This window comes from Pleurodeles waltl, chromosome 7 (assembly GCF_031143425.1).
Source record: "Pleurodeles waltl isolate 20211129_DDA chromosome 7, aPleWal1.hap1.20221129, whole genome shotgun sequence".
Taxonomy (NCBI): Eukaryota; Metazoa; Chordata; class Amphibia; order Caudata; family Salamandridae; genus Pleurodeles; species Pleurodeles waltl.
The window spans coordinates 1457753124-1457897302 of record NC_090446.1 but is presented as its reverse complement, the minus strand read 5'-3'; the positions used below and the strand labels follow the sequence as shown (position 1 = coordinate 1457897302).

Sequence of the window (144179 nt, the reverse complement as noted above, 5' to 3'; positions counted from 1 at the left end):
TGCCGAAGAAGGCTTGTGGTTTTTTCCCTGAAAATGCCATCAACAAAGGGTTTCTGGTGCTAAAATCACCATCTTCCCACCTTTCAGGAATGGGCAGACCTGAATCAGAAAACTACATTTTTCAACAAAAATTTGGCATTTTACTGGGCCATACCCCATTTTTACTATTTTTGGTGCTTTCAGCCTCCTTCCAGTTAGTGACAGGAATGGGTGTGAAACCAATGCTGGATCCCGGAAAGCTAAACATTTCTGAAAACTAGACAAAAGTCTAAATTCAGCAAGGGGTCATTTGTGTAGATCCTACAAGGTTTTCCTACAGAAAATAACAGCTGAACTAAAAAAAAATTGAAATTAAGCTGAAAACAACAGCCTTATTTCTTTATGTTTTACTCTGTAACTTTTTCCTGCAATGTCAGATTTCTGAAAACAATATACTGTTTTGTCTGCTGGACTCTTCTGGTTGCGGGGATATAAAGGGCTTGTAGGTTCATCAAGAACCCTAGGTACCCAAAGCCAATAAATGAGCTGCACCCTGAAGTTGGTTTTCATTCTATAATGGGTATACAGCAATTCATTTGCTGAAATATGAAGAGTGAAAAATATGTATCAAGAAAACCTGTGCATTTCCAAAATGGGCTCAAGATAAGGTTTTGAGGAGCAGTGGTTATTTGCACATCTCTGAATTCCGGGGTGCCCATACTAGCATGTGAATTGCAGGGCATTTCTCAAATAGACGTATTTTTTACACACTCTCTTATATTTGGAAGGAAAAAATGTAGAGAAGGATAGGGAGCAATAACACTTGTTTTGCTATTCTATGTTCCCCCAAGTCTCCCGATAACAATCGCCCCCAGGGAAACCCTACAACATCTAAAAAAAATATTGCCCCCACAGGGGGTCGCCCTGCCCACGGGCGACCCTCTGTCTATTTATTTTGTTTAAATTTTTTTTTTTTTTATTCCCCAGGGGGCACCTATCTTTTTAAAAAAAAGAAATATGCCCCCGGGGAGGGGGGGGCGGCCCGTTTTCCGAGGGGGCCGACCCCCCCCAAGTGAAATCCCTGGTGTCTAGTGGTGTTTCCTGACCCCCCGAGACTCTCCCCTTTCTTACGAGGCCTTCCTGAAAGTGTTTCCTGGCCCCCCGATCGCAGCTATGCTGCGATCGGGGGGCCAGGAAACCTGAAAGTGCTCTAAATAAAGCTTCCCTACCCTGTATTTGCCAATCTTGTGTTCCCCATACACTCTTTAAATCAATAGTGTTCTTCCAGTGATTGAAACCTTCAACAGCAAGACGGGACACAAAGGAATCTGAATAAATCAGTTTTGTGTCTGTTAGAAAAATGTTCCTAATTCTTGAAGGAGGTAATTTGAAAAAATATGACCCAGAATTTTTTTGTGTCATGCCCAGAACAATGAGATAATTTCTCTAAATAACGTTTTGGACTTCCCACCGTGGTGACGAACAATGTTCCCACTGTGTGTAGTTAAGTACAGGTCTATGGGGGTCATTCCAACTTTGACGGGCGGCGGAGGCCGCCCGCCAAAGTTCCCCCAACAGAATACCGCTACGCGGTCAGAAGACCGCCGCGGTTATTCTGTGTTTCCCGCTGGGCTGGTGGGCGACCGCCAGAAGGCCGCCCGCCAGCCCAGCGGGAAACCCCTTCCCACGAGGAAGCCGGCTCCGAATGGAGCCGGCGGAGTGGGAAGGGTGCGACGGGTGCAGTAGCACCCGTCGCGAATTTCAGTGTCTGCTAAGCAGACACTGAAATTCAAAGTGGGGCCCTCTTACGGGGGCCCCTGCAGTGCCCATGCCATTGGCATGGCCACTGCAGGGGCCCCCAGGGGCCCCACGACACTCCTCACCGCCATCCTGTTCCTGGCGGTCGAAACCGCCAGGAACAGGATGGCGGTGAGGGGGTCGGAATCCCCATGGCCATGGAGGATTCAGCAGGGCAGCGGAAAACTGGCGGTGCTCCCGCCGACCCCGAATCACCCCCTATGTCTGTCCCCAATTATTATAGCAGAACATTTCCCTGTAATTCATTGTATTTACATATACATCATCACTTTCAAATACTGAATAGTCCTTCATTTCAGTTAACATGGAATCCACTGTCTGGACATCTCAATCATCAGATACAACACTTGGGGGGTGATTCTGACGGCCGGGGTCGGCGGGAGCACCGCCAACAGGCTGGCGGTGCTCCGCAGGGCATTCTGACCGCGGCGGCATGGCCGCAGTCAGAACAGGAAAACCGGCGGTGTCCCGTCGGTTTTCCGCTGCCCTGCTGAATCCTCCATGGCGGCGCAGCTTGCTGCGCCGCCATGGGGATTCCGACCCCCTCACCGCCATCCTGTTCCTGGCGGTTTCGACCGCCAGGAACAGGATGGCGGTGAGGGGTGTCGTGGGGCCCCTGGGGGCCCCTGCAGTGCCCATGCCAATGGCATGGGTACTGCAGGGGCCCCCGTAAGAGGGCCCCACTTTGAATTTCAGTGTCTGCTTAGCAGACACTGAAATTCGCGACGGGTGCTACTGCACCCGTCGCACCCTTCCCACTCCGCCGGCTCCATTCGGAGCCGGCTTCCTCGTGGGAAGGGGTTTCCCGCTGGGCTGGCGGGCGGCCTTCTGGCGGTCGCCCGCCAGCCCAGCGGGAAACACAGAATAACCGCGGCGGTCTTCTGACCGAGTAGCGGTATTCTGTTGGGGGAACTTTGGCGGGCGGCCTCCGCCGCCCGTCAAAGTTGGAATGACCCCCTTGGTGTGATGACATCTGTCATAGATATTTTAAATACATATAGAATTTGGATAACCTCAGTAGGCCCGTATATTTCAAATGGAACTTTGTCCCACACAATCCCATCAGAAATGGATGCCGCTGAAATGTTCACTGGGGACAAGCCTCTGCAGACCTTGTGTGAGGAGTGATATGGAGTTAAGACTTTATCCACAGGCTCTACAGAGGAGCGTTCAGAAATGTAATGACCATTTATGAGCAAGAAGAAAACAGTAATGAAACCAATCCATAAAATAAGGTAGAAAGTGTCAAGCTGAACCATAGATAGTACCAGGGGTATATTAAGTAATTAGTTTTAAGCCATAGATATAGCTTACGTGTCTTTGAAACATTTTCGGTCATTTGAGTGGATGAGTCTGAAGAATGATGAAGTAACCAGAGGCAGTCTCTGCAAACACAGGAGCAAGTGCAGTACATGTAGATGGGTCCAACTCACGTGGAGGCTCATAGTAGATGGTGCCATCAGTCTGTGTTGTATTGTGTATAAAATGGCCAAATCTTGGACAGGAGTTGTCGTTGAAGTGGTAACAGGAACCAGCAAAAGCTTGTTTTCCACCCTCCCCATGATCAAGGAGGAATTTGTAGCATTGTTGGACATTGTTGCATAGTCCAAAGTAGTGTTGTTCATTCTACTCTGAAGAGGTATGTCCTGTTGGGTAGTGAGAGGGGATCGGGAACTACCTAAGGGACCTCGGGGTCTACTGTGCAGGATCGGCCACATGGTGAAGTTTGACGTTGTGAATAGAACTAAATCTGTTTCCTCGTGCGCCAGGCAGCGGTGGCAAGATAACAGTTATGGTACCTTGTACTCCCACGACTGAGACCAGTGCTCTGTGAGATGGACAAAATTCCTTCTTCACAGCGATCTTTTCACAAACCAGATCCCCAACTTTAGGAATCCAGCCAGTGGAAGTTGTTGGTATATCCCTTATTCCTAAGGTGGCAGCACTGGTGGATGATTTATCATCACAATATTGCTGAAGGTCCTGTCAGACAGTGAGATGTTCATTTATGTCAAAAGGTGTTTCTGCTGCCACCATACCAGCGCCATCAAGATCTGGCACATACATAGGTATCCCAAAGAAAACCTCATAGGGAGTGTGTCCCCCCAAGGACCGTCTTGGCAGATTATTCAGTGCTCTCTGGATCCCATTTAAGTGATAAAGCCAGCTGCGACCAGTACCTAATACTCTAGCTGTTAAGGACTGCTTTAGATCACGGTTCTGCCTCTCCACGATCTAATTTCCCTTGGGATGGTATGGTGAGGAGTAATGGAGTTCAACACCCATCGTCCCCATGGTGTCCCTGAATGCCTTAGAGGCAAATGCAGGGCCCTGGTCCGAATGGAATGCTGCAACCGCATATGTACTGATAAAGATCAGCAAGTCTTTTATAACAGGTCGAGCGCCAGCCAACCGTTGCGGCCATACCCAGAGGAATCTAGAACAAGAATCTACAGCTACTAGGATGCATCTATATGCACCATCAGGCTGGAGTGGACCACAATGGTCCAGGTACACACATTGTAATGGCCTGATGGACACTACAATGGATGTCTGTGGTGGGCGTTTGACATTGGAGCCCTTTATTTGCTGGCAAATGTCACAACAAAGGACATATTGCTTTGCCTGTTTGTATAGACCTGGTCACCAGAATCTTTCCTGCAAAAGTGTTACTGTGGCCGAAATACCAGCATGAGCAGAAGCGACACCCTCATACGCGGCTTTCACTAGATCTAATCTCTGGTCTTGGTTAGGGATTGCTCGGTCTCCAACCCCAGGTAGTATTGCATAGGCAACATTCTGCGCACTAATATAGTAAGAATACTTTGTAGGGTACTCTTTCGGGAGAGGCTTGCCATCAGCCGAAGCTTTCACGGCAGTCAGAATTTCATTATCCGATCTCGTATGGGAACAAGTCACGGCAGCCACAGAAGCCATAGCTACTGCAGATTTGGCTGCTTCGTCAGCCAAAGTGTTGCCGATAACGTGCATTCCTACACGTTGGTGGCCTAATGTATGTACTACATGGACACACGGTAGCTTATCCTTAAGATCAGCCACCCTCCCCTACAATGTCTTGTGTTTTATGGTCTTCCCTTTAGAATCTCTAAACCTGTTCAGGTACCAATGATTAAGATAATCATTGTAAGACTGAACACAGTAATATGAGTCGCAGACTATTAAAGTCAGTCTTCCTGTCTCTGTGTGTTCTAGCGCTAAAATAAGGGCTCTGAGTTCAGCCAACTGAGCTGTGCAGTCCACTAGGGTCTGCGTGTAGATTTTATGGGGTTGGAAGACTCCATCTCTTATTGCTCCACTCACGGCTGCGCAAGCGGCTGATTATTGATGTTTGGTACCTACAGCTGGTTGATCTGAACCATCAGTATAAATGACAGTATGGTAGTTGTCTAATGGCAAAAGATGTAGCGGAGCAGGGCACTCCTGTTCGTACTGGAGAAATTCTTGTGTCTGGAGTTTCGGATCAAAGATGTAATCAACATCAGTAGCGGTCAGAGAGGTTACCCACTGAATCCAACGTGGATGTAGTGCTTTAGGTGTGACCCCCTGACCTGTTTCTGGCCAGGAATCCACTTGGCTCCACCAGCCACCTCTGTGCCCCTGATCCCCGTTTTGTTTACTGTCCCTGTTTTTCAAAGCCCGCCCGGCCCAGCCGGCTCTCGCCGGTCTCCCAGCCCCTGCCGCTGCGTCCCCTGCGGCCCTGCCCCCCTCGCGCACCCATTGGTCCCTTGCCTCCCGCCTCCCACCTGCCCCTCCCTCCCACCTCCCCCTCTTAATGGCGTCCGCTACGCGGAGCTCCGTGTTACCCCCTGACCTGTTTCTGGCCAGGAATCCACTTGGCTCCACCAGCCACCTCCGTGCCCCTGATCCCCGTCTGCCGCCAGGATTCGAGATCAAGGCCCTACACCATCCCTGGTGCCTAGCGGTAGGCTTGCTGTGTCATTGCATTTAGCTTTTTTCATTGTTTAGAACTGTTATTTTGTTTACTGTACTGTTTTGAATTGCCCTGGTGCCTTTGTTTTTGCCCGTTTCGTTTACTGTGCCTGTTTTTCAGAGCCCGTCTGGCTCAGCCGGCTCTCGCCGGTCTCCCAACCCCTGCCGCTGCGTCCCCTGCGGCCCCGCCCCTCTCGTGCACCAGCTGCTCCTCCCTCCCACCTCCCCCTCTTAATGGCGGCACCCGTTTGTGCCCGTCAGCGCCTGGACCGCGCTCAGCGCTGGTCCCCCTGGTCCTCACAATCCCGACCCCCCTAGACAACAGTACTCCGCCACCACGCTCCACACCCTCAACCCAGGTCTGCACCCCGCCTGCGCCCAAGCCAACCCCAAGCACACACATGGACCCTTTACATGCTATGCATGCCGGTTCTCCAGCACCACCACAAACACCAAAAACACCCACACGCTCCACGTCAACCCCAGCACGCCCTACTCCAACACCAGCACGCCCCACAACAAAGCGAGCACATTTTACAACAACACTAACACAACCCACAACAACACTAACACGCCCCACAACAACACTCACATGTCCCACAACAACACTAACGCCCCACAACAACACCATCACGCACCACAACAACAGCCCCCGCAACCACCTTAACTACATACTCCTAAACACCCGCTCCATACACAAGCATGCCATCGAACTCTGGGACCTGATCACACTCCCCGGACATTGCCTTCCTCATGGAAACTTGGATAAATCCCTCATATGAGCCCGACATAGCCATAGCCATCCCAGAAGGCTACAAAATCTATCGTAGAGATCGTCTAAACAAACGGGGAGGTGGCATCGCCATTGTACATAAAAACACCATAAAGATCACCACCGACACACACAACACCCTAGACACTGCAGAACACCTACACTTCTTAATTCACATAAACGCCAACACCACCCTCAGGGGAACCCTCATTTACAGACCACCAGGACCTCGCCCCCCATTCTGTGATGCTATCACTGACACCATCAGCCCCCACGCCTTCACCTCCACAGACTACATCCTCCTTGGTGACATTAACTTTCACCTGGATAACCCCCACAACCACAACTCCACATCCCTACTAGACAACCTCACGAACCTAGGACTCAAACAACTAGTCACCTTACCCACCCACTCAGCAGGACACACACTAGATGTGATTTTTACCTCCTTCAACCACATAACCTTCACACACACCACCGAATTCCACTGGACTGACCACCCCTGCGTTCACTTCTCCTACTCGAAACCCCCACACACCACCATCAACACACCACATCCTACTGTATGTGGGACAAGATCTCCACAGAACACCTGAAGGCCCAGCTCGCACATAACCCCACCACCAACGACCCCAACATTGCTGCCCATAACCTCACACAATGGATTACAACTTGTGCTGACTCACTTGCCCCTCTGAGAAGAAACATCACCACCCGCAACATCAAGAATGCCCCCTGGTTCACCACTGAACTCCAAGCCTCCAAGCGTGAATGCTGCAAAACCGAGAAAGCTTGGCGCTAGGAACCCTCAATTACCAACTTCTCCACCCTCAAAACCACCATACGCAAACATCACCAACTCATACGGACCACCAAAAGGGCTTACTACAAGGAACGCATAGACAGTAACTCACATAACAGCAAGGAACTCTTTACCATCATCAAAGAGCTCACCAAACCCAAATCCTGCAACATCGACCCCACTCACACACAAAACCTCTGCAACTCCCTCTCCAACCACTTCCACCTCAAAATTTTAGACCTACACAACAGCTTCACACCACCAGCACCCGCCATCTTCACCACCGACACGACCAACAAGAACACACACACCCTCCCCAACCAACTACACACCTGGGCCCCTACCAACGACGAAGAAACCGAAAAAAACATGAATTCCATCCACTCAGGCTCACCCTCGGACCCCTGCCCCCACCACATCTTCAACAAAGCCAGCCCAACCATCGCTCCCAAGCTTCGCGCCGTAATCAACAGCTCCTTCGACGCTGCCACCTTCCCAGACTCCTGGAAGCACGCAGAAGTAACCGCACTCCTAAAAAACCCAAAGCAGACCCTGATGACCTCACGAACTACCGCCCCATTTCTCTTCTCCCCTTCCCCGCCAAGGTCGCTGAGAAGTTAGTGAACGACCGCCTGTCTCACTTCCTAGAGGAAAACAACGCACTCAATGCCTCCCAGTCTGGATTCCACAAGAACCACAGTACTGAGTCCGCCCTCTTAGCCTATACTGATGACATCAGAACCAGAGTCGACAAGGGCGAGACCGTCGCAATCATCCTCCTGGACCTCTCCACAGCCTTCAACACTGTCTGCCACCAAATACTCCGTACACGCCTCTACGACGCAGGAATCCGACACAAGGCACTGGACTGGCTCGCCTCCTTCCTCGCCGAAAGGACCCAGAAAGTTCGCCTCCCTCCTTTCCAGTACCCAGCAACCAAGATCATCGGAGGAGTTCCCCAAGGGTCCTCCCTCAGCCCCCACCCTTTTCAACATTTACATGGCCCCGCTCACCAACATCCTCCGCCCACACAGAATCACCATCATATCCTACGCAGACGACACCCAGCTCATCATCTCCCTCACCAGGAACCCCACTATCGCCAAGACCAAGCTCCATGCTGGACTCTTAGACACCGCCAAATGGATGACAGCGAGCCACCTCAAACAAAACTCCAGCAAAACCAAAATCATCATCTTCAACCCCAACAAAACAATATGGGACGACTCCTCGTGGCCTACCGCCTTAGGATCACCCCAACACCCGCCACCCATGCACGCAACCTCAGCGTCATCTTAGATTCCTCTTTCTCCTTGACTCAGCAAATCAACTCTATCACCTCCTCCTGTTTTGACACCCTCCGCATGCTGCGAAAAACCTTCAACTGGATACCCATAGAAACCAGAAAGACTGTCACCCATGCACTCACCAGTAGCAGACTAGACTACGGAAACGCCCTCTACGCTGGCACCACAGTCAAGCTTCAGCAGAAACTCCAGAAGATCCAGAACGCAGCCGCACGCCTCATCCTGAACCTCCCACGCCATGTACACATCTCCGCCCACCTCAGATCACTTCACTGGCTTCCTATCAACAAAAGGATCATCTTCAAAGTCCTCATCCATGCACACAAATCCCTCCACAACACTGGACCAGCCTACCTGAACGAAAGAGTGAACTTCCACATTCCCACTTGCCACCTCCGCTCCGCCGACCTCGCCCTCGCCACAGTCCCCTGCATCCAAAGCACCACCTCCGGAGGCAGATCCTTCTCCTACCTTGCCCCCAAATCCTGGAACTCCCTCCCCACCAACCTTCGCAAGACGCAGGACCTCCTGTCCTTCAGAGAGCACCTCAAAACATGGCTTTTTGAACAGTAAAACGGCATCCCCCCTATTTTCTTTTCCCACGCAGCCACCCCCCCCCCGTCCAGGGCCTTGAGACCCTTGCGGGTGAGTAGCACGCTCGATACATTTTTTGATTGATTGATTGATTGATTAGCATTAGGAACGCTCGCTTTGGTGACGGCCTCTAATACGGGCACCGGGGTAACGACAATGATGCGTTTCCCTTGGGCAAGTGGCCTCTCCTTTATGACAGCCATCTGAACTGCAGTTAGAATTTTTTCTGTTGGTGCAAAACGTTGTTCTGCATTGGAGTATGTGTGTGATTTATGTGCTATGGGCACTGTGTCATCTTCATTGAAGGTGACGTAAGTAAGCCCAATGGCACCAGCAATTATTCTGATGACCAAATTTGTTTTATTGTCACGGATGTGCAAGTGTTTAGCTTCCAGCATGTCCTGTTGCAATTCCCTAAGGATGTGTGTGTGTTCAATTATCCAGTATCTGCTAGAAAAATCTGGATGTATTAAGTCATAAAGTGGGTTGATACTTTGTGCATAGTCAGGAATGTATGTTCTGCCAAAATTGAAGAAACCAAGTAAAGACAGTAGTTTCTTTAGAATGTTTGGTGGGTGCAGTTGTGCACACTTCTCTAGAAAGTGCGGGCCAGGATCTTCCCCTCATTTAATAGCTCATACCCCAGGAACAATACACTGAGAAAGGCAATCCTGCTTTTCTTAAAGTAGAATTTATAACTGACCTCTGCAAATCCCAATATTATTTGATCGACCCTAACAAGATGAATGTTGAGGTCGTCGTCTGTGAGATAAATGTCATACACATAGGATAACGCCTTGGGATCAATATCATGTAATATTGATGTTACTCCGGCTGAGAACAGCCCTGGGGTAAACGGCAAAAGCGTTTTTGTGAGCCAAATGAGAATGCACTTAGGTCCCGACTTTCTTCCGCTAAATTCTGGCAGAAAAACCCATTAGATATATCCAACGTTATTTATTTTTTTAGGCACTATATTGTTTATTAGTGCAGTGTTATGTGAATTTTGTATAGCATATGTACATGTATGGCTATTTAAATGTCTGTAATCTAAGCCTATTTTATAGGAATGGTCTGGCTTCACAACCAGAAATAACGGGTTATTAATTGCAGAGGCACAGAGCTCAATTACTCCCTGATACTCTAGCTGAGTGAGGATCTCCCTCACTGGAGATTTTGCTTCATGTTTAACAGGATATTGTGTCTGAGGAAGGGGGGGGGAACCTGAGGGGTATTACATGATGTGGAGAGTCCTTGTCCCAACCTACATGATTGTGGTGTAACGCAGGTACCTGCATTAAAGCCCATTTGACAGCATAAGCTTCTTTTTCCGCTCCTGGAACAAGATTAGAGAAAGAAGGCAAAATGACATCTTCCCCATGTGGGAGCTTGGGGACGTGTTCGAGTGGCCAATCTCTTTCGGCCAATAGGATATCACAATTAAATTCATCCCAAAATATCACACCAATGGTGCGCTCTACGTCTCCCTCAATTTGAATCTTCAAATCATAAACTCTATCAGGTGGGAGCACGAGCCGGTCCGCCATTTCAACTGCAATATAATCGCTAGTTCCTGTTGCATTCAGATGATCTTTCAGACTCTGGTGACATAGCATGACCTCTGCTGCGCTGTCTAACAGTGTCACTGCCCACGTAATGTTCTTCAGCAATGTTCTCATGTGTACTGGCATTTTTAACTGACAGTGGGGCCACCTTTTTCTTTTTAAACTGTGGTTTTTGTAGTGAAGTCTTTACTTCTTTTCTGACTGTAGACTGTATTGAGTCTTTCTTTTGTTTCACGTATTCAGGACGTCGGTCAGAACGGCCCCCTCTATCGCTACTTCTATCCAGTGCATCCTGAAAGGAACGAGAGAGATGTGAATCAGTATATCTGTCTGGTGTTTTTATATTCTCACTATTTCTGAGAGTGTACCTCTTTTCAGAGTTCTCTGGATGTGGAGAGTCTGCTCTTTGCTTCTGTCTATCTTTAAATTGTCTTGGCTTATCCCAGCGCTTTTTGGAACCCTCCTGTGCCTGTTTTGTACCTTCCTTAGGGGCGGTACTCTGTAATTCTAGCTTCTTTGGCTTGGCTCCCAGACCATCCCATCCTATACTATTATAGGTATCGGAAATAATTTTCGGTAGCTGTCTTTCCTGTTCCAAATGTGGAGTTTCTCCGAGACGCTGGCATATAGCCAGTGCTACCACTTCCTCTTCAATGTTACTGAGTATTATTGAGGAAACTGCGTCGAAGTTCTGCTTTAATTTCATCCCCAAATCTAGGGCAGGTGCTGCCCCATGCTCATTTTGTATTTGTTTGAACACTTCCGGTAAATTGGCAAGTGTCGGGGTACCATGTGTGGTGGTATTTAATTGCAGCGAAGACTGTACCCCATGTGGTGCAGTCATCTACCGAGGGAACCATCCCGAAGGTTAAGCACATTGTGAGAATTTTATGTTTCTCCTGTGGTCCCGTATGGAGAAACACAGCTTCCAGCTGATTTGTTTTCTGGGCTATCCAGTATGGTATTTTCTCCCGTTCTGTGGGTACTTTGCCCATAATAGTATGCACTGTTTGTGGATTAATCCCAGTAGCCAATTGGTATCCAGCAGGTGCTGGTGGTGCTGGACGCGCTGGTGTTGGGTTCAAAGTCCTAATTACGAACTGAACAAGCCGTTTCTAGAGTGTTACCATCTCATCATATAAATTTCGCAGATCTGCTGCTTGCATATTTTGTATACCTGGGTGAGGTGTGTTTGTGGCAAACATGGGCCACGTTGGTCCATCATTACCTAAAGGACCTAATCTCATGCATTGTATTACATGTGGTAGGGCGCCTTCAAACCAGTTCTGATGCTCTTGATAAGTGAGTGGTCTTTCATGATACTGCTATGCTTGGTACTGTTGAGGTAAAGTAGCAATTTTATATGTGTGAAATGGGACTGTTCTGCGGTCTTCGTCCAGAAAGGTGACCCAAGAGTAAAATGTTTCTGTTTGGTAAGCTTGATACGCTTCTACTATGAAAGTGACATCCCCGCCCTCTTCTGTAACCCCATGCTCTACTAAATGTAATGTTAATGCTTGTCTAGCATTTTCACGAATTTCTATGGGGTTTGCCATATTTAAAATGATGGGTAAAAGAGATGGAACACCAAGTAAGGAGTATAGTCCTTTTGATGAGTTTGAGCTCGAATAACCTACAGCCCAATTAGATGTTCCCTGTTCAGCTGAGGAGGATCTTCCCGAAGACCACAGATGTCACCATATAATGATACTTAGGGTACCTGTTGTCTGTGAGACAGTGATAGCCGGGGTGCCCGTGAATTAGTGCCTAAACACCATCGTTGGTAGCACCATGTCATAGTTGGACTCTTGCTCTAGGCAAGACTGCAGGTTTCAGGATGACAGTACCTATGTTTGTAGGTGACTATGCCTATCCTACAACAAGTCCCAACTGTGGTCCCAACCCTTCCGGCTCACTAGCAGTACCTCCCCAAAAACCCAAACAGTTAAAGGTGACTTGTGGCAGCCTTTACGCATGGACTCAAGAGTATGACATCTCAGGAAGTGTCATGGTTAAACGGAGATTACCTCTTTCTCACAGATACATCATGTTTCAACCAAAAACAGTGTTGGAAAGTGGGTTACTGGCAGTGGTAACTATGAACCTACCACTGGCACTAAGGCCACTAACCAAATATATGTTCATTACAGGTCCCAGTAAATTTGCCTCCTGCTCAACCCTTGGTAGCTATAACCGAGCAGGCCGGCCTGACTTAGGAGACAAGAGTGTAAAGCATTCAAAAACACCAATACAGTAAATAAGTGAGACACAACACACAATAAAAATCCCACACCAATTTATAAAAATGGGTTATACTTTTATGAGTAAATAGACACCAAAACGACAAAAATCCAATTTAGGGAACCAGATATATGAATTTTAAAAGAATAAACACTTTCTAGCGCTTAGAAACACAAAGGGCCTGATTACAACTTTGGAGGACGGTGTTAATCCGTCCCAAATGTGACGGATATACCACCTACCGTATTACGAGTTCCATAGGATATAATGGACTCGTAATGCGGTAGGTGGTATATCCGTCACATTTGGGACGGATTAACACCGTCCTCCAAAGTTGTAATCAGGCCCAAAGTGCCAACTTTACCAAAATTCTCCAAACTTCAGGAGGTGTTTCCTGAAGTCCCCCTTGTAGGTACAAAAGGTTCAAAACACAAATCCAAGAGTCTGGAATCTCCGGGTGGGTCCTTGGAATCAGAGATATGAATTTTTTAAAGAATGAACACTTCCTAGTGCTTAGAAAAACAAAGCATCAATTTTACTAAAATTCTCCAAACTTCTCCAATCTTCAGGAGGCATTTCCTGAAGTCCTCCTTGCAAGGACAGAGGGTCAAAAACACAAATAAAAGGTTCCGGAATCTCCTAGATGGTCCTTGGAAAGGTGGACCACAAATCCCGCAATGCACCGGGCCAAATCCTTAAAAGTCCACTGGATGCACTCCAGGCTGGGGACTTTTGCTGGGGATGATGCAGGTGAAGCTCTGTTAACCTGTAGCTGCAGGGAGTCCACTCCTGAGTCCTTCTTGAAGCAAGGCACTGACCTCAGGGCTGTAGTACCAGATTGTGCAGCAGGCACAGTTCACTTAGAGGTGCAGGCCAAGGGTGCAGATCTAGATTCCAGCAGGGCAGTTCTTCTTTCTATTGTAGTTTCAGGCAGCAGATCTGAGAGGATATGCACCTCTCACATATTTATTCCCAGCTCCTGGGCATTAGGAAGGGGGGCGCCCAACCAATAGAATGCAGAGTGACACCCAGATGCATGACCACTTCCTGCAAAGTGTGGCATATTCCTGCCCCAGAAAGCACCATTTTTCCAAAATCCATGATGTCTGAAACTAAGAGCTGACTAAACCATCCTCCAGTGTGGCTCATTTTCATAGCTCTCCTCCTTCAAACATCTGCAAATTCTTTCCTTAAGCCTAGTATCTGACTGAGGGGTCCAGAAGGTGGGGGTTAGGTGATCTGGCATTCTCTCCTGTCTTGCTCTCCTTTAAGGCTGTATGTTTTATTACCCCCACCCCCGCTCATGCATTCCTGTGTAGCCTCTGAGCTGCACTTCACCAGATATGCTCTCCCCTGGACAGCCACTTATCACTTAATCAAGCAGCTCTGCTTATCCTGTTAGCACTGACCATTCAGAGGGGACAGTCAAAAGGCTGGATTTTGGCTTACAGAAAGAAAAGCCTTATAACTTATTTTCTGTACAAGTTGTGATAAATTCACCAATGTCAAATTGCTGGATTTATCAAAACAAATCTTTTAAGTCCTCAAATTACTTTTCTGGGCTTTTCCTTACTAATATTACCATGAAAATACCATATAGCAATGATAGCTTATGAAGGCAAGTATCTATAGTGGGGGGAAATGAAATGATCAGTTTTTCCCTTACCTGGGTTTATAAAACATATTTTATAAGATCCCTGCTTATGGTTACATGGCCCCCCGCCCCTGGGATACCTAGGGGAGATCCTGGGGTTACCTAATATATGAAAATAAGGTAGATCATCACATTTACAGTAAAGTGCCCACAGCACCAAAGTCGAATTGGGACACCATTTCCATGTAAATGAAGTCTGCAGAGTCAGGCTGCATTTTAAAATGACAGTAAACCTTCAGCAGTGCCCACCTGCAAAGGGCAGCAATGCTGCTGGGTCTCTACTTCCATGCCCTATTATGAGGGTCTTATAGGTAGTTGGCACCCCCCTTGCCACATTGTTTACTAGGGACCTGCAGGGGCTGCCATGCAAATGGTAGGAATGTAACTTTTAAAGGCAGGTCTGCATTTAAAAGGACAGGAAGCACACAGCAGTGCACACATGCAAGTGCAGAAATTCTGCTGGGCCTCTAATCTCCATGCCCTATTATATAGGGGCTTACAGGCAGATTGTACACCCTTGCCCCATTATCTACTAGGGACTCTCAGGGTCTGTTAGGACAATCGAAAGGGTACCCTAATAGCTAGTGTACTCTACTACAAGTGTGTGTTTTAACATAGCACTGGCCTGGCTCTGGCTAACAGAGTCCAGAGCACAGTCAGAGTCAGTTATCATCAGCATCAGTCAGCAACAAAAAAATGGGGATGACCAGGGCAAAAAGATGGCTTGGCAACATGGCCCCCTCCCAAACAAAAGGTGATGGGTCACTAACCTGCACCAGGTAGTCCTCAATCAGCTAAGTGGAAAAATATGGAAAGTCCATCTGCATTGGCATGTGCAACACCAGGTCTGTGTTCCACTGTGAAGTCCATCCCCTGTAGGGAAATGGACCATCTCGAAAGCTTGGGATTCTCCCCTCTCATATGCATGAGCCACCTGAGAGGTCTGTGGTCAGTCTGAACACGAAAGTGAGTACCAAACAGATATGGTCTCAGCTTTTTCAGGGACCAGACCACAGCAAATGCCTCCCTCTCAATGGCACTCCATTTTTGTTCTCTGGGGAGAAGTCGCCTGATAATGAACGAAACTGGCTGATCATCATTTACCTGTGCCAACACTGCCCCAATTCCAGGCTCTGAAGCATCAGTCTGCACTACAAACTCCTTTGTGTAGTCAGGGGCCAGCAACACTGGTGCTGAACACATGGCAGCCTTCAGAGTGTCAAAAGTCTTCTGACACTCTAGAGTCCAAATCACTTTCTTTGGCCTCTTCTTAGAGGTAAGTTCAGCCAGAAGAGCCAAATGGTCCCATAGTTCTGAACAAATCTTCTATAGTACCCAGTCAGACCAAGGAAGGTCCTTACCTGTGTCTGGGTTGTAGGAGCTGTCCAATCCAAAATGGTTTGGACCTTGGCCTGGAGAGGTTGTACATGGCCTCCACCTACAAGGTGACCCAGGTACACCACAGAACTCTGCCCTATCTGGCACTTGCTGGCCTTAATAGTCAGACCCGCTTTCTGCATGGCCTGAAGCACTTCCCTCAAGTGGTTTAAGTGATCCTCCTAAGTGGAACTATACACAGCTATATCATCCAGATATGCTGCACTGAACTGCTCCAACCCAGACAGGACCCTGTTCACCAATCTTTGGAAGGTGGCAGGGGCATTCTTTAAGCCAAAAGGCATTACTTTGAACTGGTAATGGCCCTCGGGTGTGGAGAATGCTGACCTCTCCTTTGCTCCTTCAGTGAGGGCAATCTGCCAGTATCCTGAGGTCAAATCAAATGTACTCAGATACCTAGCAGCCCCTAACCTATCAATGAGCTCATCAGCTCTAGGTATAGGGTGAGCATCAGTCTTTGTGACTGCATTCAGTCCTCTGTAGTCCAAGCAGAACCTTAAATCCTTCTTTCCCCCCTGGGGATTAGGTGCCCCACAACAACACTAACGCCCCACAACAACACCATCATGCACCACAACAACAGCCCCCGCAACCACCTTAACTACATACTCCTAAACACCCGCTCCATACACAAGCATGCCATCGAACTCTGGGACCTGATCACACTCCCCGGACATTGCCTTCCTCATGGAAACTTGGATAAATCCCTCGTATGAGCCCGACATAGCCATAGCCATCCCAGAAGGCTACAAAATCTATTGTAGAGATCGTCTAAACAAACGGGGAGGTGGCATCGCCATTGTACATAAAAACACCATAAAGATCACCACCGACACACACAACACTCTAGACACCGCAGAACACCTACACTTCTTAATTCACATAAACGCCAACACCACCCTCAGGGGAACCCTCATTTACAGACCACCAGGACCTCGCCCCCCCATTCTGTGACGCTATCACTGACACCATCAGCCCCCACGCCTTCACCTCCACAGACTACATCCTCCTTGGTGACATTAACTTTCACCTGGATAACCCCCACAACCACAACTCCACATCCCTACTAGACAACCTCACGAACCTAGGACTCAAACAACTAGTCACCTTACCCACCCACTCAGCAGGACACACACTAGATGTGATTTTTACCTCCTTCAACCACATAACCTTCACACACACCACCGAACTCCACTGGACTGACCACCCCTGCGTTCACTTCTCCTACTCGAAACCCCCACACACCACCATCAACACACCACACCCTACCGTATGTGGGACAAGATCCCCACAGAACACCTGAACGCCCAGCTCGCACATAACCCCACCACCAACGACCCCAACATTGCTGCCCATAACCTCACACAATGGATTACAACTTGTGCTGACTCACTTGCCCCTCTGAGAAGAAACATCACCACCCGCAACATCAAGAACGCCCCCTGGTTCACCACTGAACTCCAAGCCTCCAAGCGTGAATGCTGCAAAACCGAGAAAGCTTGGCACTAGGAACCCTCAATTACCAACTTCTCCACCCTCAAAACCACCATACGCAAACATCACCAACTCATACGGACCACCAAAAGGGCTTACTACAAGGAACGCATAGACAGTAACTCACATAACAGCAAGGAACTCTTTACCATCATCAAAGAGCTCACCAAACCCAAATCCTGCAACATCGACCCCACTCACACACAAAACCTCTGCAACTCCCTCTCCAACCACTTCCACCTCAAAATTTTAGACCTACACAACAGCTTCACACCACCAGCACCCGCCATCTTCACCACCGACACGACCAACAAGAACACACACCCCCTCCCCAACCAACTACACACCTGGGCCCCTACCAACGACGAAGAAACCGAAAAAAACATGAATTCCATCCACTCAGGCTCACCCTCGGACCCCTGCCCCCACCACATCTTCAACAAGGCCAGCCCAACCATCGCTCCCAAGCTTCACGCCGTAATCAACAGCTCCTTCGATGCTGCCACCTTCCCAGACTCCTGGAAGCACGCAGAAGTAACCGCACTCCTAAAAAACCCAAAGCAGACCCTGATGACCTCACGAACTACCGCCCCATTTCTCTTCTCCCCTTCCCCGCCAAGGTCGCTGAGAAGTTAGTGAACGACCGCCTGTCTCACTTCCTAGAGGAAGACAACGCACTCAATGCCTCCCAGTCTGGATTCCACAAGAACCACAGTACTGAGACCGCCCTCTTAGCCTGTACTGACGACATCAGAACCAGAGTCGACAAGGGCGAGACCGTCGCAATCATCCTCCTGGACCTCTCCGCAGCCTTCAACACTGTCTGCCACCAAATACTCCGTACACGCCTCTACGACGCAGGAATCCGACACAAGGCACTGGACTGGCTCGCCTCCTTCCTCGCCGAAAGGACCCAGAAAGTTCGCCTCCCTCCTTTCCAGTACCCAGCAACCAAGATCATCGGAGGAGTTCCCCAAGGGTCCTCCCTCAGCCCCCACCCTTTTCAACATTTACATGGCCCCGCTCACCAACATCCTCCGCCCACACAGAATCACCATCATATCCTACGCAGACGACACCCAGCTCATCATCTCCCTCACCAGGAACCCCACTATCGCCAAGACCAAGCTCCATGCTGGACTCTTAGACACCGCCAAATGGATGACAGCGAGCCACCTCAAACTAAACTCCAGCAAAACCAAAATCATCATCTTCAACCCCAACAAAACAATATGGGACGACTCCTCGTGGCCTACCGCCTTAGGATCACCCCAACACCCGCCACCCACGCACGCAACCTCAGCGTCATCTTAGATTCCTCTCTCTCCTTGACCCAGCAAATCAACTCTATCACCTCCTCCTGTTTTGACACCCTCTGCATGCTGCGAAAAACCTTCAACTGGATACCCATAGAAACCAGAAAGACTGTGACCCATGCACTCACCAGTAGCAGACTAGACTACGGAAACGCCCTCTACGCTGGCACCACAGTCAAGCTTCAGCAGAAACTCCAGAAGATCCAGAACGCAGCCGCACGCCTCATCCTGAACCTCCCACGCCATGTACACATCTCCGCCCACCTCAGATCACTTCACTGGCTTCCTATCAACAAAAGGATCATCTTCAAAGTCCTCATCCATGCACACATATCCCTCCACAACACTGGACCAGCCTACCTGAACGAAAGAGTGAACTTCCACATTCCCACTTGCCACCTCCGCTCCGCCGACCTCGCCCTCGCCACAGTCCCCTGCATCCAAAGCACCACCTCCGGAGGCAGATCCTTCTCCTACCTTGCCCCCAAATCCTGGAACTCCCTCCCCACCAACCTTCGCAAGACGCAGGACCTCCTGTCCTTCAGAGAGCACCTCAAAACATGGCTTTTTGAACAGTAAAACGGCATCCCCCTATTTTCTTTTCCCACGCAGCCACCCCCCCCCGCCCAGGGCCTTGAGACCCTTACGGGTGAGTAGCACGCTCGATACATTTTTTGATTGATTGATTAGCATTAGGAACGCTCGCTTTGGTGACGGCCTCTAATACGGGCACCGGGGTAACGACAATGATGCGTTTCCCTTGGGCAAGTGGCCTCTCCTTTATGACAGCCATCTGAACTGCAGTTAGAATTTTTTCTGTTGGTGCAAAACGTTGTTCTGCATTGGAGTATGTGTGTGTTTTATGTGCTATGGGCACTGTGTCATCTTCATTGAAGGTGACGTAAGTAAGCCCAATGGCACCAGCAATTATTCTGATGACCAAATTTGTTTTATTGTCACGGATGTGTTTAGCTTCCAGCATGTCCTGTTGCAATTCCCTAAGGATGTGTGTGTGTTCAATTATCCAGTGTCTGCTAGAAAAATCTGGATGTATTAAGTCATAAAGTGGCTTGATACGTTGTGCATAGTCAGGAATGTATGTTCTGCCAAAATTGAAGAAACCAAGTAAAGACTGTAGTTTCTTTAGAATGTTTGGTGGGTGCAGTTGTGCACACTTCTCCAGAAAGTGCGGGCCAGGCTCTTCCCCTCATTTAATAGCTCATACCCCAGGAACAATACACTGAGAAAGGCAATCCTGCTTTTCTTAAAGTTGAATTTATAACTGACCTCTGCAAATCCCAATATTATTCGATCGACCCTAACAAGATGAATGTTGAGGTCGTCGTCTGTGAGATAAATGTCATACACATAGGATAACGCCTTGGGATCAATATCATGTAATATTGATGTTACTCCGGCTGAGAGCAGCCCTGGGGTAAATGGCAAAAGCGTTTTTGTGAGCCAAATGAGAATGCACTTAGGTCCCGACTTTCTTCCGCTAAATTCTGGCAGAAAAACCCATTAGACATATCCAACGTTATTTTATTTTTTGGGCACTATCTTGTTTATTAGTGCTGTGTTATGTGAATTTTGTATAGCATATGTACGTGTATGGCTATTTAAATGTCTGTAATCTAAGCCTATTTTATAGGAATGGTCTGGCTTCACAACCAGAAATAACGGGTTATTCATTGCAGAGGCACAGAGCTCAATTACTCCCTGATACTCTAGCTGAGTGAGGATCTCTCTCACCGGAGATTTTGCTTCATGTTTAACAGGATATTGTGTCTGAGGTTGGGGTGTTAACCTGAGGGGTATTACATGATGTGGAGAGTCCTTGTCCCAACCTACATGATTGTGGTATAACACAGGTACCTGCATTAAAGCCCATTTGACAGCATAAGCTTCTTTTTCCGCTCCTGGAACAAGATTAGAGAAAGAAGGCAAAATGACATCTTCCCCATGTGGGAGCTTGCGGACGTGTTCGAGTGGCCAGTCTCTTTCGGCCAATAGGATATCACAATTAAATTAATCCCAAAATATCACACCAATGGTGCGCTCTACGTCTCCCTCAATTTGAATCTTCAAATCATAAACTATCAGGTGGGAGCACGAGCCTGTCCGCCATTTCAACTGCAATATAATCGCTAGTTCCTGTTGCATTCAGATGATCTTTCAGACTCTGGTGACATAGCATGACCTCTGCTGCGCTGTCTAACAGTGTCACTGCCCACGTAATGTTCTTCAGCAATGTTCTCATGTGTACTGGCATTTTTAACTGACAGTGAGGCCACCTTTTTCTTTTTAAACTGTGGTTTTTGTAGTGAAGTCTTTACTTCTTTTCTGACTGTAGACTGTATTGAGTCTTTCTTTTGTTTCACGTATTCAGGACGTCGGTCAGAACGGCCCCCTCTATCGCTACTTCTATCCAGTGCGTCCTGAAAGGAACGAGAGAGATGTGAATCAGTATATCTGTCTGGTGTTTTTATATTCTCACTATTTCTGAGAGTGTACCTCTTTTCAGAGTTCTCTGGATGTGGAGAGTCTGCTCTCTGCTCCTGTCTATCTTTAAATTGTCTTGGCTTATCCCAGCGCTTTTTGGAACCCTCCTGTGCCTGTTTTGTACCTTCCTTAGGGGCGGTACTCTGTAATTCTAGCTTCTTTGGCTTGGCTCCCAGACCATCCCGTCCTATACTAGTATAGGTATCGGAAATAATTTTCGGTAGATGTCTTTCCTGTTCCAAATGTGGATTTTCTCCGAGACGCTGGCATAAAGCCAGTGCTACCGCTTCCTCTTCAATGTTACTGAGTATTATTGAGGAAACTGCGTCGAAGTTCTGCATTAATTTAATCCCCAAATCTAGGGCAGATGCTGCCCCATGCTCATTTTGTATTTGTTTTAACACTTCCGGTAAATTGGCAAGTGTCGGGGTACCATGTGTGGTGGTATAAATTGCAGCGAAGACTGTACCCCATGTGGCACAGTCATCTACCGAGGGAACCATCCCGAAGGTTAAGCACATTGTGAGAATTTTATGTTTCTCCTGTGGTCCCGTATGGAGAAACACAGCTTCCAGCTGATTTGTTTTCTGGGCTATCCAGTATGGTATTTTCTCCCGTTCTGTGGGTACTTTGCCCATAATAGTATGCACTGTTTGTGGATTAATCCCAGTAGCCAATTGGTATCCAGCAGGTGCTGGTGGTGCTGGACGCGCTGGTGTTGGGTTCAAATTCCTAATTACGAACTGAACAAGCCGTCTCTAGTGTGTTACCATCTCATCATATAAATTTCGCAGATCTGCTGCTTGCATATTTTGTATACCTGGGTGAGGTGTGTTTGTGGCAAACATGGGCCACGTTGGTCCATCATTACCTAAAGGACCTAATCTCATGCATTGTATTACATGTGGTAGGGCGCCTTCAAACCAGTTCTGATGCTCTTGATAAGTGAGTGGTCTTTCATGATACTGCTATGCTTGGTACCGTTGAGGTACAGTAGCAATTTTATATGTGTGAAATGTGACTGTTCTGCGGTCTTCGTCCAGAAAGGTGACCAAAGAGTAAAATGTTTCTGTTTGGTAAGCTTCATACGCTTCTACTATGAAAGTGACATCCCCGCCCTCTTCTGTAACCCCATGCGCTACTAAATGTAATGCTAATGCTTGTCTAGCATTTTCATGAATTTCTGTGGGGTTTGCCATATTTAAAATGATGGGTAAAAGAGATGGAACACCAAGTAAGGAGTATAGTCCTTTTGATGAGTTCGAGCTCGAATAACCTACAGCCCAATTAGGTGTTCCCTGTTCAGCTGAGGAGGATCTTCCCGAAGACCACAGATGTCACCATATAATGATACTTAGGGTACCTGTTGTCTGTGAGACAGTGATAGTCGGGGTGCCCGTGAATTAGTGCCTAAACACCATCGTTGGTAGCACCATGTCATAGTTGGACTCTTGCTCTAGGCAAGACTGCAGGTTTCAGGATGACAGTACCTATGTTTGTAGGTGACTATGCCTATCCTACAACAAGTCCCAACTGTAGTCCCAACCCTTCCGGCTCACTAGCAGTACCTCACCAAAAACCCAAACAGTTAAAGGTGACTTGTGGCAGCCTTTACGCATGGACTCAAGTGTATGACATCTCAGGGAGTGTCATGGTTAAACGGAGATTACCTCTTTCTCACAGATACATCATGTTTCAACCAAAAACAGTGTTGGAAAGTGGGTTACTGGCAGTGGTAACTATGAACCTACCACTGGCACTAAGGCGACTAACCAAATATAGGTTCATTACAGGTCCCAGTACATTTGCCCCCTGCTCAACCCTTGGTAGCTATAACTGAGCAGGCCGGCCTAACTTAGGAGACAAGAGTGTAAAGCATTCAAAAACACCAATACAGTAAATAAGTGAGACACAACACACAATAAAAATCCCACACCAATTTATAAAAATGGGTTATATTTTTATGAGTAAATAGACACCAAAACGACAAAAATCCAATTTAGGGAACCAGAGATATGAATTTTAAAAGAATAAACACTTTCTAGCGCTTAGAAACACAAAGGGCCTGATTACAACTTTGGAGGACGGTGTTAATCCGTCCCAAATGTGACGGATATACCACCTACCGTATTACGAGTTCCATAGGATATAATGGACTCGTAATGCGGTAGGTGGTATATCCGTCACATTTGGGACGGATTAACACGGTCCTCCAAAGTTGTAATCAGGCCCAAAGTGCCAACTTTACCAAAATTTTCCAAACTTCAGGAGGTGTTTCCTGAAGTCCTCCTTGTAGGTACAAAAGGTTCAAAACACAAATCCAAGAGTCTGGAATCTCCGGGTGGGTCCTTGGAACCAGAGATATGAATTTTTTAAATAATGAACACTTCCTAGTGCTTAGAAAAACAAAGCACCAATTTTACTAAAATTCTCCAAACTTCTTCAATCTTCAGGAGGCATTTCCTGAAGTCCTCCTTGCAAGGACAGAGGGTCAAAAACACAAATAAAAGGGTCCGGAATCTCCTAGATGGTCCTTGGAAAGGTGGACCACAAATCCCGCAATGCACCGGGCCAAATCCTTAAAAGTCCACTGGATGCACTCCAGGCTGGGGACTTTTGCTGGGGATGATGCAGGTGAAGCTCTGTTAACCTGTAGCTGCAGGGAGTCCACTCCTGAGTCCTTCTTGAAGCAAGGCACTGACCTCAGGGCTGTAGTTCCAGATTGTGCAGCAGGCACAGTTCACTTAGAGGTGCAGGCCAAGGGTGCAGATCTAGATTCCAGCAGGGCGGTCCTTCTTTCTCTTGTAGTTTCAGGCAGCAGATCTGAGAGGTTATGCACCTCTCACATATTTATTCCCAGCTCCTGGGCATTAGGAAGGGGGGCGCCCAACCAATAGAATGCAGAGTGACACCCAGATGCATGACCACTTCCTGCAAAGTGTGGCATATTCCTGCCCCAGAAAGCACAATTTTTCCAAAATCCATGATGTCTGAAATTAAGAGCTGACTAAACCATCCTCCAGTGTGCCTCATTTTCATAGCTCTCCTCCTTCAAACATCTGCAAAATCTTTCCTTAAGCCTAGTATCTGACTGAGGGGTCCAGAAGGTGAGGGTTAGGTGATCTGGCATTCTCTCCTGTCTTGCTCTCCTTTAAGGCTGTATGTTTTATTACCCCCACCCCCGCTCATGCATTCCTGTGTAGCCTCTGAGCTGCACTTCACCAGATATGCTCTCCCCTGGACAGCCACTTATCACTTAATCAAGCAGCTCTGCTTATCCTGTTAGCACTGACCATACAGAGGGGACAGTCAAAAGGCTGGATTTTGGCTTACAGAAAGAAAAGCCTTATAACTTATTTTCTGTACAAGTTGTGATAAATTCACCAATGTCAAATTGCTGGATTTATCAAAACAAATCTTTTAAGTCCTCAAATTACTTTTCTGGGCTTTTCCTTACTAATATTACCATGAAAATACCATATAGCAATGATAGCCTATGAAGGCAAGTATCTATAGTGGGGGGAAATGAAATGATCAGTTTTTCCCTTACCTGGGTTTATAAAACATATTTTATAAGATCCCTGCTTATGGTTACATGGCCCCCCGCCCCTGGGATACCTAGGGGAGATCCTGGGGTTATCTAATATATGAAAATAAGGTAGATCATCACATTTACAGTAAAGTGCCCACAGCACCAAAGTCGAATTGGGACACCATTTCCATGTAAATGAAGTCTGCAGAGTCAGGCTGCATTTTAAAATGACAGAAAACCTTCAGCAGTGCCCACCTGCAAAGGGCAGCAATGCTGCTGGGTCTCTACTTCCATGCCCTATTATGAGGGTCTTATAGGTAGTTGGCACCCCCCTTGCCACATTGTTTACTAGGGACCTGCAGGGGCTGCCATGCAAATGGTAGGAATGTAACTTTTAAAGGCAGGTCTGCATTTAAAAGGACAGGAAGCACACAGCAGTGCACACATGCAAGTGCAGAAATTCTGCTGGGCCTCTAATCTCCATGCCCTATTATATAGGGGCTTACAGGCAGATTGTACACCCTTGCCCCATTATCTACTAGGGACTCTCAGGGTCTGTTAGGACAATCGAAAGGGTACCCTAATAGCTAGTGTACTCTACTACAAGTGTGTGTTTTAACATAGCACTGGCCTGGCTCTGGCTAACAGAGTCCAGGGCACAGTCAGAGTCAGTTATCAACAGCATCAGTCAGCAACAAAAAAATGGGGATGACCAGGGCAAAAAGATGGCTTGGCAACATGGCCCCCTCCCAAACAAAAGGTGATGGGTCACTAACCTGCACCAGGTAGTCCTCAATCAGCTAAGTGGAAAAATATGGAAAGTCCATCTGCATTGGCATGTGCAACACCAGGTCTGTGTTCCACTGTGAAGTCCATCCCCTGTAGGGAAATGGACCATCTCGAAAGCTTGGGATTCTCCCCTCTCATATGCATGAGCCACCTGAGAGGTCTGTGGTCAGTCTGAACACGAAAGTGAGTACCAAACAGATATGGTCTCAGCTTTTTCAGGGACCAGACCACAGCAAATGCCTCCCTCTCAATGGCACTCCATTTTTGTTCTCTGGGGAGAAGTCGCCTGATAATGAACGAAACTGGCTGATCATCATTTACCTGTGCCAACACTGCCCCAATTCCAGGCTCTGAAGCATCAGTCTGCACTACAAACTCCTTTGTGTAGTCAGGGGCCAGCAACACTGGTGCTGAACACATGGCAGCCTTCAGAGTGTCAAAAGTCTTCTGACACTCTAGAGTCCAAATCACTTTCTTTGGCCTCTTCTTAGAGGTAAGTTCAGCCAGAAGAGCCAAATGGTCCCATAGTTCTGAACAAATCTTCTATAGTACCCAGTCAGACCAAGGAAGGTCCTTACCTGTGTCTGGGTTGTAGGAGCTGTCCAATCCAAAATGGTTTGGACCTTGGCCTGGAGAGGTTGTACATGGCCTCCACCTACAAGGTGACCCAGGTACACCACAGAACTCTGCCCTATCTGGCACTTGCTGGCCTTAATAGTCAGACCCGCTTTCTGCATGGCCTGAAGCACTTCCCTCAAGTGGTTTAAGTGATCCTCCTAAGTGGAACTATACACAGCTATATCATCCAGATATGCTGCACTGAACTGCTCCAACCCAGATAGGACCCTGTTCACCAATCTTTGGAAGGTGGCAGGGGCATTCTTTAAACCAAAAGGCATTACTTTGAACTGGTAATGGCCCTCGGGTGTGGAGAATGCTGACCTCTCCTTTGCTCCTTCAGTGAGGGCAATCTGCCAGTATCCTGAGGTCAAATCAAATGTACTCAGATACCTAGCAGCCCCTAACCTATCAATGAGCTCATCAGCTCTAGGTATAGGGTGAGCATCAGTCTTTGTGACTGCATTCAGTCCTCTGTAGTCCAAGCACAACCTTAAATCCTTCTTTCCCCCCTGGGGATTAGGTGCCCCACAACAACACTAACGCCCCACAACAACACCATCATGCACCACAACAACAGCCCCCGCAACCACCTTAACTACATACTCCTAAACACCCGCTCCATACACAAGCATGCCATCGAACTCTGGGACCTGATCACACTCCCCGGACATTGCCTTCCTCATGGAAACTTGGATAAATCCCTCGTATGAGCCCGACATAGCCATAGCCATCCCAGAAGGCTACAAAATCTATTGTAGAGATCGTCTAAACAAACGGGGAGGTGGCATCGCCATTGTACATAAAAACACCATAAAGATCACCACCGACACACACAACACTCTAGACACCGCAGAACACCTACACTTCTTAATTCACATAAACGCCAACACCACCCTCAGGGGAACCCTCATTTACAGACCACCAGGACCTCGCCCCCCCATTCTGTGACGCTATCACTGACACCATCAGCCCCCACGCCTTCACCTCCACAGACTACATCCTCCTTGGTGACATTAACTTTCACCTGGATAACCCCCACAACCACAACTCCACATCCCTACTAGACAACCTCACGAACCTAGGACTCAAACAACTAGTCACCTTACCCACCCACTCAGCAGGACACACACTAGATGTGATTTTTACCTCCTTCAACCACATAACCTTCACACACACCACCGAACTCCACTGGACTGACCACCCCTGCGTTCACTTCTCCTACTCGAAACCCCCACACACCACCATCAACACACCACACCCTACCGTATGTGGGACAAGATCCCCACAGAACACCTGAACGCCCAGCTCGCACATAACCCCACCACCAACGACCCCAACATTGCTGCCCATAACCTCACACAATGGATTACAACTTGTGCTGACTCACTTGCCCCTCTGAGAAGAAACATCACCACCCGCAACATCAAGAACGCCCCCTGGTTCACCACTGAACTCCAAGCCTCCAAGCGTGAATGCTGCAAAACCGAGAAAGCTTGGCACTAGGAACCCTCAATTACCAACTTCTCCACCCTCAAAACCACCATACGCAAACATCACCAACTCATACGGACCACCAAAAGGGCTTACTACAAGGAACGCATAGACAGTAACTCACATAACAGCAAGGAACTCTTTACCATCATCAAAGAGCTCACCAAACCCAAATCCTGCAACATCGACCCCACTCACACACAAAACCTCTGCAACTCCCTCTCCAACCACTTCCACCTCAAAATTTTAGACCTACACAACAGCTTCACACCACCAGCACCCGCCATCTTCACCACCGACACGACCAACAAGAACACACACCCCCTCCCCAACCAACTACACACCTGGGCCCCTACCAACGATGAAGAAACCGAAAAAAACATGAATTCCATCCACTCAGGCTCACCCTCGGACCCCTGCCCCCACCACATCTTCAACAAGGCCAGCCCAACCATCGCTCCCAAGCTTCACGCCGTAATCAACAGCTCCTTCGACGCTGCCACCTTCCCAGACTCCTGGAAGCACGCAGAAGTAACCGCACTCCTAAAAAACCCAAAGCAGACCCTGATGACCTCACGAACTACCGCCCCATTTCTCTTCTCCCCTTCCCCGCCAAGGTCGCTGAGAAGTTAGTGAACGACCGCCTGTCTCACTTCCTAGAGGAAAACAACGCACTCAATGCCTCCCAGTCTGGATTCCACAAGAACCACAGTACTGAGACCGCCCTCTTAGCCTGTACTGACGACATCAGAACCAGAGTCGACAAGGGCGAGACCGTCGCAATCATCCTCCTGGACCTCTCCGCAGCCTTCAACACTGTCTGCCACCAAATACTCCGTACACGCCTCTACGACGCAGGAATCCGACACAAGGCACTGGACTGGCTCGCCTCCTTCCTCGCCGAAAGGACCCAGAAAGTTCGCCTCCCTCCTTTCCAGTACCCAGCAACCAAGATCATCGGAGGAGTTCCCCAAGGGTCCTCCCTCAGCCCCCACCCTTTTCCACATTTACATGGCCCCGCTCACCAACATCCTCCGCCCACACAGAATCACCATCATATCCTACGCAGACGACACCCAGCTCATCATCTCCCTCACCAGGAACCCCACTATCGCCAAGACCAAGCTCCATGCTGGACTCTTAGACACCGCCAAATGGATGACAGCGAGCCACCACAAACTAAACTCCAGCAAAACCAAAATCATCATCTTCAACCCCAACAAAACAATATGGGACGACTCCTCGTGGCCTACCGCCTTAGGATCACCCCAACACCCGCCACCCACGCACGCAACCTCAGCGTCATCTTAGATTCCTCTCTCTCCTTGACCCAGCAAATCAACTCTATCACCTCCTCCTGTTTTGACACCCTCTGCATGCTGCGAAAAACCTTCAACTGGATACCCATAGAAACCAGAAAGACTGTGACCCATGCACTCACCAGTAGCAGACTAGACTACGGAAACGCCCTCTACGCTGGCACCACAGTCAAGCTTCAGCAGAAACTCCAGAAGATCCAGAACGCAGCCGCACGCCTCATCCTAAACCTCCCACGCCATGTACATATCTCCGCCCACCTCAGATCACTTCACTGGCTTCCTATCAACAAAAGGATCATCTTCAAAGTCCTCATCCATGCACACAAATCCCTCCACAACACTGGACCAGCCTACCTGAACGAAAGAGTGAACTTCCACATTCCCACTTGCCACCTCCGCTCCGCCGACCTCGCCCTCGCCACAGTCCCCTGCATCCAAAGCACCACCTCCGGAGGCAGATCCTTCTCCTACCTTGCCCCCAAATCCTGGAACTCCCTCCCCACCAACCTTCGCAAGACGCAGGACCTCCTGTCCTTCAGAGAGCACCTCAAAACATGGCTTTTTGAACAGTAAAACGGCATCCCCCTATTTTCTTTTCCCACGCAGCCACCCCCCCCCGCCCAGGGCCTTGAGACCCTTACGGGTGAGTAGCACGCTCGATACATTTTTTGATTGATTGATTAGCATTAGGAACGCTCGCTTTGGTGACGGCCTCTAATACGGGCACCGGGGTAACGACAATGATGCGTTTCCCTTGGGCAAGTGGCCTCTCCTTTATGACAGCCATCTGAACTGCAGTTAGAATTTTTTCTGTTGGTGCAAAACGTTGTTCTGCATTGGAGTATGTGTGTGATTTATGTGCTATGGGCACTGTGTCATCTTCATTGAAGGTGACGTAAGTAAGCCCAATGGCACCAGCAATTATTCTGATGACCAAATTTGTTTTATTGTCACGGATGTGTTTAGCTTCCAGCATGTCCTGTTGCAATTCCCTAAGGATGTGTGTGTGTTCAATTATCCAGTGTCTGCTAGAAAAATCTGGATGTATTAAGTCATAAAGTGGCTTGATACGTTGTGCATAGTCAGGAATGTATGTTCTGCCAAAATTGAAGAAACCAAGTAAAGACTGTAGTTTCTTTAGAATGTTTGGTGGGTGCAGTTGTGCACACTTCTCCAGAAAGTGCGGGCCAGGCTCTTCCCCTCATTTAGTAGCTCATACCCCAGGAACAATACACTGAGAAAGGCAATCCTGCTTTTCTTAAAGTTGAATTTATAACTGACCTCTGCAAATCCCAATATTATTCGATCGACCCTAACAAGATGAATGTTGAGGTCGTCGTCTGTGAGATAAATGTCATACACATAGGATAACGCCTTGGGATCAATATCATGTAATATTGATGTTACTCCGGCTGAGAGCAGCCCTGGGGTAAACGGCAAAAGCGTTTTTGTGAGCCAAATGAGAATGCACTTAGGTCCCGACTTTCTTCCGCTAAATTCTGGCAGAAAAACCCATTAGATATATCCAACGTTATTTTATTTTTTGGGCACTATCTTGTTTATTAGTGCCGTGTTATGTGAATTTTGTATAGCATATGTACGTGTATGGCTATTTAAATGTCTGTAATCTAAGCCTATTTTATAGGAATGGTCTGGCTTCACAACCAGAAATAACGGGTTATGCATTGCAGAGGCACAGAGCTCAATTACTCCCTGATACTCTAGCTGAGTGAGGATCTCTCTCACCGGAGATTTTGCTTCATGTTTAACAGGATATTGTGTCTGAGGTTGGGGTGTTAACCTGAGGGGTATTACATGATGTGGAGAGTCCTTGTCCCAACCTACATGATTGTGGTATAACACAGGTACCTGCATTAAAGCCCATTTGACAGCATAAGCTTCTTTTTCCGCTCCTGGAACAAGATTAGAGAAAGAAGGCAAAATGACATCTTCCCCATGTGGGAGCTTGCGGACGTGTTCGAGTGGCCAATCTCTTTCGGCCAATAGGATATCACAATTAAATTAATCCCAAAATATCACACCAATGGTGCGCTCTACGTCTCCCTCAATTTGAATCTTCAAATCATAAACTATCAGGTGGGAGCACGAGCCTGTCCGCCATTTCAACTGCAATATAATCGCTAGTTCCTGTTGCATTCAGATGATCTTTCAGACTCTGGTGACATAGCATGACCTCTGCTGCGCTGTCTAACAGTGTCACTGCCCACGTAATGTTCTTCAGCAATGTTCTCATGTGTACTGGCATTTTTAACTGACAGTGAGGCCACCTTTTTCTTTTTAAACTGTGGTTTTTGTAGTGAAGTCTTTACTTCTTTTCTGACTGTAGACTGTATTGAGTCTTTCTTTTGTTTCACGTATTCAGGACGTCGGTCAGAACGGCCCCCTCTATCGCTACTTCTATCCAGTGCGTCCTGAAAGGAACGAGAGAGATGTGAATCAGTATATCTGTCTGGTGTTTTTATATTCTCACTATTTCTGAGAGTGTACCTCTTTTCAGAGTTCTCTGGATGTGGAGAGTCTGCTCTCTGCTCCTGTCTATCTTTAAATTGTCTTGGCTTATCCCAGCGCTTTTTGGAACCCTCCTGTGCCTGTTTTGTACCTTCCTTAGGGGCGGTACTCTGTAATTCTAGCTTCTTTGGCTTGGCTCCCAGACCATCCCGTCCTATACTAGTATAGGTATCGGAAATAATTTTCGGTAGCTGTCTTTCCTGTTCCAAATGTGGAGTTTCTCCGAGACGCTGGCATAAAGCCAGTGCTACTGCTTCCTCTTCAATGTTACTGAGTATTATTGAGGAAACTGCGTCGAAGTTCTGCATTAATTTAATCCCCAAATCTAGGGCAGATGCTGCCCCATGCTCATTTTGTATTTGTTTTAACATTTCCGGTAAATTGGCAAGTGTCGGGGTACCATGTGTGGTGGTATAAATTGCAGCGAAGACTGTACCCCATGTGGCGCAGTCATCTACCGAGGGAACCATCCTGAAGGTTAAGCACATTGTGAGAATTTTATGTTTCTCCTGTGGTCCCGTATGGAGAAACACAGCTTCCAGCTGATTTGTTTTCTGGGCTATCCAGTATGGTATTTTCTCCCGTTCTGTGGGTACTTTGCCCATAATAGTATGCACTGTTTGTGGATTAATCCCAGTAGCCAATTGGTATCCAGCAGGTGCTGGTGGTGCTGGACGCGCTGGTGTTGGGTTCAAATTCCTAATTACGAACTGAACAAGCCGTCTCTAGAGTGTTACCATCTCATCATATAAATTTTGCAGATCTGCTGCTTGCATATTTTGTATACCTGGGTGAGGTGTGTTTGTGGCAAACATGGGCCACGTTGGTCCATCATTACCTAAAGGACCTAATCTCATGCATTGTATTACATGTGGTAGGGCGCCTTCAAACCAGTTCTGATGCTCTTGATAAGTAAGTGGTCTTTCATGATACTGCTATGCTTGGTACCGTTGAGGTACAGTAGCAATTTTATATGTGTGAAATGTGACTGTTCTGCGGTCTTCGTCCAGAAAGGTGACCAAAGAGTAAAATGTTTCTGTTTGGTAAGCTTCATACGCTTCTACTATGAAAGTGACATCCCCGCCCTCTTCTGTAACCCCATGCGCTACTAAATGTAATGCTAATGCTTGTCTAGCATTTTCATGAATTTCTGTGGGGTTTGCCATATTTAAAATGATGGGTAAAAGAGATGGAACACCAAGTAAGGAGTATAGTCCTTTTGATGAGTTCGAGCTCGAATAACCTACAGCCCAATTAGGTGTTCCCTGTTCAGCTGAGGAGGATCTTCCCGAAGACCACAGATGTCACCATATAATGATACTTAGGGTACCTGTTGTCTGTGAGACAGTGATAGTCGGGGTGCCCGTGAATTAGTGCCTAAACACCATCGTTGGTAGCACCATGTCATAGTTGGACTCTTGCTCTAGGCAAGACTGCAGGTTTCAGGATGACAGTACCTATGTTTGTAGGAGACTATGCCTATCCTACAACAAGTCCCAACTGTAGTCCCAACCCTTCCGGCTCACTAGCAGTACCTCACCAAAAACCCAAACAGTTAAAGGTGACTTGTGGCAGCCTTTACGCATGGACTCAAGTGTATGACATCTCAGGGAGTGTCATGGTTAAACGGAGATTACCTCTTTCTACCAGATACATCATGTTTCAACCAAAAACAGTGTTGGAAAGTGGGTTACTGGCAGTGGTAACTATGAACCTACCACTGGCACTAAGGCGACTAACCAAATATAGGTTCATTACAGGTCCCAGTACATTTGCCCCCTGCTCAACCCTTGGTAGCTATAACTGAGCAGGCCGGCCTAACTTAGGAGACAAGAGTGTAAAGCATTCAAAAACACCAATACAGTAAATAAGTGAGACACAACACACAATAAAAATCCCACACCAATTTATAAAAATGTGTTATATTTTTATGAGTAAATAGACACCAAAACGACAAAAATCCAATTTAGGGAACCAGAGATATGAATTTTAAAAGAATAAACACTTTCTAGCGCTTAGAAACACAAAGGGCCTGATTACAACTTTGGAGGACGGTGTTAATCCGTCCCAAATGTGACGGATATACCACCTACCGTATTACGAGTTCCATAGGATATAATGGACTCGTAATGCGGTAGGTGGTATATCCGTCACATTTGGGACGGATTAACACGGTCCTCCAAAGTTGTAATCAGGCCCAAAGTGCCAACTTTACCAAAATTCTCCAAACTTCAGGAGGTGTTTCCTGAAGTCCTCCTTGTAGGTACAAAAGGATCAAAACACAAATCCAAGAGTCTGGAATCTCCGGGTGGGTCCTTGGAACCAGAGATATGAATTTTTTAAATAATGAACACTTCCTAGTGCTTAGAAAAACAAAGCACCAATTTTACTAAAATTCTCCAAACTTCTTCAATCTTCAGGAGGCATTTCCTGAAGTCCTCCTTGCAAGGACAGAGGGTCAAAAACACAAATAAAAGGGTCCGGAATCTCCTAGATGGTCCTTGGAAAGGTGGACCACAAATACCGCAATGCACCGGGCCAAATCCTTAAAAGTCCACTGGATGCACTCCAGGCTGGGGACTTTTGCTGGGGATGATGCAGGTGAAGCTCTGTTAACCTGTAGCTGCAGGGAGTCCACTCCTGAGTCCTTCTTGAAGCAAGGCACTGACCTCAGGGCTGTAGTTCCAGATTGTGCAGCAGGCACAGTTCACTTAGAGGTGCAGGCCAAGGGTGCAGATCTAGATTCCAGCAGGGCGGTCCTTCTTTCTCTTGTAGTTTCAGGCAGCAGATCTGAGAGGCTATGCACCTCTCACATATTTATTCCCAGCTCCTGGGCATTAGGAAGGGGGGCGCCCAACCAATAGAATGCAGAGTGACACCCAGATGCATGACCACTTCCTGCAAAGTGTGGCATATTCCTGCCCCAGAAAGCACAATTTTTCCAAAATCCATGATGTCTGAAACTAAGAGCTGACTAAACCATCCTCCAGTGTGGCTCATTTTCATAGCTCTCCTCCTTCAAACATCTGCAAATTCTTTCCTTAAGCCTAGTATCTGACTGAGGGGTCCAGAAGGTGAGGGTTAGGTGATCTGGCATTCTCTCCTGTCTTGCTCACCTTTAAGGCTGTATGTTTTATTACCCCCACCCCCGCTCATGCATTCCTGTGTAGCCTCTGAGCTGCACTTCACCAGATATGCTCTCCCCTGGACAGCCACTTATCACTTAATCAAGCAGCTCTGCTTATCCTGTTAGCACTGACCATTCAGAGGGGACAGTCAAAAGGCTGGATTTTGGCTTACAGAAAGAAAAGCCTTATAACTTATTTTCTGTACAAGTTGTGATAAATTCACCAATGTCAAATTGCTGGATTTATCAAAACAAATCTTTTAAGTCCTCAAATTACTTTTCTGGGCTTTTCCTTACTAATATTACCATGAAAATACCATATAGCAATGATAGCCTATGAAGGCAAGTATCTATAGTGGGGGGAAATGAAATGATCAGTTTTTCCCTTACCTGGGTTTATAAAACATATTTTATAAGATCCCTGCTTATGGTTACATGGCCCCCCGCCCCTGGGATACCTAGGGGAGATCCTGGGGTTACCTAATATATGAAAATAAGGTAGATCATCACATTTACAGTAAAGTGCCCACAGCACCAAAGTCGAATTGGGACACCATTTCCATGTAAATGAAATCTGCAGAGTCAGGCTGCATTTTAAAATGACAGAAAACCTTCAGCAGTGCCCACCTGCAAAGGGCAGCAATGCTGCTGGGTCTCTACTTCCATGCCCTATTATGAGGGTCTTATAGGTAGTTGGCACCCCCCTTGCCACATTGTTTACTAGGGACCTGCAGGGGCTGCCATGCAAATGGTAGGAATGTAACTTTTAAAGGCAGGTCTGCATTTAAAAGGACAGGAAGCACACAGCAGTGCACACATGCAAGTGCAGAAATTCTGCTGGGCCTCTAATCTCCATGCCCTATTATATAGGGGCTTACAGGCAGATTGTACACCCTTGCCCCATTATCTACTAGGGACTCTCAGGGTCTGTTAGGACAATCGAAAGGGTACCCTAATAGCTAGTGTACTCTACTACAAGTGTGTGTTTTAACATAGCACTGGCCTGGCTCTGGCTAACAGAGTCCAGGGCACAGTCAGAGTCAGTTATCATCAGCATCAGTCAGCAACAAAAAAATGGGGATGACCAGGGCAAAAAGATGGCTTGGCAACATGGCCCCCTCCCAAACAAAAGGTGATGGGTCACTAACCTGCACCAGGTAGTCCTCAATCAGCTAAGAGGAAAAATATGGAAAGTCCATCTGCATTGGCATGTGCAACACCAGGTCTGTGTTCCACTGTGAAGTCCATCCCCTGTAGGGAAATGGACCATCTCGAAAGCTTGGGATTCTCCCCTCTCATATGCATGAGCCACCTGAGAGGTCTGTGGTCAGTCTGAACACGAAAGTGAGTACCAAACAGATATGGTCTCAGCTTTTTCAGGGACCAGACCACAGCAAATGCCTCCCTCTCAATGGCACTCCATTTTTGTTCTCTGGGGAGAAGTCGCCTGATAATGAACGAAACTGGCTGATCATCATTTACCTGTGCCAACACTGCCCCAATTCCAGGCTCTGAAGCATCAGTCTGCACTACAAACTCCTTTGTGTAGTCAGGGGCCAGCAACACTGGTGCTGAACACATGGCAGCCTTCAGAGTGTCAAAAGTCTTCTGACACTCTAGAGTCCAAATCACTTTCTTTGGCCTCTTCTTAGAGGTAAGTTCAGCCAGAAGAGCCAAATGGTCCCATAGTTCTGAACAAATCTTCTATAGTACCCAGTCAGACCAAGGAAGGTCCTTACCTGTGTCTGGGTTGTAGGAGCTGTCCAATCCAAAATGGTTTGGACCTTGGCCTGGAGAGGTTGTACATGGCCTCCACCTACAAGGTGACCCAGGTACACCACAGAACTCTGCCCTATCTGGCACTTGCTGGCCTTAATAGTCAGACCCGCTTTCTGCATGGCCTGAAGCACTTCCCTCAAGTGGTTTAAGTGATCCTCCTAAGTGGAACTATACACAGCTATATCATCCAGATATGCTGCACTGAACTGCTCCAACCCAGACAGGACCCTGTTCACCAATCTTTGGAAGGTGGCAGGGGCATTCTTTAAGCCAAAAGGCATTACTTTGAACTGGTAATGGCCCTCGGGTGTGGAGAATGCTGACCTCTCCTTTGCTCCTTCAGTGAGGGCAATCTGCCAGTATCCTGAGGTCAAATCAAATGTACTCAGATACCTAGCAGCCCCTAACCTATCAATGAGCTCATCAGCTCTAGGTATAGGGTGAGCATCAGTCTTTGTGACTGCATTCAGTCCTCTGTAGTCCAAGCAGAACCTTAAATCCTTCTTTCCCCCCTGGGGATTAGGTGCCCCACAACAACACTAACGCCCCACAACAACACCATCATGCACCACAACAACAGCCCCCGCAACCACCTTAACTACATACTCCTAAACACCCGCTCCATACACAAGCATGCCATCGAACTCTGGGACCTGATCACACTCCCCGGACATTGCCTTCCTCATGGAAACTTGGATAAATCCCTCGTATGAGCCCGACATAGCCATAGCCATCCCAGAAGGCTACAAAATCTATTGTAGAGATCGTCTAAACAAACGGGGAGGTGGCATCGCCATTGTACATAAAAACACCATAAAGATCACCACCGACACACACAACACTCTAGACACCGCAGAACACCTACACTTCTTAATTCACATAAACGCCAACACCACCCTCAGGGGAACCCTCATTTACAGACCACCAGGACCTCGCCCCCCCATTCTGTGACGCTATCACTGACACCATCAGCCCCCACGCCTTCACCTCCACAGACTACATCCTCCTTGGTGACATTAACTTTCACCTGGATAACCCCCACAACCACAACTCCACATCCCTACTAGACAACCTCACGAACCTAGGACTCAAACAACTAGTCACCTTACCCACCCACTCAGCAGGACACACACTAGATGTGATTTTTACCTCCTTCAACCACATAACCTTCACACACACCACCGAACTCCACTGGACTGACCACCCCTGCGTTCACTTCTCCTACTCGAAACCCCCACACACCACCATCAACACACCACACCCTACCGTATGTGGGACAAGATCCCCACAGAACACCTGAACGCCCAGCTCGCACATAACCCCACCACCAACGACCCCAACATTGCTGCCCATAACCTCACACAATGGATTACAACTTGTGCTGACTCACTTGCCCCTCTGAGAAGAAACATCACCACCCGCAACATCAAGAACGCCCCCTGGTTCACCACTGAACTCCAAGCCTCCAAGCGTGAATGCTGCAAAACCGAGAAAGCTTGGCACTAGGAACCCTCAATTACCAACTTCTCCACCCTCAAAACCACCATACGCAAACATCACCAACTCATACGGACCACCAAAAGGGCTTACTACAAGGAACGCATAGACAGTAACTCACATAACAGCAAGGAACTCTTTACCATCATCAAAGAGCTCACCAAACCCAAATCCTGCAACATCGACCCCACTCACACACAAAACCTCTGCAACTCCCTCTCCAACCACTTCCACCTCAAAATTTTAGACCTACACAACAGCTTCACACCACCAGCACCCGCCATCTTCACCACCGACACGACCAACAAGAACACACACCCCCTCCCCAACCAACTACACACCTGGGCCCCTACCAACGACGAAGAAACCGAAAAAAACATGAATTCCATCCACTCAGGCTCACCCTCGGACCCCTGCCCCCACCACATCTTCAACAAGGCCAGCCCAACCATCGCTCCCAAGCTTCACGCCGTAATCAACAGCTCCTTCGACGCTGCCACCTTCCCAGACTCCTGGAAGCACGCAGAAGTAACCGCACTCCTAAAAAACCCAAAGCAGACCCTGATGACCTCACGAACTACCGCCCCATTTCTCTTCTCCCCTTCCCCGCCAAGGTCGCTGAGAAGTTAGTGAACGACCGCCTGTCTCACTTCCTAGAGGAAAACAACGCACTCAATGCCTCCCAGTCTGGATTCCACAAGAACCACAGTACTGAGACCGCCCTCTTAGCCTGTACTGACGACATCAGAACCAGAGTCGACAAGGGCGAGACCGTCGCAATCATCCTCCTGGACCTCTCCGCAGCCTTCAACACTGTCTGCCACCAAATACTCCGTACACGCCTCTACGACGCAGGAATCCGACACAAGGCACTGGACTGACTCGCCTCCTTCCTCGCCGAAAGGACCCAGAAAGTTCGCCTCCCTCCTTTCCAGTACCCAGCAACCAAGATCATCGGAGGAGTTCCCCAAGGGTCCTCCCTCAGCCCCCACCCTTTTCAACATTTACATGGCCCCGCTCACCAACATCCTCCGCCCACACAGAATCACCATCATATCCTACGCAGACGACACCCAGCTCATCATCTCCCTCACCAGGAACCCCACTATCGCCAAGACCAAGCTCCATGCTGGACTCTTAGACACCGCCAAATGGATGACAGCGAGCCACCTCAAACTAAACTCCAGCAAAACCAAAATCATCATCTTCAACCCCAACAAAACAATATGGGACGACTCCTCGTGGCCTACCGCCTTAGGATCACCCCAACACCCGCCACCCACGCACGCAACCTCAGCGTCATCTTAGATTCCTCTCTCTCCTTGACCCAGCAAATCAACTCTATCACCTCCTCCTGTTTTGACACCCTCCGCATGCTGCGAAAAACCTTCAACTGGATACCCATAGAAACCAGAAAGACTGTGACCCATGCACTCACCAGTAGCAGACTAGACTACGGAAACGCCCTCTACGCTGGCACCACAGTCAAGCTTCAGCAGAAACTCCAGAAGATCCAGAACGCAGCCGCACGCCTCATCCTGAACATCCCACGCCATGTACACATCTCCGCCCACCTCAGATCACTTCACTGGCTTCCTATCAACAAAAGGATCATCTTCAAAGTCCTCATCCATGCACACAAATCCCTCCACAACACTGGACCAGCCTACCTGAACGAAAGAGTGAACTTCCACATTCCCACTTGCCACCTCCGCTCCGCCGACCTCGCCCTCGCCATGCAGGGGCATCCAAAGCACCACCTCCGGAGGCAGATCCTTCTCCTACCTTGCCCCCAAATCCTGGAACTCCCTCCCCACCAACCTTCTCAAGACGCAGGACCTCCTGTCCTTCAGAGAGCACCTCAAAACATGGCTTTTTGAACAGTAAAACGGCATCCCCCTATTTTCTTTTCCCACGCAGCCACTCCCCCCCGCCCAGGGCCTTGAGACCCTTACGGGTGAGTAGCACGCTCGATACATTTTTTGATTGATTGATTAGCATTAGGAACGCTCGCTTTGGTGACAACTTTTAATACGGTCACCGGGGTAACGACAATGATGCGTTTCCCTTGGGCAAGTGGCCTCTCCTTTATGACAGCCATCTGAACTGCAGTTAGAATTTTTTCTGTTGGTGCAAAACGTTGTTCTGCATTGGAGTATGTGTGTGATTTATGTGCTATGGGCACTGTGTCATCTTCATTGAAGGTGACGTAAGTAAGCCCAATGGCACCAGCAATTATTCTGATGACCAAATTTGTTTTATTGTCACGGATGTGTTTAGCTTCCAGCATGTCCTGTTGCAATTCCCTAAGGATGTGTGTGTGTTCAATTATCCAGTGTCTGCTAGAAAAATCTGGATGTATTAAGTCATAAAGTGGCTTGATACGTTGTGCATAGTCAGGAATGTATGTTCTGCCAAAATTGAAGAAACCAAGTAAAGACTGTAGTTTCTTTAGAATGTTTGGTGGGTGCAGTTGTGCACACTTCTCCAGAAAGTGCGGGCCAGGCTCTTCCCCTCATTTAATAGCTCATACCCCAGGAACAATACACTGAGAAAGGCAATCCTGCTTTTCTTAAAGTTGAATTTATAACTGACCTCTGCAAATCCCAATATTATTCGATCGACCCTAACAAGATGAATGTTGAGGTCGTCGTCTGTGAGATAAATGTCATACACATAGGATAACGCCTTGGGATCAATATCATGTAATATTGATGTTACTCCGGCTGAGAGCAGCCCTGGGGTAAACGGCAAAAGCGTTTTTGTGAGCCAAATGAGAATGCACTTAGGTCCCGACTTTCTTCCGCTAAATTCTGGCAGAAAAACCCATTAGATATATCCAACGTTATTTTATTTTTTGGGCACTATCTTGTTTATTAGTGCCGTGTTATGTGAATTTTGTATAGCATATGTACGTGTATGGCTATTTAAATGTCTGTAATCTAAGCCTATTTTATAGGAATGGTCTGGCTTCACAACCAGAAATAACGGGTTATTCATTGCAGAGGCACAGAGCTCAATTACTCCCTGATACTCTAGCTGAGTGAGGATCTCTCTCACCGGAGATTTTGCTTCATGTTTAACAGGATATTGTGTCTGAGGTTGGGGTGTTAACCTGAGGGGTATTACATGATGTGGAGAGTCCTTGTCCCAACCTACATGATTGTGGTATAACACAGGTACCTGCATTAAAGCCCATTTGACAGCATAAGCTTCTTTTTCCGCTCCTGGAACAAGATTAGAGAAAGAAGGCAAAATGACATCTTCCCCATGTGGGAGCTTGCGGACGTGTTCGAGTGGCCAATCTCTTTCGGCCAATAGGATATCACAATTAAATTAATCCCAAAATATCACACCAATGGTGCGCTCTACGTCTCCCTCAATTTGAATCTTCAAATCATAAACTATCAGGTGGGAGCACGAGCCTGTCCGCCATTTCAACTGCAATATAATCGCTAGTTCCTGTTGCATTCAGATGATCTTTCAGACTCTGGTGACATAGCATGACCTCTGCTGCGCTGTCTAACAGTGTCACTGCCCACGTAATGTTCTTCAGCAATGTTCTCATGTGTACTGGCATTTTTAACTGACAGTGAGGCCACCTTTTTCTTTTTAAACTGTGGTTTTTGTAGTGAAGTCTTTACTTCTTTTCTGACTGTAGACTGTATTGAGTCTTTCTTTTGTTTCACGTATTCAGGACGTCGGTCAGAACGGCCCCCTCTATCGCTACTTCTATCCAGTGCGTCCTGAAAGGAACGAGAGAGATGTGAATCAGTATATCTGTCTGGTGTTTTTATATTCTCACTATTTCTGAGAGTGTACCTCTTTTCAGAGTTCTCTGGATGTGGAGAGTCTGCTCTCTGCTCCTGTCTATCTTTAAATTGTCTTGGCTTATCCCAGCGCTTTTTGGAACCCTCCTGTGCCTGTTTTGTACCTTCCTTAGGGGCGGTACTCTGTAATTCTAGCTTCTTTGGCTTGGCTCCCAGACCATCCCGTCCTATACTAGTATAGGTATCGGAAATAATTTTCGGTAGCTGTCTTTCCTGTTCCAAATGTGGAGTTTCTCCGAGACGCTGGCATAAAGCCAGTGCTACCGCTTCCTCTTCAATGTTACTGAGTATTATTGAGGAAACTGCGTCGAAGTTCTGCATTAATTTAATCCCCAAATCTAGGGCAGATGCTGCCCCATGCTCATTTTGTATTTGTTTTAACACTTCCGGTAAATTGGCAAGTGTCGGGGTACCATGTGTGGTGGTATAAATTGCAGCGAAGACTGTACCCCATGTGGCGCAATCATCTACCGAGGGAACCATCCCGAAGGTTAAGCACATTGTGAGAATTTTATGTTTCTCCTGTGGTCCCGTATGGAGAAACACAGCTTCCAGCTGATTTGTTTTCTGGGCTATCCAGTATGGTATTTTCTCCCGTTCTGTGGGTACTTTGCCCATAATAGTATGCACTGTTTGTGGATTAATCCCAGTAGCCAATTGGTATCCAGCAGGTGCTGGTGGTGCTGGACGCGCTGGTGTTGGGTTCAAATTCCTAATTACGAACTGAACAAGCCGTCTCTAGAGTGTTACCATCTCATCATATAAATTTCGCAGATCTGCTGCTTGCATATTTTGTATACCTGGGTGAGGTGTGTTTGTGGCAAACATGGGCCACGTTGGTCCATCATTACCTAAAGGCCCTAATCTCATGCATTGTATTACATGTGGTAGGGCGCCTTCAAACCAGTTCTGATGCTCTTGATAAGTGAGTGGTCTTTCATGATACTGCTATGCTTGGTACCGTTGAGGTACAGTAGCAATTTTATATGTGTGAAATGTGACTGTTCTGCGGTCTTCGTCCAGAAAGGTGACCAAAGAGTAAAATGTTTCTGTTTGGTAAGCTTCATACGCTTCTACTATGAAAGTGACATCCCCGCCCTCTTCTGTAATCCCATGCGCTACTAAATGTAATGCTAATGCTTGTCTAGCATTTTCATGAATTTCTGTGGGGTTTGCCATATTTAAAATGATGGGTAAAAGAGATGGAACACCAAGTAAGGGGTATAGTCCTTTTGATGAGTTCGAGCTCGAATAACCTACAGCCCAATTAGGTGTTCCCTGTTCAGCTGAGGAGGATCTTCCCGAAGACCACAGATGTCACCATATAATGATACTTAGGGTACCTGTTGTCTGTGAGACAGTGATAGTCGGGGTGCCCGTGAATTAGTGCCTAAACACCATCGTTGGTAGCACCATGTCATAGTTGGACTCTTGCTCTAGGCAAGACTGCAGGTTTCAGGATGACAGTACCTATGTTTGTAGGTGACTATGCCTATCCTACAACAAGTCCCAACTGTAGTCCCAACCCTTCCGGCTCACTAGCAGTACCTCACCAAAAACCCAAACAGTTAAAGGTGACTTGTGGCAGCCTTTACGCATGGACTCAAATGTATGACATCTCAGGGAGTGTCATGGTTAAACGGAGATTACCTCTTTCTCACAGATACATCATGTTTCAACCAAAAACAGTGTTGGAAAGTGGGTTACTGGCAGTGGTAACTATGAACCTACCACTGGCACTAAGGCGACTAACCAAATATAGGTTCATTACAGGTCCCAGTACATTTGCCCCTTGCTCAACCCTTGGTAGCTATAACTGAGCAGGCCGGCCTAACTTAGGAGACAAGAGTGTAAAGCATTCAAAAACACCAATACAGTAAATAAGTGAGACACAACACACAATAAAAATCCCACACCAATTTATAAAAATGGGTTATATTTTTATGAGTAAATAGACACCAAAACGACAAAAATCCAATTTAGGGAACCAGAGATATGAATTTTAAAAGAATAAACACTTTCTAGCGCTTAGAAACACAAAGGGCCTGATTACAACTTTGGAGGACGGTGTTAATCCGTCCCAAATGTGACGGATATACCACCTACCGTATTACGAGTTCCATAGGATATAATGGACTCGTAATGCGGTAGGTGGTATATCCGTCACATTTGGGACGGATTAACACGGTCCTCCAAAGTTGTAATCAGGCCCAAAGTGCCAACTTTACCAAAATTCTCCAAACTTCAGGAGGTGTTTCCTGAAGTCCTCCTTGTAGGTACAAAAGGTTCAAAACACAAATCCAAGAGTCTGGAATCTCCGGGTGGGTCCTTGGAACCAGAGATATGAATTTTTTAAATAATGAACACTTCCTAGTGCTTAGAAAAACAAAGCACCAATTTTACTAAAATTCTCCAAACTTCTTCAATCTTCAGGAGGCATTTCCTGAAGTCCTCCTTGCAAGGACAGAGGGTCAAAAACACAAATAAAAGGGTCCGGAATCTCCTAGATGGTCCTTGGAAAGGTGGACCACAAATCCCGCAATGCACCGGGCCAAATCCTTAAAAGTCCACTGGATGCACTCCAGGCTGGGGACTTTTGCTGGGGATGATGCAGGTGAAGCTCTGTTAACCTGTAGCTGCAGGGAGTCCACTCCTGAGTCCTTCTTGAAGCAAGGCACTGACCTCAGGGCTGTAGTTCCAGATTGTGCAGCAGGCACAGTTCACTTAGAGGTGCAGGCCAAGGGTGCAGATCTAGATTCCAGCAGGGCGGTCCTTCTTTCTCTTGTAGTTTCAGGCAGCAGATCTGAGAGGCTATGCACCTCTCACATATTTATTCCCAGCTCCTGGGCATTAGGAAGGGGGGCGCCCAACCAATAGAATGCAGAGTGACACCCAGATGCATGACCACTTCCTGCAAAGTGTGGCATATTCCTGCCCCAGAAAGCACACTTTTTCCAAAATCCATGATGTCTGAAACTAAGAGCTGACTAAACCATCCTCCAGTGTGGCTCATTTTCATAGCTCTCCTCCTTCAAACATCTGCAAATTCTTTCCTTAAGCCTAGTATCTGACTGAGGGGTCCAGAAGGTGAGGGTTAGGTGATCTGGCATTCTCTCCTGTCTTGCTCTCCTTTAAGGCTGTATGTTTTATTACCCCCACCCCCGCTCATGCATTCCTGTGTAGCCCCGAGCTGCCCTTCACCAGAGATGCTCACCCCTGGACAGCCACTTATCACTTAATCAAGCAGCTCTGCTAATCCTGTTAGCACTGACCAATCAGAGGGGACAGTCAAAAGGCTGGATTTTGGGTTGCAGAAAGAAAAGCCTTATAACTTATTTTCTGTACAAGTTGTGATAAATTCACCAATGTCAAATTGCTGGATTTATCAAAACAAATCTTTTAAGTCCTTGAATTACTTTTCTGCACTTTTCCTTACTATTATTACCATGAAAATACCATATAGCAATGATAGCCTATGAAGGCAAGTATCTATAGTGGGGGGAAATGAAATGATCATTTTTTCCCTTACCTGGGTTTATAAAACATATTTTATAAGACCCCTGATTATGGTTACATGACCCCCCCGCCCCTGGGATACCTAGGGGAGATCATGGGCGTACCTAATATATGAAAATAAGGTAGATCATCACATTTAAAGTGCCCACAGCACCAAAGTCGAATTTGGACACCATTTCCATGTAAATGCAGTCTGCAGAGTCAGGCTGCATATTAAAATGACAGAAAACCTTCAGCAGTGCCCACCTGCAAAGGGCAGCAATTCTACTGGGTCTCTACTTCCATGCCATATTATGTATGACGGTCTTATAGGTAGTTGGCACTCGCCTTGCCAAATTGTTTACTAGGGATCTACAGGGGCTGCCATGCAAATGGTAGGAATGTAACTTTTAAAGACAGGCTGCAAGGCAGGTCTGCATTTAAAAGGACAGGAAGCACACAGCAGTGCACACATGCAAGTGCAGAAATTCTGCTGGGCCTCTAATCTCCATGCCCTATTATATAGGGTTTACAGGCAGATTGTACACCCTTGCCCCATTATATACTAGGGACTCACAGGGTCTGTCAGGACAATCAAAAGGGTACCCTAATACCTAGTGTACTTGTAGCCGGCAGACGGATGTTCCGGCTACCGTGATGACAGAATCGGGAACGGAGTCCCGATTCTCCCTCCTTGCCAACGCCCTGTCCGGGCGTCATAGCAACGTAGACTCCGCCAGCCTCACAGAGAACCCGGATATCTGGGATCCTGAAACTGTAAAAACAGACGACGGACTACGCGTGCGACGCGTAGAGGAGGAGAGAGACGCCTACAGAGCCGGAGGAACCACGAAAGGAGGACCCGAGGAGAAAGAAGGTACACCGACCACAAGAGAACCCCAGAGCCCAAGCGTCTAAGACCGGATTGCAACCAAAGAGGAAGCAGAAGAGCTGGAACTCCGCCACTCCGCCACGTCCCAAGAGGGACGTGGCTCAACCAGGTACGGTCCTATATAAAGGACAGTTCTTATTATCGCCACACCCACTGCCACAGTACTCTACTACAAGTGTGTGTTTTAACATAGCACTGGCCTGGGTCTGGCTAACAGAGTCCAGGGCACAGAGTCAGTTATCATCAGCACCAGTCAGCAACAAAAAAATGGGGATGAACAGGGCAAAAAGATGACTTTGCAACACACAGGCAATAAATAAGATGCAGTAAGGTTTCAATAGTTTTTATTCAACACAATCCGCAATCTGTGGTACATTGCATGGGCTGCAATGATTAGAATAATGAACAGTGCAAGAGACAGAATTGTAAAAACAAGAGTCATGATTATAAAGACCCCCACCATCTTGCAGTAACATGGAAAGACATAGAGTGTACAATATGTCCTATTACCCTATTCTGATAGACCTAACCTTCTTCCTAAAGGAGAGCTGGGTCTGTTAAACCTAATCTTCCAATGCTATGTCCCTGAGAAGAGCCCCCTGTAGTGTAGCCATTTTTAATGTAGCTTTTTGCGTGTTTGCTTAAGGTATTAGGCCTCTGTGCACTTTGCCCTAGATGCATTTTATTTAGCCTCACACTGTTACTTTACAATAACCAGTTTGACGGTCTTGTTTTATTTCCTTCTATCACACTGTTTAGCTTACTTCAGCACTGTGTTCTCAAACAATACATTCTTGCTTGCTCTGTGCTTCAGTCAAGGATACAGTCTGGTACATTGCCAATAGTCGTGGTAGAAGTTTAGTCTTTATGGTTCATAGACAGTACACATCCTTACGTAGGGACGTTTTTTAGAATACCGGTGTGTTAGTTATAAAAACACTTTCTAGTCCTGGTACACGTAAGAGGGAGATTCCGATCAGGAAGCCACAACTAGATGCTGACTGCCCTGTTGCAGATGCTGATCCAGATCACAGGCCTTTGCTCAGGTATGAGGGTTGATGTCCTCCCGGGGAAACCAGAAAGGCAGGCTTAGAACTTCACATGCTGTGCTCAAAATATAACTGAGAGAGAACATAATTTAGTTACAATATGATAGCCTTATTTTTATGTTTTACTCTCCTCGTTACTATTTCAATCTTACTGTGTTGTATGGTTCTGGTTATTGTGGCTCACGCCTTGTTATCGAAAATGCAGTCGTTTTATTAAACCAATCTTTAAAACTCAAACTGTCTTTGTCATTTATATATGAGACCCCACTTGGTACGAGAGAACTGGTTGTGACCTAAGTGACCATGACTTTCCTGGGAAGCACTAAGATGTCATGCGCTCGGCTGCCCAATTGGCTCTTCCCTTTGGGAGAGATGAGGCACTGCTAGTTAGCCGGAGCATAACCCAGATTGGGGTTGACAAGGGTCCTTCACTGTGGGTCAGACTTAGTCCCCCACAGTGCGAACAATCCTGCCGCCCAAAAATCCAGTAGTCTCATCAGGATAATGAGAGCCTACGCAACACCCCAACCTTTGTTACCTTGGAATGAGTTCTATAGCTCAGACTCTGTAGGAACACGAAGTCCGGGTCAGCATCAAGGCGACGTGCAGCATCGATAGCAGCGATGGTATCTGGTCGGAATCCCTCTGATTATCTGTTTAAAGTGAGGTGTATTTATACAGATCTACTTGGACCCCTGATGTAGGTTGTTCCCAAACAATAGATAACACAGCATGCTTGGGACTGTAATTAATATAAACAATTCCCTCAAAAGCGTAAAGGGAAAGTACCTAATGTGAACACCGACAGTTTGTTTGTCTTTGTCACTTAATTTGATGCCTTAGCGTGGTGGCACTGATAAAATAAACTTAAACAAATGGCCTAACTATAAACAAGGCAGCCATCTTAAAAGAATTAATTAAATAAATGGGCTAAGACAGAGCAAGCTAAGTAGGTTAAAAGTCACTAGGTGACCGGGGCACGAGTCTGCAAGCCAAACTAGGATTCACTACAAGGTGTGGCGTGGCCATGTTGGTGATCCCACAGAGGCAACATTAGTCACTGAGGGTGGGGTAGAGTTAGCCCGTGCTGCCTGGCCAAGTAACATACAAAAATACAGGCAGCACCCATTGATTTATGGGGAGAAAGAAGAAGCACTCAGGGACACAGGAGCTAGTGTTACCATGGTAACCCAGCACCTGGTCCACTCAAATCAGTACCTTGTAGGGAAGTCTTATCCTGTTACCAATGCTGACAATGAGACAAAGTTCCATCCCATGGTTATAATAACCTTTGTATGGGGGTAGTAGTAAGGAAAAAAGAAGTGGTTGTGTCCTCATCCATCCCAGTAGATTGCCTGCTTGGAAATTACCTGGAACATCTCCCCTGGGCTGCAGTAGAACTGAAGACCCATGCAGCAATGGTGGGGATCCCAGAATGGGCCTGGGTCAAGGCTAGGGCCCAGAGCAAACTTCAGAAAGAAAAAGGACCGCTGGATCCTGAAGTAGTGGACCAGCCTCCAGAGCAAGAAAACTGGGGAACCGCCTTCAAGTCAGATCCAAACTCAGAACCCCTCTTTCCCGGAAGAGGACTCACCCATCCGGGAGGGAACTGAGCCTACAGTGCTTGGGCCTTAACATCCAGAGCTCTTGGGCCCAGGGGGACCCTCCAGGGAACATCTGTGCCAGGGGCGTGGAACCTGTCCTACTCTGAGGCTGCAAGCTGCACAGGAAGAGCAGAGAAATGTCAATGCCACCGACAGGGTTTATTGGAGGAGGGCTCCTATACACTGAGGACAGAGACCTTAAGCCAGGTGCAACCAGGAGGGTGGTAGTACCTCAGCAGTACACAGAGCTCCTCCTCCCTCCAGCCCATGACATTTCCCTAGCTGGACATTTAGACCAAAATAAAACTTGGAGTACGTTGGTTGACCACTTTTACATGCCAGGAATGTCACAAAAAGTGAAGGACTTTTGGCAGTCCTGCACTACCTGCTAAGCCAGTGGCAAGGCAGGAGAACACTCGAAGGCCCCTTAATGCCACTACCTGTGGTTGGGGTTCCCTTTGAGAGGGTAGGGGTGGACATTGTTGGCACCCTTCACCCCCAAACAGCATCAGGACACAGATGCATATTAAGGTAGTGGATCATGTCACTAAATATCCTGAAGCTATACCCCTTAGAACCGTTACTGCTCCTGTATTTGCAAAAGCCCTCCTGAGTATTTTTACCAGAGTGGGGTTCCCTAAGGAGGTGGTATCAGACAGAGGTTCGAACTGCATGCTTCATACTTAAAACAAATGTGGAAGGATTGTGATGTGACTTATAAATTTACTACGGCATATCATCCTCAAACAAATGGGTTGGTTGAGAGATTTAACCAGACCCTAAAAGGCATGATTGAAGGACTCCCTGAAAAACTCAGAAGATGGGATGTGTTACTTCCATGTCTGCTTTTTGTCTACATAAGAGTGTCACCAAAGAGGGTAAGATTCTTCCCATTTGAAATTCTGTTTGGGCATCCTGTCAGGGGACTGCTAAGTCTTGTAAGGGAAGGCTGGGAGAAGCCTCTCAAAGACCCAAGCAAGACATTGTGGACTATGTATTCGGCCTATGTTCAAGAATGACACAGTACATGGAAAAAGCAAGTCAAAGTCTTCAGGCCAGCCAAGGGCTGATTTGGTATGACCAAAAAGCTGCTATGGTTGAGTTCAGACTAGGGCAGAAAGTTTGGGTGCTCTAGGACAAAAAGTCTGGGCCCTATCCCATACTCGAAAGAAAAGGAAGGTCACCTACTTGGTGGACCTAGGTAGTTGCAAAAAACCCAAAAGAATCAAACATGTTAACCGACTAAAACCCTGCTATGATAGAGCTGATGTGACTATGCTCATGGTTACAGATGAGGGACAGGAAGAAGAGAGTGAGCCTCTCTCTGATCTCCTCTCTAGCAACCCACGAGATGGTTCTGTGGATGCAGTTGTCTTGTCAGATATGCTCATAGAACAACAGCAGGCTGATTGCAGGCAAGTCCTCAACCAGTATGCTGAGTTATTCTCCCTGACCCCTGGAAGGACTGATTGGTGTACCCATGATTTGGACACTGGGGACAGCTTGCCTGTCAAAAACAAAATTTAAAGACAGTCCGACCATGTTAGGGACAGCATACAAGCTGAAGTAAAACATATGTTGGATTTGGGTGGTACTGAACCCTCACAGAGACCCTGGGCTAGCCCAGTAGTTTTAGTCCCCAAACCTCACTCAAAAGGAGAGAAAAAGGAATTGAGGTTTTGTGTGGATTACAGGGGCCTAAATTATGTAACAAAAAACTGATGCACACCTAATTCCAAGAGCTCATGAGATCATTGACAGGCTAGAGGCAGACACATTTCTGAGTACTTTTGATTTGACATTTCATTAGGGTACTGGCAGATTGACCGGACCCCAGGAGCAAAAGAGAGGTCAGCATTCTCTACTCCTAGTGGGCACTATCAGTTCACTGTTATGCCGTTTGAACTAAAGAATGCACTTGCCACCTTCCAGAGGTTGGTGAACCAAGTCCTGACTGGACTGGAATCTTTTAGTGCAGCTTACCTTGATGACATAGCTAGCTACAGTTCCACCCAGCAGGATCGCCTGAGCCACCTAGGGAAGGCCCTTGAGGCCCTTCAGAAGGCAGGCCTCACTATCAAGGCAAGTACGTGACAGATAGGGCAGGGCAAAGTTCTTTACTTGGGCCACCTGTTTGGTGGAGGCCAAGTTCAACCTCTCCAACCCAGGATCCAGACCATTCTGGCTTGGGAAGCTCCCACAACCCAGACTCAGGTCAGGGCATTCCTTGGCCTGACTGGATACCATTGGAGGTTTGTGAATGATTATGACACAATAGTTGCCCCCCTCACAGAACTAACCTCAAAGAAAATGCCCAAAATGGTTAACCTGACAGTGAGTTGTCAAAGGGCCTTTGACTCTCTGAAGAATGATATGTGCTCTGCTCCAGTCCTGCAAGCTCTGGATTACTCCAGGCAGTCTACTATCCAACAGATGCCTCTGAAATGGGGGTAGGAGCGGTCCTAGCCCAGAAAACTGATGATGGACATGACCCACCTGTTGCTTTTATAAGCAGAAGATTGCTCCCTGGGGAACAAAAATGGAGTGCAATAGAATAGAACTTTGCCCTGCCCTATCTGTCACGTACATTGCTGTGGTTTGGGCCCTGAAGAAGCTGAGCCATACTTGTTTGGCTTTCACTTCATTGTTCAGACTGACCACAGGCCTCTCAGATGGCTACAACAAATGAAGAGTGAAACCCCCAAACTGCTTAGGCGGTCCATTTCCGTACAGGAGATGCACTTTCAAGTGGAACGCCGATCTGGGACTGCCCATACCAATGCAGATGGCGTTTCCAGGTTCATCCACTTAGATGATGAAGGCTCACTAGGGAAAGGGTAGTCTCATCCTCTTTTGTTTGAGGTGGGGGGTAGTGTGAGAAAAGGACTATTTATGTCCAGGTTAGCCCTCATTTTTTGCCTGGTATGTCATGTAGCCTCAAAGTTGTTGGTGCCCAGGGCGCCTGCTAACCAGGTTCCCTGGGTCAGATCTCTTTCCCTAAAGCTGTTGATGCAGTGGCACAATTGGCAGCAACTTTAGCTGCCACTATAAGTACCTAGTAAATGGTACTTAGGTACTCAAGGCATGGGGCACTAGGGGTAGGCCCCTGAGGGCAGCAGCACAGACTGTGCCACCCTCTAGGGCCATGCATCCAGAAGCACCCAGCGCTGAGTGTTCTGATGCAATCCTAAAAGAAAAACTCGACATGGCACACAGCCTGTGTGACCTGTCTACTACACACTCCATGCACTATAGGTTAGTCACCCCTCTGGCAGTCCTTTCAGCCCTATGGCAGGGTGCACAATATAGTATGTGTGGGCATGGATACATGAGCAATATGCCCTCATTGTGTCCTTGCCAATCCTGGGACATAGTAAGTGAACAGGGCAGCCATTTTAATGCATGTGTTGGACTCTGGTTTCACGAGTTTCACAGCTACATGATTGCTACCCTAAACCCTGGGTTGTTTGGTATCAAACAGCTCAGAATGATAAATCCAAACTGGTCCCAGTCTTGGATTTATTACCAAATGTACCCAGGGGTCACCTTAGAGGTGCCCCCTGCAAAAGCTAACTACCCTGGCATGGTTGCTTGCCAGTCACAACCAGCCTGCCACCGCCAGACAAGATTCTGAATCCCTGGGGTGAGAGATCCTGCTCTCAGGGATTCAGAACAAAGCCCTTCCTGGGTGGAGGTGCTAACACCGCTCCCTCAGGAATGTGCACTGCTCTGCTGGAGAGCTTCAAAGGGCTTTCGCCCTTGAAACTCAACCTCCAGGCCTGCTGCTAGCAGCAGATGGCCACCCCCATGCAAACCCCCACTTCTGGCGGGAGCAACAGCAGGAAAACATTCAAACGGAAGGAAGAGTGGTCAGCCCTGGCTTGCACCACCCCTAAGGTGTTGCATACAAGGTGACCCCTCCACTTCATTTTTCTCCATCTTACATGGAAGGAAAATAGTAAATCAGGTGTAGGGACGTGACCCCTGCCCAAAGGAAGTGGTCACTTAGTGGATGTAGCCACCCTAAGGTACATGACCCATTGGTCACTAATAGGTACCCCCTAAAATGCCTACTAAATACAGTATTTAGTGGGCATCCTTAGACCAAGAAATAAGATTCCACAGACAAACGAAGACCAGCAACAAAGAAGACCCAAGGCACGAGAACTGAAGTCCTGCTGCACCAAGAAAAGGGGGCAAAGCCTGCCTGCTGCAACCGGGACCCGAAAATTACCGCTGAGGTCTTGCTTGGACATCAGATGGACTCTACAAACCTCCAGAGGACCTCCACTCTTCAAAGATTGCCAGAGCTCTCTCTCCGGGGTGAAGGTATCACTCTGCAACCCCAAGGAAACAAAGACCCAGTGAAGGCCTGCTTCACTGCCCATGGAACCGGACGCCGCAGTCGGACCACTCTTCACCTGTCGGACCATGAGGATAAAACCTACCAGTGTGCCAAATTTGGTGACACTGCACCCTCCAGTGGCCAGACTGTGCAATAGCCCTAGGTACTGGTCACCTCACTTTGGACACCCAGCAAGACAGTCCATTCCAGACTGAAAAAGGGTCAGGAGGAATCCCCAATCAAGGGACTTCAGGAACCACCTGGACCTTCCACCAGAATGTCCCTGCTGACCTGCAAGAGACTGTGCACAGCCCCTGGCTCACCGATTCGCCCTGCACCCGGCCACCCTCTGCCCTGCACCGAAGAGCCAGCTGTGCCCTAAGGCTCCCCCACCCCTTACGACCTTGATGCTCCAAGGGGACCCACCGGACTTACCACTAAGTCCACCTGTGCAGTGCTTTTCAAAGTGGTCCCCCGCAGTGGCCTTTCACCTGCTCCAGAGTTCTTCTCCTGCTGCTCCTGATGGAACCCAGACCTGCCCAAACTTCTCCAGCTTGCACATAGTGCCCACTGACAACCTCAACGTACCTACATAAGGGGAACTTGGTAAATGCATTGCCTGTTTTTATATGCATTTTTACAGGTTATCCATGGTGCATAACTACATGTAAGTACGCATAAAAAGACTAATTTTATTAGGCTTCAAAACTTCATAACTTAAAAAGTGCCGGATTTTGATGATCTTGGTCTTACAAATTGTATACAAATCTGAAGTATTTTTGTAAATTGGTCTTGAGTTATTTTTTTGAGTGTGTGCCTCAACTTATTAATACTGTGAGTACAACAAATGCTTTGCACTTCTTCAAGATTAGCCTAACTGCTCGACCAGAAAGATTAGAGCATTAGGTGGTCTAGTTTTTACCTCTGTAGACCAACGTATGGTTGCCTGGATCCCCTGCACAGTGTGCCTAGCTTTACACACTACATAGAGGGCCAGTCTCCTACTCTCATCGCATGCTCCACAGAGGCACACTACACACATTTCCTGTGAGGCACAGCTCTAGTGCTCCCCTGGTGCACTTTACCTAGTGCTCTTCTGCTACAATGTACTTTGTGTTCACTGTTGCGCATCATTGTGTGCTCCACCAATGCTGAACATGCTGCGCATCCTGCTTCATGTAGTGAGGTATGACTGCTGCTGGTCTGTGTACTATGATGCCTATATCTTTATAGGATAGTGTGCAATAATGTATGGAGTTTGGTTAAACTTTCTGAAAATAGGTGGCCTGTAGGTTTTCTGATGTGTGCGCAGATGTGTGTACTTATATGCTATGTATCTCTTTGTACAAATGATAAACATATTAGCTTTGTTAAAGCTTGTTATTATTTGAATTTCTAAGAGCTGTATTCCCCTGACGTGCATGAATGTGAACTGGAGACAAAACTATTTCTGAGTAAGAAATGAAGAAACAGAGACATTTGGGGCATAATAATTGTGTAACGTGTCAATGCAAACACCTTTTTCTAGTAAGTAGGTGTAAGAAATGTGGTTACTGTTTGAGGGGGGATGGAAGCCCCCCTCAGGCAACAACCACAATCTTTGTCAGGAGGGACAAAAGTAATTAAATTAATCTGCGCTTAAACCCTCTGGTAGCCTGCCACAAAAGCAGTCAGGCTTAGCTTGGAGGCAATGTGTAAAATATTTAAGAGGCACACAAACAGTAATCAAGTGAAAACATAACATAAGAAATATCCCAAAACAACATGAAAAAGAAAAGTACATTGCAATGAATTAAATGACACCCAAAGTGAATTAAATACAACTAGTAGAACAGGAGTTATGAAGTTTTAAAGTTTCTAGGGCATAATAGAGTCTAAATAATCAAAGTGCTAACCCCGGGTATCTGGTTGCGCGAGACCGGTGCAAAGTCAAAAGATAAGGCTGACCGCAATGGAGTGTGGGTTGGATACACAGGGTGGATTGGGACCAGTTTCAAGCTTAGAAAAAATGTAAAGAAAAGAGAGAAGGTAGAATGTCAGTTCAGTGGGGCAGGGCAGCGTGTAGTGTCTGAGGAGGTGTCATTGTCAGGAAGCCACTGGACAACGTTGAAAATCTCAAGAGGACAAAACTGCAGGTTGCAGCCGATGAGAGCTCCATGAAGCTGGATACATTTGCTGACAGCTCCCTCTCATTAGGATTTGCTGCTGTGAAGACCAACATAGTGGGAGCTACCACAAAGTCAGACCGACCAGCAGTTCACCTTGAGCAGATTGGTAGGGAGGTAGGTCCTGGTCTTCTGTCAGTTCTCAGGACACTTTTTGGTGAGCCGTTTTTTAGGATCTAGATTTTTGGAGAAGTACCACCAACACTACAACCAAGGGTTCAGGGCCTGGGGGCACCATTTAAGATGCACTCCAGCAGGGGGCATGCCCAGGGTTTAAAGTCACAGGAGTTTGATAACTCCCTGCAGCTCTCAGAGGAGGCCAGCCAACTAGGGGTGACATTTGTATTAACAAAAGAAGGTTTAGGCCTCGCAAAAGGTTTATGGTTCCAGGTTGAATTTTGAAGTTTAAAGAGCACTACAGGCTGCAATGGCAGGCCTGAGACATGTTTAAAAGTGCTGCTTTAGTGAGTGGCACAATGAGTGCTACAGGCTCACTACTAGCATTTCATTTATAGCTACTGGGTACATTTAGTATCACTTTACTAAGGACTTACAAGTAAATTAAATGTGCCAGTCAGGCGTAGGCCAATGTTGCCAAGTTTTAGGGAGAAAGCACAAGCACTTTAGCAGTGGGCAGTGGTGGCAAAGTGCACAGAGCTGGAATGTGAACAAAAACGAATTTCAGAAAAAAGGGATGATGAAAGCAAAAACTTTGGTTGAAGAGGGGAAGGTCTAATATTACACAAGAGAACTTAGTGTGCCTTCTTCAGGGCCACTGGAATTATGCCATTCTGCAGCAACTTCTGCATAGTTATGGATCTGCTGCATATTCCACATAACCTATAATCAACTGTGTAATTGTCATATTTCATCCAGAAAAATGTTGTTTGTAGCTCAAACGGATGACAAGTTACTAAGACGTGTTGACATGTTCCTGTGCAGTGGAAGGCCTTTCACTGAGGTTGATTGGTCATCTTTCAGTTAGTTATTGTTATATTTGGTTGTTAAACTGGTACTAATGAGGTGAAATATTTGCCAAAATAGTGTTACCATGAGTTTAAATGACAAAACAATGAAGTAATACTATCAACAAACATATTGCAGTCAGCCCTGCTGAGTTTCCCGGGTTCATACATTATGTGCTGCTCCAGTCCACATTTTTTCTTTGAATTCTGGGACTTGTAGTTTTGCTTATTCCATTAGAAAAAAAACTACAAGTATCAAAATTCAAATAAAAAAACCTGGACTGGAGCAGCACATCACGCAGGGACCTAGGAAACTTTGCAGATATGTGCAGGTGGTCCACTGTAAGAGGCTGGCCTGGCTCATAGTGGGTACCAAAGGTACTTACATCTTCTATTAGGTCCAGTTATCCCTTATTAGTGAAATGTAGTTAGTGTCTAGAAGCCAGGCTCTCTAGGGGTAGTGTGGATGAGCAGCCAAGGCCTAACTAGGAGACATGCAAAACTGATGCAATACCACAGTAGTCACACAGTACTCACACACATGCAAGAAAAGTGTCAAAAAAATAAAGGTACTTTATTTTAATGACACAAATGCCAAAAATACCATAGAGACTATACTACCTTAGGAGGTAATTAATACACAAATCATATACACCAGCATGCAGAAATAGCTGTAAAAACAGTTAGAAAACAGTGCAAATTGTGAAAATCACAATAGTTAGAAATGGGGCTGGGGGAACACAAACCATATACAAAGAAAGTGGAATGTGAAAGTTGGTTTCCCACCTAGGCAAGTGTAGTGTGTAGAGGGGCGCTGGGAGTATTAGAAAATACCAAATGTAAGTAATAGAACCCACCCCAGAGCCCAGAAAAGCAGGACTAAAACACAGTAACTTTCCTAGAACACACAAGAACATGAGAAAGAAGATTATGCAAGAACCAGAAGAGACTGCAAGACACCAACAATGGATTCCTGGACCCGTAGAAGAAGGAGACCAAGTCCAAGACGTACTGAAGAGTCCAGGGAGAACAGGAGCCCCTGCTAACCCGGATGATGGTGCAAAAGAACCACCAGTGAAAAAGAACAGTCAGTACTGCACCCAAGAAGACGGATGTGGGTTCCTGGTTGGTGCAGATGATGTCCCACGCCAGATGGATGATTGCAGTCTGGTTTGCATTGCTGGATTCCGCCAACAAGCCTTGGCACATGCACAGCTCGCGGTTAACGGAAAATGGCGCTGCCCGGGACCAGGAGGGACCTGGTGGACTCTACCCAGGAGAGGGAGTCAGAGGGGGCTCTCAGCAACTCAGAGAGCCCTCAGAAGACCAGGCAGCGTGCACAGGAGTCCTATAGCATGGGGACAAAGAAGGTGCAAAAGTTAGGCCCATGCAGCACTACACAAAGGGATCTCACGCCGCCGGAGAACCACACAGGAAGCTGTGCGTCGCAGTGCTCGGGCCGGAGCTGCACGGTGCCCTAAGAACTTCGTGGATGGATGCCAACAAGCCTTGGCAACTGCAAAACACACAGTGCACCGGGGTACTGTCTTGCATGGGGAGGCAATCTCTTACCTCCACCAAAGTTGGACAATTGGACGTCAGGACCACTTCAGTCCACCACCTGTGATGCTGGATCCACGCACTTCGTCAGGAGAGGGGACCAAAGCCACTGGTCGTCGCTGCAGAGGGGTGCCTGCTGAAGCAGGGAAGAGACTCCTTCACTTTGAGGGAGATTCCTTTGTTCTTCTAGTGCAGGCCAAAGACAGGCAGTCCTCAGAGGATGCACAACCTGGTAACAGTTGCTGGAAGGAGCTGAAGATACAATGTTGCAGAACTTGTCTTTGCTTCTTTGTTCCAGTTTGTAGAGTTCCTGGAGGGTCCAGATGCAGTTTCTTTGGTAAGAAGATGAACTAAAGGATGCAGAGGATTCCTGCTGGAGTCTTGCAATCCAAATCTGAAGAACCACCAGACAGAGACCCTAAATAGCCTTGAAAGGGGGATTGGTCAGCTACACAGGTAAGCACCTATCAGGGAAAGGCTCTGACAGCACCTGCTGGCACTAGCCACTCAGATGCTCCCAGAGTGCCCTGCCAATTTGGAAACCAAGATGGCAAAACCCAGGGACACTCTGGGGGAGCTCTGAGCACCACCCCTGGGGTGGTGATGGACAGGGGAGTGGTCACTCCACTTTCCTTTGTCCATTTTCGTGCAAGATCAGGGACTGGGGTCCCTGAACTGGTGTAGACTGGATTATGCAAGGAGGGCACCATCTGGGCTCTTCAAAGTATTTCTAGAAGCTCTGGAAGGCTAACACTCCCATGCCTGTAAGACCTATTTCCAAAGGGAGAGGGTATAACACCCCTCTCCCAAAGGAAGAAAAGCTTTGTTTTGCCTTCCTGGGCTCGAGCTGCTGGAGCAACAGGAGGGCAGAAACCTGTCTGTGAGGTGGAAGCAGCCGGGGCTGCCTGGAAAACCTCAGAAGGCTGTAATGGCAGTACTGGGGGTCCTTTAAGAAACCCCCAGAGTGCAAGGAATAATACAACCAATGCTTGCAAAAGCCTTGGGGTATGATTCCAACATGTTTGGAGTTACCATTGTGAAGCTGTACATGAGTAAATGGCATCTCCGCACTCATCAAGTCCGGGGAAATGGTTCTGGACGACATGGGGGCACCTCTGCTAGTGTAGGGGTGTCTTCACACACAGGTACTCTGCACCCAGCCTTCAGGGTTGGAAGGCCTGACATATGGGTGATTTATAAGTGACCTGTGACCAGTGTAAATGGCAGTGAAAGGGTGCATGCACCTTTTCACACAGGCTGCAATGGAAGTCCTGTAGAAGCCTTTGCATGGGCTCCCTATGGGCAGCAAAAGAAATGCTGCAGTCCATAGGGATCCCCTGGAACCCCAATGCCCTAGGTACCTAGGTACCATATACTAGGGACTTATAAGGGGGCACCAGTCTGTCAATTATGAGTGGAAACCCGTGTTAGCAGTATCCAACAACCAAATTTAAAGGGAGAGAGCATAACTACTGCGGTTCTGATTAGCAGGATCCCAGTAGACACAGTCAAACACACTGCAAACAGGCCAAAGATGGGGTAACCATGCTAGAAAGAGGCTACTTTCTTACAGTCATAAATTGTGTTTTCCTGCCACACAAGTTGGTCCTCATCTGCAGCATACTTGCAGTGACTCTGGCCACGGCAAAGGGTACCAGCATTTCCGCATTGGTTACGTGCACGAGTCGGTGATGTGATCACGCTGCAATGATCGAGAGTTATATTAGTTCCCTTCCAGAACTGTCTGCAAAGCCTGGGGTTTTCAGACCCTACATTTTAAAGAGGTGCTGAAAAAAATGCAGTTGTTCTCAAACTTCGAAGACAGGCGAGCTGGATGCCGGAGCCCTGCAGAAGGTGCCACCCTGCGTACCCACCTTGGCTACAGCACCGAGAGGCCCGCAGGAAGCCCCCAGCAGAGGTGGGGGCCACCCCGACTGTCCGCACCCACCTCGGCTGCGGCTCTGAGCTCTCTGCACCCTCCACATGTCAGAGGCGGGGGACTTCCAGGGGGCAGCTATGCGGTCTCTTCATAGGCGGAGAGAGCGCAGAGAGGGGGCGCCAGGGAGAGGGGTGTCGCGGAAACGCAGAGGAAATAAGTTTGTAGGTCAGGCGAAGGCAACAGACAGGTTCGAGCGTCGCTGCGACTCATGGAGCTCAGGGTGACCTTGGCCCCCCTGTTGCTGCTGCTCGCCGGTAAGTGCCAGGTTGGGTGGTACGTCACACCCGTGCTTTAAATGGAAAAGAAGCGCGGGTACTCACCAAATTGATTGTGGTGGGCCTGTAAGGGACTCGTCTGGGGGCGTGACTTCGAGATAGACATGTACAATGTCAGCATTTTCTTCTTCAAAGTAAACTGCTCTAGTGCCCTTCGGCAAACTTCAGCACATAGCGACAAGGCATGTTTGTAGTTTCATATAGAGTGAACTTGGCCCAAGGGCATTAAAGCTTTTTACGTGAGAAGCAGAAGTTTTATGTGCGCATGCTTTTTTGTTTATTAAGACACGGGGAAATGTAAGTGATTTGCTAACGCTGGGATTTCACCTCCCATGCCATAAAAGCAAAAAAAGTACGCTTTCATGGAGAACCTTTCTTGTGTAGAGCGCATTTATGCCTCCGTGCCGAGCACGCGCTATATGTAATTGCAAATGATGACCAATTGCGCCCTCCAGGCTGCGCACATGAACCGAAGGGCGTTAGGCACTTTGACAGACAGGGGCGAGCGTATTCCAACGCTGTATCTTTACACTGTTTTTATTTTTTGCACTTATATATGGCGTGAACTCGACCCCAAGGTATTGGAGTGCTTTACATGAGCACCAGCTACATTACACTATGACTCATTCATTTTGTGGTAGGCATGGGGAGATTGAGTGATATACCCAGAATCATAGGATGTGGAGCCCACCGGAGACTCGAACCTGGTTCCTCAGCATCAAATCCGTCAGCTTTGGCTCTTGCCCCCACACCGTGTCCCACCTCAAAGCCTGACCGTGCCCCTGTCAGGAGCTCCAGCCGTCCAGCCACATCGCCTCATTCCTGCCTCAGAGTGTAAGACTGTAGGCGCGGCCTACCTCAGGCATACACTCGCCATTCAAGACCAGAGCGCCTCACAGACGCCTCCATCCCTAAGAGTCATATTGAGCAGCGCAGGCACCCATACCCCAAACCTGACCCCAGCATACCACCAGGAGTACCGGTACTCTCTTCACACAAGGAGAAGTGCCGGTACTCAAAGGGAGAACGCTGGGTAGTGCCGATTCGCAGTACCGGTGAGCACCGGCGCATTTAAAGCACTGCTTCAGACTCGTGTCTTGAGGAGGGAAGGGAATGATCCATGACTGCTTATGTTTCTGGCTGATGCACTCACGCATCCTCCAAGAAACATGAGGACTTTGCACCATTACTCATGGAATGCATGAGTAGACCAACCAATCCTGAGATTTCCTTTACATTTAGGGACTTGTAGAACTACTTCTATAGTGAGATCGACAGGATTTCAAATCCCAGCATGCAAAGGAAAAAACCTGGAATGGATGATTTACTCCGCCTGGAACTGGGAATCTTGAGAGCGCTGTTATTCTTCTCCCGTGTTTGCTGGGTTGGCAGCACCGTCTGTCTGTCCCGTTCAGATATTACCCTATGCGGATCACACCGTATTGATATCAGTGTCTACCCGCAAGTACCGGATTTGAGGATCTGTGGTCTTGCCTGAATGAAAGTAAATTCGCTTTAGTCTCGTGCTGCAGTCCCCGACACTGCCACCCCACCCCGCAATGCCCCCCCCGCTAGGCCCCCTTTACTCTGCCACCTACCACAGCCAGTGCTTAATTTGTAAATAAAAAGGTGCCGGTGCCCAAAGCCCTCCTCTTAAACACGCGGCTGCTGCAATGAAATGTGCGAGCACGGAATACTGAGGTGGCGCAATCCTGAAGCTCCACCAGCCCAGGCTCCTGAAACCTCCAAGCAAGCCCTGCGAAACTACAGTAAGTACTCCCCCCTCCCAGCCCCTCGCCCTGCCCCGCGCTACTCACCTCTTCTCCTGCTTCTTTCTTCATCTTTGATCTTCCTCTGTGCTCTCCATCTGTATTCTTCATCTGTGTTCTTCTTTCTTCCCTGCACCCAGTCCTGCGTGTTCTTTCTTCTGTCTTCACCTGTGTTCTTCTTCTGTGCTCTTCTTTCTTTCCTGCACCCCGTCCTGCGTGTTCTTTCTTCTGTCTTTATCTGTGATCTTCTTCTGTGCTCTTCTTTCTTCCCTGCACCCCGTCCTGCGTGTTCTTTCTTCTGTCTTCATCTGTGTTCTTCTTCTGAGCTCTTCTTTCTTCCCTGCACCCCGTCCTGCGTGTTCTCTCTTCTGTCTTCATCTGTGTTCTTCTTCTGTGCTCTTCTTCTGTGTATTTCATCTGTGTTTCCTCCTTCTTTTCTGCACCGCGACCTGCGTGTGCTTTCTTCTTTCTTCATCTGTGTTCTTCATCTGTGTTCTTCGTATCCTCTGCTTCTCAGGTCTCTCCTCTTCTGCCTGACTCGTCTTCCTCGACTCTCCGCTCCTCTTCTTCTTTACCTTTCTTCTTGGCTCTTCTCTCTTCTGCTCCCGACTCCTGGCTCCTCTTCTTCTTTACCTCCTTCTTGGCTCTTCTCTCTTCGGTTCTTCTGCTCCTGGCTCCTCTTCTTCTTTACCTTCTTCTTGGCTCTTCTCTCTTCGGTTCTTTTACTCCTGACTCTTCTCTCTGACCTTCCTCACTCCCCTCCACTTCTGTAACCCCCCTCCCCTATCATCCTATCTTTCTTCCTTACTCCCCGCCACCTTTAACCCCCTTCCCCTATCTTCTCTCCCCTCCCCCTGACCCCCCCACCCTCTGCTTTCCCGCCGCCACCTCCTGCTCGCCCCCGCCCCCCCTGCTCCCATTCGCCGCCCCCTGCCCCCAGCTGACCCCTCCTCCCCCCTCCTCCCTCTTATGGCGGCCGCTGCGCGACAGAGTTAGCGACCCTTGACCCAAGGGTAGGTCGCTCCCCCTGCCGCTGCAGCTCCACCAGCCCAGGCTCCTGTAACCTCCAAGCAAGCCCTGCAAAACTACAGTAAGTACTCCCCCCGCCCAGCCCCTCGCCCTGCCCCGCGCTACTCACCTCTTCTCCTGCTTCTTTCTTCATCTTTGATCTTCCTCTGTGCTCTCCATCTGTATTCTTCATCTGTGTTCTTCTTTCTTCCCTGCACCCCGTTCTGCGTGTTCTTTCTTCTGTCTTCATCTGTATTCTCCTTCTGTGCTCTTCTTTCTTCCCTGCACCCCGTCCTGCGTGTTCTTTCTTCTGTCTTCATCTGTGTTCTTCTTCTGTGCTCTTCTTTCTTCCCTGCACCCCGTCCTGCGTGTTCTTTCTTCTGTTTTCAGCTGTGTTCTTCTTCTGTGCTCTTCTTTCTTCCCTGCATCCCGTCCTGCGTGTTCTCTCTTCTGTCTTCATCTGTGTTCTTCTTCTGTGCTCTTCTTCTGTGTATTTCATCTGTGTTTCCTCCTTCTCTTCTGCACCGCGACCTGCGTGTGCTTTCTTCTTTCTTCATCTGTGTTCTTCATCTGTGTTCTTCGTATCCTCTGCTTCTCAGGTCTCTCCTCTTCTGCCTGACTCCTCTTCCTTGACTCTCTGCTCCTCTTCTTCTTTACCTTTCTTCTTGGCTCTTCTCTCTTCTGCTCTTGTGCTCCCGACTCCTGGCTCCTCGTCTTCTTTACCTCCTTCTTGGGTCTTCTCTCTTCGGTTCTTCTGCTCCTGGCTCCTCTTCTTCTTTACCTTCTTCTTGGCTCTTCTCTCTTCGGTTCTTCTACTCCTGACTCTTCTCTCTGACCTTCCTCACTCCCCTCCACCTCTGTAACCCCCCTCCCCTATCTTCCTATCTTTTTTCCTTACTCCCCGCCACCTTTAACCCCCCTCCCCTATCTTCTCTCCCCTCCCCTCCACCTGACCCCCCCACCCTCCGCTTTCCCGCCGCCACCTCCTGCTCGCCCCCGCCCCCCCTGCTCCCATTTGTCGTCCCCCTCCCGCCCCCAGCTGACCGCTCCTCCCCCCCTCCTCCCTCTTATGGCGGTCGCGCCGCTGGCACGCCAAAGGTGCGCCAAAGGCAAGCCCGACTGCGCCCGTCCACGCCCGGACCACGCCCAGCGCCACGACCCCTGGCCCCCAGCACTCCCAAACCCCGCAGCACCGCTACGACCCCATCACCCTCCACGCCCTCAACCTGGGGCGCTCCAGCACCTGCTTCCAAGCCAACCCGAAACTTACCCACGGACCCTTCGTATGTCGCACCTGCAAACTCACCTTCCACCGCAAAACTACCACGCCCGCCAGCCCACGCGCAAACAACCACCTCAAATGCATCCTGATCAACGCACGCTCCGTCCACAAGCATGCCGCTGAACTATGGGACCTCCTGGACTCCACCGCACCGGACGTCGCCTTCATCACTGAGACCTGGATGAACGCCTCCTCGGTCCCCGACATTGCCATAGCCATCCCACACAGCTACAAGATTTCCAGGAGAGACTGCACCAACCAAGTAGGTGGAGGAATTGCCATCGTCTTCAAGGACTCCATCAACATCACCACCTCCACCGAAGACACCCCCCTCGCCGCCGAACACCTGAACTTCCAGATCCACACAGACCCCAGGACCACCCTCAGAGGATCTCTCATCTACCAACCCCCTGGACCACGCGCCCTCTCCAGCGACTCTATCACTGACTTCATCTCCCCGCACGCCCTTGCCTCGCCGGACTACATCCTCCTCGGTGACCTCAACTTCCACCTGGAACAGAACAATGACCCCAACACCACCGCCTTGCTCGCCAACCTCGCCAACCTCGCCAACCTCGGACTCAAGCAACTGGTGAACACCCCCACCCACATCGCCAGACACACGCTCAACCCCATCTTCTCGTCCAGCAACCACGTATCCTTAAGCCACTCCTCCGCTATATACTGGACCGACCACAGATGTGTCCACTTCACCTTCCGACGCGAGACTCGCCACCTCCGCACTCAACCCATCCCACGCCAACAGTGGAACAAAATCCCCGAGGAACAGCTTCTCTCCACTCTCAGCGACAACCAACCCACCTTCTCCTCCGACCCCAACGACGCAGCCCTCAGCCTCACGAATTGGATCAGCAACTGCGCAGACAACCTCGCTCCCCTCAGACGCCTCCCAAGACAGACCAACACCAAAAAACCTCTCTGGTTCACGGACACCCTTAAGGAATCAAAGAAAACCTGCCGCACCCTCGAGAAAGCCTGGCGCAAGGACCACACCGCAGATAACATGACTGCCCTCAAGAACGCTACCCGCGAACACCACCAACTGATCGGCGCCGCCAAAAGAAATTCCTTCACAGACAGACTGGACAAAAACAGCCACAACAGCAGAGAACTCTTCAACATCGTCAAAGAGCTCTCCAACCCTAACGCCAACGCTATCTCTCCCTCACAAGACCTCTGCAACTCCCTCGCCACCTTCTTCCGTCGTAAGATCACCAACCAACATGACAGCTTCGGACACCAGACCCAGCCAACCACCACAGAACCTACAACCCCAGCCATCACCCTCAACGCCTGGACTCACATCAACACGGAAGAGACCAAAGCAACCATGAACTCCATCCACTCCGGTGCCCCCTCGAGCCCCTGCCCACACTTCATCTTCAACAAAGCCGACGACATCATCGCCCCGCACCTCCAGACCATCATCAACAGCTCGTTTTCTTCTGCTACCTTCCCTGAGAGCTGGAAACACGCTAAAGTCAACGCCCTACTGAAGAAACCTACGGCGGACCCAAGCGACCTGAAGAACTTCCGCCCCATCTCGCTCCTCCCCTTCCCGGCCAAAGTCATAGAGAAGACCATCAACAAGCAACTTACCAACTTCCTTTGAAGACAACAACCTACTCGACCCCTCTCAGTCCGGATTCCGAGCCAATCACAGCACTGAAACCGCCCTCATCTCAGTCACAGACGACATCAGAACTCTGATGGACAACGGAGAAACAGTCGCCCTCATCCTCCTCGACCTCTCGGCTGCCTTCGACACCGTCTGCCACCGCACCCTAACAACCCGCCTCCGCTCCATCGGGATCCAAGGACAGGCCCTGGACTGGATCACCTCCTTCCTCTCCAACCGCTCACAAAGAATCTACCTCCCATCTTTCTGCTCAAACCCCACCGAGATCATCTGCGGCGTCCCACAAGGCTCCTCGCTCAGCCCGACTCTCTTCAATATCTACATGAGCCCCCTCGCCGACATCGTATGCAAACACAGCATCATCATCACCACCTACGCCGACGACACTCAGCTGATACTTTCCCTCACCAAGGACCCCCCAGCGCCAAGACCAACCTGCAAGATGGAATAAAAGAAGTCGCAGACTGGATGAAACTCAGCCGTCTGAAACTGAACTCAGACAAAGCGGAAGTCCTCATCCTCGGAAACACTCCGACCGCCTGGGACGACTCCTGGTGGCCCACGGCCCTTGGCACCGCATCGACCCCCTCAGACCACGTACGCAACCTCAGCTTCATCCTGGACCCACTTCTCACCATGACCAAACAAGTCAACGCCGTATCATCCTCCTGCTTCCTCACCCTCCGCATGCTCCGAAAGATCTTCCGTTGGATCCCGGCCGACACCAGAAAGACCGTGACCCACGCCCTCGTCACGAGCCGACTGGACTACGGTAACACCTTATACGCAGGAACCACCGCTAAACTTCAGAAACGTCTGCAGCGAATTCAAAACACCTCCACCCGCCTCATCCTTGACATACCCCGCAACAGCCACATCTCCGCCCACCTGAGACACCTGCACTGGCTTCCCGTCAACAAAAGGATCACCTTCCGTCTCCTCACAAAGCCCTCCACAACAAGGGACCCGAATACCTCAACCGCCGCCTCAGTTTCTACACACCCACCCGTCATCTCCGCTCCGTCAAACCTCGCTCTCGCTGCCGTCCCCCGCATCCGCCGCACCACGGCGGGTGGGAGGTCCTTCTCCTTCCTGGCGGCCAAGACATGGAACTCCCTCCCCAACAACCTCAGAACCACCCAGGACCACTCAGCTTTCCAGAGACGACTCAAGACCTGGCTCTTCGAGCAGCAGTAACCCCTTCTCCCTAGCGCCTTGAGACCCGCACGGGTGAGTAGCACGCTTTATAAATGTTTATGATTTGATTTGATTTGATTTGAAGTCATCTCGGGCCTCTTCAATCCATATAAAGCCACTCCCTCCTCTTTCAGCTCACTCTTGCAGCTTTCTCCCTTTGTGGCGCTTTTTCGTTTCTCCCTTCCTCCGTCTGTCACATATGTGTCTTTTGCTTGCAGGAAATGCTTGAGGCTGAAGACTATGCCCGGCCCTCTAAAATCAGTGCCGGTGCTCAGCACCAGAAACAACAAGCACAAATTAAGCACTGACCACAGCCCCCACCCGCGTCAGCCTTCCTACTCCCAGTTACCACCTGCTGAGAGCTGATGCTGTATGGTATGGATCATCGCCACAGAATTTGGATTATTCTGCTCCTAAAAATGAACAGAATAGGCGAAGACCTATCAGAAACAGCACAGATTCCTGGTTAAGTGCTGTCATCTTGCTAAGCAAAGAGTTGTCTTGTCTCCTAAATGCACAACCAGGGCTTTCAGTGGGATGAAATAAGTAGTGTGGGAGGGGTTCTATAAAGGGGCGTGGCGAACCTGGTGAAAGGGCGTGGCTCTAAATATGAGAACCAGAATATTGTTCTTAAGAAATTAATGAAGACGAATTCAACAAAGGATAATAATATAATGAACCATTACATCAGACAGGCAAAAGACACAAATTAGCATGTTTTAATAATTGTGGTGTGGACAGGGTGTCATGTGCCCCAGTGCAAGGAAAGAAAAGGGCCCCAGGCTGCTGTTTGGACTGTGAAATCCAGTAATAAGGTTCAGTGAGCCTCTCGGGACTATGGGTCCCAGTGCCGCTGCACCTGCTGCACCAAGAGGGACCGTGCTTCTTTTTTTGTGGAGACCAAGAGTGGCACAGACTGCAGAGGTTAAATGGCTGTGACATGGCCGCCTTTTAAAGAGACTGTGACAGAAAGTGTAATATTGATTTTCACTGCTGCCTAAACCGACTGAATGGAAGGATGTTTTGAATGTGTTTGTGTGAATAGAGTTTGTGGCCGAAGGACGGGTATGAGCTGTTTTTTTGGCCTTCTGGTGAGCTTTACTGTTCATTTCTCTGATATTAAAACAAAACTGGCTGCATCTAACTTAAATACATGCAGTCTTTATCACCTTCCAAAACAGTTGAACAGTCTGTCTTTAAATGTTAAAAACTATCCCATTTGCAAATATTGGCCACTTTTTTAGCTGTCTCTTCTCTAATGGGAGACACTTTTATTTTGGCTCACGAACCTACTTTATGTCCGAATCTCATCCTCCAAGAGTTAAGGACGAAGCTTTAACCTTTGATACAATTAAGAGATAGCTACAAATAGGGATAATATTAGACATGGAGTTCAGGTTGTGCGCAGTAAAAACACAAACTTCTGTTTGTTTTAAAAGCCTGTAATGTTGCTCCACGTCTAATAACCGAGGCTAAATATCTGGAACACAGACTTTCCTCTTGGTTCACTAATATCACTGGCATCACAGAGGGAACAGGAATGTTTCACACTGCATTCGTGAAAACATTCACTTCCAAGACATGCTTCTCAATTCCTCGATATCATGTCATGCACTTAGATAAAATTTTACTCTGTGTTAAATGTACTGTTTACATTTTGAAGCCAGCTTAGCATGTTCAAGTATGATGTTTGTTGCATAGTTTGCATTTACATGCTGGTCCTGACCACAGCACACACTAAGTTCATGATGCACAGACATGCATGCAGAAGGCAAGGGGGATCTCAGGGAAAGCTTAGTCCGCTATCCAGTGCCTTGAATTCTGATATTTCCTTAACGTCTTATGTAATTGTTATAAATAGCAGGGGTGCATCAGTGTTCTGTGTTAAAAGCAAACCTCCATCTGATCGTTGAGTGTGTGGTGGTGGTGCCTGACACACTCCATGCTTACCAGCCCGCCTTTGAGAAATGGTACTGCCAACCAATGAATGAATAAGCATGACACGTTGACAATAAATGCCCACTGATGAGTCTCTTCTCTGCGCCACATCAATTACAATTCAGGGGCGCAGCGCAGTTAATAAGATCCGGGAGTGCGGGGGATATGGACTTTGGGGGGGAAGGAGGTTAGGGGTGTTAGCTTCAGATGATTTTCCAACAATTGCACTGGCATGTAATGTTAAATTACACTACACAACAAGCAGAGTGCATGAGAGGGGCTAAAGGGTCAGTGGAAAGGGAGACGTATGCAGAGTGGCAGGGGTACTAACAGAATGTTTTGTAAAATAACCAACATTTTTTGAAGACTTTCAAAAAGGAGAGTGAGCGAGTGTGTGCTTCTTAGGTCGAGCCTAGACAGTGCTTGCGCTGATCTGTTCTATGTACTTTGTGGGCTTTGACTCCTCCCATTGCTTTGGATTGGTCTAGTCTGTTGTCTTGTAAAAATACGTCCTTGCTAGTGGGTAATTTGGCTTCCTGGTCCTTCTTTTTCCAAGTTGTTCACTCCCCTGGAGTATCGCCCCAGGACTTGGATGCTTTCTCTTTTTTCTATGTTACTTTCTGTTCAGGGACTTTACATTTTTTTTTAATGAGTTTCTCTGGGTCAGTGCGGTGCCCGATTCCCTTTATCCTTAAGATATGCTTGCTGTCTCCCCCTGTAAGCATTTGGTAGCATTTCCCTGGCTCACCGTAGCACCTTCTTTGTCTGTTATAGTATTTCCAGAATGTGGCGGCATTCTGCCAGTAGCAGCATTAGGGCCGTATACAAAATGCTATCCAATAATTTGTTCTTTAGATATTTTGTAAATTATCATTATAGTATTTTTTATGTACAAAGAAATACTTACATTTGTAATCCTAAACGTGAAAAAGATATTGGGCCTGATTACAACTTTGGAGGAAGGTGTTAATCCGTCCCAAATGTGACAGATATACCACCAGCCGTATTACGAGTCCATTATATCCTATGGAACTCGTAATACCGCTGGTGGTATATCCGTCACATTTGGGACGGATTAACACCTCCTCCAAAGTTGTAATCAGGACCACTGTCTGATTTCAAAATGGCACTCGCTTGGGACAAATGTCTGACCATGTTGCTGCGCCTGAAAACAAAATGCTCTTTCTAGTCCATCATTGATCATGTCAGTTGGTCTGGTGCCATTGTCCACCTTCTGTGTTTGTGCTCTGAGTGTGGGTGGGTTGATCTGGTCACTGGTGATGGCTCTTGTAGTGCCTCTTCTTTCAGCCCTTCAAGTGGTTTCTGAAGATGGTTTGTTGAGCAGGGGGTGCGTAAGTCCCTACCTACTGGTATCTAGGCAGAGCTCCTTTCCCTGCCATTTCATGTCCGCCCTGGAGAAGCAGCTGCAGACCCGGCAGCCACTACACCTGCTCAGGGCGGAGCCTACGTACCGCTGACTGGTGCTCTCCAGCCACGGAGACTATGAAGCTGCAGACAGGCAAAGTCGTGCCTGCGCCCCCCCCCCACGCCTGTCAGGTGCTGGTCTGAGCCTGGGGTCTTAACTTTGCTGACCTTATGGCCCGCCAAGGACTGTATGACCAGCTGCTAACCCCCCACCACCATGCGCATTGAGTGCAGTGGCACTGTGGAGCAGCTGGGGAGGAGGTGACCAACAGACAGGTGAGCGCCCCAGGTAATCTTATAGCACATTGGCTTTCACAGGAGTATGTCTTTAACATATGCTTGTTTTGGGCGACGTTCCTTGGGTATTGATTAAAGTCGCTTGTTGTTTAGAAGTGTGCAGGGAGTAGACTTTTGACTCACAGGGACCGTGTAAACTAGTAGGCTCGCACTTGCCAAGATTGCATAAGGTGTAGTCATCAATAAGTGATTTCCTTAAAAGATGCTGTGGATTATCGTGCCAAGCCATGTCTGTAATGAGTGTGGAGGAGTAAACTGTTAAACACCTTTGTCGTGTGAGTGCATGTAGGGATACTGTTTAATGTACATCTTGAAGTGTGTTTAGAAAATGACAGAGCACACCTGTCCTGTGTGTTTTGTCTGCCATATCAGGCACCTCACCTATCTAACCCATGATTTAGGGGGTGGAGGGACCAAGTAAATTAGTGTAATGCTTTACTTGATCCAGGCCACTGGTAATTAGTTTGGAACACCTTCCAGTCCGTCACTTTTTTGATCATTGTACAGCAACAGGCTGGCCTCACCACATGCAAATGGGCCTTACTGCAGGGCCGTCAATATACTCTGCACCACTGCACTTTACGCCACACAGCTCTTACCCATACAACTACACTCTACCCCACTACACTATACTCCACTCCACAATCCTAAACTCTTTAATACTATACTCCATTAATATATGCTCCCCTGACACTCAAATTCAATATACACCACTACACTCCACATCACTATAGTCCACTATCTCCCATTCTACGACAGTAGTCCACTCTACTCCGCTGTACAACGCTCTGTGCAACTCCCTCCATATACTACATACCACTTTACTCCACCAAATTCTATAACACTATATTCCACTGCACTATATCTCAAACTACTCCACTCTACAACACGATACACAACACCCTCTACACTACTCCACTGTATTCTACACCATTACAAGACACTCTATACCACTCCATTCTTCTCAATTCCCACACTGTACTCCACTCTATGACACTCTGTTCCCTCCCCAACACTTTAAGCTACTTCATAACACTACTCTTTGCTCCTACCCATGCCACTAAACTCCACTATACGGGGAGACCTATTGGCATTGCCAATGCTTGGGAGGGGGGAGGGTGTGTGTGTGTGTGCACAAATTCCTGGTGAAATCCGACAGACACCATATCCAGTTTAAAGCACCTGTACCCAAATATTTAATAAAAAATATATTATTAGGGTGGTGTAACACCCCAGACTTCTCCACCCCCGAAGCTACACCCACGATTACATTATGTAAAACTTCCGAAAACGGGCTCATTACCTGCATAACGTGTCTTCTTAAGGTTAAATTTGGCTGGTCGAGTGTTCTACATCAGCCTTAAACCTAAACTGCAAAAACGTGTGATCCAGCAGAATCAGGTGTGGAGGGGGATGAAAGGGCGTGACAAAAAGGGGAAATGCACAGTGCTGAAAGCATTACATATACTAGGCCTTTCCCAGACAAGTGCCACCTGCCATTATTCTGACATGGTGTCTGTCAAAATCATTCAGGGCAGCTGTAAGAGCCTCCAAAGTGACTCCTAGTTACACAGCTCGAATCTAGCCGAGAAAGGAGGCACGGTGAGCCGGTACACTTTAAAACAACACCCCGGGCCCTCCTGTTATGTGTAAAAAGCAGGATTCATGACGAGGTTTTACATGCGACTCATGTAGCGAGGCGAGAGCCAAATTTGTTAGGCCTGGCCTCACCAGTCTGAATTGCTCGGGCATAAAAACAGAGCCCGGTAGGTATCCTTTTCGAGGCCCGGTTTTTAAACCCGCCAGTGCTCAGCCCCGGCAGGACCCTGTCCACTTAAAGCCCTGTGCACAATACATGCACAGGATTAAGTTCCCTCAACTGTACATTGGAAAGGGAATGCAGGCCACAAGGAAGCCTCTTTGCCATTTAAAGGCACTAAGCCACAAATTAATGCCTCTATAAGGTCACAGATTTTGCACAGAAACTCTTCATGTACAGGTGTGGTTTTCATAAAATAACTCGCCCCTCACTTTCTTCAGCGGTCAAGTGACCCTGCTTCATATTATACACTCTTAACTTTTAGCTAAGATCGCTTTCCTCCTGGCATTGTAAGGTAAAATTTCCAATTTTAAAATGTAAACTACAAGTCCCATAATGCAGCATTTTTTGAGTAAAAAAGCTACGAGCCTCTTAAAGTGTCACATCTGGTATTAAGCCCTCTCGCGTCTAGAAACAGGAATGTCTGTCCAAAAACAACTTTATCAGTCACATATATCTGGTGCATGGCTGAATTAACGATTAGTTATATTTTACACTGCCCCCTTCAAATAAATAATTACCCTCATGGGTAGGATTCCTGCCATGGTAATATTAGCTACGGATCACAACCTCTCTTTAAAGTGAGAGGCTGCTGCACACTGAATTGTAATCCGTTTATACTCTGCCCTACATCAACTTCCTCCTACTTTTCCCAGGTATAATTGGAGACCTGCTTTTTGTCACTAGAGCTCTCTGTGACACTGTAGTGTCAAGTTTTAAGGTGATGCTTTGGTGTACGGAAATTTACAAATCCACATGAATAGCTGAGAGAAACCCTAGCCTTCACTCCTCTGGTGGAGGACGGGCTGGCCATAGTGAGGAATCCTCACGTGCCTAGCTGGGGTCTCTCTAAGCCTTCAGAGTATCCACCCACTTTGGAAAAATGAAAATAGAATGGCCCTAACACGCAGCGAGAACTCTTCCTGCCATCAGGGCCGTTGTTTATTTCACCTGCTTGCGTGCCAGACCTGACGTGGGTCAAGGGATTTAGCCACCAGAGGTGGCGGAGGGCCACCTGCATAATCCGTGCGCTCCCACCTCTTAATGAGGTGGAAACCATCCGCCTGGTACAGGTGATAGCTGGCTTGTTTAGAAGATGCCTCACCTCCACCATTCTCCATAAAGTGTTTTTTGCACAGCATTGCTGTATAGACCACTGTGAACAATATCACATGCAGTTTGTTTCCGGCTCCAGCGTGTGAACCATTTGTCCCGGGGGGAATGTATTGGAATATATATGCGTTCATTGCCTCATTCTTATGTACAGTTACCAGTGGTCCTTAATCGGCGGTCGCTCTGACAGGACCCACCGGGTCCCTGGTTTCAGTGTAAGCGGACAGATCACATTCTTCTTGTCTTCATGGTGTTGTTATATTGGTGCTTATTTTCCATTGGTTCAGTAGAGCGATGTCATCAATGGTGCCATATGTGATGTCATCAGGGATGTCATATATGACGTGGTAGAACATGTGATGAGCGATGTATTATGTGATGTCACAAGCAGTGCATGGCAAGTACTCAAGTTATGGTTAGTGCTGCTAACTATAACAGTTTTTTTTTTTTTTTTTTTTTTTTTTTTTTTAGTTCAAAACGTTAATATTATCACTGATATATTCACCTAATGATAATATTACTCTAACATTTGTTTTTTTTTCAGTGAATTTCAAAGTTTTTTTTTTTAAAAGACCTTTTTATCACACCTAATCAAACATTAATTTAACCTTTGTTGTTTTCAGTGAATTCCTAGGGTTTTTTAACATAAAGTAATAATTATAACACGTAAATGCAACCCATATTTAAATGTGTCTCTCCTTCTCAAGCTGTTATTGGCCCCTAGAAATCCATCCCCTGGGGACCTTTATTTAAATAAAGAGGAGAGCGGAATGTTGCCCCCGTTCCCAAGCTTTGTTAAGCCCTGGGGACTCCATCCCTTCATGGTTCAGAGAGAGCCCCTCCCTTCAAGTTATTGGCCTCAAAGTGGGTCCCCAGGGCCCTTTGAGGCTCAGGGAGGTGAGTAGCAGCCCATTGGTGGAGAATGGAATTAAAAGTTTTGCAGTGATTGGTCCAGAGGTTGCAAAGATTAAAGGGGGATCCTAAAACATATTTGGGCACCAATTAATTTTCCCATAGACTGTGTGCTCACGTGTAGCGGCCAACGGCCAGTCCAATTTCCATGGAATTTGGCAGAATTGTAGATTATGATTTGCAGATGAGTCTTTTTAGTACTACAGGTAAGTTGGATGCATTTTTAAAAACATTTTTACATTATAAGGCATTTCCAGTTAGTGATATCTGTTGTTGCAGTAGTTTCACAAAATTTTGTGGTATTTCACGATACTACCACAGCACATAGGGATGACAAGGGATTATATGATTGACAAATGACTGTCTTTACAAAAGTTAAAGGCATCCGTGTTGTTTTAAGGGCATGTTCCCTATGTTCTGGTTTGGGCCTTAAATATAGGCAAGTATTAGATTTTATAATTTTCCCCTACTTATTACCACTTAATTTAAAGTGGTAATGGGTAGGGAAAATTAAATGTCTCAAAGTACTGTCGTACTTCCAAGGCAGTACTGCGGTATTAAAAAAAAAATATATAGGTAAATAATTTACAAAACAGTGTAATACACTATATTTCACAAATATGGTGTACTACAGTTTATTTTTTACATATTTAATTCTTTATAAAAAAGTGTACGGAGTATAGAGGAAATACAAATAAATTACAGCATAATTAAGCAAATTAAGAACAATTTAATAAGAAAAGGTACGTTCTTAAAAAATGGCACTTCCTATTTACTAGCGAGGTACTCTGGAAATTTGTAAACAAAAATATAGAAAACATTTAAATTGATTTCCCTACCTGTTAACACTTTAATAAAGTGGTAATATATAGACAATAATAATAAAACCTACTGCTTACCTATAATTAAGGCCCTGAAAACAGGAAAAGTGTATTAAAAGAATATGTTTATTTTTTAATTTGGTTAAGGCAGCCATTTGCCAATTATATACTGCCTTGTCATTGGCATATACCACGGTATACCGACATGGGCAAGATGTATTATTGTATTGTGTGACCCTTGCGTCACGCATGGTCTCACATGGACAATGCAATACTTAAATCACATTTAAAAACAACACAAGGCCACCATCCTTGGCCCTGCATTGGTTGATAAATGTGGAGAAACGCAAGTCAGCGCAAATCACTGTCTTGTGTTAATCTGAAAACCATATTGGACATTCCTGACAAATTTAATATACATCCTTACGCCACTCCACTCTATGCCACTCCACTATACTCCACTCCAGTAAATCGGCACTGTAGTTTTTGAGATACAAGCATTTTAGAAATGCCCCATGTGGGTTTCAAAAGGGTGAACACTCATTTACATTTATATATCTTGTCCATTGAAACGTCATTTGCTAATTTGCTTATAACTTTGGCACCTCTTGACAAATAGGCCTAAAATCTTGCAGACATTAGGGCCCAGATTTCCAAAGATTTTGCTTTGGGTTTGCGTTACTTTTTTGACTGACGAAGACCCAAAGTAAAATCAATTTTGGTATTGACAAAGCAACGCAAATATTGATTTGCTTTGTTAAAAAAAAGTGCAGCACTGCATTTTGTTAATTTGCGTCAGGGAGGCGTCCCATCAATGATGCATGTTGGTTCGTGTGTATCCACCCTGGATTTTGACACAAACCCATATTTACAAATAGTTATAGACATGGGCTTGAGCCAAAAAGGCACACCTGACTGAGGCTTGTATAAAAAGTAGCAATATATTTAGTTCTCCTCATCAATTCCTCTTTCTTTATGCACTGCATTCTACAGCACACATAGAAAGATTAAAAAGCCTCCATGAGTAGTTTTTGTGTAGGAAGGAATCACTTCCTGTACAAAAGCTGTCCTGACTATAATGCAGACACCCTTGTACTATGGCAACAAGGGGGGCCTGCGTTGGTGCTAGGCAGTACAAAGTGCACCAGTACAAAGAGAGCTGAAAGAGAGTTCTTTGAAAATATGACACAGTTGTGTTGTCTCCTGCACTGTGTTGTGTGAAGTCTGAAGTCTATGAAAATCTGAACTTCAGTACGTACAGGTTATTATAGGTATTTTCAAATGTGTGCCTATCCATAATAGGAGTGAGGAGGCAGTTAAACATGATCGGTATGTAAAAAGTGGTCATTGGCAAATAGGTTTTTATCTATATGATGAATATGCACACAATTTGGCTGCATTTGGATTAGTTTTATATCAAATTTTGTGGCACTCCATAAATTGGGATAGAGATAAGGGGAGGGTCATTAAAAATATTAATTTGCTTATAAGTCCAGAACTGTTTGAACATTCTGTGTCAATTGTGGTCAGTAGTTAGTTAGATTTCACGACAATTCAATCGCATGGGCACATTTAAAGGGTGGGGGTGTCAAAAATATTTTTGACTAACTAACAACTTTGGCACTATTTGATGGTTCTGCACGAAATTTGGCAAGAACTTAGCAAGCTTAACATTCTTTAGAGATTTGATGTTTGTGAAGCTCCACCAAGGGGTTGAGGGATGCAACCTACTAAAGGAGGACAAAAATTGGGAATTTGCTAATAACATCTGCACTGCATGATCAAACTGAACAACATTTGGTAGAGGTTTTGAAGGTTTAGATTTTTATTGGTTATCAAGTTTTGTTCCAATCCATCAAATGGGGGCAAAATTAAGAGGAGAGGCAATAAAACAGCTCATCATTTTACCACTGTTTGAGGAATCTGCATCAAATGTGGCAGGCTGTTAACAGGCCCATGTTTTGTGCAGATCCTGTGGGGTTAGGAGTTAAGGAGGGAGTCAAAATATGTTTGATTTATTGATAGCTTTGGTGTAGCCTGATGGATCTGAATGAAATTTAGCAGAGACTTAGGGCCTGATTTTATACTTTTTTTTAGCACCGCATGTGCATCATTTTTTGATGCTAAAGTGGCGCAAACGTACAAAATTCAATTATATTTTCTAGGTTTGCGCCGAAAAATGACGCAAATACGGCACTAAAAAGTATAAATCAGGCCCTAAGTACGTTTGGCCTACTGTTGGTTTTCTCCATTTTACCCAATTAAACTATTACTTTATAATATTATTGGTAATTATTATTAGGGTCCTCACCCACAGGTCCTACTTGTGGCCCACATCATCACTGGACCCATAACACATAATGTGACCTGTTGGGGGGGGCCCTAATAATATAGCCAAGATGTGTGGCAAAAGCTCAAATTTTTTGGGTGCCTTTCGCTCACTCACTTGTGACAGGTATAAGGTCAGGCACATAAATGAGTTATGGTTGAAATGTAATAGAGCTGGGATAACCCTCTTTTCTGTGTAAGTTTGGGAAGCTGAGGGTTTTACCCCATAAAAACTTAGGGGGTCATTACAACCCTGGCGGATGGCGTAAAACCGGCAGTAAGACCGCCAACAGGCTGGCGGTCTTACCTTGGTGTATTATGACCATGGCAGTTACCGCCATGGTCATCCACCGGTTTTCCGTCCCGCCCGCCAGGGCGGAGATGACCACCGGGCTGGAGACCTGGGTCTCCAGCCCGGCGGCCCTCAGTATACCGCCGACAGTATTTGGACCTGGCTTACCGCCGTGGATTTCCAGCGGTTTGAACCTCCATGAAATCCATGGCGGTAAGCACTATCAGTGCCAGGGAAATTCCTTCCCTGGCACTGATAGGGGTCTCCCCCACCCCCACCCCAACTCCCTCACCTACACCCCCCACCACACCTGCCACCCCCCAAAGTTGGCAGGGCACCCCTCCCCACCCCGACCCCCAATATAACATAACTCACGCACACCCGACACGCATGCAGGCACCACCAACACACACACGTACACCCCGACATACATGGCTACATCCACACACACAGTCATACACGCACACCCACATTCAAACATACATGCACACATCCATACAGACATACCCACAGACATACACGCACTCATTCCCATACACACAACACCCCCAGAAGCATACATGCACTCACACCCCCCTCTACATACACACCCGCACACCCCCATGCACGCACACAACACCCAACACCCCCCCAACCCCCTCCCCTAATTGACGATTGACTTACCTGGTCTGTCGATCCTCCGGGAGGGGACGGGAGCCATGGGGGCAGCTCCGCCGACACCACACCGCCAACAGAACACCGCCGCGCCGAATCACAGGACGTGATTCAGTGGGCGGTGTTCTGTTGACGTGGTGGTGGTGGAGGTGGAGCAACCTCCACTTCCCCGCCACCCGTCACTATGGCTGTTGGCGGCTCTCCGTCGAAATAACGATGGAGAGCAGCCAACAGTCATAATACGCCGAGCGGAAAACCGCCTGCACAGGCGGTCTTCCGCACGGCGGTCTTGCAAAAAGACCGCCGAGGTCGTAATGACCCCCTTAGTGTTGATATATTTCTCAATTTCATGCAGGCCTATCAAGGGGGAAGGAATTCAAGGGGGTGAAAAGTGCTCATCAGTTCATACATTTTCCACTTTTTGATGAATCTACACAAATGTTTGCAGAAGCGGATTTGGTTTACTGTTGGTTCTGTCAAGTTTGGTGCTTATCCATCAGCAGGCAAAGATAAATGGGAGGGCAACAACAAATTTATTGACTAATAACTTTGATGCTGTTCAATTAACCTGTGGGAAATTTGGCATCTAGCAAATTAAGCCTGGTGGAAGGCCAGGCAAGCCTTGCAACCAACCGATGCTGCTCACAGATTAAAGTGGCTGGGCACAGGGCCTAGCCTAAGGAATGTGCAGAATGTGTATATGGGAGACCATGCATAGAGACTGTTGGGCGATAAAGGCAGGGTGGGAATACGGCCTGGCTCTCCACCCAGCCCTTGCAGAGCAAAACCAAAGGCCATGCACTGCATGGGTGGGGTCGCCATTGGAGAGTGGGAGCAGGGCCTGGCCACAGACCACAGAGCGCACAGCCAAAGGCCCTACTCCAGGACCTCTCAAGGTTGTGTGTAGCAGGGACTGAAAAGTATGCAAATCATTATAAAATAAGACATACGTTCATGACTTATGTCATCTGTTGTGTGCATTCTTAAAACTGGAAAATTGAGTGGTTTTACATGTTTGCGCCTCAAACATACCAAGTTTTTAAGTAACTTTTTTCAATATAAAATGAATAATATTAAGTAGTTTATAATTTTTATTTGTACATCATATATGAACATCCATATTTGTGTTTGTGATACGTAAACTGTTACCATGACAATGACACCCTGGAGGGACAAAACATGTCAGTTTTTAATGGCTTCAAGCCTCATAACCTGAGGAGGCGGCCCATCTACTTCTTCTAAGAGGAAGTGTTGGGTACAATTATAGACGGTGCCTAACTGTCACATGGCACTCAGACGGATTGGCGGTGTCCCACATCTATCTATCTATCTATCTATCTATCTATCTATCTATCTATCTATCTATCTATCTATCTCTAATATATATATATATATATATATATATATATATATATATATATATATATATATATATATATATACTTTCAATATAGTTATTCACTCAGCAAACAAAACCAGCTGAATTTCTGTGGTTTTGTGTGTGTAAAATCTGAACTTAAAAATATAACGTCCCTGTGACCTTTGACTTCTTAGTGAATTTCCACTTCTGTTTTTAATTCTAAGTATAACATCCCTGTAACCTTTGTTTGTTTATGATTTTTAGTTTTTTTTAAATTCTATTTCTGAAGTATACTGTCCCTGTGAACTTGATTTTTTCAGTGAGTTTCTAAGGGTTTTCTTAACGTTAAGATGCTTATTGCAATGCATTTTGAGGGGGGTTAGACACAGGGCCTGGTATGGCACTGTGCTGCCCCCACCCAAGCTTGCTGCTCCTACCCCCTTGCCATCCATTGTGCAAGTTCATGTCCCTGCTCCCTCATTACAGTCCTGCATGGCTATTGTTCTGCCACTGCCCTTTCCGCCTGCCCTGAACAGTTAGCTTGCTGCTTGATCCACCTCCTCCCTATCCTCTTATGTCCGACTCTTTGCACCAGCAATTCACAACCCGATGTGCTGCCACTGCCCTCCATTTAGCTTGATGCCCCTGCTCACTCCTCCTGCCCTCCTTTGCCCAATTATATGCCCCATCATTGCTCTCTTGTTTAGCCTCTGTGCTTAGCTTGCTGCCCCTACCCTCCTTTCCCTGCCGTCTGATGTCTCTGTGCAAGCCACAGCTCCCTCCTTTTTTGCTCACTATGTTCCATAAACCTCCCACTGCCCCTCTTTTCAACTCTGAGTGTTCTGTTGAGCGGCCACTGCCCCTCCAATCTGCTTAGCATGGTCAAATGGCTGCCGCCTGTCCCTGCCACCACCACCCTGTTTGTCCGAGTTCCATGTCTGTATCCCATCCCTCCTGTCCTCCATGGTCCGTTTTGCTGCCACTCCCTTCTTCATTCCATGCTCTTTTGTACTGCAACTGTTCCTTCTGACTGCTCTGTGTGATATGTTATAAAGCCCTTCCCCTGCCCTCTCTTGCCTGTGTCCAGCCCCTATCCCTCCCTTCAGTCCTCCAGGGTCCTTTTTGCATGCCCCTGCCCCTTCCTCTTGCCCACCATTGCCATTATACTGCCACTAACCCTCCCGCTTGCCATGCATGGTCTTCTGTGCTGCCCCTGACCTCCTCCCACCTTCACTCTGTTGTCTATGTGTATGCCATTACTGTCTCATTGTTGACCTCCATGGTGTGCTGTGCTTCCAGCCTGCTTGCCCTTCATGGTCAGCTTGCTGCTCCTGTTCTGCCCCCTTGCCCCCCGGCCTCTGTTTTCCATGTGCAACCCCCCATCCGCTCCCTCCTGCCTTGCCTCACCCGTTGTTGTGCCCCTGTCCCTCCCTTCCCTTCCTTTCCTTTATGGTCCGTTATGCTGCAACTGTCCATCCTGTCTGTCCTGTATGTTCAGCTTGCTGCCCTTGCCTCTTTCCTCTCTGTTGTCCATGTGCATGGCCCTGTCCCCTCCCTATTGCTTTCCATGCTCTGTTGTGATGCACTGCCATCCTGTGTGCCCTGTGTGGTGTATTGTGCTGCTGCAACCCCTAACACCTGCCCTGTAAGGTAAGTTTGGTGCCCTAGCTCATCTACTTCTTGCTGTCTGTTTTTCAAGTCCATGTCCTTATCCGATTCCTCCTGCCCTCCCGTGATCCATGTACCATACTTGCCAACATTTTGAGCTTGGTAAAAGGGAGATTTTGGGGAGAAAAAAAATGGGGAATTGATTTTTCCTCCTGACTTACATTAAAAAAGAGATGTTAGGCAGGAGATAGATTAAAAAAAGGCCTTTTGCGCTTAAAAACATCGGCAATCTCCTGCTGAATCAGTTCTGTTGGCATGTATAGTTGTACTGCTACTGCCTCTTCCTTCTGCCCTCAGTGGCCTGTTATATTGCCACAGCCTCTCTTGCCTGTCCTGCATAGTTGGGTTCTTGCCCCTGCCCCCTTTCCCCTGCCCTTCATGGTTCGTTGTGCTGCATCTGCCCCTCCTGTCTACCCAGCGTGGTTAACTTGTTGCTTCTGCACCCTCCTGCCGACTCTCAATTATCCGAGTCCATGCCCCTGACCTCTGCCTCCCCACAGTATTCTAATAAATAAGTAGATTGCTACCATTCTATATTTATTATAAAAGTGTGGCACGCATAACGTCATCTTGATGTAATCAAAATGGTAATACCTAAAGCATTTCCTTTAGAAATTATAAAATGAGAGTCTTATGCCCATAGAAATTATAGTTAGAGCTCTAAACAATGAAATGAGGACATATTTTCAAACATGGAAAATCACTTTCAAATTATTTGCTGTCTTTATGTTTTTTATCCAGTTGATCAATTGATTATTTGTTACACTTAGGGGAGAAGATGTGGTGTTACGGTCAGAGCTGTAGACTTTGCAACTAGTGTACCAGGTTAGGCCTGTGCGGAGTTGACGGAGTCCAACTCCGTAGAATTCCATTGAGTTGAAAAAAAAAACTCAGTGGAATTCCATAGAGGCTGAGTTCCGTGACCTGCGGAGTCCTGAATGTGCCCGATCTCTTAAGCGCTGAGCAGGGTTGGGCCTGGTCAGCCAGGCCCGACGCTGCTTTGTGATTCCGGGATCGGGCACCTTCAGGAGAGGGCCGTGGCAGTGAAAGCTGCTGTTCCAGGCCTCTTGTGCACCAGACTTCCCATGTGCAGTGCATACGAGACAGGCCGTTTCAGTCCTTATTTGTGCACCAGTATACACAAACAACGAAAAAGAGAGTAAGAAATGAGGAATTACCTGGGTTTTCCTGGGGGTCCTCCTCTCCTCGTCATTCTCTCCGAAGCTGCTGCCTCCCTCTGTGCTCTGGTGGACGCTGCAGCCCAGTTATGGGCTGCACAGCGCAAGCGCAAACTGTCTGTGGTTGCGCTGTGCTGCCCATACTGGGCTTCATCGCACATCGGTTGAGCTCTGCTCTACTGTCAGGGCTAGTGGAGTTTTTGGACATAATCCACGCTCCAAGCGAAGCGCGGAGTTCCAAAAACTCTGTTAGCTCTGCCAGCAGAGTGCAGCTCTCTGCACACCCCTATACCAGGTTCGGATTTCGGCGTCAGCTCAACATGGGCAAATCAATTAATCTCCCCATCCCTAAAACCAAAATACATTTGTCCTTGTGTAATGTAAATGATGCTCATGTGAAGCACTCTAATACCTCCGGGTCAAGACCATGCTATATAAAACAGCAAAAAAAAAAAAAATAGATATGTTTTGCATACTTCTGCCATTGGGCTATACGTGGGCTACATTTCAGTGATATTTGTGCTACATTTGGCCTCCTTTTTCTCTGGTGGCCATCTTGGGAGACTTATTTGTTATGAAGAGTTATTTCTCATTTACTGCAATATCCTTAGTGGAAAATGCTTTCAGTTTTCCACTTCGATTCCATCAAGATGGCATTTATACGTGCCACGATTTTGGCATAAATTCAGAATGTTAGCAGTCTAGTTGCTCATTAGAACACTGTAGTAAAGCTGCTGATCACCAGGGAGTTAACTGGCAGTCTGCTGCTGGTGATGAAAGTGCATGTTTTAGATTGGATGTCAGAATATTGTAATGAAATAGAAGCGGAAGATATTTGAAAACTCACTTAAAACGTGTTCTAATTTTTCTTTGAACAGCATTAACCATAATTTCTATGACAAAATGAACCCTTTCATTTTGTTCCTTTCTAAATTAAATATTTTAAGTTTTGCCAGTTTGATTCACTCAAGATGGCTTCAGGTGTGCCACACGTTTGTCATAAGCAAGACTATTGGCGCTGTGGTTGTTCTTTACAACACAGTGGGAGGCTGCAGTGGAACAGAAGGGAATGTTAATTCTCAGAGGTTTATTGTATTGAGAATCGTGATTTTCTTAAAGACAAGGAGGCTAGCACTATGCATTACCCTTTTATTCACTCCTGCTGAGCAGCATAACATAAAAGCTCCAAAATAGAAACAACAATGAAGTCATAATAAAATAGAACCATTGCAACATATAATAGCCCCATGCACTGTCTTCTCTTCCTCTTTTGTTTTGCTTTCTCATTTCCATATCTCGCCACTTCTTGTCCTGTAATTTTCCTTCATATTCTCTTTGTATGTTTTCACAGTGCCTCTAAAAATAATTTCAAACATGAAAATGTAAAATGTTCTTTCTACATATCTTACCATGTTATAGTACTGTACATTCCATGTATATTTAACGCCGTTAGAGTATTATCCTCCTCTTTTCCCCTCCTCCAAGGGTGGAAGGGCAGGATAATGGTAGCCTCATTGTCTTTAATAAAATCACAATTCTCTATATAGTAAACCTTGGAGAATCGTAATTTTGAGCCCGATTACGACCATGTCTCGGTCTGACCGCCACATTAAGACTGCGGCGGTCATGCCGCCATCAGACCTGCCAGCACCGCTAGTTTTCCTCCAGAGGAGGGTCTGGCGGTGCTGACGGTCCTAATCCGCAGCGTTGTCCTGGGGATTACGATCCCTCCCTCTGCCAGTCCTATATGGTGGTAGTACCGCCATGTAAAGGTTGGCTGGGACAGGGTGCAGGGTGCCCTAGGGGGGGACCTGCACTGCCCATGCACTTGGCATGGGCAGTGCAGGGGCCCCCGTGGCCAGCCCGTAATTAGGACCACGGGGGGGGGTGGCTGTACTGGTGGCAACCTTCCCATCGGGACCGTCCGCCGAAGTCGTAACGACCCCTTTTATGTCAAGAAAGCATTATGCATGTTTAAAGCCTGTCACTGCTAGGCATGCAACATGCTCAATTGGTTTAAAATAAAATCTTCTAAATATCTCATCATTTGACCAATCCGCCGCCTTTGTGATTTTTTTTTTAACTTTCCTCCTGCATTATCTACTTTTGATGCTATTGCACCTCTAGTTGAATGTGCTTTATACAAATCTAAATCCACTCCTTCTTTCATCATACTCTTCACCAATCTAGCAATTGTAGCTGTAGTAATTGCACCATAGAGTCTCACGTACAAGATTAATAATTGATCCACTTCTGCACCCCTGTGCTCAGTCATTCTTTCTTCATACTCCTTTATACATCTCACTACACACAATTTTAGATGATCATCTAATCTTGGGTAAAAAAAAACAGTATCAGACATAGTTTTCATTCTTTTCTTACCCTCAAATAACACACCATGCGGTTGATGAAACCTGTTTGTCATGTCTGATAGTCTTTTAAATGATATCATACATTGTAATGTTGTCAACTTCCATGACAACTGCTTATTAGTCAAATATTTATTATTCAGCCAATTTTCAAACAATGTGAAAACCATTCCAACATCCCAAAGTTTCCTATATCATGCCTTTGGTGGGTTCTTCATTCTTATTCCCTTCATTACTCTACAGATTAATGGACTTCTTCCCACAGATGTGCCATCCACTAGAGAATGCCCTGCTGCTATTGCAGATCTGTAGAAATTTATTGTTCTGTAACTCATACCTTTCCCATACAATTCTGCCCAAAAATTTGAATTCATAAACACACCCGCCCACACAGAATCTAAATTCCGTTCCATGCACCAGTGTACCCAAATGTTCCATGCACTCCTATTTCTCTTTTGGGTACCTGGTGCCCATGACTCATATAGTAATTCTGTAGCCTCTCCTGATAAATCTGTGAATAGTTTTGATCTGCGGATTTCCTCCAAACTAGTAGGTTGAGCATTCCTGATTCGACCAGTGGATGTTCCCTCCCGTCTACATCCCTCAAAAGACCTGTGCACGACTGAGTCATTAAAGGATCGTCTGTCACTAACTCCATCACTGATGGAAATCATGCTTGACTCACCCAAAAAGATGTTACCAAAAACAACTTGCACTTCTGCTTCCTCACCTGATTCAAAACTCTCTGAGTCATTGAAAACGGGGGGAACGCATACCCCTTCATCTTTTTCCAATTCAAACTGAATGCATCCACTGCTAGTGCACCTCGATCTGGTCTCCAACTCACATATTTCAACAGCTGGCTTGTCAATCATGAAACAAACAAATCCACTTCCAACGGTCCCCATCTTTTCAACATCAGTTTCCAATCGCTGTAAACTAACAAGTGACTTGAGTTCCAATCCGCCACCAGAGTCTCCTTTCCTGTTAGATACTGTGTTCTCAATTCTATTTGGTGTTCTAAACAAAACTCCAAAACTCCTTTGTGAATTCTGCAAATCTTTTCGATCTGCTGCCCCCAGTTTGTTTATGTAAGTAACAGCTGAAATATTGTCCAGCTTCAGTAATACTGAGTGACCTTGAATCTGCCTCCTGAAACTAACTCTCCTGCCTTCTTTTTCAATTTATATGATCTTTTCTCTCCTGTATGTTCTATATTCCCAATATCACCTGTGTATTCATTCTCGCTCCCCAACCTAAATTGCTCGCATCTGTTTCTCATACATAATCTGGGGTTGATCCAGATGTAACTTGGCCATTCAATGCATGTACATTTCATAAACACCACCGAAGTTCTTTCTGTGCATCCTGTGTTAATGTCACCTTGTCTCCATACCATACACCTCCGTTCAGGCCAGACCTCTTAAAACGATGCACAGCTCTGTAATTTAATGGACCTGGAAATATTGCCTGAATTGATGAAGATTGTAGTCCAATTACTCTTGCCAACTCTCTCAGTGTCACTTCCTCCTTTTTCAATAAGCCTTTACCTTCTCTTCTTCAAAACTATCTTCCCTTTCTGGTAACTCCACCTGTGTCTTTACAGTGTCTACCACAAACCCCCAAAATACCAACCTTTGATATGGCACAAATGTCAATTTCTCCTGATTTATTATAAGTCTCTACCTCTGCAAGATAGTTTGGGTCTATGAAATATGATCCTTCAGAATTCATACATCCTGATTCATCAACAGAATAACATCTAGATATATTATCATTCTCACTCCTTTTTCTCTCAGATAACATGCTACTGGTCTTAAAATGTTCGAAAAACACCAAGGTGCTAAAGAAAGACCAAATGGGAGACACCTGAACTGGAATAAACGCCCATTCCGTCAGAACTGAAGATAACGTTGACTCTCCTCTGCTATTAGTATTGAAAAATATGCTTCCTTCAAATCTACTTTTGCCACCCAGTCCTTGTCTACTAGAATATCCTTTAAAGATGGATTCCCTCCATCTTGAAATGCCTGTAAACCACAAAAAATGTAGATCTCTTGCGTTTAACACAGGCCTCCAACCTTTATCCTTTTTACCACCACAAATAGAGTACTGACAATCCCTTTTTTACCTGCTCTACCTTTATTTGGCCTCCTTCTCCAACATACCACAAATTTCTTCTGATACAAATTTCTTTATATTTTCTTGAAAATGTATCTCCCTTCATTCTTTCATTTGGACAGGTTTGGTTTGGAACTCTATTGCATAGCCTTTTATTTATTCTAAAACCCATGCATTTTGTGTTATTGTCTCCCATTCTTGGATATAATGTTTTAATCTCCCTCCTGTATTTTTTGGGGGGATAAAACCAATACCACTCCTCATCCTCACTTCGTCCTGAAGGTGATCCGGCATGAGACCCCTGGGATCTGTCTTGATTTAATCTGCTCCGTCCTTGAGGATAGAAGGTATTGGAATAGTTATTTCCTCTGTATCCTCTTCCTTGTCCATAACTATTTCCCTGTCTAATTGAGCCTTGGTAATATACACAGCCAAAAGACTGGCCCCTTCTTCAGGCCTGTCTATAAAAATGACCTTCTCCAAATACATTCCACATAGAAGAATGCACCTTATTCAAGGCAGTAAATATGTGGACATGTTTTCCCAAGGATTATACTAATCCCTTGTCAAATAAAAGTCCTTTTGACTCTTACCTTGTCTCTTTTTTTTAGCAAAGTCTCTTAGCTTTGGACAGATTCTTAATAGCACTGATCTACGTCTTTCTGCTATAAGGCTAGCATTGGCATTACCTAGAAAGCACGTGCTCTCTGGCTCGAAACTCTCAATAAATTAATATCCAAATCAGTTTCCTTAATGTAAGATTCTTCCATGATATCAAATATTCTTGCAACAGGACCCAATATCTATATCAAGAAGTTTGTATTTTTACAGATCACTCAAGTCCTTTTCCTGTATCAGAACCCAATTTGAACAAATATGTGATCAGATCTGGGTCTCTGATATGTGTCAGAGTCTCCTTTTCCTCTATTACTGGGCGCAAACATTCAGCCCTCATCAACTCTCCTGCGCCTCTCTCTTACAGCCTCTTAATCCAGTGTTTTATATACTTTGCCACATGGTCCATTTCCCACCATTCAGAATTGCGTGGATGTCTAATCTCACTTGGAGTAAATAAACTGTGGCCCAAAGGGTCTTTGCCTTCTTTCTTCACATTCTTATTAGGACTTTCAATGCACAACAACTCATCCATGCCATCATCATTTCCTAAATCTAGGACATACTCATCAAAAGCAGCATCAGTATCCTGCTCAGTCCAGTTAGGCTGATTGCCCATCTCCTTTGCATGGTGCACCTGTCTTTTATGTGTGCCGCTTCCAACACCTTTTTGCAAATCATGAGAGACTTCTCCCTTCTCATCAGTCATTTCTTTATCATCACTATGTTTTCTTTTCTTCAAACATTTGCCAACTGGCCCTCTATTTACCACCTCCTCATCACCTGACATTAACCAGAATTCCTTATCAACTGCCTTTGCTTTTCCCTTCCTTTATTAATCTTTTGACCATTTCATTAACCTTATCACCTATTTCTTTATTTATTAGTTGTCTAATAACCTTCTCCTGTACATTCTGAGAGGTTAAATGTTCCTCAGACAAATCTTCAAAAGGTATTTTATTTAATATATGTTTATCAATTCAATCAGTTTTCAAACCTAAAATATTTATCTTGACTAACCATAATATGAACTAATATGACTAACTATGACACTAATATATATATATATATATATATATATATATATATATATATATATATATGTGTGTATATATATATATATTCTTCAAACAAAACAGTCCTCTCTATATCTCTATCCTCTCTCACTCTCTCTCTCTTTCTCTCTCTCTCTCTCTCTCTCTCTCTATATATATATATATATATATATTCTTCAAACAAAACAGTCCTCTCACAGTGCTCTCCACAGCTGGTGCTTGCGACACGGATGGACCATTTCCCTGCATTTAATTTCCTTCCAAAAACAAAACGCAAGTGATCAAGACTGCGATAGTTGAAACGCGTTGGTGGTGATGATGGGTTGTTTTGAAACACATTCAAGAATTGTACAAAGTCTTTTGGAGTGCTCCGTTTTGTTTTTGGAAGAAAAAAAAAAATATATATATATATATATATATATATATATATATATATATATATATATATATATTATACCTATATTTTAGATATTTGGAAATCTGTCCTAAAACTTAAAACTGATCATTTTCTTTAAAATGCTTATCTGATGTTATTTGTCTTCGTTAGCTGATCGTTTCCTGATTACGATCGCTTTCACACACTTTCTCCTCACAAACGATCGTCAGGTGATCGTCAACTGTCTAAATATAGGAACTGACGTATGTTGCCAAGGTAACGCATCAACATACATCTTATGGTATAAACACATGCTCTCTTCACTTTGAAGATCAATTACAGACTATGGACGCATGATGCACGTCTTTAAAAAAATGTCCAATTTGTTCTAGCAAATGGGTGAACTGCTCCCTACAATATGAGTAACGCTCACGTGCATCAAGAGCAAGGGAGAATGTCTTCCATGCTGATCATGCACGAGAACAGGCGCATGTACTAGAGAGCAAACATTATTAATAAAAATAAATTACTATAAAGCAATGTGAAATAACGTGCATTTAAAGGCCTAACTGAAAAATATATTATAAAAACCTGCAGCTTTAAAAAGTGACTGACATGGTGTCCACCACAACATGTTTTATATGTAAATAATAATGTCTAATGAAAATGTATTTTGTTTAATCATAATTAAATGTATTGGCAAAAGATAATAATAAATGTATTACAAAACTAATGATTTACAATTATTATTAAGACTGTTTTATTTTCTTCAAGTATTAGCATTAGTTAAAAGGCCCATGTCTTAGTACAGGGAGTGCAGTATTATTAGGCAAGTTGTATTTTTGAGGATTAATTTTATTATTGAACAACAACCATGTTCTCAATGAACCCAAAAAACTCATTAATATCAAAGCTGAATATTTTTGGAAGTAGTTTTTAGTTTGTTTTTAGTTTTAGCTATGTTAGGGGGATATCTGTGTGTGCAGGTGACTATTACTGTGCATAATTATTAGGCAACTCAACCAAAAAAAATATATACCCATTTCAATTATTTATTATTACCAGTGAAACCAATATAACATCTCAACATTCACAAATATACATTTCTGACATTCAAAAACAAAACAAAAAAAAAATCAGTGACCAATATAGCCACCTTTCTTTGCAAGGACACTCAAAAGCCTGCCATCCATGAATTCTGTCAGTGTTTTGATCTGTTCACCATCAACATTGCGTGCAGCAGCAACCACAGCCTCCCAGACACTGTTCAGAGAGGTGTACTGTTTTCCCTCCTTGTAAATCTCACATTTGATGATGGACCACAGGTTCTCAATGGGGTTCAGATCAGGTGAACAAGGAGGCCATGTCATTAGATTTCCTTCTTTTATACCCTTTCTTGCCAGCCACGCTGTGGAGTACTTGGACGCGTGTGATGGAGCATTGTCCTGCATGAAAATCATGTTTTTCTTGAAGGATGCAGACTTCTTCCTGTACCACTGCTTGAAGAAGGTGTCTTCCAGGAACTGGCAGTAGGACTGCGAGTTGAGCTTGACTCCATCCTCAACCCGAAAAGGCCCCACAAGCTCATCTTTGATGATACGAGCCCAAACCAGTAGTCCACCTCCACCTTGCTGGCGTCTGAGTCGGACTGGAGCTCTCTGCCCTTTACCAATCCAGCCACGGGCCCATCCATCTGGCCCATCAAGACTCACTCTCATTTCATCAGTCCATAAAACCTTAGAAAAATCAGTCTTGAGATATTTATTGGCCCAGTCTTGACGTTTCAGCTTGTGTGTCTTGTTCAGTGGTGGTCGTCTTTCAGCCTTTCTTACCTTGGCCATGTCTCTGAGTATTGCACACCTTGTGCTTTTGGGCACTCCAGTGATGTTGCAGCTCTGAAATATGGCCAAACTGGTGGCAAGTGGCATCGTGGCAGCTGCACGCTTGACTTTTCTCAGTTCATGGGCAGTTATTTTGCGCCTTGGTTTTTCCACACGCTTCTTGCGACCCTGTTGACTATTTTCAATGAAACGCTTGATTGTTCGATGATCACGCTTCAGAAGCTTTGCAATTTTAAGAGTGCTGCATCCCTCTGCAAGATATCTCACTATTTTTGACTTTTCTGAGCCTGTCAAGTCCTTCTTTTGACCCATTTTGCCAAAGGAAAGGAAGTTGCCTAATAATTATGCACACCTGATATAGGGTGTTGATGTCATTAGACCACACCCCTTCTCATTACAGAGATGCACATCACCTAATATGCTTAATTGGTAATAGGCTTTCGAGCCTATTCAGCTTGGAGTAAGACAACATGCATAAAGAGGATGATGTGGTCAAAATACTCATTTGCCTAATAATTCTGCACTCCCTGTATTTTCTAGAAGCACGATGTTTAAATTTTGCTGATTTCACTGAAATGTTTGCAAGCAGTTTATTAAACAACCTTTGTGACTTGCACAGTGGAAAAATTATGTTCTGTTTTAATTTTACTTGTCATATTTCCTCGTGATAATTGTTTTACCTATGGGCTTCAGTGCTCAATGTCACTTGTTATGTTTTAAAAATGTAATGTTTTTATGGAAGCTGTCGACCGGAGAGGAGCGTAAGAAGAACGAAAAGAGATACATCTGAAGCACAGATTAAAGTTTATTGGCTGTGCACTAAACCACCTCGTAGTCTTGTCCAATAGCGGCTTAGCTAGTAACTTTTTGGGACTTTACTATAGCAAAATGGCAAAGGGAATGGAAGTCAGTTCCTGTTCTAGTGCTGTCCTGAGTTGGATTTGTTTCTGTTATTCAGCTTTCACTTATGATTTTAACAGTTCAGTTACTTTAGGCCCAATATTTCTGAACTGTTTTCCCTTTTAAGTTCTTGTTGCCTGATGCTGTCTGAAGACCTGCAGTTCCTGCGCTTTGTTGAAGAAAGGTCTGAAAAGTTGCTGTCTCATTTAGGAGAGGTATATCCAATGTGCATTTATTTTCCCTTTGGAAATCCAACCACATGTTTTTGGTTAGCACCATAGTTAGATATTTTCCAAATTAATTTTTGTTTTATTTTTATTTTTGCATGATGCCCACACATTCTTTTCAAACTAGAGTAATAGCTAGAGATGCCTGACCTATTATTTGATATTAAATGTTTATTAATGGATTGTGAATTATTCAACTGCACAAACTAAATGTATGCAGTTTCTGTTTTTCATTTTATTCTGCTGTTATTCTGTATTGGTCTCTTGGAATGTCTAATGTTAAATGCATTGGCAAGATTGAGATTTTTTAGATGCTTTGGACAACCTGTGTTGTTTCTGTACTTCTATCATTTAGTCTTGCACATGATTTACGTGACTTTAGCATTGTTAATTTAAGGACAATAAATGTTTAAACTTTACTAAAATGGTGTGGTGATTCATGGCCACATAGGTCATAGTGTGTTTAAGTTACTGACTCTTTATTACATATTTGTTATTTTGTTATTGCTTGATGGCTATTGGTTCTCATTGTTTATTTGGATGTACTCTGACTCCTGTCTTGAAAAAAGATTTGAGTCGACCTCTGAGGGTAGTAGATATCTCTACCTTATTACGTGACACCTTATCATAACAATATAAAATAATCAAAGTTCTCACGTCCACATGTGTCTCAGAGCGAAGGTAATCATTGTTTTTCAAATCAAAACGGTATTTCGTATTTTTAACATATGTAAGACCCTTCCATTAAAATTATTCGTTTAAAGTTACATTTTGGTTATTACTGATACTCAGACACACTCTTGTCTCTATTACCATTTGTAACTATAAAGGATAATAATTAAAGATCTAACTTTTTATAAATATTATGAAATCAAACCTAAGCCTACTAAATACCTGAAAATTAGGCTATAATTACAGAATTTATAAACTGTACTCAATCATAACAGCCATACATATCAATAAAATGTATATAATAAAGGAAATACTTATCTGCTCTGCTCAGAAGCAGCAAACCAAAGCGAAAGAGAAGACGTGCATGGGACTATGATACGGTGGTTTGGTTCTATTTTATTATGACTTCATTGTTAGTTCTATTTTGGAGCTTTTAAGTTGTGCTGCTCAGAAGGAGTGAATACAAGGTTAATGCATAATGCTAGCCTCCTGTCTTGGCATAAAATCAACTGGCAGGCTGCTCCTGTTGGAAGTACATGTTTTACTGATAATGTCAGACTTTGTTCTCATATGGCTGAGAAAGATAATGTGAAGTTACAGAAAATATTCTCTCAACTTAGCTGTAGCACCTCCCATAACCCCTGCTGCAGCCCCAAGAAATCCTAGCTATTACTTCAAACTAAATAGTGGATTTCGCGCCTTAGGCCAATGGATCGTTGCGACATCTGATTGAGGGGATGTCATTAATGGATGTCATAGTAAACAACAATAATCAAGATATTCAATACTCTAAACACTACACAATAACCACACCAGTTTATTAAGAAGGATTATAATTTTGTTTCCCTATATTAACAATGCTAATGTCACGAAAATGACTCTCAATCATAAACGATAAGCATATAGACTCAATAATGGCTAATTAGAACATCTTATATATCTGATTTTAATTAAAGCAAGCAAGCAAATTATCTCAAGTACCATAACACTGGTTAACAACACCAATATTTGCAACAATTATATATTATACAATGGGGCAAAAGTTCAAAGAATGTCAATATGAATCATGAGCATGTAAAGATAAATTCCCTCACTATCCACAAATTAGCATTAACATGTTGGACTTGATGTAAAAAGAATTTAGAAACACAAATTTAGAAAATCATACTAACTCAGGTTATTATAAAATAAAATATTGTCATTGTGCAGCAATTAATCTATAAATTGCAGCTGGTACCTGTAAAGCAAGAGACACCTATAACAATACAATTTCATACATTACCCATAGAACAACAGCACACAGTCTACTTCAGCAAGGGGACACCATTAGGTAAGTTTTCATAGAGTCTGGTCTACATCGACAGCTGACCCCACATCACTAATACGACTCAAACCTCCACTAAGAACTCCCTCAATCCGAAAACTCCGTCAGAAGTACTCAGAATAAAATAAACCATACTAGACTCAACAACAACACAAAGGATAGGTGACAGATCATTATATAATTTTGTAAAAAGCTCACAATTGGCCAGTACATGGGGTGTTATACAATTCAGCCAATAAACTTCTATTAGATAACCAATAGCTTGCTGACGACATTATTAGGTAAATACAATTATAACAATTTTCATCTCCTCTTCCATCTCGTCTGTGGCTCCATTATTCCATCTCATCAAAACTTCTCTTCTCAGGAAGAAACGTCCTACTAAGTATCTTCTACTTCCATCCTCAAAGAAGAAACCACACTTTAGTAATAGAACAGTCAAACTCGTGTAATGACCTAATAAATCTGACCTTGTAAAACGTAACGCAGCAACCCACTAGGGGTAGCTGTTTACACATCTATAAGCTATTAATCACACTCTTTTAGGTAAGCATTGAGCAACAGAAAATAACCGCGATTATAACTGAAGTTTTGCCTAAACAGAGAACAAAAAAATTCATTATGGTGACCATTAACAAAAGTTACCTGTTTTCTTCATATTAGTTCATCAATGATCAGTACATTATCAATTAAAAATAAATCATAAAAAATGTCCCCTCCTGCACCCCTATGGGAAAATCATGAGAAAACAGTTTTCTATCAAGCATCATTCATGAAATCCCAGCAGAAGACTTATTTTTACAGGGAAACGTAATCTTACAACACACAACAATTCCTAAACTTAGTATGTTGCCACTAACAAATCATTTATATTGTAACTAAAATCTGTTATCACCCTTTATACCTTCAACTTTTCTGACCCTCAAAACCTGCCATTAACTACAATGCATTTCAATGCAGTACATGTCCCAGAGTCCTGCAACGGCTGCCACAGCATGTTATATCTTTGAAAAATGTTCTCCTGATTTCACTTTAGTTAAAGAGAAATATGGAACCACTGGGAGAACTAGAGGGTGATTACAAGACTCCCCTTCCAAAATCTTGAGTCCCAGACTTTCACCCGATAAAGTGTTTTCTGAAATAACTTGATCTCTTTTGCTAAAATAACCCAGAACCTTTTGGACAGAGATAAAATCCTTCAGTTGATGAGGAGGCCATTACAGTTACTCTGTTCACAGTCAGTTCCTAAAGAATTTGAGGCTCTTTATTACAGTAACTTGCCTCTTGTACTGTAATATTAAAATAGGAGGTTTTGGCTCCTTCCTTCTTGCTTCTTCAGAACATTTACAACCACCCGGTCTGCCATTTTCTAATTGCACAGCTAGGCCAGGATTTAGTTGACATCAGCTCCATTGAAACCACTTTTTTCTCATGCCAATACTTCTCTACAAATGCCAGCATATCACACACACATACTCTCAGAGGTGGAATTATGCAAACCAGTGCATATTTATTTTAAAAAAATTAGGTGCCAGGGATCAAGGTATTTCACACAGGCCCACTGCAGCTGTAAAAAAATAAACACGTTGCTTTAAACTGCAGGTTCAAGCCCAGGTTTTACATTTTTGTAAAGATATACAAAATAGTTAAATGCTCCACAAATACTTTTTGCAGAAAAATACACACACTGCTCCACTATGTGGTGGAATCTCAGAATTCTGTGCCAGCGTTTACAAATAAGTGTTGTGTCGATAAACAGCAACCACTGGCACAAATTAAGCATTGATGCAAACTGACCCAATTCTCAAACCTGGTAGGGAATGTTGATTAAATTATTCCCCCATGAGAGGCTTCATTGCCAAGTGGATGAGCTTTTGTCTGTCGATTCTCTAGTATTTTTATCAGGAGGACTAAGGGAGGCTGAGCAATTTCCTTCAATAATTAAACAACCAGAAAATAGTTTAAGATCAGGTAAAAGAAAATAATGCATATTAACTTGAGCAAGATTGTCAGAAGCAAAGAAACAAATAAGGATGAGACCTTTTTCATGCATTAGCAAATTAACCCATTGCCTTATTCTCAAAGCTTCTGTTTGTTTCAGAAAATAAGATATGTCCAGTTTGCCCCTGTCATCAGTCGATAAGTCATGCATTCATGCTGGGTCAGATTCTTCAGGAAGTTGGTAAATTGTAGAAAAATCAGCAATGAATATTAGAACATTGGAATAATGCGAGCTCCATTGGAGACAATTGAGTGCTCAGGCCTTATAATGGCTGGTAAAAGCCTGGAACGTCAACATTCCAATGTTCTTTGTTCACAGCAATAGTTGTGAACAAAGGCCTTATTGCTGCATGAGGACTTTGTATTTTTTATTAGAACATTCTGCCCTCTAGTGTCAGAAAATTTACCCGTTTCCTCGAGAAGAACAACATTCTGGACCCATCTCAATCCAGATTCTGCAGCAACCACAGCACGAAACTGCCCTAATCAACGCCACCGACGACATCAGAACCATACTGAACAATGGCGAAACTGCGGCCCTCATCCTCCTGGACCTCTCAGCCGTTTTTGACACCGTCTTCCAGCACACCCTATGCACATGCCTCAGTGACTCAGGAATCAGCGACAGAGCCCTGGACTGGATCACCTCCTTTCTCACCAGCAGAACTCAGAGAGTCCGCCTCCCTCCATTCTACTCTGAAGCCACCAAAATCATCTGCAGCGTACTCCAGGGTTCGTCCCTCAGGCCAACCCTCTTCAACGTCTACATGGCTCCGCTCGCCAACAACGCCCAATCACACAACCGCAACATCATTTCATACGCCAGTTATATCCAGCTGATCCTCTCCCTCATCAAGGACACCGCCAAGACCAACCTCCACGAAGGAATGAAGGCCATCACCGAAAGGATGAAGAACAACTGAATTCCGACAAGACTGAGGTCCTTATCTTCGGCTCCTCCCCCTCCACATGGGACGACTACTGGTGGCCTGCCACTCTGGGAAATGCACTGATACCCACCGACCACGCACGCAACCTGGGATACATCCCGGACTCTTCACTATCTATGACCCAGCAAGTCATTGCCATCTCCTCCTCCTGCTTCAACACCCTCCGCATGCTTCGGAAGATCTACAAATGGATCCCCACTGAAACCAGAAGAAGAGTCACCCAAGCTCTCGTAAGCAGCAAACTGGACTACGGCAATGCCTTCTACGCAGGAACAATGGCCAAACTCCAGAAAAGACTGCAACACATCCAGAACGCCTCCACACGCCTCATCCTGGACATCCTCCACCACTGCCACATCACAGCCCATCTGAGAGACCTACATTGGCTCCCGTCAATGAGAGAATCACCTTCAAACTCCTTACCCACGCTCACAAGGCACTGCACAACACCGGACCAGAATACCTCAACAGACAGCTCTCCTTCTACACCCCGGCGCAACAGTTTCACTCCGCTGACCTTGCCCTCGCTACCGTCCCACGCATCTGCAGAACAACCACCGGTGGCAGATCATTCTTGCACATCGCCGCCAAGACGTGGAACACTCTTCCCACCCACCTGCGTCAGACCAAGGACCTCCTTACCTTCAGGAGACATCTCAAGACATGGCTGTTCGAGCAGTAGCAGCCTCTCCCCCCTCAGCGCCCTAAGACCCTCACGGGTGAGTAGTGCGCTTTACAAATTCCCTGATTGATTGATTGAATGTTCTAATAGTCTCATAGCCCTTCATAGCTGGGCTATACCGGCAATTGAAGTCCAGCTACCTTGTAACACTGGGGCAGGCCTTTAATGGCCGGTATAGCCCACTACGTCGGGCTCTAAGGCTATTATAAATTATGACCTAGGTGTCTGTATCTAAATTCTATAGTCCCCTGCCATTAAGGTTTAGATAGTTTGCCTACCACCACCTCAAACACTTTAAACCCACCCCTCTTCAAATCCAAAGTCACTGCACTCTCTTTCTAACTTTCCTCTTTGCCGTAAATATAGAATCCAGAAGAAAGCACAATGGACCAGATGTAAAAAGCATTTTTCTGATCGTAACGGCTTAAATCACACAAGTGGGCAGTTTGCACCCAGGAAAATTATTTTTCTAATGTACAGAATGCAAAATGTGATTCGGTAACTGGTTACCGAATTGGAACTTGTATTTGAAATTTGGTATTTGAAAGGGGCGTACTTTGGGCACCCATTTCAAATACCATGTTGGTATGGCTCATATTACTGTTTTGCAACCAAATTTCAGTCAAAAAACAGTAAGACTTTATTACCATTTTAAAAGTGGTGGTAACCCATTCATAAATGGGAAGGACTCCCCTTGAGACCTTTGAGAATGTTGAAGAAATATTTTTTAAGTGCAGGCAATGATCCCACAGGCCTCTGCCTACTCTTAAAAATTTTAATTTCAAAGTTATCTTTTAAACACATTCCATTTTCCTTTAAGGAAAACAGGCTGCATTTAAAAAAAAAAAAAAAAAAAAAGGTTTGCTACATTAAAAAGCAATCACAGACGTGGAGGTCTGCTGACCTCAGCAGGCCACATTCGCTGTGATGGCTGTGATTCCTAATGGGTCGCAAATTGTCGCCCACATTATTAATATTCATGGGTAGGTCGATCTGCAGTGTACTAGGAATCACTATTTGAGAATAAAGCATTTCATACATTAGGATCACCGATTTCCTAATTGCGATTTGGAGTTAATCGCAATTAGGAAATCGGTCTTCCTAATGTTAGTACATCTGGCCCTTAATCTATTTTCCCAAACACATCCTTAAACCAAATTTCATAGATGAGTAACATATCCCACTCATTTTGGACTAAAAGCTGGAGAATGCCCAGGTGGAGGGCCGCTGATGACCTAACATTCACACGCGCAAGCCACACCTGGTTTCAGCTGATTCTTTACTGCGACTGCTGCATTCGTGGTCCTGCAACCTGGACTAACCTCCCATGATAAATGATAGAAACAAACAGCTGCTAACTATTGGGATGAAACAATATCTGTTGTCTTGCAGGTTTTCCCCAGTAATGTAGTAACTGGAGTGCTGTGCCAATCTTAAGTCATCGATATTTGTATCACATTATTTTTTAAAGAAACGAGAGGCTTTAGGAAACAGTACTACTTGCCTTTTTGTAAAAAATATATTTTAGTTTGGGCATCGTAAAGAGGTGACCGTAGAATGCTCTTTTCCAGTGTCCTGGTGAGTCACAAACAGTCAATCCCCCACATCCTCCATTTCAGCAACTTCCTAATTTTGATTCTCAAAACCACTGATCTCATTGGAAAGTTTTGCACTTCTGTATTTTGTTGCAAATAGTGTTCCACGTCCTGAAACCTATCTCCTTTTGTGTTGCAGTGGGAGCCGTCTCCTCCGAGCAAGGTGAGTGTGTTCTCTTCCTGGTATCTTGAGCGCTCCTTCCTGCCCCCTCCCTCCTTCACACTTCACTTCCGGTCTGCCTCGCTTTCATTTCCTCCTGCTGCTCTCTTCTTTCTTTCCCCTCCACCGCTTATCGAAGTCTGCTTTAATTGCAGTCGTGTGTCTTTTTCTTCTTCGTGCTACACTCCCTATCTTTCCACTCACATCTTCTCAAACTGTCGTGATTGGACTGAATGAGTATTTGACAAAACCTTCTCCTGTGAAGTTTGAAAGGTGGGGTGAAATGTATTTCCACTTTCCCTTGGGAGGCAGAAATGTTATCTCATGTTAACAATACATGTGCTCCAGAGAAATTAATATGTTGCACGTTTTGACTTTTTGTGACTATCTCACATCTCTCCCTGGAGTTATGGACAGCAAAGGGTCTGGCTGAAACTAGACACCATGAGTAACAGTGCTGTGACTGACTGAGATACTAATGTATTGTTATACCAGTAGTTGGAAGCTTAGCACTCAGAACCAGCAGAGTTAGGGGGTCATTTAAAGTTCAACCGACCAGCTGCCCAATGTTTAGGAAACAAAGGCACTGCCTGAGCAGCAGTCCCCCCACTCAACTTAGAGTGGCAGCTGACCTGTTTCCCCAAAAGCAACTCCCATCTCCACCGCGGGAGCTGCTTTGGGGGTTAAATTCAAGGCCGGTGGGTCTGCTATGCCTTGGCGACATCGCAGCCCTGTTGGCATTTTTTTCCCAAGAGACTCCTCCAAATATAGAGTTCCCTCTGCAGATATTTCTGGACGTCTTCTGTGAGGGACTGTCATTATTTGCATGGTGGTCCCGAACAGGAAAGGCCCCAGTGACAATGCTGCCATTTACAATGGTGTTGGCTCTGCCTAGAGTTTACTCAAGGGCTGGTCAACTGTCTTAAAAAGCACGTTCCAATGACTTCTAATTGAGATGGAGGAACTGTGAGGACAGTAAATCTGTCAATTTCTAGCAACATTTCCGGTTTTAGTACTTCTGTAAATAACATCATAATAATTGTTTACAGGAAGGTTGCTTAACCCACCACTCAGTCATCCATTGACGGCTCTCTCTGACTTGTTATCGCTGAGGCAAACAAGCATGCTCAAAAGCGCACACTCTTAAGTGGACTTTTTATGGCATGATGTCTGAGGGTGGGGAGATCCTGGTATATAGACTGGCCAGAGATGTGTGTTGGGGACTCTACATTAGGATGTGCTAAAGGGGCTGAAGGTTGAGGTGTAAACTACATGAGGTCCACAAGCCCCATGCATTTCACTCAGATTCGTTGCTGTCCAAAAATTCAGGAATGCTGAAAAATAAATCCAGAAAATGCATTCTATAATTTCTTTAGTTTTCTTACGTTTTCATGACAGAGTTTGCATTTTTCCTGGAATAATGCAAAGTTATTCCTGCAAAGTTTCACACACCTTTCATCTGGACAGCCTCTGCATGTAACTCAGCCTTGCCCACTAAGGTCTTTGAAACAGATGAAGACAACCCTTTCAATTGCTTAGGCTGTCCTTCTGAAATCTAATAGTCCCCAGGGTTTGAATCCATAACTTCTGCTGATAACTATGACCCCTCCGCACTTCTCAGAGGTGCAATGTTCTCTTATGTCCCACAGAGGCTGTTTTTTCCATCTGAACAAGCTACTGATAGTTCCAGTCTTATCATTAGGAAGTGTGGACGGTTTTGCTGTATCTGCATCTAAAGGCTGAGCAGTAAACCTTACTGTTTTGTCATGGCAACGAGAGCCATCAGGTGAAGGGCTTCATCTGTCCAGGGACAGGGGAAGAGTCATTTACTTTGCACACTGGTACACTCAAATGCTTTCAGTTCTCCAATAAATCAGTCAATCAGGATTTGTAAATTGCAGGTAATCACCCAACAGGGTAGCCAGGCACTTGTAGATCTGGGAGGCTCATTCAAACTGTCAGGTCTTGAGGCCCCTTCAGAATTCCATAAGTGAGATCATGGTCCGGAGTTACGTGGGGAGGCTGCACAAAAAAGGTGGGAAAAAGCAAGGAGGAAGCAGTGAAAACGAGGGAAAAGCAAGGAAAAGACACACAGAAAAACTGGGAAAAGCAAGGACAAGGCACACAACAAACAGCAAAAAAAGCAGGGGAAAAGCAGTGAAAATGAGGGAAAAAGCAAGGAGAAGGCAAGCAAAAAACAAAGGAAAAAAGTAAGGAGAAAACAGTAAAAATGAGGGAAAAGCAAGGGGAAGGCAAGCAAAAAACAAGGGAAAAAAGCAAGGAGAAAGCAGTGAAAATGCTCAAAGCAAGAAGGTACACAAAAAACAGGAAAAAAGCAAGGAGAAAGCAGTGAGAATGAGGGAAATGCAAGGAGAAAGCACTTGAAAATGGAGGGAAAAAGCAAGGTGAGGTCAGGAGCAAGAGCAGAGCAGCAAGGGAGAACAGCGCCTGGGACCTAGCGCCCTTCTGACTGACTCCAGTCACAGCCCCAAGGGTAATACTCTCTGCTGCTGCATTCTGTGACAGCCAAGTGGCTCAATTTCTAAAAGATGCTGGAACATTTGTACCTGCTCCTTCCACAGCTCCCAGGCTTTTAAGGACGGTTTGCATGCTCAAGGGCTTTCTCCAGTCAGGACCCTTACAAGGTCCAGCACTGTCTTCTCTTTACTGACAGCACATTCTCCCACACAGCATGGAATACCTCATCAGCCTTTAATTCTCCTCCGTTTTTATTCTGTGTACTAGTCATTGATATGTGACATTTCCAGACATAAACTCTGCAAAATTTTGCCCTCAGCCATCCCATATTTACAATAAGTCTTGTCTCAGGATTTGTTGTACAAAATAGCATACAAGTACAAATAGCAAAAATCAAGATTCACCCCTTTGGAGTAGGGTGTAACTGGTGTCTACTACAAATGGGAGCAGAGACGAATGTCAGAGGGAGAAGTGTGTCAAAGGCTTCTTCCAAATCAGTATCTACCTGAAACAATCATGTCAAAAGCCAGGCCTCGGCTTTGGCCGTTTTTGTGGTCATCTGTTGATGACCCTGTACAATTGCCAACTACTTAGATAAATGGTCGGTGATTGAAAGGGAAATTGGAATAAACTTTATCGCATATTCCTGAGCAACGTTGTGAAAGTTAATTTTAAAACGAAACAGCCTTATCCATAGAAAATTGTCATTTCACCTTTACATTGAAAACACCATTTTTTAATACTCAGCATTTACCACTCGTATACATTATTAGGTATGTATTTAAAAGGCCAGATGAATGATGCATTTTTCTAGTCGCAAATGGCACATCTGGCCGTTTGCAACCAGAAAAAGGCTTTTTGCGATGTACCAAAGGCAAAATGCGACTCGGTTACTTGTTACCAAATGACATTTAGCTTTTGCAATTCGGTATTAGGAAGGGGCGTGTTTAGGGCACCCCTTCCTAATACCGAATCGCACTGGTATGTATGAATGTTTTGCGACTGGAACGCGGTCGCAAAACGTTCATGCTTTACTGACTTCAAGAAGGAGGTGGTAACCCAGTCACAAATGGAAAGGGGTCCCGAAGGGATCCCTTCCCCTTTGTAAAGAGGAGCGCCAATTTTTTTAAAGAGCAGACAGTGGTCCCACAGACCACTGCCTACTCTTAAAAAATGAAATGAAAACTTTTTATTTTTGTCTTTGTAGTGTATTCCCTTTTCCTTTAAGCCCTTCGTTGCCAGGACTTTTCCCCTCCTGTGGTGATCCTTTTTTGGCTATTTGGGTCAGTTGCGCTTAGGCCTTCATAACTTTTTGTCCCCATAAGCTATCCACACCAAATGTGCCTCCTTTTTTTCCATCATCCTAGGGATTCCAAAGGTACCCAGACTTTGTGCGTTTCCCTAGAGGAGACACAGAAATTGGCCAAAATACAGCTAGAATTTCGTTTTTTACAAAACAAATAGGAAAGAAGGGCTGCAGAAAAAAGCATGTGTTTTTTCCCCTGAAAATGGCATCAACAAAGGGTTTGCGGTGCTAAAATCACCATCTTCCCCGCTTTCAGGAACAGGCAGACTTGAATCAGAAAACCAGAAATGCTTGAGAAACCAATGCTGGATCCCGGACAGCTAAACATTTCTGAAAAGTAGACAACATTCTGAATTCAGCAAGGAGTCATTTGTGTAGATCCTTCAAGGTTTTCCTACAGAAAGTAACAGCTAAAATAAAAACATAATGAAATTGAGGTGAAAAAGAGCCATTTCTGTCCACGTTTTCTTCTATAACTTTTTTTCAGCTATGGCAGATTTTTTTAAAGCAATATACTGTTGCGCCTGCTGGACTCTTCTGGTTGTGGGGATATATAGGGCTTGTAGGTTCATCAAGAACCCTAGGTACCCAGAGCCAATAAATGAGCTGCACCTTGCAATGGATTTTCATTGTATACGTGGTATACAGCACTTTATTGGGTGAAATATAAAGAGTGAAAAATAAATATCAAGGAAACCTTTGTATTTCTAAAATGGGCACAAGATAAGGTGTTTAGAAGCAGTGGTTATTTGCACATCTCTGAATTCCGGGGTCCCCATACTAGCATGTGAATTACAGGGCATTTCTCAAATATATGTCTTTTTTTACACACTGTCTTACATTAGGAAGGAAAAATGTAGAGAAAGACAAGGGGCAATATCACTTGTTCTTCTATTCTGTGTTCCCCCAAGTCTTCCTATAAAAATGGTACCTCACTTGTGTGGGTAGGCCTAGTGTCCGCGACAGGAACCGCAGCATGGACACATCACATTTTTTCATAAAAATCTGAAGTGTTTTTTGGAAAGTGCCTACCTGTGGATTTTGGCCTCTAGCTCAGTCGGCACCTAGGGAAACCTACCAAACCTGTACATTTTCAAAAACTAGACACCTAGGGGAATGCAGGATGGGGTAACTTATGGGGCTTTTACCAGGTCCTGTTAACCAGAATCCTTTGCAAACTTCAAAATGTGGCAAAAAAACACTTTTCCTTCACATTTTGGTGCTGCAAAGTTCTGGAATCTGAGAGGAGCCACAAACTTCCTTCAACCCAGCATTTCCCCAAGTCTCCCAATAAAAATGGTACATCACTTGTGTGGGTAGGCCTAGTGTCCATGACAGGAAATGCCCCAAAACACAACATTGACACATCACATTTTACCAAAGAAAACTGACCTGTTTTTTGCAAAGTGCCTAGCTGTGGATTTTGGCTTCTAGCTCAGCACGGAACCTAGGGAAACTTAGCAAACCTATACATATTTGAAAACTAGACACCTAGGGGAATTCAGAATGGGGTGACTTGTGGGGCTCTAAGCAGGTTCTGTTAACCAGAATCCTTTGCAACCCTTGGCAAGAAAACACTTTTCTTTACATTTCGGTGATGGAAATTCCTGGAATCTGAGAGGAGCCACAAATTTCCCCCAAGTCTCTCGATAAAAATGGTACCTCACATGTGTTGGTAGGCCTAGTGCCCACGACAGGTAACTCCCCAAAACGCAACATGGACACATCAAATGTTTACATTGAAAACTGATGTGCTTATTGCAAAGTGCCTAGCTGTGAATTTTGGCCTCCAGCTCATCCGGAATCTAGGAAAACCTAGTAAACCTGAACATTTCTGAAAACTAGATACCAAGGGGAACCCAGGATGGAGTTACTTGTGGCACTCTCACCAGGTTCTGTTACCCAAAATCCTTAGAAAACCTCAAAATTTGGCAAATGTTTCCCTCACATTTCGGTGCTGGAAAGTTCTGGAACCACAAAATTCCTTCTACCCAGCATTCCCCAATTTTCCCGATACAAGTTTTACCTCACTTGTGTGGGTAGGCCTAGTGCGCGCGACAGGAAATGCCCCAAAACACTACGTGGGCAGATCAAAATTATCAATTACAGAACTACCTGTTTTTGCAGGAGGGGGCATTTGCATTTTTGGTCCTGGGCTCAGCAGCCATCTAGGGAAACCTACCAAACCCAGACATTTCTGAAAACTAGACACCCAAAGGAGTCCATGGAGGTGTGACTTACGTGGATCCCCCAGTGTTTTCTTACCCAGAATCCTCAGCAAATCTCCAATTTAGCTAAATAAAATCACATTTTCCTCACAATTCTGTGTGGGATCACCGCACCGGAACAAATGTCCTACCACCCAATGTTCGCCACAGTTCCCCGATAGAAATGATACCTCACTTGTGAAGGTGGGCCAAGTGCCTGTGACAGGGAAGAGCCAAAAACATGTCGAAATTGAGGGAGAACCAAAGCGGGTCCAAAAGGGCAGTTTGAAAGAAAAACGTTTTTAGGCTGACAAGTGGGGCAGCATTTCTATCAGTATAGATATGCCTATGCTACGTTGAAGGAATTTTGTGGATTCCTGCAGAATCCGGAAGGTTCCATCACAAAAATGTGGGAAAAATGTGTGATTTCAAGCAAAGTTGGAGGTTTGCAGGGCATTGTGGGTAAGAAAATGTTGCAGGGTGCATGTGAAGCACACCACTCTGGACTCATTCAGATATTTAGTTTTCAGATGTGTCTAGGTCTCGTAGATTTTTCTACATGACAGCGTCCCAAAGTCCAAAAAGTGCAGCCCTCACAATTCCAAGTGGGACAAATATGAGAGTTAGACAAGCTCTCATGACCCAAATTTAAAACCAAAACCCAAAGTAAATTGGGTAATTGCCCCATCTGCCCACTGGTGGGCAGAACAACTTTGTCCCCATTTATTTGGGGTGGGGATATGGCCATACCCCCACACTCTTTTAAAAAAAAAACTCTTCCCTGGTATCTAGTGGTCTTTCTGCCCCCTCCCCCCCCCCCCTTGGGGGCAGATGTGCCTTGCAAAAAGAGGCCGATCTGTCCCCCAGGGGGGCAGAAATGGGCAACGGTAATGTGCCCCCATGGGGAGGGACCTTTGCCCAAGGGCTGCCCCCCCAAGCAAAACACACACACACCAATCCCTGGTGTCTAGTATGTGCCCTTGGGGGCAGATTGGCCTAATACAAAATAGGCTGATCTGCCCCTAAGGTAGGCAGAAATGGCCTAAAATAAAATTGCCCCCGGGGAGAGACCCTTGCCTAAGGGGGTCGCTCCTCATCTGTAAAAAATAACAAAAAAATGAAAATCCCTGGTGCCTAGTGGTTTCTGTGGCCTGAAACTGCATTGTGTGATTAGTGCACAAGTATTGTCTAATGTGTTCTGCTACTTGGGGACAATGTGGCAGTAAAGGTTTATCTGGTGTGCCAGCCAGGTGGCAAGTGTTTAGCCAACTAGATGGCCTTGAGCATTGTTTTGCACAGGTTTGAGTCTGGAGTTGTGTCTGTGCTTCTCTACACGTAGATGTCATGCTGACTGGAACCTGTTGGTTGTATATTCGACCTTTGTTAGACAGGCAGTGGCGTCTCAGACATACAGATCACACAGCAGTCATTTGGTTAGTCAATATGTGAATGGAATTCATTAATAATTATTGGACAAGTAGGTCACATAGTAATCACAGCAGAATGACCCCGGCACACAGAATGGTATAATCACAGTTCAAATTGAGGACAAGTGTCCCTGGTGTTCAGGTTCCGGACGTGGGTAATAAATCTGAAGAGTCCTCAGTTGGTGATACAAGTGTCTTTATTTGTAGGCCCAATTTGCCACAGATTTACGTAGTCATCCAAGAACAGCCAACACGTGTTTCGTCACACAAGTGACTTTTTCAAGGCTGGGCCAGTTGGCCAGGAAGGTAAGTAGTGGGTGGAACCAATGGTGTTGTACGTGAGTAGTAAGGAGTTGAATGGTTGGCAGTAGGTAAAAGCCGATCCAGTAAACGAAGGTAAGCAAAAAAGGCCTTGATAAGCCTCAGTTGGGGACCCTCACATGTTGTGGGTTAGATTGACAAGGCGATGTCGTAGCTGTAGGGATTTAGCACCAATGTTTAATTTTCACTGATTCTCTTATTACTTGTGTTGTTACTCAACGGAAGTGCGGCTGCTCTCACCCTAACTACCCTCACATAGTAATCAGTTGCCTGAGCCTGAGGCTCCTTCTCTCTGCAAGTTCTTCATTTTCATCTTCGTCCAGATGCCTGAGCCTTGAGAGAGGCAGGTAGTACAAAAAGCACGACAGGCGAGTACCAGTAATTGAACGCCAAGGGCGTTTCTGAAGTCTCAGTGAATGGTAGCTCAGTCAGAAAATCTTTGCTCGGCTTTGGATAAAACCATAAAAGATAGACAAAATCACATTATGATATTAAAGAACGGCCCAGGTATACAAACAAGAGCAATCTGAAAAGGACAATAAAACTCTGTTTGATCTCCTATTCGCCTCAGTGAATTGAAGGGAAACAAGAACTGAGTAGGTAGGGGAGGTAGGGATCTGGGAAGGTAGAAAAAGTAAGAAGGAACAGTGGGTGACGAAAAAACGGGCGGACAGCAGAGGAAGAAGATACACGGGATCATAGCGAAGGGGACATTTTAACACCAGAAGTTTGTCTTCCAGGCATAGTAGGCCGGGATGTGTGCCTGTAAAAACAAATAGAAGGCCTAGTAGTATGGGATAATGCAGAGGACAAAAGAGGGAGTTCTGTTAGTGTGCGGTCTCTCTGGATTCTCCCAGTGATAGCTGGGTGGCCAACTAGATTAGGAATTCTTCTGGACCGACATTTAGAGACCAAGAATGTCCTCTGCAAATTTGCTAAACATATATCTTGAGACAAAACACATTCTTTTTTAGTTTAATGTAATATTTGTGCCATTCTTAAATTTTTCCGTGTACCAGGCAGGACTTGGCAGAACCTAATATGAAAAGAGTTCTGATTCCCAGTAATCCCTAGCTGCGGCTCATACATACACACATGACTAAATGTTGGATGAGCACAAAAGTTAGCATGAAGGCTGTTGGTGAATGATGCTGGAGGATTGGGATAAAAGACGAAGAATAAGAAGTGTTTGACTAGAGAATGGAGTTGAGGTGGGAGGTGACAAAAAGGCCATGCGAAGAGCAGAGGAAGCTGAGCAAGTCACGCACTTCCTGCCTAAGGCAGGCAAGCCCAGGAAGTGTCCAAGCCGCAAAATCTTTCCACTGACCACAAATCCTTTGAAGCTGGGTAAAGCATCACTGGCCACTGCAGGACATCTGCTAAATGCAATTGATTATAATAAATATATAAAGAGTAAAACTTGTGGCTGAGACCAGACTTATAATATTCATTTGAATCCAAGTTTAATTTAGGATAGTTGTAGCAGCAGTTCTGTTATCTTTTTATAAAACATGGCAGTACCTTCAGATCAAGGGTCTCCAATCTTTTCTGTAATAAAAGCTAAGTATGTTCAATAAAAATCATCCCTGTGCCACTAATATATTAGTGTTGTAATAGAGACCATGTTGGACAAAATTACATTAGTAGACACAATATGCAATATTATAAGCAGTGGTCACATCAGTGCTTCAGGCAGTGAACCCAGCAGCAAAGTAAACAAGGAGTTGTTCATTTGGAATACATCTACATGGGTAATACATGACAGCCATAGGTGCAATGCCCTTGGCAGCAAGATATTAGAAATGTCTCCCTAAAGCCACTTGATTTGTCACTTATATATCAGCTTTCAATATATTTAGGAAATTCAACAATTTCCCTCCAAATATCAGCTTATGGGTTCTGAAAATACATACATTTTCATCTCTAGTACATGCTTTTCAATTTGAGGATACATATAATGATTCAACCAAAGAAAACATTTCTTATTGAGTAGGCGGGGCTGCACAATGGAGAGCCTGCTTTAGATGTTTCTGGTTGTGTGAAAAACTATTGTAGGCCACAAAGCTAGCCTGGCAGTGGTTCCCATGTCTCATTCAGATAACCTGTGTTATACCAGTTATTAACCTTTACCACTTCCTAATTCTATCATAGCTGATGCAGTGGCAGGTGATCCTTATTGTGGCATGGTATGCCCTGGGAGCTCCTTGAACACCATTATTACCACAGCACATTTGCTTGGGGCCTTCTCATCAATCCCCAGATCACATCAGAAATAAAGAAACAGATCCGTAGCAGAGAAAATATATTACACTCGCAAAACGCAACTCTAAAACATTACTAAATGTGTAATTTAGAGATTGGTGGAGTGTGAACACTACCTTGAATTGGTTGGTGTCCTGGTTCATGTTATGGTGATTCTGTGTTCACTAGTTAGTTTTCTGGTCAGATATGCCAGATCTGATGGCCTGAAAGGTGGATCAGGGATCTTATCACTTGTGTTAGTCCAGCTAAATATATAACTGTTTACAACATATTGAATTCTTTCCTGTTACTGGATGTTAAGTCAGTTTCACTTTCTCACCAGAACTTACAGAATTACTCGGTTCTGAAATGCTCTTGAACACAAGTGTTTTTAATGAATGTGTGAACTGATATATCCACCATGAGAGTTTGTAATAGGAGCAGAGCAGTGCCTCTTGGTGGCACTAGTCCACATGATTTTGTTACAGATTTCTTGGGGAGGATGATTCCATAGGTATCAAACCCACTTATTTGTGGTTGCACTGTCCACTCTAATTCAAAACAGAAGCAGTGTGTTGGAGCAACAGTCCCTTGAGGTCCATCCATCACCTGGACCACATGGGTTGCTGCTATGTTACTCTACTGATGGTTTTGTATCCTATGATTGGCCATCTCCATATGTAATAATGTCATGACTGAATCCCATGTGACTTCTGCTTTTTCATTCCTCTTCCTCCAGCTATGGACTGTGGCAATTGCTACCGAATAGACACAGGAACCCTGGTGGGTGTGGTGGCTGGAGATATCGTTCTAACCATCATCATCATGTTTGTGGTGTATTTCTGTGCGAGGCGGAAAAACAAAAGCGAAGCTAGTGCTGGTAAGTTCATGACTCACGCCAACTCATAGTTGCTCAACGACTAACTCTGTGCAGTCGACACTTCCAAGTGCACAGTTCCTGTGGGAAGGCTCAAGCACTCCAAAGTGTAGGATTTCTGTGCTAATGTGCTATCCATAATACAGAAATGCAGTGGGAATATTCTATATTTAGCACCCTAAAGTGCAGTGTTCCTGTGGTAATTTCCTCCATCTTTTGAATACTATAAATTTGACACGCATGGGATTCCTGTGGCGATGTTCTTCATCTGGCATACAATACCTCAGGATTTTGATGATCGTCTATGATACACTGTATAATCGGCATTGTCAGTAAAGCATCAGAATGGGCACACTACAATGTACTGTGTCTTAAATTTACTACACTAGAATACAAGATTCTAGTGGCAATGCAATCTGTTGGTGCCCTGTTGATGCACTATAGTGAAGGATTCCTGTATGTTTGGAAGACTGTAGTAAATAGACTACACTTTAATTGTGTCCGACATCTGTAGTGCAGTAACCTGTGGTGCTGTAGGATTAGTGTTCCTTGGATATTCTTCCAAACTGACTCAATGCAAAGATACACTCCTTGTTTTTGATGATGAAGCCTTCATAGGTCTGTAGCTTTATTCCCTGGATTGACTGCAGCCATACTATTTTGGGATACGATATTGAGGATAGCTTCATCAAAAGGCTGCAGAAGCCTGATGGTATTGCAATAAAGACTCTGGATTCAAAGCCCTAGCAAAACCCCTTCCACGATAACAGCATCTCTTTGTATCCTCATATATCCTAGCTATATCCAACATCCTTCTTGTAGATTTTCTTGTTCACCTCAATATTTTATAACTTCAAGTTTGTTTAGCTTTGTTTTTTATTGTTTTGTTGATCATACTGTTAAGCTTAAAATCTTGGACTGTATCACACTCTCTTAGCCAAGCCTTACACAGCTTAAAAAACTTGTATTTTAATCCAAGGTACGTATTTTGCTTAAGTGGTAACACCACACCACTTGCGAATAACAAGTTTAATACCTGCCAGTGTGTAGTATAGAACTGCAATTCTTCCACCAGCAAGATTTATAATGGACAACCCCGTGTGATGTTATGATGCATTTCACACTACTGCACTCAATGACTGTTACCTCCACCACTTGGCCATACTGCTTAAGACCTGAGCGGTTTCTGGGTCTTGAGTCTATTCTAGTCTGCCCTCCTAGTTCATGTGTATGGGGTCAGGCATCTCCTTGCCATTTCTTTCTATAAATCCCTCTGCTTCTCTGTATTTTCCTCCTACCATTTTCTACTTAGGGTACTCATCTGCCTCGTCAAATGGCTGCAAAGGCAGAGCATGTCTCAATATATTATGTGGATGTGAAAGCCTAGCAATACCATTTCCACGACAACTGCACCTTTTTTGATCCTCATATACCCCAGCTTACTCCAAAATGCTTTCCTCTAAGACTTTTGCCAGAGTTGCTTGTTCGTCCTTAGTTCTCATCACTTCAAGTTTTTATTTGCATTTGACCTTCAGATCTCTGCCTGGTTTTGCTAAAATAATTCTCTGACTCTGGCCTTGAATGTAGATAACAAATAACATGTTAAGCCCCTTTTGCGAATCTCCTCACATATCACATGCTTTATTGACCACTAGTTGCATCTGAACCTGCAAGACTTCCAGATGTTTCACCGGCGAGGTCTACCTCTTAAATACAAATCCCCAAGAGGGCCACCTTGAAAAGGACCACATTCCCATGTACCACAGCTCCATCATAACTACCTTAGGCTAAACCTGCTCCACTGGAAAGCAAAGTACAGTTGGGGGTGAACCCGTTGGAGACTTTATGGGCGTGGCACAAAATTCTCAAATGCCTCTAGGGAACAGAGCCAACAGCTGTAGCCCCCACTACTACTGATCTCAGCAAGGATCATACAAGAATAGAGGTTTTCAGAGAATTCTACTGCCGATACAGAAGTGTCCCAAATTTTCTCCATGCCCTAGCTGGTTTTCTCATTAAGCACCACCGAAAACATCACCAACCTATAAGTGTAACCTACGTGTTTTATAAGTGACCTTCTGTTACACTGGGCTGTGACCATGGACACATTCATCACAGTCACAATGAATTAGTTTGCAGCAAACCGAAATACCTCATTGTGTGAGGAAAGTCTTCCTGCCATAGAACAAGACAAGATTGCCACCATCCTTATGTCAACCTAATATTTTATCTACTTATACTTTATCTTTATCATAACACTCCCATCCTGTAAATTTGGAGCAGGCAGGCGAAGGAGAGTATTTTATTTATGAAATACATGTTCTCACCTTTCTTGCAATTATTAACGCTCCTGGAGATCTGCCACTGTTGTTGTGAGGGGCACTGTATTTCTGCATTGCCAAAGGAGTTGGCAATCTACTATTTATGGGTGAGCCAGATAGTTCTATCCAGAGTGCACATGAACAGGTCTGTTAAGCTGGCATATGCTAGAAGGATGTTATTTTGTGATGCCTAAAATCAATGAGTGCCACTCATTTCCAAAATGTGACTGCCATTGAAACTTTTCGGATAATTGTCAAATGTTGTAACTTCGTAGATTTTATATGAGGAGAACTAGTAGATGTTGCCCAGTAGACTGGGGATAAAAACCATATATTCCAACTTCCTCTGAATTTCACTGAGGTAATGGAGCTATTGCCAGGGGCTCAGGAGGATTTTCATCACTCAGGCTTTGATAAATATAAGTGGTGTGGTTTTCATCTGTCTCCACTTTGTCCACAAAGGGGAACCACAGCTTCTACTATTCATTATTGTCCTTCATGATGGAGGTCAGTGCAAGTGTAATAAGTCTTTTGAAAACATATTATTGGAGTTCTGTGACAATATCTAGGTCTCTTCTCATTGTCGGATTGCCCTGACTGCCCTTTATAATATCTGTACCTGCTTGCTGAATACTATAACAGATGTATTCCACTATAGATTGTGTCAGCATCATGTATGGAAATCTCAGAAAGAAGTCTTCCACATTATGTTCCTTTCCTGGCTACTGAATGATGTAAAATATGTAGTCAAGCAGGTCAAACCCCATGCTTAAACAGGGAGGAGAACTTGGCTTTTGGTTTTAAAAGATGGAACACAAGCCTGGTGATTAGCAACAGCAGTCAATTCCTTATGATGCAGAAGCCAATAATACTATTTAGATTCCAAACCATGGCTCAGGCGTTGTCCCTTTCTGATTCAGTCAGTTTTTCACCGTTATGCATGAATGCTTTGAAGCAAGTCTTGGTATAGTTCATGTTGAGCAAGAATGGCTATAGGACATACTGGGCTGGCATCCCTTGTACGCTCTGTTCAAAGTAATGTGTTGAAGTACGTTAGGTGATCTCTAGCCATGCAAACCTTGACGGTGTGAGCTATTTGTGGCATTCCTCAGTCTAACTGAAACTGTACTTTTATTTTGTGATATTTCAGTGCGGTAAGTGAAAATGACCTAGGGGCTGATTTAGCCTTTGGAGTACAGTTTTTCCTGTGCCAGGGTGACAGGGGAAATATTCTGTCTTCCTGACAGATTAACAGCACTACAAATGTACAGATGTCCGCTGTCCCAGCAGACATTTCTTACTGTGGCAGGTATCACCTTCACAACGGTTCCTGTCAATGCATTATTTAGTTTTCCGGATGGCTCAATCAACATGACCCAAAGCAGAATTTTGTTTTTGGTCTTTTATACAATTTCTCTGGGCATTATAAAACAATTTCAGCATTCCTTTTAGGAAAAGAATGTGTATCACTGTTTTGGAGTCATAAATAAGGTCTCCAATATCAAATGCAGGTGAGCCTCAACCTTACATGGACACAATGAGGGACAGTGGGTAACGTGTCTAGATGTCCGGCGCGTGATTGTTGCCTGTTACTGTGTGTGCTGTGTTTGGATTGGCTGAGTGTTCCTAACTTCATGTGGCCTCTGACTTTATGGTGTTTTGGGAATGCGTGCACCCCTCTGGCCGTGTGTGCTTTATTGGTGCCAATTTCTTCTGACCATTGTGGTGTCGCTGAGCCTATCTGGGATTGATCTGTAGTTTTCCTGTTAGTGCGTTTGTCTCCGGGCTACATGACGTCCCACCTGTGACCTGTCAATCAGTAACCTCAGGCCTAGGTCTCTGAGCCTGCTTCACCACGTATTTCTGAGTCGGGGTGAATGGAGAGCTCATGATGGGTGAATTTGATGACAGTGATTCAATTTCATTTTTATATATGAATGTACATTGGCATTGACTTATCAATATTGACATCTGTACCCATATACTAAACATTAAATGTTAACTTCCCATTTCTATAGGACTGTATGTCTTATAATAAAAAATGATCACCTCATCCTATTTTCTTCATTATTTTGTCATTTCACTGATTGCGGTCCTATTTCCTATTAAGTTCATTTGGAAATTTTAATTCATTTGTTTTATATATTGTGTTGTTGTTTCACAACCGTAACATATGTATTTTGCTCCTAGTAAAGCTTTGCTCCTTGCGCCAAGCTACCATGGTTAGGCAGGTATTTCTCAGGGGAACAAGGTAACCTAGCATATGTAAAAATTAACCGCTTGATGTATGAACTGAATGCCTCCAGGCATTTAAAATTGTTCTGTCACGAGTCTGATGGTCACTCCAGTGTCCACCAGAAATACCGTACTTTAGCCATCGAACCCAGTATGCAGGACTGTTAGTCCTGACAGCCTTAGGGTGGTCTTCCACCAACTTTTGCCAGCCTCCCTCCATTTTTCTGATCTCATTTTTCATGGTTTTAGGACTCTGCACACTTTACCACTGCTGACAAGGTTAAAGTGCTTTTTCTCTCTCCCCTACACATGGTAACATGTGCTGATACCCAATTGGCATATTTAAATTACTTGTAAGTCTCTAGTCAAGTGCACTACATGTGGCCAGTGCCTGTAAATTAAATGCGAATAGTGAGCCTGCAGCCCTGATTGTGCAACCTGTGTATGCAGTTTTACTGCCATCTTCACTTCAAAGGCACTTTGGGTGTATATACTGGGTCTGTGACCCCCCTAAGATCAGACACTTCTGGACCTACAACTGGACTTTGTCAGAGAGATTGCCGTGCTGGCCAAAGGACTCATCTGGACTGCTTCTGTTGGAAGGGCTTTGCCTTCTCCCACAAATGCTCTTCTTGGGCTAAGCTTGCCTCCTGTTAAGAAGTCTCAAGGCCATCAAAGACTTCATCTGAGAGAGAAAATTCACCTCTTTCAAAAAATTAGATGCAACACCTGCAGAAATCGATACAGCACCTGTCTTGTGGCTGAAAAATCACTGCATCGCCTACTGAGTTGATGCAGAGCCTGTTTCATCTTCCCAGAATGTTTTGGATTTTCCACGCATCATCCCTGGGCAACAAAATATCACAGCAGCGCAGTAAGGAGCCAAGGCTGTGCACCTGCAAATCAGCATATCACCTTGCCTGTGAGGACAGAATCAATGCATCACCTCTGCTGCGCCGGAATAATCAACGCATCACTTTACCTTGCAACGCATCACCTCCTCTGTGGTCTTCTGTGTCATTATTTTTGATGCATCCCAGGCACTTTATATTAAAAGGATACATTCTTACGGATTAAGACCCATCTAAATCTTTAAAAAGTGATATCTTGACTTGTGAATTTTGGATTTGTGTCGTATTGGTCTTATTTTATGTAGATAAATATTAGCTGTTTTCTTAAACTGATGTGGAGTACTTTTTGTGGTGTTTTCACTGTGTTACTCTATGAGTTATTGCACAAATACTTTATACATTGCCTTTTTAGTTAAGCCTGTCTGCTCTTTGCCTAGCTACCAGAGGGTGAGCACATGATAATTTAGGTTGTATTATGACTTACCCTGACTAGGATTGTGGTCCCTTCTCTGACTGGGTGCATACCTTTGACAACTAGATGCCCAATGTCTTAACAAGGACCAGTTCAGAGATACTGTTGTCTTGCTGCTTCATGCTTCTTCTGACTGAGAAGGCATATCTGGATATGATATGGACTTTTGGATATCCCTATTTTGTGGCGTGATGCTGTCTCTTTTCAGTGGATCTGGGTTAACCATGCTCTACATTGCTGATGGAGCTATGGTGAAGCGGTGTTTGTTATCCCCCTTTCCCTTCTGGATTTGCATATGCTTGTAATGCCTCCTTCCCATCCAGACACCACTGTTGTCTTCTGCTGGATATGTTTTAAATCTACGGGTAGCGCTGTTTGTGAGATGAGGGTTATGGCCTCGTCACAGAGTGGGGTGGGATCAGCAGTCTCACTGACCCCATCCCACTCTGTGACGAAGTTGGGACTGCTGCCTTCCCTCATTGGCTGACCTAAGGTCACCCAGCGAGGGAAGGTACCAATCCCAACCCTCCTAGGACCTCCGAGGCTGAAGGTAAGTGTGTGTGTGTGATTTTTTCAAATTAATGTTTGGTGCATGCGTGTATGTTTGAATGTTGATGAGTGTTGTTAATGGATGTGGGTGTGTGCATGCATGTGTGTGTGTGTGTGTGTGTGAAAGAATAAGTGTGAGTGTGCTTTCCGCCCATCCTCTACCCCCTAAAACTGCCAGCCACCACTGGGTCTGAAAGTTTGCAACATAAAGAAGATGATTCACAGCCCTCGATTACTTAAGATGTCTCTGCCCCTTAATTATTATAAAGGTCACAGGAGCATATTTACCTAAAACTGAGCAATGAAATGGTGGCCAAAAATCAGCTGCACTGCATGGCGCAAACCAACAAAAATGTTGCAGCGTCACATTTACAAAGATTCATTCTCCACCACATCACTGGACACGCAAACCCATATAATGCTAGCTGGTGCATGCAAAATATGCTTAGCATTGTGCCATGGCGCAGTAATTTACAGGCTTTTATGTTTGCAACATTCTCTTAAGTACATTTGTCTTCATAAATAAAGAACTACCAGAGTTAAAGTGTGTAATTTATGTGCCTCTTAGCTGTGACACTTAATACGCGTTTAAGAACCATGCAGTGTTGATCTCCAACCTTTCCTTATTGTTTGCCCCTGTTTTGATATGGCAGTATTATTCCACACATACTAATTTGTGACACTTTAGTAGGAATGGGTTTGTATTGACTCCTGATGGTGGTTGTAGTAATCACTCCTTAACACCAGTCCTAGAACAGGATTTCACACTATGCAGAGCAATGACATTGAGCGCTGCGTGTGTTGAGACATTCACTGGAAGTGCCTTTCACATACTGAAGTTCATCAGCACCGTCATTCCTGATGCTTTTTGTCACAAGAGCACCCTTGTATAACTTTAGTAAATCTTGGCCACATCCTTTCATGCATGCTTTCAAAGGTTTGACTTAGGTGTTGTTAGGTTCTCCTGGTTTTTGTCATGCGGAGTTGAAAATTCATCTTTCATAGACTGAAAATCTAAATAACATACCTGACACATGACTCTTCCCTAGATATAAGCATGATGCCCCTTCTAACCGGACTTACTCAGTGCATAGGGACTGCTCTTTTGTTTCTTCATCTCTTGGGGCCCTGTGACACTTTGAAGATATCACAGTCATTCATCAATATATTCCATTAGAGCCCTAGATTCCAGGACCCTAGAGATGATAAATTGATTTTCATGGTACTGGCCCCTGATAGAAAACCTCTAATTAGGGGTACATGCCAATCATTATCAACAGACAGCATGGGCAGTAGCATGTGCACACATTGGTGGGGTACTTCCAAACCTTCTCTCCATTGGTTTGAATGGAATACTGCTTCAGCAGTTGTGAGGATGAGAAGAGTAATCACCTTTTCAACAGTGTATTTTCTGTACTAGAAAGAAAAGTTGGTCAAGTGAAGTAAGGCACTAGAGGCACAATGTTTGAAAATGCATTCCAAGAGTGCACCTACCTTCTCTGGAGTGGATACCTCCGGCCCTGAAAGTTCTACCTCCAGTTTGGCACCGCCATTTGACGCCAAGTGGAAATTAAATCATTATACAGGTGCTGGCCTCTATCACACAAAATGTTTGCTCTAAATGCCTCAGGTTCTACACTAATATTTATGCATGAATGGTGGTGATAAGAAGGAGCTCAATCTTAGTGAGAACATTTCGCACACTTCAAAATGACATTCTACCAGAACTTCACGAGGAGCTCCCAGCTGAATAACAGTAACACCAGAGGGATATTGCTAAATCTTGTCATCCATCTAAAATAAGCCTTCCATGGCTTACAGGCAAAGTTACCAATACACACCATCAACCTCAAAAGTTCCAGATTCTTCTCTAGAGGTTGTTGAACAACAGTTGTATAATATTTAGTAATAACCTAATGCTTCCTCTGAGACAGGCCAATACCTCTCAGTCTCTTAAACCTCAAGATAGAGTAAATTTATTTGTTTAGAACAGAAACTGGTAAAGAGGCTAAAGGCAGACCCTATTTTCATGTAAGTGATGAATATTTGTTTTAGATTGTGAGGAGCTTGTAGGGCGGGCAGTTCCCTAGTGAAGGCATTTGAGAAGCATTTGGTATCCTGTTAAAATACTTCTGAAGTGAAGGAAACATTTCAAGTAGAGTTGAGAGGTACACTTAACCCTGTACCATTATCGAAGGAGCTAGGTTGTCAGGTCGGGCCAAAAGGCAAAAATGTGTGATCTCATTGTTCAGTCCTTTGCTCTCTCCCTCATTCCCTCTACATTTGAATTTCATCAGGTACCCTTCCAAAACTTTAGTGAAATAATGTTTATTCAGCAAACATATCTTCTTTCATTTCTTTCACCTATATGTGTCCCCCTGGCAGCCCAGTAGATTGGCTTTGTTGATCTGACCCAGCTGGTTGAGAAATTAACTACTCTCTTTTAAAATCACAAAAAAAAAAAAAAATGTTTAAATTGGGCATCCTTTAACTATATTATACTCCTGCCACAAAAAAAACCATCACAGACACAGACAGCTAGTCACACATGAAACAACAGCACCCAGGACCTGACCTTCATTGGAAGCTGTAGGCCAAAACCTGCACATTTCTGGTAGTCGTTCTATGAATTATCAGCTTGCTCAACTCCCTATTCTTCAGTCAACTATTCACCTCCCTGAAAGGCACCCATCTACTCCAAAGACAATGTAGCCATGACCTAAACTTCAGTCTCTCCTACTCTTCATATTTAGTCTATGCTTGCCGGGCCTATTACCTGCCTGGCCCCACCTGCCTCTCACAGGAAAGTGAATCCAGACAAACCAGCTACTACAAAGAAGCAGGAGAAGGGGGTTGTCCGACAGCATCATAGCCTACTGTACTAAAACCACCTATATTCCCCAGCGGAAAACTACCCTACAAGGAAAATTGCATTTGAGTCTTCCTTATCAATGTAAAATCGGCCTCCCAAAGTAGTGCCAACATCTGCAACTTGCTCAAAGTTGATCTCACTCTCCTTACTATTACTGAGAAGTGGTTCACCACTTCTTTGCTGGAAATCTTGGCCATCTTCTGAGCCAAATATTGCACCCTTTTCAGAAAGAGAAAGAAACAGTGGTGGCAAAGGGGACTCATTTACCAGGACTGGCTCATCTCCAAGCTAATCAATGGCCTACAGTGTGCCTTCTTTGAAAATCTGTTAATAAGATGTTTCACCAGCTGACATGTATCCATCAAATGTGCGCTTAGATATCCCCCTTAAAAGAATCCATTCTTCTTTCTCAAAGAACATCCTTTATCTTGCACACTATTTACTCACTCTCTTGCATAGTTATTATACTAAAAGACAAGAAGTACACAGCTACTTTGCCCAAAGTGATAAAGAGGACTTGGACAATCTTTGCTTCGTACAACACAGCAGTTGACAAACCATTTCTAGGAATCATTGACCAGACCTCCTGTTTACCTTTATCCCTATCTTCCAGATCACCCACATATTGTTGACCACATGATTGTACAATTAGGTCCAAATAAACATTAATGTATGTAGCAAAAGTGTAGTATTCTTATTTTAGTCACACATCCAGATGTTGCTTTCTATCTGCTCATACTCAGAATAGCCTTGATGTTCTGAAGTGTGCGAGAAAAGAGGTTCTGGGTAGTGACAGTTGGTTTGGGTAAGCTGTGGATGAGGTGGCAATCAAGCTGATTTGTTCTTACCTTGTTGGAGCTCTGTGTTCTTTTAACTACTTTTCACTGGCAGTGAGTGAAATTGAAGATATCCACCACAACATGCTGTGGTTTTGCATTCCATGTCAGTAGGAGTGGATCTGTCATAAAAGAAATCTGTAAGAAAACATTGAGATGGAGATTTGATTTATTGCAAGTGCATTTCCTGATCTAGATAATGCGATATTGAAAAAGGAGCCAGTTTTGTTGGCTTCGGAAAATATTTCAGCCTCAAAGAGAAGCAGGCATTTTGAGGGAGAGCGCTGACGTCAGAGCAACACATACCATTTTGTTTTGATAGAAGGTATGTGCCACCTTTCACAACCCCAATCTTCTCTCAACATACCACAATGTGTCCTGCTGACACATGGCACGTCTGTATGGCAGCTATATTTGACAACTGGGACATCGTCAATTGCTGTTTGTAAATATGTGTTTTTTATGTTACACAATGTCAGCTCACTAGAACTATCAGCATTAGGTCAACGCTGACAGAGTACATCTTTGTACAACTAGTCATATGCCTGCACTGATGACATGATTGAGCGCTGGGTCACAGCCTGTTGAACATATTAGACTTGCTGTGACTTTTATGTGTATCTTCTACTTTAGTCTTATGTTGGCACTGTTAGTCAATGGAGTAGCCATGTCTGTTGTTAGAGAGCTTTTGATTCATAAAGCTGTTTACAGTGATGACGCATTCTTAAGCAAACATACAAAAGTTACTCCTTCAGGGCAATGTGACTCCCACGCATGAACATTTCTAGGCTCACATAATATTTGGTAACTGTTAACTAATGATCTTGTTAACATTATGGCATTCATTACAACCCTGGTGGTCGGTCGAGAAATGGCGGTAATACCGCCAACAGGCCAGCGGAAAAAAAATGGCATTACAAGCATGGTGGTGACCGCCATGCTAAACCGCCACTTCTCCACTCCGACCGCCAGGGTGGTAATGACCGCTGGGCTGGAGACTTCAGTCTCCAGATCAGCGGCTGTCACTACACCGCCGGCGGTATCACGACCCCGCATACCGCCATGGATTTCGTGGGGTTCTGTACCACCCCTAAATCCATGGCGGTAGGCACTATCAGTGCCAGGGAATTCCTTCCCTGGCACTGATAGGGTTCTCCCCCAACCCCTCCCCCACCCCCGAGTCCTCCCCCACACCTGACCCCCCTACCACCCCTCAAAGGTGGCAGGACCCCCCAACCCCTCAACATTGACACACACCCCTAAACGCACACATACACTATAACTACACATACCCGCACACATACAGACATTCCAACAGATATACACACAGACATACACGCACACATACTCACAGACATACACGCACACATACACACAGACATACAGACAGACATGCACACATTTTCCACACCCCCAACACACCCGCTTGCATACACGCACTCACACGCCCCCTCTACACACTCACACCCCCATGCACGCACACAACAACCCCTCCACCCCCCTCCCCTAACAGACAATCACCTTACCTGGTCCAGTGATCCTCTGGGAGGGAACGGGATCCATGGGGGCTGCTCCTCCGCCAGCTCCCTGTCACCAGAACATCGCCACACCGAATCATGGAACGTGATTTGGTGGGCGGTGTTCTGATGACGTGGTGGTGGAGGTGGAGCAGCCTCCACTTCCCCTCCGACCGCCAGTATAGCTGCTGGCGGCTCTCCGTCTGAAAAAGGACAGAGGGCTGCCAGCAGTCATAATACGCTGTGCGGAAAACCACCTGCACTGGCGGTCTTCAGCACGGCGGTACCTCGGCGGTCTTGCAAAAAGACCACTGAGGTTCAAATGAGGGCCTATGTGAGTTGAACTTTGAAGAAAGTGGTAAACTGTGATTCTGACATGTACCAATCATTGGAAACAGTTCAAGGTTGTTGGACTTGCCCCTGTTTGCAGGGTTGTCTCCAAACCTTTTGCCTTCTTCTTCCTATATTTTCTGACCTGTTTTTGTTGGCTGTAGAACTCTGGGGACTTTACCACTGCTAAACAGTGCTAGAGGGCATATGCTCTTTGTCTAAATGGTGTTGGTGATTGTTTAATCCTTGATTGGCATATTTCATTTACTTGTAAGTACCTAACAAAGTGCACTATGTGTGCCAAGGGCCTATAAATCAAATGCTGATAGTGGGCCTACAGCACTGATTGTGCCACCCACATGAGTAGCCCTGTAAACATGTCTCAGACCTGCCACTTTAGTGTCTGTGTGCAGTTTTGAACTGCCAGTTCGACCTGGCCAGCACACCCACTTGCCAGGCCCAAACCTTCCCTTTTACTACATGCAAGTCACCCCTAAGTTGGCAGCCCCATGGCCAGTGTGCGGTGTATCGAAATGGAGGACATTTACTGGTGTGTTTTGATAGTGAAATACTGCAAAATTCAGTTATCGCTATTGCAGTCTTTCTCATAAGTTAATATAGAGATTGCCATAAAATATCTTTTAAGTATGTTTTCTCATTTCACTTGTAATTTCCCATTGGGAGCAAATAGAGATATGAGATTGAGGTCTGTAATCTCAAAATTTAAAAGTACATATTTTGGTGATGTTGTTTTTTAAATTCTAAGTTTGAAAATGTCACTTTTTAGAAAGTGGGCTTTTCTTCATTCTGTGCCTCTGCCTGGCTGTGGCATATATGTCTGGGAAAGGATGACAGTTGGGCTGGTTGTGAATTCACTCTAGACAGTCACACAAAAGGAGCTGAGGTGTGCCCTGCACATCCTGATGGGTCTTCCTGGGCTAGAGTGGTGGGGGGAGCGGACACTTGCACATGAGTGCCTGTCCTTATACAAAGCAGTCTCCAACCCCCTGGAGTGTGTCTGGGGCCTGGGCAAGGAAAGGCAGAGTCTTGTGCACTACAAAGACTTTCCTTTGAAGTTTGCCTACTTCAAAGGCAGAAATTAGTATAAGTATTGGACCTCTTGGTCCACAACTTCAAAATCCTTCTGAACTGAGCACATTCTGCCTGGAAGGGAGAGCTGGATGCTGTAGGGGGCACTGCCATTCTGCCCGTTGATTTGCTGTGCTGGTCTGCTGCTTCTGTCCCGGGAGTGGAAGGGCTGGACTTTGCTTTCTACATCCTGCTTCCAAAAGTTCTCCAAGAGCTTGGATTGAGCTTGCCTCCTGTTAGAAGCCTCAGGGACATCCAAGACTTAATCTGCCAGCACCTGAGCTCTCTTGCTGAGGCTCCTGACTCACCAAGTGTTGCCAAATCCAGTTCCAGGGCATTTGGGAGTGAATTCTGGTAAAACCAAGAGGAAACCAAGGGCCAGATGTAGCAAAGGTTTTTACCCATTCTGTGTCTATGGGAAAAAGTGTTCGTACATATGGCCCCAAGTACATTGACTGGGAGCGATTTTGTAACTAGCTCTGCTGTCCGACGTCATGCTGCTGCCTGCGCTGGAGTTGTGTTCACCGCTGAGGGCAACGACTACAACCGACATCGCAGGCCTGATGCCACTGCAGCACCTCCGAAAGTCCCGCCACAGCGTGAGTCCTGAGTGCTGTGTCCCAACATCTGGGACACCCGACTCCAACTCCACAGCAGCACCTGTGGCCCCATCATTTAAAGTAAATTGCTATAATGAATTATTGGCCACCTGTAGGAAAGTCCTCCTTTTTACCCTGGTCACCCCCAGACTTTTTGGACAGGTACTGGTGGTTACTGACTCTTGGCTGTGCCCTAGGTACTGCTCACCAGTCCCAGGGCCAGTGCTCTGTGTAAAGTGGATATGCAAATTAGGCTAATTATAATTGGCAAAGTTAACCTACCTATAAGTCCCTAGTATATGGTAGGACTTGGAGGTTTAGGGACCCCAGCATAGGTAGTGCCCCCATAGGTGCAATGTCGAGGTGCCCAGTGTCATTTTAAAGGCAGGCCTGCCTTGCTGGCTGCTTTTAAATTAAAGTTACATGCAAATTCGACTTTAGAATTAAAAGTAGTTCCAAAGTCTTAAACTACCTTATTTTTACATATGTCACCCCTAAGGTGTGCCCTATGTGCCCCTAGGGCTGGGTGCCATGTAACTATAAGCAGGGACCTTATAAAAATAGTTTTATAAGCCCTGGTGAGATAAAACAGCCACATTCTTTTTTCCCTCATTGTAGTGAATGGCCTCCATAGGCTAGAATGGGGAGACTTTATTTTAATTTTAAAAGTCCCCTTAAGTAACAGATAAAAAGAGTTTGGTATCAAATTAACTGTTATAATAAATCCCACAACTTCCAGTTGTGGGATTTAATATAACTTGTTCAGGTAAAGAGTTTTAAACTTTACCTGAAAAGTTGCCAACTTCAGCCCTGCACTGTTTTTGCTGATGTGCTCTGATTGGCCAGCCTCTGGCAGCCTGGCCAGGCTGCCCTGGTGATGTGGGAAGTGGCCTGGCTTCACACAAAGAGATGTGCCTGTGGGAGGAGATCTCCCCTCAGCAGATGGTGAGGCAGGAAGGGGGAGGGCTGCCAAACTGGTCTTCAAAGGCAGAGAAGGACATTTGGAGCAACCCAGCAACACCCCCACATCCTGCAAACCCAGACAATTAGGTGCCCCGTTGATTAGATTAGGATAGGGCAGGAGAGGGGTGTGTTTAGGATTTTTAGCCACACCAGTGGGCGGGCTCAGCCAGATGTAACCTCCAAAAATCACTTTAAGCCATGATGGATGTTTGAGGAATTTTGCTCCCTGGGATTGATTTTTTCCACACTTCCCAGGAAGTGGTCATCACAGGGGGAAGGTCCCTGCACCTGATTGGAGAACCAGGGCACCCCTGTTTTTCACTCAGGAGCAGATATAAAACTGGCAGACCTGCACCCACACCTCAGATCCCCATCAGATTCCAACAAGGAAGAACTGCAGGAAAAGAAGGACTGCCCTGCTGGACCCCTGGCCTGCACCTGGATCCTGCACTCTGAAGGACTGCACCAGCTGCACACTTGGGCTTCACCACAACAAGGACTTTGCCTGGCTTCAACTGGTTCAAGGAGTGACTGCCTGTTTGCTACAGGTGAAAACTTGCTAACCAGAGCACACACTCCTGAAGAAACCAACCAGCTGACCACTGTCCAGTGGGCAAAAAGGAGTTTGCGCCAGGTGCATTCTGAGAGTTGTAGTCCACACCCCCAAGGATCATCTCAGAGCTTCTGGAACCTTGGGGTGAGCTGTGGACCCCAAAAGAACCTTAAAGGAACATCTGGAAGAAGACCCAGAAGTTTGGAGAACTTTTGAAACAAAAGCTCCATAGAGGGACCAACCCGCTGCGGCAACTCTAGCCGGCTTGCATCAATCGCGACCCGTCCTGACTTGCAGGTTCGTCCCGGTGAAGAAAATCTCCAAAAAAGAGACTAAGTCCGAACGTAGAAAGTTGACCGGGACCTCCCAGCCAGCGTATCCGAGGAGGGCTTTAAGGACGTCAGATCAAGATCCAGGTTTGCCCCGGTCGAAGGATTTTCACCTCGAAAAAATTACTAAGTCCGAAGGTAAACATCTCCACCGAGGGTCATTGCGACGCGTATCCGAGGAAGAGTTCCAGGAGGTCGGATTGGACTGGCCGGTTCGTCCCGCTGAAGAAAATCTTTAGAAAAACGACTAAGTCCGATGGTAAACTTTTGACCGAGGCCTCCGGCGGGCTGAAGCCGGGCTCCATCGCGGTCAGCCTTAAACTTTGACTTTGCCCCGGTCGAGGTGCAACCAGATTGGCGCTTTTTGTTTCTAGGCGCTAGAAAACAATAATTCTTTAAAAATTCATATCTCTGGTTCCCCTTATCCGATTTTATTCGTTTTTGTGTCATTTTAAAGATAAAAATATAATCTATTCTGATAAATTGGTTTTGGATTTTTAAACTGTTTCCTGTGTTTTATTTAATTACTGTTTTGTGATATTTGAATGCTTTACACTCTGTCTTCTAAGTTAAGCCTTGTCGCTCGTTGCCAAGCTAACAAGGGTTGAGCTGGGTTTAATTTACTGAGACCTAACTGGACCTAAGTGCAGGTTAATGGCCTACTGCTAAGTGTAGATACTTACCAGCCCTTATCAATAACCCATTTTCCAACACCACCCTAGTGCAAGATGCTCTTAGCAGAATGTATCAGGGCACCTTATTCCGCCTGTCTGTTCAGAAGCCTCGTGTGATTTGTCGCTTTACAGCAAATTATCTCAAAGGAAATACTATAGCTATAGGATACTGTGAAGCATGCACCGCTCTTGGCTGCCATGTCACCGACCATGCTTCAGATTTGGTGGACTATAGCACTACCATAGCTGAAACCATGCTATGCATGTAACCCAATAGAGTGCCACTAGATTTAAGGTCACCCATGGACTTGGTAACCAACACCTCTACTACATCTAAATCCTTGTGGTGGAGATGGGATGCTCGAACTCTACCACACTAAGGATTTACATGGAGTTTGTACTCTACAATATATTAGTGATGTGCACTATAGATTTAATACAATATTTTGATATAGTACTATGTTAACTGTATTGTTTTGACAATATGTTGACATTGCTTTGGTGATCCTAGAAATTTGGCATAGAAAAGTGTGAAGCTGTGTGTGTGATGAGGCTATCTACATTTTAGGGCAGTACTGAGGATTAGGATTGCGTGCATGGTAATGAAGTAATACGGATTCTGTGTGGTTTTTGTAAGAGTGTTCTGATTTGCATTATTCATGTAGCAGTTTTGTGAATTTGCACGTTTTGTAATGCACAAATACACATCTTTTCATTTGTTCTTCTGAAAATGCTTGTGAAAATGCCATATATTTGGAGCATGGTAATGTGTTAACATGGATTTTATGTTGTTTTAGGAAGAGTGTTCTGGTGTGCATTAGTCATATAGTGATTTAGTGAATGTGCACAATTTGTGATACACACCTTATGGTTTGTTGTTAGTTTGCTGTTTCTAGAATAGTGCAATGAAATAGTTATAGATTACCGTTACATACTTTTGAAAACTAACATATTCATTTTTCCTCTTCAGATGAAAACAAGGTGTACATGAACATGCCAAACAGATAGTCAAAATGCCTGAATTACTCCATCTGAGGTCTGAAGTATCACACGGAGCCCCTTCAATGAACGACACCATATCAGCGATGCAGTACCAGAGCACCACATATTCCTCCACTTTGCGACCACGGAGACATGGTGAAGAACCTCTACTCTTCAGCTGTAGACTTTAGTATCAATGTCGCCCCTTTCAAACTTCAGATATACAAAGCTGCCCTAGTCTTCTCCAATCTCAGAGTTGATATTCATAAAGCAGCACAGCTCCCTTCTGATCTCAGTTAAAGGAACAAGCACCAGTATTCTACTGCTTAAAACCTCAGACGCAGGAAATATCACAGGTCTGTGTAGTTGCAAATGTGAGCTAAAATGATCAGTCCTGATAGATCCAAGGCCTGAAATAGCACACAGCACGGATACTGCTAAACTACAAGCAACACCCAGTCAAGTAGCACACAGACGTCAAATAACTGCATGAGACCTCAATCCAAGACATGAAATAATACCAGCAGCCATTCTGATCTAAGATTAGAAATAACACAAGCACTATTAAACCTTCCAATGGAATACTGAATCAGGATCAGCCCTTCTGATTGAAAACTAACATTAACACACACACTCTGATCCAAGTTTGAAGACAACCGAAGCAACATCAATCATACCAATCTGAGATTGTGGGTAACTATAGCAGCTTCAACTAGTCCAACCTAGGAGTGGATATCAGTCCTGCAGCACCCATCCTTCATATCTACAAGTAGAGATACAGCATTAGCCCTTTGAATCTAGAAGTTGCATTAGCCCTTCTGATCTAAGGTTATAGCATAGCTAAAAGAAAGAATGTCAGCCATTCTGATGGAACTGTACTGTAGCTAATAGAAGCAGTATCAGCCCCACTGCAAGATTAATGTACACTAGATAACTGATATAGCACCATACTATCTGTTCTAGTGCTGGTCGTATCAAAAGTAGCATCCTTTTCTGATCAATAACTGCTGACAATTGAAACAACCTTTCCTATCTCAAACTGTGGACAACTAAACCTGCATCAAGCTGCCCAACCTAAGAGTGTACATCACACAAGCAGCAATCAACCCTCTCATATAACATACAAAGTATTAGCAACTTTTCCAAAGTAAGTATATAAATTAACACAAGAAACTCCAGAAAAAATGTAATCACCAAAACTTCTCATCAAAGACTGAAACTGAATCAGCATCAACCCATCCACATTAAATCTGGGCATACTGGGCATATGTTAAGAAGAGTAAGAATTGAACTAAGCAGCATCATTTGAGGAGAAGATTTTTTTGTGACTCATCATTCATGGCCAAGATAATGATGTACATAGTTTAAGGGGATACAAATCTGAGAATCAGAAACGACACCCACGTGCTTTGAGAAATTTCTTTTCTGCAATGTGATCAATTTCAAGTCCAAGCTTCAGCACAGGAGTGCTCCATACAATCCATCTAAGACATGTTTACCCATCAGTTGGCAATAACTACATCTTTAAAGGCCAGAAAGAAGAACAGAGGTATCACTGTTGTGTGCACATTATCCAGACAACTACAATGTATGCTAATAGGCTCTGTGTTCCAGAGTTCATTTCGGTTAGTAACAAAGCTATTGACCAAGGATGAGAGTCAAGACTGAGACGTGGTAAAAACGCAACAGGGAGGACAATAAATGCAAGTCTGGCCTAAAGAAATAGAGTGAAGCAGGAGATACGGCAAGACAGGGCTTAATTTGAGCTCGTGGGGACCACCAGCGCTCATTTTGGGGACCGGCACTTATTTGTCTGCTTTAGATACTTACCAAAACAAAGAGAGGGAAAAAAAACAAAGACATTGGAAGCACGGAGGAAATGAAAGGCAGAAAAAACATCACCAGGGGAGAAAGCAGGAACTGGCAAGAGTGAAATAAAGGGCAGGTAGTGTCTTGTAGTTGAGGAACAAGGGTGAGAAAAGACTATGCAACTTTGGTGCTAGGCGTGCATACATTTAATTGCACAGGTCGCAGGCTTCTCAGCAGAGATTTGGGCACTGGCACTCATTCCTTTGCAAACCAAGCGCTGCAAAATGAGAATAAAGTAAAATGCTTGAGACTTGAGGTGTCCAGTGGAACCAGAAGAGGCATCAAACGACAGTAGGGGGAAGGCACTAAACGACAATGTGGTGTCTACAAAGCCCTCAACCGAAGCACAAGTGGCAACAGAGGGAACTGGAAAAGGGCAGGGGGATTCTGTTATTTGTATAACACCCATCAATGACACCAGAAAAGACATGGGCGGATGATAGAATGAGAAAATGTCAGATATCAAGCTCTCTATAGAAGCAGAAGGTGTGCACAGGTGATTGGTGGAAAGGCAGAGAGAGGGACTGATGGGCTTACAAAGCCAGTTACTGGTACCGGAAAGGGCAACATGTGAAGTTGGAGGAAGGCACAGAGAGGCAGATGGATAGCAGAAGAACAAGTATGAGGAAAGGCAAGAATTAGGGCAAGTATAACGTCGGAAATAGGAAAGGACGAGATAACATCCAAAAATGGAATTCACCAAATGTTATACGAAGTATGATTTACAGCCTACTTCTGTAAATGTTTGTGAATTTCTGAATCTTGTAAATCTGCACGAATGGAAGGATATATACCTGCAAGTTCACGTTTCTGACTTTAATAATATTTTTAAGTTGCTTATAATGGTTTTATACTGATTCACCAATATTAATATTTTTTTCAAACACTGGCTTGCATCAAACATGTTTTACTAAAAAATGCCTATGATAAATGGTATTTACAAGTGCACAGTAGTTTGGCAAAACTTTTGTTTCAAGTTTCAAATGTTTTTGGTGAAAATGTACTTTGAGCGCAAACAATCACCAGTATTGTAGTCACGCTTATGTATACATTTGCATATAATAAAGGAACATTTTTGGTCCATTGTAATAGCCTCATAGGGTTAAATTTTGCAGTTGTGTACACGCTTTTATACTGGAAACAAAGTCACTAATGCAAGCTGAGTTCACATTATTTACCTTACAACACTGGCTCTAATAATCAATGCTTTTCATTAATAAATCAGTTTTATATAAGTTTCAGCAATGAATACCTATATAATTAGAAATCCTATCTTATTGGCAGAAAATGCTCCTTCAGAGGTCCTTTGCTGTGGTATGTAAACTGGCAGGCAATGTGTTTGAGCTGCATGATACTGTCCAGTGGGCAAAATCACCTTGAAAACATGTTGTCGATGAACCGAAGCAATATATCTTTGGTGTTGGGCAATGGGGATTCCACTTCGTTGTCTTACATACTCTGGTAGTTGTGGCCAATGTTGTATTATAGTTCTACTTTTACTGGAACTATGCTACAAACCCGGGCTATGCTGTCTCATGTTTACATGACCAGATAGTCTCGCCACTCTTCCAAGAGTTGTGCTCTGACAATTTCTTCATGGAAACACCTTTCTCTTGTGGGCTTTAGGGAAGTTATGTGTCAAGCATTAAAGTTATGAAAAATGGCATTATCCTCAAATCCAATCACTTTATCTTCCATTGCCTTCAACACCCCTGCCCCTCTAATAAGGGATATGCCTTCTTCATCAGCAGGTGAGCGGGACTCATTTCCAGACTGTACGGAGGGCTTCACTTACCACCTAGGACCCCCCACCCCCGTCTCCATCACATACCCACCCCCTGGTCTCCATCACATCATCCTACACATATACACCTGACCCAATGATTTTGGACTTGCATCTGAAAAATGAAAATATGACAAATAAAATGTATTTGAAATCCATGCGTTTACGTAAAGTCAATGAAGTGTACAACATGTATATATTATTGAAATCCTGGAGTAACGTCAAATGGTAGTCTTAACAATGTTTGACCCGTTGCATTGTGTATTTATACACGTTGCATGGGTTAGCTGGATTCCCAGGCATTTGGCAATGAGAAAATAAAAATATGCTGCTCAATCACGAATTTCTCCAACTACTTCTTCCATCTCCTCTCCATCCACTAGTGGTCTAGCCAACCTGGTTTGTATATCTGTGGCCACTCTCATCTGGAGGTTCTGTATTTTTATGACTTAAATGAGGTGGACTAAATCCTAGTTGCACGCACAGCTACCTAGTATCAAAAAATAAGTCTGGGGAGGAAGTAGCAAACTCAGTAGCAGAACTAATGTGTTTTGAGATCCCAAACTATAACAAGCATTTTCAATGCAATGGCTCTCACGTTTGCTCGAGTTAGCGCTATTAGCGTTGTAAATTCCTAACTGGACTTTTCTTGCCACAAAAACTGAAAATAAAAAAGTAAAGCTGTTGACTTAAGCGAGCCGATTCAAAGCGCCGCCGCTGTGATCCCAAAGGAGAGACACAAAAGGAGAAGGAAATTCGCTCGCAGTCAAAGTTATCGGGAAAAGTGCAATTGTCCTTATAACAGGGTCGATAGCCAAGGCGGTAACAAAACCGCCCCAGGGAGGGACAAACGTAAAGCATTTACCAACGAAAATAAAGGATTTTTGAAAGGCAAGCCCATGAACGAGTGATAGTGATGGGCATGCGGTGGGTGTGGGTAAAAGCCCAGATACATACCAATACTTGGAAAAGCTGCGTTTGCACACTGCTATGCTCGACCTAAGTTAACCTTTCCAAATTTCAAGATCTTATTTCTAAGCTACTAAGTCCATCATTCCAGTTAGCGTGTTACTTCAGAGTCAAACTGAGCAGCAAGTAATTACCCATTGTGCAGGTTTTGGTAATTACTGGTCGACCAATTTGCGCACTATCAGGCGTTTCACAGCTCCATGGATGTTATATAGCGGTCGCCATGGGTCGCAGCTGCGACCTCTGACTTGCCCTTTGTGACCCCTGGCACTGCTGTTGCGACCCCTGGCTTCAGAGGTGGCAAAGCCAGTGTCAAGAACACTAGGGCAGCTCTGCAAATACCTTATTTTCTGCCCCTTTTCATTATGCTAATAGTGAGTGATATATTATTCACTATTAGAGTAATAAAAATGGAGCAGCTAAGCTGGAACAGAACCTTTGATGACAGCTGTGATAAGTATTAATGGTTTAAACTGTAAATTGTGTGCATGCTTGCAGGTGGGAGTGTGTTTCTGTGAGGGAGTGTGTGCAGGTGTAAGCCTGAGTGTGAGTGAAAGTGACTGAGGGTCAGTGACAGTTAGTAAGATTGAGTAAGACCGAGGCCCAGATTTACAAGTTTTTGATGCAAGCTAGTGCTGCACCTAGGTTGCTTTGCTGCCTTGCATCAAAGGGAGACAGAAAAAATGCACATAACTGATATCTTATGGAAAAAAATGTATTTACCTGTCTTGACAGCCTGGCACTAACAAACACACACTTCCACCACAGGGCAAGGGAGTGCGCATTCTCTGAAGCATAGGTTTTATACCGAAAGGGGTCCATTCTAATACACAAACCATGCGTCAAGGACTTTTCCACTTTTCATGTGTTCTGTACACTGCAGGGCACCAGTGTTGGCTGCTGACTTTGAAAGTGGTGGGGCAAAAAGGTGGATGCTTTTGCTTATTCAGTACTGTATGAGAGGATGTACTGTACGTAAAGCGACGAATCGGTAATAGCGATTTCTTAAAAATCGCAAATGCTACTGCTGAATCAACAAATTGCGATACTGGCCCCATTCGCAGCTATGGGCCTGTTGGCCCATGTCTGCAAATTTTTTGCATTTCCAAAATTGCGATTTCTGAACCAGAAATCGCAATTTTGGAAATGCAAAACCCCAGGGTGCTTGGGGGCTAAGGCCCCCTCTGCGGCACCCCAAAATATTTTTGGGGACATGTAAGGTGCACACATGCCAAAAGGGCATGTGTGCTTTACATGTACAATTTAAAAATGCATTTCAAATGCATTTTTTAATTTTGAACATGGTTACCACCAAGTTCAACTTGGTGGTAATTAGCGATTCCTAAATGCCAAAATCGCATTTAAGAATAGCTTCATACATGTGTTAAGAAATTGCAAATAAAGAATCCTTATTTGCGATTTCTACTTTAGAGAGTCTCAATATGCGACTCTCTAAACAGGGTCGCAATTTTAAGGAAAATTGTGTTCAGAATGTATTTCATTCATTCTGAAATGGCATTTTGCATTCGCAAACGGGCATTCGCACCGTTTGCGAATGCAAAATGCTTTCATACATCTGGCCCTGTAAGTCTAATGGCTGCCATGCCTTATTCATTCACCCCAATAAAATGCACTGCAGATACTAGGGGAATTTATATTGACTTCTTACTGTATTAAAATATATGTCTTTGGTCCAATGTGGATCGCCAGTTGCTACTTTATTGGACACAGTGCCTTGGGTGATTTTAAAATCGCCTTCAGCAAGACTCCAAGCCTAAAATCGGGTTTTAAAATATTTCTGAAAAGTTTGAAATGTCTGGAGTCCTGGTAAACACAGTCGGTTAGTCGTTAAGAGGAGCGGTCCAGCATGCAAAATGTATTTTCTTAGAGTGCTGAACTTGCTGGCTCCGTTACAATCCTGCCAGTGCCTCTTGGAATCACATTGAACTGTGCCTGGTTCAATCCCTGGCATATCTAGTTGCAGCTATAAATAAAACGTGTCCCATCATCTTGCTAGTGATTTTTTAATCACCTTATTAGTACTGTTATACAATCTTACCTTACCTTGTCGATTTTTTGGGATTCAGCTGTTAGACTTTGATTCCCTAGGTTAAATCCTCCCGCCTTGCGCAGCGTGAATGTTAAGGCCAGGGAGAGATAATCCCAAGATCCCTAGCCAGTCCAAGTACTGCTCTTGTGCTGCATATAAGAATAAACGGCATAACAGCAGTGCGTGGATTGGCTGGGGCATGCAAACTCAACGTTCCACAGAAGACCGATGGGTCTTGCCTTTGCTCACCCAGCTCCATGATAGCCTTGAACGTCAAAGCCTGAACTGCGCATGTCAGGTTGGCCGCAGCAAAAATACCGGCCAATCTGACATTCACAGTTCTGTTAACAGCCTCAGCTCTCCATCCCTATGACTTTTGTGAGAGCTCCGTAGCCCCACCCCATAAGGAAGAAAAATGAATGGAGGTACGTGATTAATTGTCAAAATAATGGGCCTGGGAGGTAGTGGCTCACAGCAGTATTGGGTCAACGCCACTGCACCCTTGTGAAGGAACCACCGCTGCAGGGCACATACAAAATTGGAAAAGTTATGAGAGAGGAAAACATTTCTTCTTGTTGCGCTTGTGTCGTGGCGTCATAGGATTTTGGTGCGAATTCTCATCTACCAGTGTTTCTAAATAGGGATTTCCATCAAAATCCATGGGAGGTTGCATGGGAGGGCCCAGTCACCATCCATGGAATACCTGTTTGACACAAAATAACACAAAGCAGCCCATACCATAAGTTTGCATTATTTTGGGATGTTATCCTGTGCAAATCTGGATTTGCATTGGATAGTAAATCCCACCCTAACACTTTGCAAGCGTGATGCATGGTGCAAAACATTAATAAACCTGGGTCTGAGTGTCAGTAAATGTGAGTGAGTAAGGCTGAGATAAAGAATGAATCCAAGTGAGTGAGAATGAATAAGAATGAGTGCAAGAGAGAGTGAGTGTGATGTTAGGGTCATGAGACGCCTTCATCTAATACTCAAGGGACATATGATGTCACTTCCTATGATGTCACCATGGTCAAAGGGTATGTGATGTCACTTCCTCTACCTCTGGCATTTTGGTGAATCGACGCTCATGCACACGTTGTAATGCAGACTAACATACAAAAGTATTTTGCCTTATTCAGGGGTGCATTACCTCACACTTAGCACTATTTGCCCACAAGATTTGTGCCAGGTTATACCTGCCACATATTTTGTGGGCAAGATCGAGGTGAACAGTTTGCTTCCAGGTTGAATTACGGTTTTGGGGAGCAGCACAAAACTTTGAATGAGTGGCCTAGTCATATGTTCCCTTGTATGAATCATTGACTGAATCTCAGACTTTTGCTTAGAAAAAAACGTTATGAATTGGCTTCTTAGAACCGTAACTTGAGCACTGGGTAACCATGTAATGGAAATTATTATAGAGAATTTACCACTTTCTATTGATCAAATAAAAAATCATCCAAATCTACATGCAGGCAGAAATTTGCATTTTTTTTCACAAATACCTTCAACCTGCTCCTCAACATCATCCGAGGCTACCCATATTTTTCACAGGCATAAAGTTTTAGACACATAGATTTCCTTCACTTGGTATTCTATCCTTGTGGGTGAGCTGTTAGAAATGGGGTCTTTGGTAGGCAGTCAGGTTGCCCCCAGTCAAATCAAGGACCCTCACTCTAGTCAGGATAAAGGAGTATCACACTCAGTTAACCCCGCTCACCCCCTTGGTAGCTTGGCATGAGCAGACAGGTTTAACTTCAGAAGCAATGTGTAAAGTATTTGTACCAACACCCACAGTAATACACTGAAAACACTAAAAAATTGACACCACACCAGTTTAGAAAAATAGTAAATATTTATCTGAACAAAACAAAACCAAAACCAAAACGACAAATACACAAGTGAAGTTATGAATTTTTAAGGGCTAAACACAAAAAATGGCACTTAGAAACACAAATGCTTCGATTAGGTGATATCAAGACGTTGTGACGGAGTCATTTCCAATAATCCAATGCCAATGGTGCCTGTCATGGAGTCACGCAGACCCCCAGGTACAGTACATTCGTGAAATGTGAAAACAAGCCGGTGCACGGAGTCGGGGATCATGACGTTGTTGGATCCGAGGTAGCGTTGGTTCCGGTGCTGCGGAGCGAAAGAGCGGAAGTGTCACGAACATGTGCGGGATCCTTGCTGCGGAGCAGTGGAGGGGAGGCGGTGGCTGTGCAAAGAGTTGAATCAGCACACTTTGGGTCGATATCCGGTGGTCACAGCGTGGCGTGGTGACTTCTACGGAGTCGTGGACTTCGACAGGGCTGCAGCGGCGTCGGGCCTGCGGGGTCGTCGCACTCCAGCAAGGACCACGGCTTCGGTTGCAGGCGGCATCACAGGATTCTGAAACGCCATCAGTCCTTAGTCGTCCGAAGTCAGTTTACTTGTTTTTTCTTGGTTTTTCCACCAGCTTCTCCTTTCTAGGACCAGGGACTGGATTAGGCACCACTTGGGAGGGCAGGAGTCTCAGCAAAGAGTGCAGTTGCTGGCAGAGGACGTCTTTGGTGGTCCTGAGACTTCAGAACAGGAGGCAAGCTCAGTCCAAGCCCTTGGAGATTTTTCTCAAGCAGGAATCTACCACAAAGTCCAGTCTTTGTCCCCTTTCACAGGCTGAAGCAGCCACTGCAGGATAACCCAACAAAGCACAGTCACAGGCCTGGCAGCACTTCTCCTCAGCTCTTCAGATCTTCTCCTCGGCAGAGGTTCCTCTTGATTCCAGAAGTGATCTGCATTTCAGGGGTTTTGGGTCCAATACTTATACCCCTTTCTGCCTTGAAGTAGGCATACTTCAAAGGAAATACTCTGTTGTTCACAAGATCCTGCCTTGCCCAGGCCAGGCCCCAGAGACACACCTGGGGGTTGGAGACTGTATTGTGAGAAGGCTGGCACAGCCTATTCAGTTGTGAGTGACCCCTCCGCCCTCCACTCTAGCACAGATGGCTCATCAGGATATGCAGGCTATACCCTAGCTCCCTTTGTGTCACTGTCTAGAGGAGAGGTGCAAACAGCCCAACTGTCAAACTGACCCAGACAGGGAATTCACAAACAGGAAGAGTCACAGAATGCTTCAAGCAAAAAAAATGCCTACTTTCTAAAAGTGGCATTTCCAAACTAACAATCTAAAACTAAGCCCCTCATTATGACATTGGCAGTAAAACCCACTTACCTCCATGCTGACTGGCGCCAACATACCGCCGCCGCGGATATCCCTTCACCATATTATGGCACATACACACCAATCCATCACTATTCAGCCACACACACAAATCCACCACACCAAAGGTCAGTGATAAACTGGCAATATCAAAACCCACACCGTTATGCCCACCACATTATGACCCACAAATGACCACGGCGGACATTCAATGGCGGTAAACCATTGGCGGTACATATCGCCGCGCTCAAAATACACACACTCAAACAAAACAACACCACATTGGTTAATTTAAATAACACACACCTGACACCCATACACACACCACACCCCTTCACCCACACCACTATAAAACATTACCCACATCCCTTTAACATTACAAACCATTGGCACGGGACAGACACCACGACTACAGACAAAACCAGAGCCACACACCACCTACACCTATACACCACCCACACACCCCACATCACACACCCCAACACATCACCCTACACACCCTCACCTCCACAACTCACACAACACCCATGGCACCACAAAGACACCCCAGGTTCCCAGAGGATGAGCTAAGGGTCATGGTGGAGGAAATCATCCAGGTACAGCCTCAGCTATTTGGAGCACAGGTGCAGCAAATATCCATTGCTAGAAAGACGGAGCTATGGGGGAGGATTGTGGACAGGGTCAATGCCATGGGACAGCACCCCAGAACAAGGGACCATGTCAGGAAGAGGTGGAACGGCCTGCGGGGGAAGGTACGTTCCATTGCAGCAAGATACCAACTCGCTGTACAGAGGACTGGCGGTGGACCCCCACCTCCTCCCCCACAACTAACAACATGGGAGGAGCAAGTCTTGGCAATCATGTATCCTGAGGGCCTGGAGTAGCAGGAGGACTGGACTCTGGTAAGTCAATTCTATACTACTATCACTCTCCTAGGTGCATGCCATCACATACCCCCACCCTCAATCCCATCACTCCACCACCTCCCACACCCCCCATCACATCTCACTCATCCCAATGCCATGGCCTGCATGCCATACCAATGCATGGACACCACTCACCTACCTGCATGGACACCTATCACTAAAGCATGCACACTAGAGAGAACTAATCATCCCACCATACACCAACGTACACAAGTGGAAGCTGCCAGGGCAAATACAAACAAAGAAGGCAACCCACTGATGCACAATATGTCACAAACAGAAACACTTACACTGCATTTACATCCCCACAGGTATCCCCGCCAATATCAGCAGCGAAGAAGTGCCAGCACTATCCAGTCCCCTCACAGAAGAGGCCCACAGTGATGACAGCAGCTCTGGTCGCCTGGATCTGGATGACCAACCTGGCCCATCAGGGACCTCTGGACAACCAGTAACCCAGGCCCAGTCACACACCACCACAGAGCCTCCCCATCTGGAAACACCACCACAGCACCCACCCAGCATTCCCATACCTCTGTCTCCAGGACACGTCAATCAGCAGTGTGTCCACCACTACAGGGACCCCATGGCACACCTTGTGCCCAAGACAATCAGGGACATGGGGTCAGTGGCAGTGGGCACACAGTTTAGGGGACAGAGGCACAGGACAGCAGGGAAACTGGGAGAAGTGCTGTGCACCAGGGGGAGGACAGGCCCAGGGAACCGACTCTCCAGGAGGCACTTGCAGAGATCCTGGGAGCATACCAACATTTCCAGGATACGCTGGGCCAGATCCTGGACAACATGCCGGAGAACAGGCAGCTGCAGGAGGGACAGTACCAGGGGATCAGGGAGGACTTTCAGGCCATCAACACCACCCTGGTCTCCATAGCAGGGGTGCTGGCAGACATGGCCAGCATTATGAGGGAGGCAGTCTTACAACAGCGGGCCCCTGCTACTAGCCAGACATCTAAACTTCCTACCACCTCCGCTGCCGCTAGTGGACAGGAGGCCCCGCCACAGGACCAACAGGCCACCAGTACCCCTCCCCCTGCAGAAGGTGAACCACCCCGCAAACGTTCCCTGTGATCCAGGCAGAAGCCAGAGACAATTGCCAAGACCCCAACCAGGAAATGAGACTCTCCTGATTGTCACCCTTGTGTCCCACTCTGTCACCCTGTCCACCGTGAACTGCCATTGCTCCCCTTCCTATGTCCCCTTGGACAATGCACCTGTGCTACAAATAGACTGGAACAATACCCTGGACTTTCCTCCATCATCACCCCGGCCTATTGCACTTGCCCCTCTTCTTCTTAGCACTTAAATAAACACACTTTAAAAAAATACAAGTATAGAGTATGTCAAATGTTTTAAGTATGTATTTGTTTAACGAGGTTCAAACATTGCAATTCAACTGTACTGTAATGTTGACATAGTAAAGACCTATAGTTGGCTGCAGTGATCACACCAGGAACGATAGTGGGGCACCAACATCTGCAAAATGAGTTGCCAAAGGGTACAGTGAGTGGGCATAGAAGTGGAAACTAACAGCATGGCAGTGCCATAGATAATTCAAAAAATGACAATGAAATGTGAAGTAACACTGTCTTACCTGTGTGTCATTGGAAGCATTATCGAATCACTGCAGTTCTGTCATCCTCATCCTCATCCTCTGCCTTCTCATCCTCACTGTCCACAGTGTCCACTGCTGCCACATGGCCATCTCCAGCCTCCTCCTCCTGCAGAAAAGGCACATGGCGTCTCAAGGCAAAGTTGTGCAACATGCAGCATGCCACGGTTATCTGGCAGACCTTCTTAGGAGAGTAGCACAGGGATCCACCTGTTAGATGGAGGCACCGGAACCTGGCCTTCAGAAGGCCAAAGGTACGTTCGATAATCCTTCTTGTTCGCCCATGTGCCTCATTGTAACATTCTTCTGCCCTTGTCCTGGGATTCCTCACAGGGGTCAGTAGCCATGAGAGGTTGGGGTAACCTGAGTCACCTGTAAATATCGAGGGACATCATTTAGCCACACATTATCCTATATGGCCCAAACCATACCCATACGCCAACATCTACTGGGTGGGACCCAGGGCTCACCTATTAGCCCCACCCGATGTCTCTGTAGTTGGTCCATCACATTTGGGATGCTGCTATTACTCAGGAAAAAGGTATCATGCACAGACCCTGGATACTTAGCATTGGCATGGGAGATGTACTGGTCCCCCAAGCACACCATCTGCACATTCATGGAGAGGAAACTCTTTTGATTTCTGTACACCTGTTCATTTTGATGGGGGGACAAATGCAATATGTGTTCCATCAATTGCCCCAATTATGTTGGGGATATGTACCATTGCATAGAAGTCAGCCTTCACTGTGGCCAAATCTTCAACCTGGGTAAAAACAATATAGCTGCACATGTGTTTAATCAGGGCAGACAACACTCTTGTCAGCACTACTGAGAACATTGGCTGTGACATTCCTGCTGCTAAGCCCACTGTCACTTGGAAAGAACAAGTTGCCAAGAAATGGAGCACAGATAGGGCTTGCACAAGAGGGGGGATCCCAGTGGAGTGACGGATAGCAGGTATCAGGTCAGGCTCCAGTAGGGCACACACCTCCGTGATTGTGGCTCTGTCAAGTCTATAGGTGAGGATAATGTGCCTGTCCTCCATTGTTGCCAAGTCCACCAGGGGTCTGTAAACAGGGGTATGACTCCATCTCCTATTCTTCCACAGCGGTTGCAGTCTAAGAGACAAAAGAGTGAGGAGCCTGTCACAAACTGTACATTGGAGACAAAACAGTACATTGCATGATGTTAACATGTAATGGGTAAGTGGCATTTGTCCTGTTTGTCCTATTTTTTACTGTGACACAGTTATTTCCAGGGCCAGCCCCTCTCCCTGAAATGGCGTTCACCTGTCCTGTGTGGAGGGACAGGTGGAAGTGAGGTAACTCCGCTGACGTTCTGCGCCATTACGGGAGGCGGTCGTGAACCGCCATGCAACTCCTCATTGGATAACACTGGGCCCTATGGGGTACAGTGGCCAATGGTGATGTACGCCGGCGGTGACGGTATGCACCGCTGCGGACGTGATCACCATTTCCTATCTGATCACTCACTTGCTACCTGACCTTCAATAGGAGAGAACCTACACTGCATGTGCTGTTGTGACCTGTGTCTGGAACCTACCATGGCTCGTGTGACTGGGGAAAGGGCCCCTGCCTTCACCTCGGCAGAGTTGGAACGGCTGGTGGATGGGGTCCTACCCCAGTACGGACTGCTGTATGGGCCTCCAGACCAATAGGTGAGTACATTGTGAGCACGATGCATGTGGCATGAATGCATAGAGTGGTGTGTGAAGGCCCTGTGTAGGTGGGGTGGGTGGATGTCCCCTGGGTGGTGTGCAGCTTGTGTGCTGGGCCCTGTGTGTGCAAATGGCGACGTGAAGGGGTATGGTGGGCCATAAGTATAACAGGCAGGACATTTCCTGTGTGTATTTCTCTGCAGGTCAGCACCCATCAAAAGAAGGGTATTTGGCGTGCCATCACCAAGGAGGTGCGGACCCTGGGGGCCTGCGGCAGGTGGAGCACCCACTGTCGGAAACGGTGGGAGGACCTGAGACACTGGGCATGGAAGATGGCGGAGGCCCAGCTGAGGATGGCCTCCCAACAAGGAAGGGGTGCCCGTCGAACCCTGACCCCCCTGATGGCCTGCATACTGGCGGTGGCCTATCCGGTGCTGGATGGGCCCTTGAGGGCATCTCAGCAGCCACACATAAGGGGGTGAGCACAGTGCCCATCATCACTACTTACGCATGGTTGGGGGGTACCGGGGTGGGGGATGTGTGTCAGTGGGTGCCCCTAGGTCAGGCCTGATATTGCAGAGTAGGTCCCATGGTATGCAGGGTTCTGAAGTGATAATCCTGCTACCCAGTTTGTAGGCATCCACAACTGGTCAGGGTTGTGTGGCTCCAAGGTGTGCTGATTTTGGCGGTATGTGCCCCTCCCCATGCCTTGGTGGCTAGCATTATCACAGGTAGTGGCATTGCATAGTGCGTAGGGCTGTTCCCTATGTGTGAGGGTGGTGTGGAAGCCAATGGTGGTGTTGGTGCAGCCACTGACCAAGTGTATCCTTTATCTCCCCCCCCCCCCTTTTTGTTTTGTCATCCTGTCCTTATGTGCATTAGCATCATCTGGCGGAGGAGCAGAGGCACCGGCGATGGAGGGAGCTGCATCCCACAGGACCCAGGAGGCAGAGTTGACCGACAGTGAGGACTGAGGACGAGGGGACATCACGGTTGAGACTCGAGGGGAAAGTTCCGACACAGATACCTCCTCTGATGGAAGCTCCCTGGTGTTGGCGGACACCTCTGTGCTTACTTCAGTTAAAGGTACATCCGCCACCCCGTACCAGCACCGCCCTCCCAGCAGCCCTTCATCGAGTTGCCCATGCCTGCTCACCCAGGAGGGTGGGCATCTCCTTCGCCCCAGGCACCTGAGGCCCTTCCCCAGTTAGCCCTGCTGCACTGAGTGAGGAGGCTATTGACCTCCTGAGATCCATCTCTGTTAGGCAGTCAAATATTGTGAATGCAATCCAGGGGCTGGCAGCCCAAATGCAACAGACTAATGCATTTCTGGAGGGCATTCACACTGGCTTGTCGGCCCAATAGAGATCAATCCAGGCTCTGGCCTCCTCTCTGATGGCAGCCATTGTCCCTGTTTCTACCGCCCCCCCTCCAACTTTCTCTTCCCAATCCCATTCCCCTAAACCCCAACCTATCCCAAGAACACAGGCAGACGAGCATGCACACAGGACAATACACAACAGTGGCACAGGCAAACATAAGCACCACAAATCATCCTACAGGCACTCACACAAACACCATCCAGATGCAGACATACCGACATCCACTGCCTCCACTGTGTCCCCCTTCTCCTCCTCCTCCACCTCCCTCACAGTTGCGTCTACACTCGCACCTGCATGCACTACATCCTCATCCACTACCAGCATCACCACCACACCTAGCAGAACGCACATCTCACTTGCAGACACCTCTACGACAGCCATGGACACGTCTCCTGTGTTCTCTCCCACTGTGTCTGCCCCCCCCCCAGGTACTCAAAAGCAAGCACTCAGACACCCAACAGCCATCCACCTCACAACAGCATCCAGCCCAGGCACTCAAGCACAGCAGACAGACACCTCCTACAACCTCTCCCTCTTCCTCCACTCCCAAACCTCCTCCCTCTTCCCACGCCAGTGCCCCTAAGAAGCTTTTCCTCTCCACCATTGACCTCTTCCTTACCTCTCCCCCCCCTTCACGTCAGGTCAGGGTGCCAAAACCCAGGCAAGCACCTCAGCCACCCAGTCGACGGGACCAGTAGTCTCCACACCCACTCGTGGTGGGAAAGGATCCAGGGCACCAGCCAGCCTCAAAGTAAGTGTGCCTGCCCAAGCTGCTGCATGGAAGGGGAAGGAGCCCACCCCAGCTGCTGCCAGGAAGGGCAAGGAGCTTGCACCAGCAGGCAGGAAGGACAAGG

General features: G+C 45.7%; 1 protein-coding gene across 1 annotated transcript; it reads left to right on the top strand.

Moving 5' to 3' along the window:
- Nucleotides 1-60043: 60043 nt before the first annotated feature.
- On the top strand, nt 60044-131821 carry HCST (hematopoietic cell signal transducer). Its single transcript, XM_069201118.1, has 4 exons — nt 60044-60175; nt 99785-99808; nt 110525-110665; nt 127823-131821. Exons 1-4 carry the CDS (start codon nt 60130-60132, stop codon nt 127858-127860), a joined length of 249 nt encoding a protein of 82 aa, XP_069057219.1. The 5' UTR covers nt 60044-60129; the 3' UTR covers nt 127861-131821.
- Nucleotides 131822-144179: the final 12358 nt, after the last annotated feature.

What these genes read in the sequence shown, in the direction of transcription:
- HCST (XM_069201118.1), top strand. Translation starts at nt 60,130, where the DNA reads ATGGAGCTCAGGGTGACCTTGGCCCCCCTGTTGCTGCTGCTCGCCG. An exon ending in AGCCGTCTCCTCCGAGCAAG is followed by an intron (nt 99,809 to 110,524) that starts GTGAGTGTGTTC and finishes CTCTTCCTCCAG; the next exon opens with CTATGGACTGTGGCAATTGC. An exon ending in CAAAAGCGAAGCTAGTGCTG is followed by an intron (nt 110,666 to 127,822) that starts GTAAGTTCATGA and finishes TTTCCTCTTCAG; the next exon opens with ATGAAAACAAGGTGTACATG.